This window comes from Melanerpes formicivorus, unplaced genomic scaffold (genome assembly GCF_026170545.1).
Source record: "Melanerpes formicivorus ecotype bairdi unplaced genomic scaffold, bMelFor1.0.p_v2 SCAF_8, whole genome shotgun sequence".
NCBI lineage: Eukaryota > Metazoa > Chordata > Aves > Piciformes > Picidae > Melanerpes > Melanerpes formicivorus.
In genome coordinates, this window is record NW_027142360.1 from 12062242 (window position 1) to 12206420 (window position 144179).

The following is a 144179-nucleotide window of genomic DNA, read 5'->3' on the forward strand; positions in this document are numbered from 1 at the left end:
TCATTCATAGTTGTGTATTAGCTGCTGTAAAGGTACAAGAATACTACTTTTTTTTTTTTTTTTAATCAGCGTTTATATTGTGTGACCTAAAATTAGATCTGAAAAAGGGCTTCTATGGCCAACATTTTTCAATTTTCTCTCATGATATCAGTTAGAATGCGAAAATACTATAACCTCCTTACTAAGGTTGCCTTGCTAACATTCTCATTATGGCCAGCAGGAGCAGGGAAGTCATTTTGCCCCTGTGCTCAGCACTGGTTAGGCCACACCTTGAGTCCTGTGTCCACTTCTGGGTCCCTCAGTTTAGCAAAGATGTTGACTTGCTGGAATGTGTCCAGAGAAGGGCAACAAAGCTGGTGAAGGGTTTGGAGCACAATCCCTATGAGGAGAGGCTGGGGGAGCTGGGGTTGCTTAGCCTGAAGAAGAGGAAGCTCAGCGGAGGCTTTGTTGCTGTCTACAACAACCTGAAGGGTGGTTGTAGCCAGCTGGGGGTTGGTCTCTTCTCCCAGGCAACCACCAACAGAACAAGAGGACACAGTCTCAAGCTGTGCCAGGGGAGGTTTAGGCTGGATGTTAGGAAGAAGTTCTTCACAGAAGGAGTGATTTGCCATTGGTATGGGCTGCCCAGGGAGGTGGTGGAGTCACCATTACTGGAGGTGTTTAAGAAGAGACTGGATGGGGTGCTTGGTGCCATGGTTTAGTTGATTAGGTGGTATTGGATGATAGGTTGGACACAATGATCTTGAAGGTCTTTTCCAACCTGGTTAATTCTATTCTATTCTATTCTAAGTCATCAATACTACTGCTTTATCCAAATTAACTCTCAAACACTTTCAACACAAGTATTCACAACAAACCTTTTATTGTTGCTGCTTTCAGATCAGACAATAGCACATGTACTGACTGCTCACTGGGTCAAAAGTTTGTGAAGCAAGTAGGTTCCTGGGAATTCTTGTAGATGAGTTATATGCATGGGACAGAAATCACTCTTAGTATCACAGAGCCATAGAACATCCCAGGTTGGAAATGATCTCAAAATATTATTTGTTCCAATAGTTTGTGGCAGAAGGAGCCTAGATGAATTTATCTAGTACCATATTGAATTGCATCTTGAATGATGCAATGGGGACTCTGCCACATTCTTGGGAAGGTTTTTCCATTGATCTGCATGTAAAAAAATTCTTTCTCATATAGACATTAAGTCTCTCCTGGTGCAATTCCTACCCCTTGTCTTTTTCATGTGGCTCCACGTGAAGAGAGAAACTCCATCCTCTTTGTAGTGGCCTGTTAAGTGCTGGGATACCCTGAGACTTCTTTCTCCAGGGAGAAAAGACTAAGCTCTTCTAGCCTTTCCTACAAAAACAATTATCATCACCCTCTGAGTGAAGCCTGTGAGACAGTTTGTTATCTGTCTCACAGATCAGCCATCCAGTCCATATCTTGCCAGTTTGTCCAAGAGAAGGCTGTGGGAAACAATATCAAATGCTTTGCTTAAGACCAGGTAGACAACAGCCATTGCTCTCCCCATGTTGACAGAAAATGTTATTTTGTTGTAGGAAGTGATCAGGTTTGTCAGGCATGATTTGTGTTTGGTAAATCTGTGCTGGCTTTTCCCAGTCACCTACTTCATTTGCTTTGTAATAGTTTATAGGAGAATATATTCCATGACTTCCTTGGGGACTGAAGAAAGACTAATAGGTGTGTAGTTTCTGGGGCCTTCTTGTAGATGAGTGTGACATTTGCCTTCTTTCAGTCATCAGGGATATTCCCTGATCTCCATGGCATTTCAAATATTATAGACAGTGGCCCTGCAATAATGTCAGTCACTTCTCTTGATGACTGTATTCTGTCCAGGCCCATGGATTTATGTGGATATAAATAAAAGTATAAGCTCTTCTTTGGTAGAAGAAGTCTTCATAAGAGAATAGTATAACACCCCTCTTTTTCTAGTGGGCCTAATACATAAGACTGACTTATCCTGATATGTTTATATAATATCAAACTTATTTTAAAAAACAGTAAACAAATTAATGTCCTTTAAGGAAAGGGATTATTTATATACCTGCACATGCATGTTAAAACCAATATTAAATCACCCTAAATGCATTTTCAAACATGATTTAGCAATTGAGAATAGCAGAAAAAGCCAGTTGCTCCTGACAAACAAGATTTCTGCATACCTGTTGGGCCTGATTGTACTTGTAGAACACTTGATGAAGGCAGATAATATTAAGAAAGTCTCTGCCACCAACAAATGCATTTTAAATTACACCTTGCTTGTTAGAAAGTAGTTTTCCAACCCTACTCATCTGAAGTAGCTTACTCTTTAAGATTCTTGATTATAAGAGACAATCTGTCTTCAAAGATGTTATTCATTGCATGCATGGGTATCACTGGGGCCTTTACAACTTGCCTGCACATACCTATTCTTCCAAATTATCACACTATCTCTATGTTTCATTTGCAAGTGACTGAAGAAATCACTGTACTCCATACTCAGCATGTCAGTTCTGTTTTTGTTTGAGTGTATGCAGTAGCTCCTGGAATCTCTCTGGCATTCCATGACCATTACATTCTTCTTTACACTTGCAGATACTCACACTTTTGGATTCAGATCTGTTGTTTCCACACAAAAGACTCTATTTTCTAGAATGTGTGTGATGACAAGGTGGAATGAGCTAAAGCAAAGATGCTGTAAATAATTTGTCAGTCTCAGTGAGCCCAAGTTTTTCTGAAGTAGTCAACCAGTTGCAGTCAGCTCAGTATCACACAAGCTCAATGCGCTCCCTCTTGGGCTGCTGCTCCTTATCCCATCCTCATCCTCCACCAATCTGTACGGCTACAATTGTTAGCTACAAAAGAAGGTGCAAGAGCTAACTGAAAGAAAATCCAGACAGACTGAGCCTTTGGTCTGAGAAGGAATATGACTTGTATGTCATCCTCTGGTAGGACAAGCAGGGAATGACAAAAGCAAAGCAAATTAAAGCAGGCCACATTGCTACAGTATCACCAGGATCGAAAAAAAAAAAAAAAGAAGTTACTTGAATCTTTCTGTGCTTTGTTCCCTAAAGTGAGTTGAAGATACTTCTTTACCTCACCAAAGTATCTGCCCCAGAATGGCAGGAAGCTACATGTTTTCTGTTAGATGGAACATTTGACCTTTCTGGGAAAGGAGGCTTAGTTTGAGTTAACTTGGTTTTAAAGCAGAGTTGTCTAGTAGTTTCATAATAGGCACATGTTTTGTTTGGGTTTGTTTTTGTTTTGGGGTTTTTGCTTTGGTTGGGAGGCTGCTGGTGTTTGGTTTTGTTTGTTTGCTTCTTTTTGTTTTGTTTGAAATAGTATGTGGAAAAAAAGATTTGTAGTACACTACAATAAAGTTTCTAACCTCTTAATGACTTTCAGCAGGAGGTATCTTTGAAACATTACTGTCCAAGTCTCAATTAATTCAGAGTACCCGTTAAAAGAACCTAAACGAAGGACAACTCCTCATTTTTCTAATCATGCTCATAAAAACAGAAGGGGAAAGAAAAAAAGGGGGGAAAAAATAGTGGTAGAGTTTATTTGAATATCCTTGCGAAATAACAGGATGATTCAGGGGGGAGAGGACCCAAGGAAGTTCCTAGTCCATTCTCCTACCCGGGCCAGGGTCAGCTCTGAGCTTAGAATCCCTTGCTCTGAGTTTAACACAGCTGGGTCTTTAAACCTCCAAAGGTTACTGCGCTGCCTGCCTGCAGTAACAAAGGTCTGTTCTTAAATGCAGCCCAGTTATCTCATTTCATCTTGTCCTTATCCTTCCATCATGCACACCTATAAAGAGTTTGGCTCCACCTGACTGGCTGGTTCTTGCCGCTGTTAAAGAGCGGCGCAAATTCGCAGGAACCAGCCTCCGTAAACGTCGTCCTCCCAGCGCGGTGGGAAGACCGAGGCTTGGCCGCCCCCAGGCCGCGGAGCCACCCACGGGATCGCGGGCGGGCAGGCGGCGCTGGGCGCAGCCCTCCCAGTGGCGGCGGCGGCGGTGAGGGCGGGCCAGCACCCGGAAGAGAAGCTGCCGCCGCCAGTTTGACTTCCCTAGCTGGCAGGCAGGGACTGAGGCAAAGAAGCAGGCAAGCGGGCGCCATGCTGCAGTTCTTGGTAAGGCTGCGCGGGGCGGCGGCAGCGCCATTTCGCGGCGGGCGGGGCGAGGCGGGCCGGGGTGACGGCGGCGGCGGCGGCAGGGCCTGGGCCTCCTCGGAGAGGAAGGGAAGGTTGTGGTGTGGGGTCACTGTTCGCACCACCCTGCACTTGGGTGGCCCTTCAGGGTGGACGGCCTCCCCCTGCTGCGTCCCCCGGCCAGAGGAGTTGGTGGCGACTTCTCTTTTCAGCCTATGCTTGCCGCTACGCGCCTCGGGTGCTCCTGGCCTGTAGTGTGACTTGCTCCTGTGGCCGTGAGGCCGCTGCAGCGGGGCCACTGCCCCCACTTTCCCAGTTCTGGCAGAGCAGCATCCTTCTGCGTGCGGCTTCGGGCGGTTTCTCTTCTCCGGCTTCTGCAAACTCGCCCTGGCCCTTTGAGTCTGGTTTTCAGTACTTGCCGTGCGCTGCCGGATTTGTCCCGCCTCCCTCGAAACAGTGCCTTAAAAGCAGCTCTGAAAATGAAGTTTGTGTCTTGCTTTTCTGTACAAGTCATGCTCATAGTTTGCCTGGGAGGTTCAGCAGATTTTGCTTGCTCACGGTGATGCTCAAATTTCTTCTACGGTCCTATGCACCTCCCTCCGTTCCCAGAGCGAGGGTTTTCAGTGCTTGCCATTTTATGCACCCTTAAAAAATTATCGCACAAGACGTGGGGTTTTATACAGAGACATTAAGGCAAGATACCATGTTTTATTACTGCCTTTCATTAAATCTTCTTGGGAATAGCAGAATTAAATAGACTGCATGATTTTATACTTCTTTTTCCCCTTAACGCTAATTTCTGCCTTTCTGTATGTTCCCTTAAATTCTTCTGGGTGTCTGAAATTAGATGTGTGGCCACTCTTCTTTAAATGCTTGATTGATGGGTGGGTTGGATTGGTTGATGGGTTGGACACGATGATCTTGAAGGTCTCTTCCAACCTGGTTTGGTTTATTCTAATAAAGATGCTGGCATTTTTACTGCTAGGTATGGAAATAAATTATCAGACCAAAAAGATGCTGATGTCTGTTGTAGCAAAGCATGGAAACAGCCTACTTTTCATTCTGGTGATATGATGGATACTCTAGGGTTTCAGTTGTGTTCATATATACCCCAGTAAGTGATAGTCTTTCAACATTTGTTGGGGAAAAATTGATTTAGCTGGGTAATAGTAATTGCATACTGAGTGTTGATAGAGAGGAAGAAGAGATAGCCTGCAATAAATTGGTAGAGTCTAGTGTGTTTTCATGAAATGGATAAATAAGGTTGATTTCTAATTTCAGCTTTGTAATAACCACTATCAGAGCACCACTCATTTCAGTAGCTGTTCGCAGTCTCTTTTTGCTCTGATAAGAAACACTCAGTATAGGTAAATAAGTTTAGCTACTCTCAAAGTTTCTGTGTTTATCCACTCTACTGCTTGCTGAAATTATATTTTTTTGTTGTTGCTAGATAAAAGCCTCTTGCTAATTATGACTTCCAGATTAGCACCTGAAACATAGGGAAAAAAAAACCAAGATGCACCAATTCTGGGTTTTGTCCTTCTGGGTGTAGATTGGGTGTTTGAGTTTTGCTGCCCCTTGTTAGGGCTGTGTTAGGGAGATAAAGGGATAATCTCACAAGCCTTTTGCTGTCTCGAGTTAAGCTTAAATAAACATTTGTCTAAAACACAGCTTGAAATGCTGGGTAGAATTAGGAAGCCCTTAACTCTCATCAGTCCTGTTGAACTTAGATAGCATGCATATTTTAATTTGCTATGTATTTTGTTTTCTACAGTATTGCAGTCTAAATAGTGGTGTGCTTTTGGGTTTTTTTTTCCCTCTGCTTGAATTGTCAGCTATGAAAGTAAATGTGCTTGGGTGGACTGCTCTTGAATGCCATGCTAGACTTTTCAGTGAAGGAATACACTGGAAGGGAATACAGGTCTCAGTACTATCTACTGAATAAGGTTTATCACACAGCAGAATATGATAGTTGCCCAATCTTTGGAAACATTCTAGGATGAAAGCCTAGAAAACTGATAATAAACAGTTCTGGTTTGTGTTTTCAACTGACTTCTCAGGCACTGCTAAAGATACAAGAAATTCTCTGTTGCTATAATGATCATAGAATCATAGAACGGCTTAGATTGGAAGGGACCCTGGAGATCATCTGCTTCAACCTCCTTGCTATAGACAGTCCAGAAGAACAACTGTGTCCTGGGCTGCATCAAAAGAAGTGTGTCCAGCAGGTCAATGGAGGTTATTTTTTCCTTCTACTCTATTCTCATGAGACCCCACCTGGAGTACTGTGTCCATATCTGGAGTCTCCAGCAGAAGGAGGACATAGACCTGTTTGAGTGGGTCCAGAAGAGGGCCACAAAGGTGATCAGAGAGGTGGAGCACCTCTTCTGTGAGGATGGACTGAGAGAGTTTGGGTTGTTCATCCTGGAGAAGAGAAAGCTCTGGAGACACCTCGTAACTACCTTCCAGTATTTGAAGGGGGCCTACAGGATAGCTGGAGAGGGACTTTGTAAAAAGACATATAGTGAGAGGATGGGGTTAATGGCTTCAGGCTGGGAAAATCTAGATTTAGATTAGACATGCAGAAATTCTTCACCATCAGGGTGTTGAGGCACTGGAATAGGTTGTTCAGAGAAGTTGTGGAGGCTCTGCCCCATTAAGCATTCAAAGCCATGTTGGATATGACCTTGAGCAACCTGGTCTAGTAGGAGGTGTCCCTGCCCATGACAAGGGTGTTTGAACTAGATGATCTTTAAGGTCCCTTCCAACCCAAACCATTCTACAATTCCATTTGAGACAATACTGAAGTAACTTCATAGTTACTCCATTCATTTGGCCAATTTTACTTTTATAGCTAGCTTTTCCCTGGTGGTGCTTATGGAGTCTGAATCACTGAAAAGATGAGCTGTGCTGTGTCCTGCTTTGGGCATGGAAAATATCTGCAGTCTGTGATTGCAAAGTTGTTATTGTGGACAGTGGTTTTATTTTTCTTAAATGAGTCTTATTTTTCCAGCAGTGACCATAACACAACTGACCTCAGCTGTCATATGGAGTTGTCTGCTGACGCTGAGTAAAGCAGGCTATTAGTAGTGTCCCCTTCCAAAATAGTTTCATCTTATGGGATGTATTATTACAAAGTGTAACAATAAAAATAAGATCTAGGATCTTGGGAGCTTGCTGAATGAAAATCTTATCACCTGTCTTTGAAAAGAAGTATTTCGTTCACTCCAGAAGTATTGTTCTTCAGATAGGCAACTGTCTGGGCCAGATCTGTTCTTCTGTTGTGTTCTCACTCTTCTTCCAGGGTGCATTTGCTTAGACACCCTTCAGCAACTACAAATTTGCACAGCTGTCACAGGAAATTATTCCCTACTTCCAACCAGCAATGCTTTCCTGCCTTACAGGAGCCCCTAGCTCAGAGTTAATTTGGCTGATAGCTAATCTCTTGGGGTCAACGGATCTGGAAAGTGCACAGAACACTTTACACAGACAATCACAGTCTGATCCAAATAGTCTTGAAGATGTGTATTGAAGACACAACTGTGTTGTATTTTGGAAATTATGGTATGGTTTTCCTGAAGAGAAAGATGGGTAAAATGACACCTTTCTGTAAGAAAGGTGAGAAGTGGAGACTGAAACTTTAACTGTGATCTGATTTGCAATAGTCCTTTTGTTTTAATCAATATGCTGTTCTTTTCTCCCTTTCTTCCTTTTTAGCTTGGTTTTACTCTTGGCAATGTGGTTGGGATGTATGTGGCTCAGAACTATGATGTGAGTATCTTTGTACTCTTGAGTTGTTTTCCCTCAGAGGTGAATTAGTCTTTATTTTGATGGTTTATTTAATTTAAACAAAATTCAGATCTTTTATTACACATGAACTTGAATGAAAATGGAACCAAGCATCTACCTCGCTGACATCTCTGTGATGGAGCAATGCTTAGAGCCTTAACTGGTGTTGGGTACCCTAGAGCAGAGGTATGGTAAGCAGGCATCTCCATAGAGACAAGAGAAATAGAAAAGGGTTAGCAGCTGCTGATGGATTGTACTGGCAGTAAAATACTGGATTCCTGACTCTGTTATTTAAAAATCTTTCAGAGCATCTGGAATTTGTCTTCTGTATCAATGATGAAAATAGGTTTTGCCATTTTTTTTTCCCAAAATTCAGCACCTGCTCCTACTTCAGTTTATCATCTTGCAGTCTCTTTCCTTCTTTTCTCATAGTGAGAAAAGAAGGAAAACGAACTCTCCTCAGTTATCATGGTAAACAGATTTTTCACTGTAATAGTGAAATATTTGGAGTTAAGTCTTCCTGACAAGCTTTTAATTTCTGTAGTCAGCAGAATCTCTTGTATGAGCAATGCCATGTAGCTGGTTACAGGCTAGAGGAGTTTGTGAAATTTAACATCTTACACAGTTTGTATTAGCCTGCTTGCAGGGGGCAGAGAAATCTATTGAAGCTCAGATTCTTGTTGACATTTGTTTTGCTTTCCTCTTAGTCTTTGGTATTGAAGTTTTCTTGCTTGCAGGATTCTCGCTCTTTGCTCCCTGCTTGTGTGCAATTGCTTGTGATGCTTCCTGTCCAGTCACTTCAGTACTAATAAAAGGCTGGTTTTTCTTTCCAATAATATTTTTACAGTGTAATGAAAAAGTCATAAGGACATATTTGAGCATATCAGCATGTATTGTAAGCATGGTATAGTCCTTTTCTGGCAGCACTAATAAAATGTTGCCACAAGAGGGGGACTTGTGCTTTTGATTTTCAGGGAATGGTTCCCTGGGAATGTAACACTCACTTGCAGGATGAATGTAATAATTTTATTGCTGGTATTGAAGGTCATTTGTTTATGATGACATCTAAGTTAAAATTGTCATAATGAGATCCTAATTCTGCAGCTGGAAGCACGTGTGCTCAGTTATATGGAGAGTTCTACTGACAGCAGTTCTCTCGGCTTAGTTTAAATGTCAGTCATGTTACAGGCTAGTCTCTTAATTTTATTTGCTCAAACAGAGCTTAACTTGGAAAGGGAAAGTAAGATAGACATTTATGATGTTACCTGATATTACCTGAGGTTGTCAGCCTCAAACCATACAATGAGAGAACCACAGTCTGTTTGGGGTAACATCTGCTCTGTGGCCAGGGTTATATATGAAGTAATAGCTCAATTTTTTTCACAACTACCAGTGGGGAACTTTGCTTTACTTTCATTTTAATCAGTTAGCTTGGAAAATCCAATGTTAATTCCCAATTTTAGCTAGTGTTATGAAGTAATCTGTCTTTTGCCCATTAAAGTTGATGGGGTTTTTTCAGTTACTTTATCAAAATGCTCTTATTTGCAAGAGAAAACTGAAGTTTTGAATCTCACAAGCAGTAAATAGAATTCTCATTCAAGTGTGAAACTGCGAAGGATTGGTAATTTGCAGTGCACCAGAATTCCTCATTGGGGAATTTTGGCTCCCACAAGGTAGACTAGAAGTATTTCTTCCTGAGTTACTTGAGAACATATTTGCTGCTCTTGAACATCTCTTTTCATGTTGCTTGTGACCAGTACCATGCAATCTAATTTTCCCTGCAAAAGTAATTATTGAAGTCTGTGCATCAGTGTTTGAATCAGCTTATTCTTGGCAGTTGGTACCCTTTGAATGAAGAAGTGAGGCTGGTGTTATTAAATTTCCTAAAAAGTTCTCTTTTTATTCTTCCTTCTGTTCCCATCATCGCTGTCTGACTTACAGTCTTAACTATCTAAAATATTTCCTGAAGCCTTATGTGAGGTACTTTTGTCTGCTGTTTGCTTGACACTGCAAGATAACCTCTGTGCAAGGTAACAGACCCTGGAAGCAAGAACCTTCTGGAAAACAGTTTAAACTTCAAAGAATGCTGTTGTGTTTCTTGCTGAGGCTTATGTAGCTCTGGATGTTTTCTTAATTTGTGTGGTGTGTTGTTTTTGGTTTTGTCTTTAAAGATTCCTAACATTGCAAAGAAGCTTGAAGATTTTAAGAAGGATGTGGAAGCTAAGAAGAAACCTCCCAGTGACAAGTCCTAAGAGAATGGTGTTACCCAGGTCACCTCTGTGCATGCGTGAAGGATGCAGTTTACTTTTCTGGCAACAAAGGTCAAGCAGAGAGTTGGCATGGGGAGTTCCTCCATTTTTAGTCTCCTAGAACTGGAATGCCCTTCTTTTGAAAGAGCAATCATGAACTTTTCCTGGGACTGATTTTCAGGGGTTTCAGAATTTGGATTTGCAGTTGATATGTGACTGCATAATAAGATCATTTGTAATTTTTGTTATTACTTTTCCTAATATTTTGTACCCCATTTTTACCTGATCCAACTGGAGTCCTGTTTGTCCTGTAACTATGCGTCCCTCTCACCTTGTAATACCTTAGTTCTTAGAACACTGCGAGAGAAATTAAATGCATCAAGAAGTGGCTTTCAGGGTTTCTTGTCATTTGTTGTGAGCAGCTATACTTTACTGTCCTTAAGATACTCATTCAACATGGGAAAGTTAAACTATGAATCTGAAGAGAATGTGAGAGCTCCTGCTTTTTCCATTGTTAAGTGATCACTTCCAACAGTGCAGACTTTGCACAGACATGGCTAATGTCCACTTCAAGATCTGTCACTGTCCTTGGAGCTGTTCAAGAAATGTGTGGACGTGGCACTTCAGGACATGGTTTAATGGCTGTGGTGGTCTTAGGTTGGAGCTTGGACTTGATGATCTTAGAGATCTCTTCCAACTGAAACAATTCTATGATTCAACCTATGTTTCAAATTCATTGTTTCTCCTACTGTTGTTTCTTCTCCCTTTGGCTTGGTTGATGAGGTTGGGGATGCCTCTGGAGTGATGGGAAAATGTAATCCAGGCATATAGTCAGCAGTTGCTTTGTGAATTCGTGCAATTGTTTTAAGTGTGCTTTTTTTTTCCTCTTGGCCTAGGGCACAGTATTTCTCCTTGTGCATGGTCTTCAGCTTTTGCATTCAATTCACTTGACTATCATGTATTTTCTTAGCGTTAGGACCATTTATTTGCTCTCCCCCTTATTGCTTGTCTGATAGGCTCCTCTACTCCCATTGCTGCCATTAAAAGCCTCGGTGTGTTGAGAAAACACACATCATACTGTGGTACTATCTTCTGTTTGCATGGAAAGCAAGGTCTGAATTTGTAAACCATTGTTTTAAACAATTGCTGCTGCAAATTTGGGAGAAAATACTGCAGTAATTTGAATAGATTTGAGTTTTTATCAAGTCAATAATCAAATACTTTTTTTCCTGCAAAATGGAAAAGTCCTATCAGTGAGTTTGAAAACAACTTCCAGGAGGACTTATTCCATCACCTTCCCAAGGACTGAAGTGTGACCGACCACCATGTAGTTCCCCAAATCTTCCACTTCAAAGATGAGTGACATTTGCTTTATTCCAGTCTTCAGAGGCTTCCCTGGGTCACCATAACCATTCAAAGACAATGGAGAGTAGCCTCATGATGACATCAGCCAGCTTCCTTAGCATTTATTTAGATTTGTTTTGCAGTTTTAGTGCTTATAGGGGCGCTCCTTGATGCAAAACTGAGACCCAGAGTGATCCCAGTCCAGTCAGTGTTCTCACCAGTGAGTCACAGCCCTGAAGATCTGCACACAGACAGTAACAGTGGCTGGCAATGTCAGCCCCAAATACAGTAAAGGGGTGAACCAGGCCTAAGGTCCATTCCAAGAAATTTGTTGAGCAAAAGGAGATGGGATGAGACCAGAGAGCCGATTTGAGATGAGGCTACAGCATAGGCTTGGCATCATCTAAGAAACAAGGCCGAATGTGGACAGAAACGTGGAGCTTGAGATGTGTGCTTATGTGGTATTCCTGGGACCTAGGGAAGGAGAAATGGGTGGGAGTTGCAAGTGAGGCTACCCAGGGCTATTAAGGCACACAGTATCCTGGGGCTGACTTTCCTGACTCCATCTGATTCAGCTAAAACACTAGTACCTCCATCTGCCTGCTATAAAAACAGGTGATACTTCAGAGGAATTATTCAAAGACAGGCTAAAGTTTAATGAAGCCAACCCTTGTTTTTTAAGTTATTACATTAGATAGCATCATCTACATCAGAAACTTGTTAGGTAGCATCATCTCTATTGGAAACTTGTTTAATGAAGTCAGGTAAAGATTCCTGGTAATGCAGAGAATCAGTCTTTACAGTGATTTCTGATGAATAAAGTAACATAGTGCTGAGCTGGCAGCACAGGACATTTCTCAGAGTGTTACTGTGGGGAGTTGTGATATCATTCAAAATATTTATTGCCTTTGTTAAGGCAGAATTTTTCCACTGTGGTCCTCCTTTGTGGTTCTCTTTTGTCCTGTGGTGCTGGCAGCTGTGTGCACCAACAGTTGTTACGACTCATCTCTGCATGCTTTCTTGGAGACATTTGTTATACGTGCCAAGCATCCAGAAATGTGCTTTGAAAGGCCCAGACTAACATCAACTCAGATTGCAGGTGGCCCATAGATTACTGGTGAAACTGTAATGTTGCAAAGGAAGAAGCTGGAATTTTCAGAATGGGGATTTCATAAAAGCAGGTTATATCTGTGTTTGCAGAAACATGATTGTCAATTGGTGTTTGTGTGTGAAAGTCAATATTTGTTGTATATAATGCAGAATTCTTCTGAATATTAGGAAGTTATGGTGGATATTGGAGTGCATGCTACGAGTAAAGCTTTTTGTTTGTTTGGGTTTGTGTTGGTTTTGTTTGTTTTCCTCAGAGGTACAAGAAAGAGATACTTAGCTCTATTTGTTGCACTTTTCAGTGGTATATGCTAAGATTTACTTTATGAAGTCCCAGGCCAAGGTTATTTTTCTTGACTTTGAGATAAAGTAGATGTGGAGGATATTTGCTTTTTTACCTAAAACATGCATCAATCACAGCCAAATTTATTTCCTTGACAAATAAACTGAATTTCATAAATTGCCTTTAGAATATATATATATATTACTGCCAAGGTCAACTCTGGCTTCAGTATTTAGTATATGTGGAAAAAATTAAATACCCTATCCCTGTAAATCATCAAATCAAACACTGCTTTTTTGCTGATGCTTAGTGGGACATTGCAATGACAAATGCCAGCAGCTGTGGACATGGAAGCATGCTGAGAGCGCCACGAGGGAGGGCCAGAGCCACTGCACATTTCTCCAAATTTCATAAGACACAAACTGCATCAGAGACTGAAGAAAATGTTACTGAATAAGTATTGCTTAAGATGTGCTGCTAACACAGCACCAAGCAATTTTCATTTGCCTAGCTTTAAGTGTTATTACTGAAGAGTTTTGGTGGCTGCTGTTTGTGAGTAATCCTACATCTCCTAAAACTGATTGGCATGCCAGCTGTTTGTCTCTCTTGCAAATGAGAATCCTGTGTTCATATCCCCTAAGAGAGGTGTGGGATAGCAAGGCCTGATGGGAGCTGAGCTGAGAAATAAGTATGAGGAGGGTGAGAGTGTTTTGTTGCTGAGCAGCTAGGCAATTTGATGATGGGGGATGAAGCGTGAAGTGAAAAGGATTAGAAGATGAGTGCACAGTAAAAGGCACAAAGCGGCTGGAGCTTTGGGAATAAACCAAGCCACAAAGTTTCCTGGCAAGGGGAAACACGTTGCTTGTAACTCTGGGAACTGCTGCTTGTGTTGTAGGGACAGGACCTTTGTTACTGTATGCAGCTTGGTGGGGCACTAGAATCTGTGCAAGGATGGCAGCTGGGGCAGCTCTGCTTTGAGCACTCTGGTGGGCTGTGCCCAGCAGGAGCCACACTCAGGGAGGGGAGCTAGAGTAGTGTAGAGCATCTGGATCCCAGAGAATAGGAGTAGCTTGTATGCTGGGGTGTAGCAGAATAGGAGGATCATACAATCAGTCAGAGTTGGAAGGGACCACAAGGATCATCTAGTTCCAACCCCCCTGCCATGGGCAGGGACGCCCCACACTAGATCAGGCTGGCCAGAGCCTCCTCCAGCCTGGTCTTAAACACTTCCAGGGATGAGGCCTCAACCACCTCCCTGGACAACCCATTCCAGGGCTTCACCACTCTCACGCTGATGAACTTCTTCCTCACGTCCAATCAGACTTGTTCAGCAGAAACTTGAACACAGGAAGTTCCATCTAAACAGGAGGAGGAACTTCTTTATGTTGAGGGTGCTGGAGCACTGGAAAAGGCTGCCCAGAGAAGTGTTAGAATCTCCATCTATGAAGTCATTCAAAGACCACCTGAATTCTGTCCTGTGCAACCTGCTCTAGGTGACCCTGCTCTGGTGGGGGGTGTTGGACTAGATGATCTCCAACCCCTATCATTCTGTGTGATTCTGAGGCAGTAAACAAACACTGCTTCCCTAAGGGCTTGCTAGGTTATGAGATGAAATGTATCCTATTTATATTTGCATAGAGAACCAGAATATGCAGCAGTGAATAATTTATTTTATTGACATTTGATGTTTGCAGATAGACATTCACACTAACATCTAGTGAGCCTAGAGCATAAGTGCAAAGCATAAAAAGTAATTAAAGTATATAGAGAGAGTGTGATTACATGATACCCAACCACCCTACTGTACATCTTAAATATACTATCATTGAAGAAATCATTAAAAACAGGAACATAATACCATAAGAGGCTTACTGAGTATCAGGGAGATCTAGTCATAAAAGTGGGGTATTCACTTTGCAAATACTAAAGAGATTGGCCTTTTGGTCTGGTAGTTGTCTGCTCTATGTCACCATTTCCTCTGTCTGAAGTTCCTGATCTCTGGGCTGCTAGAGAGCAGGTGGGTGTAATATCCAAGTGAATGTGCACAATGAGGAGATACACCAGCACCACTCCACTTCAGCCCTCTCCCTTCTTACTCATGGAGTGGCACTGAGTGCCATCGTGGATGAGATTGTACCTTCTCTGTCATTGGAGTTGTAACTATGTGGCTATCTAAAGAGCAGCCAAAGATAGAGGAGAGCAACCTGTCTGTTGGCCTAGTAAGCTTTTGCTGGTCACAGCTTCTGATGCTGAAACAGCTACCACTGCAGAACAATGGTAAGGAAAGAAGGTATTGAAAAAACTTTCTATGTTTCTGAAGCTCTTCCTTCCAAAGCAGAACCTGGAAGTATTGAAATATTAGATGCTTTGTACCAGGGCTGTGAGGAAAAAAAAAATCCTTCCTAAGTGTTTGGTGTTTTCTGTTATCCCTTTGAAGTGCTGTAGCTGGTGTTTGGTGGCTATATTTCTGTCCAGGCAACATGGGTTAGGTGGAAAAGTGGTTTCTTGCAACACCATGATGAGTCACCTCAAAAGAAGAATAGTTACTTGCTGTTAAAAGAAACAGGCTTATGAAACTCTGGATCTGAGACTAAGATTTATCCTTCATTCTCTATAGAAGTCAATGATACAACTGAATATCCTACTTCTGAGTTCAGCAGTGTGTGTATACTTGTCTTCTGTCACTGGAGTCCTATATCCCCCATTGTACAAGTCCTATATTTCTGTTCTAGGGTGTAAAAAAGCCATGAGCAAAGAATATGGACAATTTATTATTTTCCTTTTCAGTTATGGTATCACAGGGAAAGCAACAATACAGCAAAGCTTATCTCTCCTTTTAACTCACACTGATTTTTCAGAACTGACAAACTTGTGCTCCTTGTAGATTTTCTTCATGGTTTTGCCAAGGATCCTAGTTCTATCTATATACAAATTTTCTCCTTTCTTTCATATGTGAAATATAAGTGTAATACTTTGTCCCAACTTGCTTTGGTCTTGCACTTTTTTTTTTTCTCCTTCTTTTTTTGATGTTTTCATTAGAGATTATGTTTGGCTAGTGATGTTGCTGACTGCTGCCCATTCTGGAAAAGTATTCAGCTGGAAGAGTCTAATTCCCCAGGTGTTGATTGCCACCGTGACAACAGCCAAGCCAATCAGGTTTACACCCAGGCCAGCTTTCACCTACAAAACCAAAATGCATCAGAACACAAATCAATGACAACTTGATCAAAAGCAGTAACCATAGAAAAGTAGCATGCATCTATGCATTTATACTGACACATATATAGTGTGGAAAATTATGTGTATTGATTTCTAGAGCCCCAAAACCCCACGGCATTATGTATCACAGTGTGCATTGTAGGAGTGTTCAGGAGTGATAGTCAAAGGTCAGGCTTATGAAGGTCATTAGAAAACTGTTGAGCTTCTTGCTTGAAGTTCTCAATCAGATAATTAGAATGGGGAGTTGTACCACACATAGCAGGGTGATAACTGCATGAATTCCCATGGAGCTATGTCATAAATCTAATTTCTCATGCTCTCAGTTGTTTGTCTTAACAGATCAAAGCAAAGGATTGTATACTTTTTAATACTTCTTTGGACTATTGCCTTCATAAAAATAAAGATGAGATATATGCCTATCCTGCAGCAGATGTGTGGATGTTTTTAACCTAACAGCTCAGTCACATTACATCAGTGCAGATAAGACTTTAAATTAGCACTAATATAATCATTATTATTATTGGCTGCAGGACGTGGGAACAAGGTATTGAAGTTGCATGAAGCATGGGAGGATGTGCCTGATCTCAAGACTCACCATATCTTTAATCTGGCAGTGCCCATAACTGAAGACAATGGCATTTGGAGGGTTACCCACTGGCAGCATCACCGCAAATGAGATACACATGGTGACAGGAATCAGGGTATATAAAGGATTGATAAGCAGGGTTTCTGACTGGAAAGAGAAAGGAGGATAGGTGTTTCACTTAAACAATAAAAGCCACTGCTCACAATTAGGATGAAAGGAACCTCACCGCTTTATATGAAGATAACATTCTGTGAATCTCACCTCCTTAATTTCTCATCTTAAGTGTGGAAGTGTTTTTTTCTCTGCTTGTTTTGAATAAGAGTAGTGCTATAATGTGGAGCTGGTCATACTCTAGGGGTTTCTTTTGAGAGGAGTGTGGAGGGTAGAGATTGCTGCCACTAGGCAGCCTTTGCTCCTGTGTCCCTCTGTGTTGTGTCTTCCAGATCTTAACACTGACTGCTGCTTCAGTCTTTGTCCAAAAAGTCACAACAGATTGACCTGAAGAACTTTAAGTTGCTGAAGATACTATCATGTAAAGTCCTTCTGAATGGTGGTTAACAAAACTAGTTGGTTGTGATCCAGACTCACATGGCAAGAAGTAATGATGCAGTATTATTTATGATAGTCTAAATAATTGTTCTTTCACTGCAGCCTTAAGTGGTGGTGAAATTTGGCCTTTTTATTTACATTACTATGGCCTAGTTTTATAATCAAAGGGAAAGGTATCACAAGGCTAGCTTTGTTTTGGAAAGGGAAGTGGCTCCAGGTTACTTTTATAGTCAAAAAAGAGAAACTGCCTTAAGATGGCAGACCAGACTACTGAAAGTACAGTGCTGCTCTAAATTTTTCTTTGAGAGAGTCTCTTTCTGCGTGGAACACAGGTAAATTTGAGCTCATAAACCCTGCAGACACAATTGGTTATTTTAGTGTGATTGTGCATTCATATTACTTCAGAGCTGTTTGCATACGGTACTTTGGGAGAATCACATGAAATTGTTGTAGTAGGGAGACATGACCTGCATTGTGCTTCATATCATATAAAAAAAGATAAATAAGATATTTTTTTCCTGCAACTGCTGGTCCATTATAGAATGACAGGCTAAAAATATCACTGTTTTCACTTACCATGCTGCATAAAATAGGCAGAAAAATGGTTATGGTTGCTGGATTACTAACAAACTCTGTTACCAGGGACACCAAAATACAGGCCAGCAGGGTTACAGCCCAGTAGGGAAGACTGCTCAGGGAGAGCATTTGGCGTCCGATCCATGTAGAGAGGCCAGAGGTCTGAGGAAAGGACAGAAGCATAAGAATAACTAAATAGTTTGCATGTTTGTAAAACAGATTCTTCTCTTTGGGGCAGTTGGCATCAGAGAATCCCACCAGAAAATACACAAAGTTTAGGTCAATGCTTTCTGCATTTCATTTTGTTCCATAAACTGCATTTCACTTCTGTGCCTAATACATGCCCCTAGTAACAAAGAGACACATTTGGCAGTTAATAACACTAAGAAGGCACCAAGGCTGATCTCTCCTTCTTCAGCATATAGACTGAGATATTGAACATTGCTGATGAAAGATTGCACAGTCTGGCTAGAATTAGTTTTGAGATTAAAATGCACAGATTTAGTTGTCTACATATAGGAGATTATAGGAGAGCTAGATGTGTATTCATGGAATATGCTGGGTGCAGATGTGGCCTAGAGTATGATTTATCCAGTTAGTGCTAGGAGCTTGACTCAGTTGCCCAGAAAGGAGCCTTCAGTGGCAGCTCAGATGTTGCCCCTCTGGTTAGCTGCTAGTTGAAAAAAGTGTAATGTCTTCCTCAGATCTTGTGTCATGTCTACCAGCCTGGAAGGAATATTTAGAAATGTCAGGCACCTACACAATTGACTTGAGCCCTTAACTATCTTTTTGTTAGCTAGATCGCTATCCACTGAGTGCAGAGTGTATCCACATTAAAAATCCAAACTGGCAAGCATACAAAGGGATAAATGTCCAAGCTTATAATTGTTTTAAGAAGGAGCAATCTAAATCTGTACCTTGCATCCAGCTGCTAAGGCATAACCTCCTCCAACCAACACTACAATCTCCCAGGGCATGGTCTTCTGGAAGTCCTTCCAGGTAATGATGGGTTCCAGCGTGTTAATGTCTGTTGACTTTTGACCATCTCCTACATCAAAAAAGCAATCGTATGGCCAGTGTTACCTCAGCCTTTTGACACAGATCTTCATTTTTTCACACTAGTAGGAATCATGAACTATGCACATGACTTATCTGGAGAACTCTCTGTGAGAGAGGTGAAGAAGTGTGTAGGCTATTTCTCTGGTTAGCTCAGCCTCTGAAAATGCAGCATAAGTACTCCAAATGTCCTGACTTCCCTTTGGTCGCTCTGTTGATGTGAACAGTTACCAACCCCTGTGTTTCATTGTATAGCCCTTTGAGGGACTGTGCATCCTGGCCTGTATCAGGAAAAGTGTGGCCAGCAGGAGCAGCGAGGTCATTCGGCCCCTGTACACTGCACCAGTTAGGCTGCACCTCGAGTACTGTGTCCAGTTCTGAGCCCCTTACTTTAGGTTTAGGAAGGATGTTGACTTGCTGGAGCGTGTCCAGAGAAGGGCAACAAAGTTGGTGAGGGGTTTGGAACACAAGCCCTATGAGGAGAGACTGAGGGAGTTGGGGTTGCTTAGCCTGTAGAAAAGGAGACTCAGGGGTGACCTTATTGCTCTCTACAACTACCTGAAAGGAGGTTGTAGCTAGGTGGGGGTTGGTCTCTTCTCCCAGGCAACCAGCACCAGAGCAAGAGGACACAGTCTCAAGCTGCACCAGAGGAGGTTTAGGCTGGAGGTCAGGAGGAAGTTCTACACAGAGAGAGTGATTGCCCATTGGAATGGGCTGCCCGGGGAGGTGGTGGAGTCACCATCACTGGAGGTGTTCAGGAGGAGACTTGATAGGGTGCTTGGTTGCATGGTTTAGTTGATTAGGTGGTGTTGGATGATAGGTTGGACATGATGATCTTGAAGGTCTCTTCCAACCTGGTCTCTCCTCCTCTCCTCCTCTCCTCCTCTCCTCCTCTCCTCCTCTCCTCCTCTCCTCCTCTCCTCCTCTCCTCCTCTCCTCCTCTCCTCCTCTCCTCCTCTCCTCCTCTCCTCCTCTCCTCCTCTCCTCCTCTCCTCCTCTCCTCCTCTCCTCCTCTCCTCCTTTTTATCTGAGGACATTAATTTTTTTAGATGCATGGGTATTTTCTTGAAGTAGGAATTAGAGAGTGTCTTTTTTCCTAAAAGCTGCATAATATGCATCTAGATATGTTTGTAATCTTTACATAAGACTTTATGCAGGAAAATCTATTTTCATGTGGAACTGCTGAAAGCTTTGCACAGAAAAATGATCAATACCACTGCATGCTACCTAAAGGTGAATGTGAAATAGTGATTGTCAAGAGGACTATGAGGGAAGAATTATGCAAAGTTGGAACTTCATCTGACATTTACTGACCTCTTTTATATTCATTTTGTGACATTAAAAATTATTTCTACTCTATGTCCTGACCAAATTGTTTATTAGAGCTTATCTGTAGCCAGTTTTGAAAACATACACATTCTTGTTTTCTGTATCTCTCCATCTGAACCTTTTCTAATAAACCAGTCCTAAGTTTTGGTAACTATCTTAACACAGAAGAGATGGTGGTCTCAGACACAACTTCTCTTTTTCATCTCCTGGGAAGACAATATGAATTACAGAATCACCAAGGTTGGAAGAGACCTCAAAGATCTATTCTATTCTAATCCTGTCCTGTGCAGTTGTAAGTCATGTGTAGTACAAAGCCTGTCGCAAGAAGAGGTTGTATGTGTGGGAAATGTAAAGGAGGTGTTTGGCAAGAAGATGCATGATAAGGCTTGTGCAAAAGCCATTAAAGGGTCTGGGCCAACTTTGTTTCTGTTATAATTCTTCCGAAATCAAATAAATTGAAGTAGTGACTCTGACCTCCTTTTTCAGGCTTAGAGTACTTTTTCTTTTAGTAGTGGACTGAAAGCACTTATTGCCCTGTTCTGTCTGTCTTTCTGAGCTGAAGTGCAATTTGCAAGTAAACAATTAGCATTCTAATTCTTGTTTGGAAGAAGTAATCATACAGTAGTGACAGGACTAGGGGAAATGGTTTGAGGCTGCACCAGGGGAGGTTCAGTCTGGATGTTAGAAAACACTTCCGTACTGAAAGGGTTGTCAAGTGTTGGAATGGTCTGCCCAGGGCAGTGGTGGAGTCACCGTCCCTGGAGGTTATTTAAGCAGCATGTGGACCTGATGCTTAGGGATATAGTTTAGTGTTGACCCTTCAGGGCTGGGTTGAGGGTTGGACTAGATGATCTTTGAGGTCTCTTCCAACAGGATGTATTCTGTGATTCTGTGATCATCAAGTCCAACCTGTCACCACAGACCTCATTAAAGCAACTAAAAAGGGGGTCTGATGTAGGAAGGGCTGGTATCAGAGAAGAAACCAAAACCTGGCTTTCCACGGTAAAAATGTCTTCTTGGAACATTTTACAAAGAACAGAAAAATATCATTGAAAGCACTGGAAAATGTGCCAGATCTTGCTGCATTCTCCTCACCTTTTTCCCTTTTTCCAAAACATGGCTTTTGTGCTGGAATCAGGAAAAGGAGAAACCCAAGAAACACAGAGACGGTGGCATCAGTTCGGTAGCCTTTCCTAGGGAAGAAACAGTAGGTTATCATAACACTAGGTTATCATAAAAACACACTAACAATTACATGTCCAAACAAAGCACATGGCTCCAGGCAAATTGTTGCAGGTGAAGTCATATTTCTAGTTCTGAAATCTTACTAGCAGCCCTCTAAAAAAATATGCCTGCATATCAAAGATACAAATTGGAGGTTTTCTTCCCCATTTATTAAACTGACTCCTGTAGCCAGATTCAGTCACTGCTCGGTAATTTTTAGCATTCCAGTGAAAACAAAATCCCTTTTGGTTTACAAATCCTTTAACTCAGAGGCACAGGGAAATAGTGTATTTGCAAAAAGCAGGAAAGAGTAAACATGTTCTGGGGAGAAAGCCAAACCCAAGAGAACCTTTAGAAAGGAGCTGTAGATTGATTTTAAATTAAATGTTTAAAAATTATTCTGAAGAAGTATTTTGAGGAGTGCTAAATCTAGTATTAGAAATTATTTTTCTGTCGAAATGAGGATGCAATGGAAACAACAAGAAAATGTAAGTTCACAGTATCACCAAGGTTGGAAGAGACCTCAAAAATCAACCCATCACCACAGACCTCATAACTAGACCATGGCACCAAGTGCCACATCCAATCCCATCTTGAACCCCTCCAGGGATGGTGACCCCACCACCTCCCTGGGCAGCACATTCCAATGGTGAACGACTCTCTCAGTGAAGAACTTTCTCCTCACCTCGAGCCTAAACTTCCCCTGGTGCAGCTTGAGACTGTGTCCTCTTGTTCTGGTGCAGGTTACTTGAGAGAAGAGACCAACCCCTTCCTGGCTACAACCCCCCTTCAGGTAGTTGAAGACAGCCATAAGGTCTCCCCTGAGCCTCCTCCAGGCTAAACAATCCCAGCTCCCTCAGCCTCTCCTCGTAGGGCTTGTGCTCAAGGCCTCTCACCAGCCTCATTGCCCTTCTCTGGTCAAATCACTTATTCTTTTATATGCATTGTCCGTTGTAGTTACTTTTAATGTTTTAATGTTTCAACATTATTTAAAATAAAAGAGAAATTATTTGCTTCTGTGTCATATTTAATTGAAAAGGACATTTTTCTGGCTAAAAAGTGATCTTAAGAAATACGCACTTTTTGCCCCAAATTATTATTTCAAAATAAAATGTTAAAACATTATGAATTTTATTTGCATTGTGGCCCAAGTGACAGCTTCTCTGTGAATGTGGTAAAATGTTTTAACTTCAGAATCAAATCCTCCTATTTTTATTTTTATTTTTTTTCATTTAAGATATGTTTATTTTACTTCTGCTGTTTAATTCACTCTGCTTACTGAGAAAGAATGCAATCAGTCAGTGGGTGAACAGATGCAGTTTAAATGGCAAAATCCCAGTTTTTGAAGAAAGACTTCCATTTTCACCACCTTGATATTATAAAGGCAAAAATTACTGCAGGAAGTCAGTAGAAGCAAGGCCATATTCCTGTGCAGTTGTTGAGGGAATTTCACTTACTTCTCAAAAAAGGATGACCATCCTGGTACAAATCCAGGCTCACGAGTAAACCAAAGCAAGGCCATGAGGATGAAGAAAAATCCAGTCACCATCTCAGGATAGCTAAAAGGAAAAGAAGAAGAAAAAAAATATATTGAAAAGCTAGGAGTTAAACCTAAGGTCTGTCTCAAAAACCCAAGAGCAAGGTCCAGAAGAATAGTAGAAACTGATTCCAGAAAAATGATCTAAACCACAGAAAATGGAGAGATCAGATTAAAGAATTCTGCGTTTGGCTCCCAGCTGAGAACGACCTAAACCTATTTAAAAATAGGCTAAAAATATCCTTCTGCATTTGCAATTTGATCATTCCTGGGCAAGACCTGAAGGAAAATATTTATAAATGCTTGGGTTTTTGTTTGCATGCTTATCTGATTAAATGTGTTTAGAAGGTGGAGTTCATATTGCTGTTCCACCGTAAACACTTTCTATTGCCTTTTTTGAAGTCTAAAAAGCGTAGGAGCAAATGACGATGTCAATTAGCACAGATACTTTAAACACATGGGGAAAAAATATAGGGTGACTTGAGGATACTGAGATGTAATTTAGGATAGCTCTAAACTATGTCTGGTTTCATATTTAGGCATAGTCTAGACAAGTCTAGATTCCAAGTTCATCATACTCAGCAAGTTGATCTGTCAACATTTTAGCTGGACAGCACCTCAATATATTGGGAAGAATGGACTCCATGAGGTATCATCTCTTTGAAAAAAAATGAATCTGGCAAAATAACCTTTTCAGGAGACATTGCTTGCCACTGTAGATAAAGATTGTGGTCAACTGAGAGGGCTGGACATCTCATGACATGGGAAAATGCATCAAGGTTTACCCTGTCTAGATAGGCAAATTCCTGACGAAGGCAAGTGTGTTTTACCTAACAGTTCCCAGTTTCTTATACTCTTCTTGAATTCTTCTCTCTGACATTTCTTCCCGTTTGGTCTTCTTCTTCTTGCTCATGGAACAGGTCTCTTTAAAACTGAGGTAGGTAGCACAGTAAAATTAAACAAGGCATCAAGAGGGGAAAAAAGACATTAAAAAAAGTAATTTAAAAATAATAATGACATAAACTGAAAATTGCCAAGGGCTTTTGTGGGGTGTGACTGGGGCAAGGCCTCGTGGCAATGGGAAAGGAAGTTGCTGTGTGTGGTCTTTGCATGGTCTGGTTTCCAGATTCTTCTGAGAATCCATCACAGACATAGTGGGAAGGTCCCTACGGTGTTCTGACTAATACTAATTGGTATCCCTGAAACCATCCTAAACTGAGGCTTCCTCAGATGGCTGGTGGTGGCCAGATTTTTCTGGTGCCAGAAACCTCCAAAGGGCATGGCTACTTTCTATCATCATGTGGAGAGACTGTGACAGAGGCCAGTTATCAGTAGATTTTTATTTATTTATGTTTTTTAATGGGGCAACTGTATGCTTTTCAGTTGGATGAGGGGTATCCAACACATATGGAGCCCAGACTGACTACTGAGCCCAAGTTTGACCTGAATATTCCAGATTCATTGTAAGTAATAGGGGAAAGTTGTGCTGAGGATCCCACTAGCTTTCACAACCTGTCTGCTTCTGCTAATACTATCCATTGTTAAACAAAGTACAATCAGTGTAGCACCAAATTGTCTCTGCCACAGAGGCCAAGGCAATTACCCTAGTGTTTTGTCCAGCTGAAAAATGCCTGTACTGCTGCCAGAGATATTGAAGCACAGGCACGTTTCCTAACTGAGTGCATTTACACCTGCTATGCATTGGTATGACAATTAGGTGAAGTCATAGAATTATACAATCATAGAACGGTCCGAGTTGGAAGTAACCTCCAAAGGTCATCTAGTCCAACCCCCTCTGCAGTAAGCAGGGACATCCTCAACTAGATCAGGCTCCCCAGAGCCCTGTCAAGCCTCACTTTACATATCAGGCGCCCCAACCACCTTCCTGGGAAACCTGTTCCACTGTTCCGCTATCCTCATGGTAAAGAACTTCTTCCTAACATCCAATCTAAATCTTCTCTTCTCCAGTTTTAAGCCATTGCCCCTTGTCCTGTCACTACAGGCCTTTGTAAGCTGTCTCTCTCCTTCCTTCTTGTCTGCCCCCTTCACTTACTGAAAGACTGCTATTAGGTCTCCCCAGAGCCTCCTCTTTTCCAGTCTGAGCAAGCCCTGCTCCCTCAGTCTGTATTCATAGCACAGGTGCTTCAACCCCCTGATCATTTTTGTGGCCCTTCTCTATACCTGCTCCATCAAGTCCATGTCTTTCCTGTATTGAGGGCTCCAGAGCTGGACACGGCACTCCAAATGAGATCTCACCAGAGCAGAGTGGCAGAATCACCTCTCTGGATCTGCTGGCCACACTTGATGCAGCCCAGGATGTGATTGGCCTTCTGGGCTGCAAGCACACACTGCCTGCTCATGTCCAGCCTCTTGTCCATGAGCACCCCCAAGTCCTTTTCCACAGGGCTGCTCTCACCTCAGTCTGTACTATTGTGAGGAATGTGTCGACCCAGGTGCAGAACCTGCCTGCCTTTGTTGAACCTCATAAGGTTCACCTGGGCCCACCTCTCCAGCTTGTCCAAGTCCCTCTGGGTGACATCCCATCCCTCTGGTGTATTGACAGCACCACCCAGCTTGGTGTCATCTGCCAACTTGCTGATGGTGCACTTGATCCTACTGTCTATGTCATTGATAAAAATATTAAACAGTATAGGTCCCAGTATGGACTCCTGAGGGACACCACTTGTCACTGGTTGCTATCTGGACTTCAAACCATTGAGTACTACCCTCTGGATGTGACCATCCAGCCAATTCCTTATCCTCTGAACAGTCCACCCATCAAATCCATACCTCAGATTACTTTCATACTGTAACAAAGTCTGGACTTTCCTAATGGAAATTAAGATACTTGCAAACTCTTCAACACAGCTGCTGGAAGAGAAGAGTTCTATGGTTTGTAATAGGCAGTTCTACAGTAACAATTTTACCCTTAGCTCTGCTTTGCTGGCAAGGATACTTTGGTGAGTCCATTATCCTCCCCTTTTGACTTAGTCTAGTGCCTTAAAAGCAAGTCTGACACTTTTTCTCCAACTGGACCAAGTAACAACAGATGGATGACACTGGGCTTCTAAGGTAAAAACCATGAACATAATTGGAATTCATCAAACATTTATGCACAGGCATTGGGCAGCTGTTTCAACATATTCTAAGTGTTTCTAGTCTTTGGGTGGTTATGAAGGAAGAAATTGTAGCCAAGCTCCAAACATAGTATGTTCTTTAATGAACTGCAGTAAACAGGAGGCAGAGATTAAGGGGGTTTGGAATCAACCTCTGCTTCTCAAAAAGTCAATAATGTTTCAGTCTGGTATTATTTAGAACAACATTAATCAGCATGAGGTCTTGGATGCAGTGTGGAATTTGAATTATATTTATTTGTTTAAAAAGAGAGTAATTGAGGGTCATGTTGGGGCCTGTTGCTCTCAAGATTAAAAAAAAGGACTTATTTTAGTCTTTTAATTTGGAACTTCAGGGCTCAGGAGACTGACTGAGAGAAGGATATGGAGCTGTTCACCTCTAAATTACCTCTTCAAATCTAGTCAAGGTCATCAGCAAGCAAAAGTCATTATAATTTTATTTATTGTCTTAGGTGAAATAAATTAGTGATGTCAGTTCATCTTATTTTTAAAAGTGAACTAAATCAAATTAAGGCCACTTTAATTCTGAGCAAATGTGTCTGCACCACAATTTAATGCAGGTTAACTAATCCACTCTAAATGCACACATTTAGTCAATTTTCATTAACTTTGTGGAGTGCCTCTGCAAAAGGAATATGTAGTACAAATGAACTAGGAGACTGAGTTCTGTTCTTTTTGGAGGGCTAAGGGACTTACTGGTATCAAAGGCTATTCATCTCTTAGGCAGTGAGTCATTCCAGCTTTAAAGAGAAATATATATGGAATCTATTTACCTTTAACTAGTCATACACTGATTACATTGAGAGAGGGGAAGATCTGAAAAGTAACAGTTATTTTTCTGTTCATCTTTTAAGTTGTACTTTTCCAAAAGAACTTCTAACAAGATTTTTGTTCCACTATGAGATCCTCATGGTCATGAAAGTAAAAAAAAAAACAAACCTAAACCAAACTAAACCCCAACAACAACAACAACAACAACAACAATGAACCAACACTGGTTGACTGCATAGTAAGGACTTTCACCAGAAATACCAAGGCACTTCATACACAAGCAGCAATACTGTACACTGCTGTCTATACAACACAGCTAAGCAATAAGATTTCCTCCAGCAATTGTTCTGGCAAGAAGAAGGAACAAGGAAGGAAGTTTTCGTCATTTGCAACTGGGAACATCTTTATGAGGCATGTTCTAGAGAAGTCATAGACACCTGGCTTTCATAATCCATGCCTCTTGAAAAATCTGCACTCACTTGCAACCCAAGAACAGCCAATGCATCCAGAACCAAGTTAGGACCAACATGATGAGGGAGATGGGGAAACTGAATAGAAACCAAGTTCCGAAATTCACCACTTCAGCGTTTGGATAGTGGCTGTAAAGGAAAAAAAGGATACACAGTAAGTTAGGGCAGTAAAAGGACAGACACCATAGATGCACACACATGTGTCATGGCATGATAGAAAAATTGCATCATTGTGTATTTGCAGCAGCTGCCTGACATGTGCAGAGTGAAAACAATTGCCAAAGAATGTCAGTCATTGACAGCCCCTGACCAAAACAAACCCTGTAGAAATTCAGTCTTTAGAATCAGATGGTCTAGGTTGTCTAGCCAGCTTCAATAACCCTTGGATTATCAGGAGTGGAGTTCTGGCTCTGCCTGTGTTTTTTGTTACTGCTTTTGTTAGTGTTAGATTTGGAATTAAATCACCTAGAGTCTCTTTGTATGTCTTATTGTGGACTGCACAAATAATGACCTCAGTGTGCTCAGATCAGACAAAGTTTCATATGTACATTTGATGGAACTATCGTAACAAGGTCTTTGGATACTGTGTAAAATCCAAATCATTGGGTTCAGGATGGCTTTTGGAATTAGATTTCTTCATTAGCACCATTTCAGAGAGAGAGATGAAGGATACCATTGCAGCAGTGGCAGCTGTAGATTTTCAAAACCAGGTTTAAGGCTGTACACAAATCGGTGCATGAGGAGAAGTACCACCCATCTTCAGCTGTTGATGACTTTGAGAGCCCTGAGCTCTCAAAGGAAAGGACAAAGGAAATACTTAGCTGACCAGAGAGCTGCTTTGCATCTTTTCTCAAGCAAGAGTGTAAGGCCACCTTTTAAAATTTATTTGTTTTTCCATTACATGTTGAGCAGCACAAGCACCACTAGTGATGGTTCATGTCCTAGTTTGAGTTAGTACAGAACTGATTCTGATCAGGGATGTTTCTTTGCAGCTCAGTCTCTTCTAAGTGACTGCACTTTCTGAAGTTAACGGCAGGTGTTCACAGACAATGTGTGCTTATAGCAGTGGTTACACTTGGTGTTTATAGTTAGTCCCAAGGATTGGTTTGCAGAGCAAGGTTGCTGCTAAATTTTGTGCACTGCATTGGAGATGCAGAGTAAAAGGCTTCACTGCAAGGAGAAGTGAACAGTTCAGGTGACCCTAAACTGACCAGTGAATCATTCCATTCCATGTACATCGTATCTTTTATCTGAGGGATCACAAGGGTCAAGTTCTTCTTTGCTTTCTGTTCTTCCACTGGCTGGCATCCAAGGAGGACTCTGTCCATTCTACCATTGATCCTGATCTGCGGGTTCCTGAATCCAGTTCCAGAACCCAGGTCCTGAATTTGGTTCCTGTCTGCTGCTGTCTGGGGATTCTGACACAGCATCAGTGTTGTGTGTGATTATTTACCGTTGGGGGTAGAGTTCCATATTAGTTTAGTGTATGTTTGCAAATATTTCATTTCATTGTTATAATTTTTGTTAAAGTAGTTTTATTCTTTTCTGAACCATAAATCTCTCTCTCTCATTCCCTTTCTTTTCCCCTTTGGAAAAGGAGAGGTCTGTCAGTTGTTTAGAGGCTGCCCCAGCAACCATAAGAACTTGCTTCCCAACAATTCATAGAAGAACTTAAGGCTGGTTTTATGACATTTCTTCTGAGAATGTTTCTCTTTGTCATCTCTGCCATATCTTCTTTGCTTTAGTGTTCACCCTTCCAGAGTGTCTGCTGCCTTCGTGATTATAAGTTTGTAAAAATCAAAAGAAGTTGCTGAAGAAATTTAAATGTTACCACATGCTGACAAATTTTTATTTTACATGAGATTAATGCATGGATGTGTTTTAACTTAAGCTCCCCCTTTCAGCCACTATCTATTAGTAATAGCATTAGAGGAGGAAACAAAATTGTCTTCAGAGAGATGTCTTACAAGCAATCCCTGAGGTAGTGAACAACTTAGAGAGACAGCCGCAGAGACGTGAATGACCCAATCACATCTTTCACACAATCATAATGTCACTTACTTGTTGAAGTGCTCTAAGAATATGAGGCTAGTAGAGGTCCCTATGATGGTTGTCAGTCCTCCAATGGTTGCTGCATAGGAGATACTCAGTGAGAGACATTTACAAACCATGTGGTCATGTCTGGTCTGATACCGGTACTTAGTGCTCAGGTGCAGTTCTGAGGGCTTAGGAGGCAGGACCAGTATCTGAGCCTGTGAGGGGATACATTCACCAATGAAAGCAGGTGATTAGAACAGCAGCCCAGCTAGCTTTAGTGCCATGGTAATACTGGTTCCAGTGAAACAAGGGGGTTGTGTTACAAAAGGCAGTTTTTACTTACAGAGATTAACAGGAATCAGAACTAGAAGTCTATCCAGGGACCTGAAATTGCCTGGTCTGTGGCAGAAATCTAGGACAAACAATAAATGAACCCTAGCTATGGTTTGGGCCAGCTCCAGTTCTGACTAGAATCTCAGTGTGATACCAAAAGCCTTTGTGGTCTGCAGGGGCAAGATGCCAGTTCTGCAGCAGTAGGAATTCATAATCCTTGAGGATTATGAGTAACTACCAGACAAATGCTTGGTGGACTTTTTGCACTTTTACTGGCTCAAGGCCTCTTGAGTGAGACAGAATAGAGTCCTAGAAGTCTTAGAAAGGGCATGAAAAAGATTGGACCAGAAAAAGCTCTAAGAAAAAATTGCTCCAAAATAAGCTTTTTTGCAGTGACAAGAAAGTCTCCATGTTGGTAAATGATGTCCCTTCACTGGAAAACAAGGTAGAGTATTTCAAGGCACTTCACATGCAAACCAAGGCTGTAATTTAGCTTCAGAAAAACAGGCAGCAAGTGGTTCAGACAGACAGATTTGTTAAATTTATTAATTTGACTTTGGGTTTATGTAGTAAAATCAGTCATGATATAAATTCATCATCATCTTGAGGGTACTCTGGATAAAATCCCTGTAGACTAAAAGTGAAGTATGTATATTAGTTGCAAAATAACCACTGCATGTGCATGGGAAATGGTTATAAGAGGGATTTAAGTGTCAGGAAGCAGTGCATTAGCCTTTTTTTTTTTGAGAAATACATTCAGATTCTTTTGAGCTGTGAATGCAGATTTGTATGTTGATTTTATCCTAATATTCCCTGGACATCAATTTATGCCAGTAAGATACTACATAATTGAAATCCAAACAACAATCCCTTCTTGGATCCAGTCAGGAGAAGTAGAAATACTGGAATGGACTTATGTAATGGAGGATTTTGAGGGTAGGTATTTGTCAAGACAGAAAGGAGGTGGATACTAAGACTACCTACCAAACTAGCTGAAGAGTTAAATGGTCTATGCCTGCTGCTAGTTTAGTTTTGAATAGGATTTTGTGTGTCAGGGACTCTTATTTTTGAGTTGGTCTGTTTTAAAGTATGCTTTATTCAGGTAAAGTGGGTAGAAAAGCCAAGTAAGAAGAGAAACATGATCAAATTACTGAATGTAAAGCTAAATGAATTGTACTAGCCATTGTGGGAGGGTCTTCTGACTGTACCTATGCAGGACATGTCTAAAAGAGGGCAAGAATTAGCAAAGGACCAAGCCAGGGCTGCTGTAATATGTTGGAAAACAATTCCATTTCACACAGCTTGCAAGGAACAAATAAGAAACAATGGGGAGCAGGTGATGATCATGCCTGTCTTTTCCCTCACCCATCCCAGGTCTAACATCTCACCTGAGGCAGATGCTGCCCACTGCTCTTAGGATTCATGGTTCCAAGAGGGTTGGCTATCATGTGCACACCATTCATACTCTGTAGGGATGCAAATATCTTTGTATTAGCTTTTCTATTTCTACAGGCACTTAGAGTTTATGATGCTTTGTAAAGGTCATGGGTAGAGGGCTTTTGAAAAAAACACCACCACCACCACCACAACTAAAAATCCCAACACTAACATTTCAGCTGTAAACTTTACACTGTAAAAAAAAAAGGAAAAAATAATTAAAAGCACCAAACCAACCTGATTTTATATTAAAGTGATCTTAAATGTCAGTTTATAAGAAGTTTAGTTCTTCTTCCTCAGTTTTGTAGGAAAATCTAACAAATCTCTTGGTAGAGGCTATGACTTTGTAGTATGTGTATGTTGTTCCAACAACTGAGGTGACCCAGCTGCAGGAACCACCAATACCTGGACAATAAAAGATGGTCTCTGAACTTGCTGGAATCTATATGGAAATTTTGTTAGTTTACTGACTGGATCTCAGGAGCTTCAGCCATAAGTACAACAAATACTACAGATCTAGTATGTCCTGACCTAATTTGTGTAAGCAGGATGATAGGTTAAACACAAAGCAGGAAATTCTTCCAATACATAATCTCTGCCAGCAGCCACTACTTGTTTGAAATAAAGGAAAGAACAGTTTGTTTTAGAGCTGCATGGACTCTGCTCTGATGGTTCCTTCATTAGAAGACAGTGTTGCTGAGAAGATACTACCTATGACAATACCTTGGAGTGCATCAAGGAGCTGAAGTCAGTAGTAGTAGCACTAAAAACAAAGAAAGGAAAATATACTTTTAAAATGCCTGTTCACTCAGCTCCCTCAAAAATGTACACATCATGGGTAGGAGGGGCAACATCTGTGGGAGAACTAGAGCCTGCTGAATGGTGAAGTATTTGTTAGTATCACCCCATAAGAGGTGCCCATCATTAGGAGTCATTAGACCATCAGACAGGAGTCATTCGATCATCACACAGGAGTCATCATTATGTTTCACAGCCCTAACTCTACCTGTGAATGTCCAGCTCCAGGCAAGAAAAAATATGTGTTCTAGGTAGCATATGCTACTTTGTAGGAATGGACTCCATTCACAGTGGAATTATTCACTGGATAATTTTTTGTTCATTGCAAACCTTCCTAATGCTGTTTCTGAGCACCTACCTGTACCACATTAAAGCCTTCACTAAAATCCACCCTGTGTGACATGTGGACCATGCAGACAACCCACTGAACTTTTACTTTGGCATGGAAAACAGATTTAATTCCAGAAGATGTGTATTTTTCTTTTCTCACTAAATTTCAAGCTCTTTTTTCAAGTGATGCTATTTTCATAGTTTCATAGTTTCATAGTTTCATTCAGGGTTGGAAGGGACCACAAGGATCATCTAGTTCCAACCCCCCTGCCATGGGCAGGGACACCCCACACTAGATCAGGCTGGACAGAGCCTCCTCCAGCCTGGGCTTAAACACCCCCAGGGACGGGGCCTCGACCACCTCCCTGGACAACCCATTCCAGGGTTTCACCACTCTCATGGTGAAGAACCTCCTCCTCACATCTAGCCTGAATCTCCCCACCTCCAGGTTCATTCCATTCCCCCTAGTCCTATCACTACCTGAGATCCTGAGAAGTCCTTCCCCAGCCTTCCTGTAGGCCCCTTTCAGATACTGGAAGGCCACAATTAGGTCACCTCAGAGCCTTCTCTTCTCCAGACTGAACAGCCCCAACTCCTTCAGTCTATCCTCATAGGAGAGGTGCTCCAGCCCTCTGAAATTATTTTAATAATAGTTCTTTTATGAAATATCCCACACATACTTTTCATTAGGGATTAAAGGGATTTATGGCACAGTGCCAAGCTGTAAATTTGATCCTGTACAGCACAGAAAATACGACTGATATAGAGATAGCAGAGGGACTCTTGGACAACCTATCAGTCACCAGACTAATGAGAAAACTACTTAGAACTTGCAAGTTAACCTAAAGTAATCAACTGTGCTGTTTGAACAATTATGATTGTTTTAAAGTAAACTTTTTAGAGTGTAAGAAGAAGCTGTTTTGAACACTTGTGAACAACATAGAAGGAGCTCAAGTGCAGAATGTGCAATTTATTCTCACACCTCGTAGAAAGATGCTTCTCATGGTTTAGCCTATAATATAGTTTTAGGACAATAACTTTGTATACTGTCCTATCTATCTTGATCTGCTCTTAAATTTGATAATTTCACAAAGAAATTTATCCATTCCTTGATTTGCCTTTTCCACCTTAGTAGATTTTACTCCAGATAGAAATCTGGAAACTGTTAGTTTTTCAAACTTCTGAAGAGCTTTGCCTATATTTTAGGGGTTTGGGGCAGAGGATTGTCTTTTGTTGGTTCCCCCTTCATTCATCTCCCCACTCTCATCTCTTTCTTGAATGCTCTTGAAAGTTCAGACTTTCCTCAGGATTCCTCTGTAAGTGTCTTCCCTTTGGATATGTCCTGTGGGCACTCTGTACTGTACTTGGATCTTTTCCATCGCTGTTCCTTTTGGGGGAACAGAAATAAAAATCTGTTGACAGTGCTATCTTATACAGCACAAACACAGACTTCTAAAGAAGATCTTTCAAACTGAGAAGCATTTTTCTTCTCTCTAAAATGGCCATAATGTTAAAAAATAAATGAATACCAGTAAGCTTTAGTGAGACCCAGACCACTACACTAATCCCTTTTCTCATATAAGCCTTCCTTGTCAGTCACATTTGAAACATTCACTTGTAAGCTTCTGCATGCCCTTCCTGGCTCTACTCCTGGGTTTATCTCATTGCAACCTGTGTAAGGCTCAAATCTCCAGTCCTGATGTACTGGGTTCATTCTTACTCCTCATTGATGAAGATAAGCTCCAGTGAAGGTTGGCCATGCTTTTCACTGAGACCTGCAACAAAGGAAGAGAAAGCAGCCCATGGGGTAAGGACTGAAATGAGACCTTGGGTCACACCACTGCATATGGAGAAGCTACTGCACAAAATCTTGTCTAAACACTCATGTACTCTGTGACCCTTATGCAACATTTTATGGTGTTGCATTCTTGATCATATCTCCCTGACAATTAAAAGACTCTCATACCTACATATAACAAAGTTAGATGACACCATTTTGAGCCTGGAATCAATGAGCTGAAAGAAAAGAATCATCTTCTTTACTTATGGGAAGGGATGAACAAAATGACCCTTAGAGGTATGTACAATATTTTGTAGGGCAGCTGCTCTGACCTGGGCAGCCTGGAAGGGCAGGGGTAGAATGAGCAAGTGTGGAATTGTCACAGAGCACACTTCAGGGCCTCTTCTACATTCTTTGACTTTCTTCTCAGAGGTTTTCTTCCAATCCTGTAAAATCCTCTGATCTAAGATTTCATGACGCACAAACTTAAGTACATGCTCTAATTCAACAATACTTTCCCAACTTCAACTCTCCCATCACATCTTGAAACTTTCTGTCATTTTGGGAAAGAAATATACAGATACAAACAGAAAAAGCACAGACCAGCATCTTTGCTGTACAAGTCAGGCAGCTCTGGCTCAACAGAGTTTAAATTATGTTTATCAGTGAGTCTGGCCATTGATAAACAAATTGGAAAAGAAAGACCAATATTGACAAATACCTATTGACTCGTTTTCTTCAATGATAGTGCTGGCTGCAGTACTGATGACCTCATGCTCCTCCTCAGCATTCACTAGCTCCTGGAGCACTGCCTCCACAATTGGCATTACCATGGCTGTGGTGGATGTGTTGGAAAGCCACATGGAGAGCACCGTGGTGCAACACATAAAGCAAAGCAGCAACCTGGAGTGTGACACAGGGAAATCTTCTTGAAGCACTTTCAGAAATATCAAAGGCCTCTTTAGCTAATATTTTCATTAGTGAACTGATAACGACATGAGGTCTTTTTCTTTCCTACGGATGGCAAAGGCAGAGTTGTTATGTGCTCTATCCAACTACCCCAGAGTCAAAGGTTCACTCACATGCCTGGCTTTGCTCCAGCCATCATGACCATGCGCAAGGCAATTCTCTTGTGGAGATTCCACTTTTCTACAGATGCTGCCACACAAATCACGCCCATGAGGAGCAAGGTTGTGTTCTTGAAATATTCAGCAGCCACCTGCATTAAGGGGGAAACAACCAGTTAAAAAAGCAGTAGCTACTCTCTGCAGAGAGCATACTGTATGAGAAGAAATATGGTATTGAAGATATCTTTCTCCCTAGAGAAAGAATGACAGCAAACTGGAGAAAATGAAGAATTCATAAGTCAAAATGTTCTCTTTAATCTTGTTCATGCTGTGTTTACAAATAGCAAGGCTCTGTACCCACTTGTTAGTGGATTTCATAGCTTTGAAGATATCAAGAGAAATTTTCCTTCTTTGAGCAGGATGTTCACTGCCTGAAATGAATCACGCTCAGCTAGGCCCAGATTGAAACAGCCACAAACCTCTGCACAGAAGGCAGCTTATTCTAGAGATGTATTTATCTATCTTGTTTGTATTTCTTATGTCTTGTTCACCTGATGTGCAAAATGTGGTATCCCTAGTACCTACAGCTTCAGAAAAAGGTCCTCTGGAAGAAAAGAAAAGGTCCTAAGGAAGAAGTTCTATACAGAGAGAGTGATTGTCCATTGGAATGGAATTCCTGGGGAGGTGGTGTAGTCACCATCATTGGAGGTGTTCAGGAGGAGACTTGATGGGGTTGCTTGGTGCCATGGTTTAGTTGTTTAGAGGGGTTGGATTGGTTGATGAGTTGGATGTGATCATCTTGAAGGTCTCTTCCAACCTGGTTTATTCTATATATTCTATGTACACTCTCTGAATTCAATAAAGAAAAGCTGGCATATAACTGTGATGATCCACAAACCCTCTGCCAGAACTTTTCACTGTGGAAATCCATGTCCATTGTAAAAGGAAAGTAGGACAAAATTTTTAAATAAGAGAACTTTAAATTAAAGAGAATGAGCACAGATTATCAGCTGTCACAGGAAAAAAATCAGAGGGCACACATGGGCCTTCAAAGTAGCATCCTTAAAGGTAGAGCCTGCTAAGTTGTGAAAAGATGTTCTGTGAAGAGACTACAAAAGTAACGCATGAAGCAAACCAAAACATTCATACACACACACACACAGAGAGGCACACATAGACAATCTTTTCTGTGGAAACAAACAAAATGGGAGAAAACAGAAGTTACAGACAGATGTTTGCAATTTATCTATAGTTTTCATTTAGTTCTGATGCAGTCCTTCCCAGGCTGTTACTGGAATGCTTTTCCAAAATGCATCATATCTTTAGTTCAAAACTATTCCTCTAACCAAATTTTGAGGCCCAAATGTAGGTGCCAGCATTTGAAAAACAAAACAAACCAAACAAACAAACTACAACTTAGAATTAGTAAAAGCTGTATTTTTCCCATTGTCCTCAGTTATACTGATGTTCTACAAAAAAGCACAGGAATCACAGTCATGTTATTTTGTGAAGGCTGCAGCAAATTAAGTATTTAATTATATTTATTTAAAAAATCCCCATGGTGACCTAAATAGACTTGGCCACCATAGCTGTGTTTCCAAAACCTTTAAATATTGCTTTTTTGGCTTTCTTCCACTAGTTTCTTTCTCATTAACTTTCTTCATTTTCCTGCCACCTTGTTATAAAAAGATCTTGAGCTGAATGAAAGGAATCCATCTAGCCAAAAAGAATCTGTTGTTTTCCTTTATTCCTTTCACAGTCACATTGGAGAAATAAGTGAATATAAATAGTCTTATTAATATACACATACACGTATACAATGCACAGCAACTTCTGTGTTGCTGTGAGTTATTTGCAGCTTAAACCCAGGAGCCCTGGGTTTCCTTGGCATTAAAGAACAGCAGGCTGGAAATACTGCAGCGTCATCAGAGTTATTTAGTTTAAAATAAAGGATTTTATTTCTGTCTCTAAAGCAAATAAAACATTCTCTGCAATAGTCTCTCTGTCATTTAATTTGATATTGCACTGCCCTTAAATTTTGCTTCTCTAATATGCTCCAGAATTTTGTAATGAAAATGTGTAACTATTTTATTTTTATGTTAGGAAAAAAAAAATGCTGAAAATATTTAACTATGGTGGCATGGAAATGTATCTGATTATATTACACAGTTGTTATACCACTGGGAGGAATAAGACAGGACATAAACTTCTTGTTTCATGCTTGATTCCATCCATTTATGAGTATTCCCAGTGCTATATTGTGTTAGAAACTCCAGAGTTTTATGGTAGCTTTATATACTTCTATGCTCTTGTCTAATTTCCTATTCCTTTTAAATCAAATGTGATGCCCTCTCACTCCTAAAAAGAGAGAGAGAGAGGGGAAAAAAAAACAAAAGCAGGCAAAATGACAAAAGCTGTAGGTACAATAAATTCCTGGCATATCATGAAAAAAACCTATCATTCACAAAAATCTCCAGTAAGGAAATTCAGAACTGATCACAGAGAATTTTTGTGGGGCCATAGTTCTAAGGCCTTTGCCTTAGAACTCATGGCTACAAGGCAGCACTAAATTGCATCTTGGATAAGGACTAGTCATTCACCTGAATAACAAAATTATCTAGTCTTAGGCAGTAAGCAATAGAATGATAGAGTGATTTCAGTTGGAAAAGACCTTCAAGGCCAGCTGTCAGCCTAACGCCACTATGGACATTAAACCATGTCCCAAAGCGCACCTACAGTGCGATCATTCCACCACCTCGCTGGGCAGCCTATTCCGATGCCAATATCCAACACAAACCTCCCCCTGGTGAAACTTAATGTCATTTCCTCTAATTGTATCACTTTATATCAGGGGGAAGAAACCAACACCCACTTCACAAAATCTTTCAGTTGCAGAGAGCTATGAGGTTTCCTTTCAGCCTCCTCTTCTCCAGACTGAAGCAATTCTAGTTCCTCAGCTGCTCCTCATAATTTGTTCTCCAGAGCCTTCACCAGCTTCATTGCCCTTCATTGCAATGGTAATTTGGTTTAGAATATGTAGCCTATTGCCTCATACAGCATCTTTAGTAAATATAATTGGAGGAAACTTTACAGTTCATCACATAGCTGCTGTTTGCATAGTTCAGAAGGAAGGGAAAGGTGAGATCCTTTAATGCACCTGGGTTTGGGAATTGTTGGTAATGCAGTGACTGACAGGATAGACAGTCGTCTTGGCTAATATAGCCTTTTGTATATCTGTCTTCAGTAAAAGAAAGAACTCAACAGCCCAGGTTACACATGACAAGACCTATACTTCTTTCTCCCATACCTCTTAGTCTTTTTACCCTACTAAGGTTAGTTTTAGTCAAATAATTGCCTGAAAGTAAGAATAATAAATGATAAAAAAAAGATATACAGATTTGTCTGACCTCACTGGACTTCATGACTCCAAAAAATGGGTATAGGAAAGCAGGAACTAAGGCTGCTGCACCAAGAGGTACCGCTTCAGAGACCCAGTATACAGCTGTCACAATCAGCACATAGGCACATGAGGCTTCCTGTAGGGAGAAAGCACAGAGGTTATGTGCAACTGCCCAACCACCTGCTGGTAAAAGCCTTCTGAATGCATTCTTGGGACTCATCAGACTGTGGGTGCAGGGACTTAAAAAAAAATCAACAAGGGCTGCATGAGGACCTCCTAAGGTGCAGCTGTTTGGGTGTGAAATTTAAGCTCTCATATGACCAGTTAGAAAAGAAGATGCAAATGAAAGGTTTTGCACATAAAGTAGGGTAAAATACTGAGAGAAATATATTTATCAGCAAAATAATGATTCAAACTGCATTTACAGATTTGTTTGACTTCCATAATCTAAAATTTACCAAGCATTCAACCACGACTCCTCAGACCAGGCCTGTGGAGCTGTTATTTCCACACAACTTTGTTTCCAATATTGGACAAGAACAAGATCTTGTAGTTTTCAGGATCAGAAGATAACATCATTTACCATAGCATGCATAAAGCTACATTGCAGCTCTTTGGGGAAATACTTTGTGCACACTTATGATTTCTGTTAGTGGATTTTATTTGCTTTTGATTCCTGTAGACCCCTGGAAGAAGACCACAGACCTGAAGGACTTAGAGGCAGTGGATTAATGCAGTTAATCAAACCAGTTTGCTGCTGTCCAGGGTTCTAGTAGGGCAAGCCGTGACAACATCATGCTAAGGGTTCATGGAGAGGTAATATATGATGGAGAAAGGTGCTATCTGCTGGGTATTTTTACAGGAAAATGCAATTAATCCAAGGAATTTTTATGGTTGGTTTTTAGCTAGGTAGTCTTTATTTATGGCTTTCAATGGGGTTCTCCTTAGGCTCTGTTATGCTTAGAAACCTATAGAATCATAGAATCAGTCAGATTGGAAGGGGCTACAAGGATCATCTAGTTCCAACGCCACTGCCATGGGTAGGGACAACCCACACTAGATCAGGCTGGCCAGAGCCTTGTCCAGCCTGGTCTTAAACACTTCCAGGGATGAGGCCTCACCCACCTCAACCTATTCCAGGGCTTCACCACTCTCATGGTGAAGAACTTCTTCCTCACATCCAGTCTGAATCCCCCCACCTCCAGCTTCATTCCCTTCCCCCTAGTCGTGTCACTATCTATAGAAAAAAAATGAGGCATATTTATTGTTAATAATTACAGAAATTGCCCTCAGGAAAATATTTTTGCTAGTAGGTCTGCCTTGATTTACACCAGCCATAAATCTATCCATCCATCCAAGATGGTGTCTTGGGGTGTATTAGACAGGGAGTGGTTAGTAGGTCAAGAGAAGTTCTCCTCCCCTTCTATTCTGCCCTAGTGAGGCCACATGTGAAATATTGTGTCCTGGACAGTTCTGGACCCCTCAGATCAAGAAGGGCAAAGAACTGCTTGAAAGAGACACAAAGATAATGAAGGGAGTGGAACATCTGCCTTATGATGAAAGGCTGAGGGAGCTGTGTCTCTTTAGCTTGGAGGAAACTGAGGGGTCACCTTATTCATGTTTATAAATATGTGAAGGGTGAGTGTCAGGATGACAGAGCCAGGCTCTTCTCAGTGATGTCCAAGGATAAGACAAAGGATAATGGAGGTAAACTGGAGCATAGACGGTTCCATATGAACATAAGGAAAAGCCTTTTCACTTTGAGGGTGACAAAACACTGGAATGGGCTGCCCAGAGAGGTTGTGGATTCTCCTTCTCTGGAGACATTCAAAACTAGCTTGGACACATTCCTGTGTGACCTAGTCGAGGTGATCCTGCTGTGGCGTAGGGGTTGGATTCGATGATCTCTGGAGGTCCTTACAACCCCTAACATTCTGTGATTCTGTGTGACTAGAGAAGGTCAACTTAGAATGGATAGGATCAGGGATGGCTTTTCATATTCATGGATTATGAATCATTCATTTTATGAAACAGAATTGCTACACTGTTTGGAACTCCAAAGACTGATGTTGAGCTTGTAACAACTTCAGGTGACCACTCAATAACAAACAAGCAAAAAAACCAACTAATTTTGAGTTAAAATTTGAAATAATTTTAAAAGTGAGATGACAAGCATTAGATACTTAGCAATCCCTACTAGGAACATTGAAGTAGTTCAGATGAGAGTTATGGAGCTGATAGACTGGCTCATAAACATTAGCCAACTTGCTGCTCAGTAACCCTTGACTGCATTAAACTTCACGATTAAGATTCCACAGAGAACAGTGCATAGGGTCATTTTTGTGACCTACTATTCATCACATTATTTTTTAACTGATTAGATTCTACTAGCAAATGACTATGTTTTCATGGGCTCTATGTGACAATGAGAAGTTGTCTGTGGAGAAAAATGCTTTTTAATGAAAAAGAATTGATTTTGATCTTAAAGCAGAGAAGATGTAAGATCCAAGAGCTATGTTTTGACAATGTTCAGAAAATTAATTTCATCCTAACCTGATTCCAAATTAGTTTCTCACTCCAAAAATATACTTCTCTTTAATTTCTTTGAGTACAGACTGTTGTTTTCTGTTGCTCCTCTGTGTGTTGCAATAAAGTAGTCTGGTGGAAATGTAATAGGACAGAGCGAAGTTTCATCTCTAGCAAAACTTAACTGTGATGGGCACTTAGTCTATTTCTTATACACTAGGCTGTAATCAGTTTACAAACAAAAGTGAAATAAAGCACATTTTTTAAATGGTATGAAACTGGGTAGACAGCTAGGAAAGCCAAGTTTTATAATCTCCACTAAAAGCTTAATCAGCTTGTCTGGGAACTGACTTTATTTTCTGTACTTTAAATCTGCTCATTTCCAAGAGAAACCATATTAATCTCTTCTATTTATTTGAACTGAATTTATATACTTAATTAATGTTTCCAAAACTACTAAGTACTGTACTAAAGTAGTGGCTTTTAACTGTTTCATCCTTTTCACTTCTGGTTTTGCCGCTGAAAATGGCTGTTAAGGCCATCTCAGAGCTTGAAGCAGGGAACGGGAAGACATACAATGATTGAAGGGACTAACATCCATCTTCAGTCAACTTCACAGGGGAAAAGAGGAGATGAAAGGAAGTCATGGCTAAAAATAATAAGGGTCATACATAAAGCTTTTCTAAATAAAACACATGAGGATCTTAGAGTGATTTTGAAAAATATACAGAATAAACTGTGTTAGAGATTTGCCAGCTTAAAGATGGATATTGCATAGTTTGCAAGAAGGCACACAGTTAAGCTGTGCAAAGAAGAGGCAGTTTACCTTCTGGACTACTGTACTGCTGTCTTTCAGCTGATAGGATCACACTACAATTTACTCCCTTCAGCTTATGAGAATAGAATAGAATAGAATAGAATAGAATAGAATAGAATAGAATAGAATAGACCAGACCAGACCAGACCAGACCAGACCAGTTTGGAAGAGACCCTCAAGGTCATTGTGATGTCTGCCATCTGTGGCTGTTCAGAACATGTTGTGTTTTAAGGTCCATTCTGATGATTTGTTGTGTCTGTGTCAGTGTCACCTGATGGTGTAGGTCGTGTACAGCAACTCCTGCCGGCTTGTGAGGTGTCAGCCATGTGTCCTCGATTGGGTTCAGTGTGGTCACAGGATCAGTGCTCATAGGAGATCCTGCTCACAAGTGAATAAATTAATGTGTCATGATTTGTGCTATCACTGATAGCTTTATGGAAAAGAAATGGGTAAGCTGAAAAATAAAGAAAAGGAGAGGAGAGGAGACTCGAGGAGAGAAGAGGAGAGGAGACTCGAGGAGAGGAGAGGAGACTCGAGGAGAGGAGACTCGAGGAGAGGAGACTCGAGGAGAGGAGACTCGAGGAGAGGAGAGGAGACTCGAGGAGAGGAGACTCGAGGAGAGGAGAGGAGAGGAGACTCGAGGAGACTCGAGGAGACTCGAGGAGAGGAGAGGAGACTCGAGGAGAGGAGAGGAGAGGAGACTCGAGGAGAGGAGAGGAGACTCGAGGAGAGGAGACTCGAGGAGAGGAGACTCGAGGAGAGGAGAGGAGAGGAGAGGAGAGGAGAGGAGAGGAGAGGAGAGGAGAGGAGAGGAGAGGAGAGGAGAGGAGAGGAGAGGAGAGGAGAGGAGAGGAGAGGAGAGGAGAGGAGAGGAGAGGAGACTCGAGGAGAGGAGACTCGAGGAGAGGAGACTCGAGGAGAGGAGAGGAGAGGAGAGGAGAGGAGAGGAGAGGAGAGGAGAGGAGAGGAGAGGAGAGGAGAGGAGAGGAGACTCAAGGAGAGGAGAGGAGACTCAAGGAGAGGAGAGGAGACTCAAGGAGAGGAGACTCAAGGAGAGGAGAGGAGACTCAAGGAGAGGAGACTCAAGGAGAGGAGACTCAAGGAGAGGAGAGGAGACTCAAGGAGAGGAGACTCAAGGAGAGGAGACTCAAGGAGAGGAGACTCAAGGAGAGGAGAGGAGAGGAGAGGAGAGGAGACTCAAGGAGAGGAGAGGAGACTCAAGGAGAGGAGAGGAGAGGAGAGGAGACTCAAGGAGACTCAAGGAGAGGAGAGGAGAGGAGAGGAGAGGAGAGGAGAGGAGAGGAGAGGAGAGGAGAGGAGAGGAGAGGAGAGGAGAGGAGAGGAGAGGAGAGGAGAGGAGAGGAGAGGAGAGGAGAGGAGAGGAGAGGAGAGGAGAGGAGAGGAGAGGAGAGGAGAGGAGAGGAGAGGAGAGGAGAGGAGAGGAGAGGAGAGGAGAGGAGAGGAGAGGAGAGGAGAGGAGAGGAGAGGAGAGGAGAGGAGAGGAGAGGAGGTCATTCTCGCATGTCACTGTTAACAATGAGAGGAATAAAGAGAGAATGAAAAAGACCCATAGCGTGTAAAGCACACAATGTGTTTTTCTGTATTCGTCATGATGTGAAAGACACTTGAGTGTGTCCCAAGCATACCCTACAAGTCCTAGTTTGGGTATAAACTTTGAAAAGGCAAGAAGAATTCAAGCAAATTTTCTCATGTTTATTTTTTACTCAACCATTTCTTGTCATGAAATAATAGAAAAGAAGCTGTGAACATTATTTCCATAAGCCATATCTACAAACAGTGCTGAATCCTCGTGCTCCCTTTGATCGCTCTTGCCACTACACATGTAATGCTCCTTTGACATTTCCAGGGTTGTGCTGATATCATCAAAGAAGCTGCAAGCTGATTCCCTGCAGAAATGCAAATGTAAACCATCTGGTAATTTTGATCTCTACAGGAAAGGCAGAAAACTAATATAATTGTCTGATAAATGAAAATAAAAGTAAGTCATCAGACAACAAATTTAAGAAGTAATCATAGTTGTATCAAAGTAATTGCTACACTAAACCACTTGAATAGTGTATTGTCAGCTGTGAGTTTATTTGATGTAGATGTACCCTTAATAACATCATAAACATTTTTTCAACTCTGGGTCAGGTTCACAGCTCTGCTTTACCATCTGTGGTGATTCATGTATATAAATGAAAAGGATGTAAAACATTATCTGATGACTTTTCATATCACCTTACAGTAAAGCTGTACCATGAGGTGTGGAGTATAGTGTAGCTTGTACTGTATAATAGCAGTTCTTGCAGCAATGGTATCAGTGAACTTCTGTTTCAACACCTATATGATGCTATTACAATACGCTTGGTTATTAAAGGGTTTCCTTATTGCGTTTTGTGCTTCTGAATCCAGTAGTGAGCAAACATGAGTGGTGAATTTGAGCACAATAAATCTCATGTTCCTTGGGGTTATCAGTCACCATAGAGCATTGTGCAGTTACAGTCCCATATGGGCATGTCAGGGAGTACCTGTTCTTATACTGCCCTTCCAGTAACACTGGGGGAAATGAAACCCTTTTTAAAAACCAAGCCTCTGTGAAATGGTGAGCCTTTCTGTTCTCTGAAAAAGAGAATAATTGTCTGTTACTCGAGAGAGAAGCAAGAGATGGGAAAATACTGCAAGAGGGCAACTGAGAGAGACATTGAAAATACTACGGTTTTGTTCTTGAAAACTGCTGTACAATTTCTAATCCTTTGCATTTCTATTTGATGAAGCAGCAGTATCCATAAATTCTCGGGTACTAGAAAGAAGAAATAACCTTTAGCAGCATAGAGGAAGGAATGGATATTGCTGCACCCTTTGGACAGATTTATGTCTAGAGCTATGGAAGCGTTAGCTGCAGAATTTTCAATATATTGCCAATTTTGATAAGTTGATCATAATCTCTGGAATGCAGCAATATTTTCAGCTGCAGATACATGTTTATAGAGGAGTTAACCACATGGGCAAGGGTACTTCAAAACAGTGGCTTCAAAGCAGTGTCAGGAATTAAGCTGCATTCATTCCCATTCTCTGGTCTGTGTACTAAGCACAGACTGTTCCCTCCTTTGTACTTCAATTGTGTAGGTATCTGAGCCATCACTTAACAGCCACTGCCAGAGCTACAATGTTTAAGTAGAGGCACCTGTATCTGCTTTAGAGTCCGTGTATGGTCCTACATGTAAATTCTAGCTCTCACCTCACTTCAATTGCTAGCCTATAAACCCATATTAAATTGAAAGTCCCTCTATGCATACTCATTACTGAAAACTGAAGCCTCTAGAAGTATTCCTTTTAAAGACTTCTGCTTAAAGAAAATTATATGGACATGTTTGTTCTCTTCCCCTTTACACACACACACTCATTATTGCAGAGAAAGAAAAGATGTAATATTTCTGCTTTAAAGTAATGCTTTACAAACTTTACACTGTTCTTCAGTTCTGCTTGTCACATGGCTCAAGTTAACGCTAGCTGTTACTGTGATGACTTCTCAGTGACCTTCCCAGTACTTCAAATTTGAGTCCTTGATTTTTCTAAAAGCAATATTTATTTAGGTCTTTGTCTTTTCTTTTTGCACAGTGCAGACTTATCCAGCACGACTACCTGCTGCACTCAGAAGTCATGTTAAAAAGAAAATTAAAATGTACTTACGCTGCTGGGGTACAAAAGTGGCAGAGGAAGTAGCAGAAGTGGAATGAGAACAACGAGCAAGAGATTTCTGGATCGGAGAATATCCTTCATCATTGCCATACCCTTTTACTTTCTTGTGGGTTTCTTCTCCAGTTCCTCAGATTTTCCAGCTTCCACTCCACGTTTTCCTTCACCCGGCTTTCCCTGAAAGGTCTCTTACTGCCTCATTTCCTATCCTCACCTAAAATAGTTTTCTTACTTTGTTTACTCTTCAGTCTCTTGTTTTCAAAAGCAACCTTAATGACTTTTTCAATTAAAAAGACATTCAGTCTAAGTAGGGCTCACCAGCACATCCAAATTATTATCACACCGTGACATGCAGAGGTTTGCAGGTTGGAGCATAGTGATCTTTTGCCAATTTTTCTTTTTAATTCATTATCACAGGTGCAGCTGTGTTCCATTCTTATCCCCACGTTCTGGAATGGTTTTTGCCTCCATCATCCAGCGATATAATTCCTGTTTTCATTAACTGAATGAGGGATCTTTCAGGCTACTTCTTTTCCTTCTGTTTGATAATCAGAATGTCTCAAATACAGGCTTCTTTTTTTTTGCAGGAAATTTATTAAAACAAAAAGTCTATAGTTCAGTGGACAGAAATAAACTTGTAGGCATTCTTTCTTTAAAGAAAAGAAAAGTGAATAAAATTAAACTGCCTGCAACTCCTTCAAGATTTTGAATCTTTGCTATAGTTTCAGCTTCTACTTTGTGTCTACCTTTACCCTACTTTTGCCCTGAGCTTGGAATTCACAGGGCAGCAATTCCAGCACAGATTATACTTGGTCTCAAGACAAAAACTTGTTAAAAAGCTTCACATAACTCTAATTCACCAATGAGGACTGTGGAAGGTAGTGTTTGCTCCTCCCATTATCCAAAACCCAGTGAGAACTTTTGAAAATCAACAGCTTCCTATCTCTGACTTTCACACAAATGTACAAAAAGACCTTTTGTAAATTTCTGAACAGTTTGTTATTGTTTCAAGGTCCAAGTGCTGCTGATAAAGAAATAATCATTGTTTTCTGGACAGTATCGTTTGTCTTTCCTGTTTCTTCTATCCTGATCCCTGAATGCCACTTATTCATAAAGCATAGGCTCCATGTGCCCTCAGTAACTGCAGGGTTCAGACTCAAACTGAGAAATTTTCAGATCCTTACTCCAGTCTTCTACTGGAGAAAAATGTTTCTCCACCTCTGCTGTTAATGCTGCTTTCTGTTGGGCAGAAAATATTGGAGATTTAGGACTGAATGGTTTCATGCACAGACATTCGTGTGCCCTGTGCCTCACAGAAAGCCATACAACCTGGGATATCTCATGCTCCCAAACATTGTTTGCCTATCATCTCCCCACAGTTTGGTATTCAGACAGACACTGAGCTCCCCGTACCTAACTGTGATGCCTCTGTGACATGAGTCCTAGATAACTGGCAGGGGTTTGATCACAGAATCATACAGAATCACCGAATCACCAAGGTTGGAAGAGACCTCGAAGATCATCAAGTCCAACCTGTCACCACAGACCTCATGACTAAACCATGGCACCAAGGGCCATGTCCAATCCCCTCTTGAGCCCCTCCAGGGATGGTGACTCCACCACCTCCCTGGGCAGTCCATTCCAATGGCAAATCACTCTTTCTATGAAGAACTTCTTCCTAACATCCAGCCTAAACCTCCCCTGGTGCAGCTTGATACTGTGTCCTCTTGTTTTGTCACAGGTTGCCTGGGAGAAGGGGCCAACCCCTACCTGGCTACAACCACCCTTCAGGTAGTTGTAGACAGCAATAAGGTCTCCCCTGAGCCTCCTCTTCTCCAGGCTAAACAATCCCAGCTCCTTCAGCCTCTCCTCATAGGGCTTGTGCTCAAGGCCTCTCCCCAGCCTCCTTGCCCTTCTCTGGACATGTGCAAGTGTCTCAATGTCCTGAAACAATTAATTGTATCTACCACTGTGTAAAGTTTCCATGCTTCACACTTTCATCAAGCAAGAGTATCTTGAGGCTCTTCAGGCAAATCTAGCAATTAGTTCTGAAAGCAAAAATACAGCTAATATGAAGATCTTGGGCTGGCCAGTACAGCCAGGGCATTTATAGCTGTATGGTCCTTTCTTTCAGAGAAATTAAAAAAAGAAAGTAAAAAATAAGAAAAATTAAGAAATGCTTAATTTTATATGAAAAAAAAAAAATCTATGCTTTATTTCAAAGTTTGGTTTTTTTTTTTTTTTTTTTTTTTTAATGATCTATAAGCTTAAATGGTGGATAAAAGATGCCATGTAGAGGCAATGGCTCTTTACCCTGTGAGAGAGGGGCTGTCTATAAACGTGAAAATCCAAAGTGATGAGATGCAAACTGAGCTATGGAGCAAGCAACCCGCACCCACATCTTAAGCAACAATGAGGGAGGGAAGTTGTCCTAAGGCAAAAGAGCTGGCCTGAGGCACAATGTGCCTTCCTGCTTGAATCCTGGAGAGAGGTGGCACCCTCGTTCCTTTTCCTGCCTCTCAGAGCGAAGGGATGGCTGTTCCATCTTCTGCCCCATACTCTTGCTCCCCTGAAGAATTTGATAGTCTGAGATAACACTCAGTTTGGGAAAGATGTTGAGTTGCTGGAAGGTGTCCAGAGAAGGGCAACAAAGCTGGGGAGGGGTTTGGAGCACAAGCCCTATGAGGAGAGGCTGAGGGAGCTGGGGTTGCTTAGCCTGGAGAAGAGGAGGCTCAGAGGAGACCTTATTGCTGTCTACAGCTACCTGAAGGGAGGTTGTAGCCAGCTGGGGGTTGGTCTCTTCTCCCAGGCAACCAGCCCCAGAACAAGAGGACAGAGTCTCAAGCTGTGCCAGGGGAGGTTTAGGCTGGATGTTAGGAAGAAGTTCTTCATAGAAAGAGTGATTGGCCATTGGAATGGACTGCCCAGGGAGGTGGTGGAGTCACCATCACTGAAGGTGTTTAGGAAGAGACTGGATGGGGTGCTTGGTGCCATGGTTTAGTTGATTAGATGGTGTTGGGTGATGTGTTGGACTTGATGATCTTGAAGGTATTTTCCAACCTGGTTATTCTATTCTATTCTATTCTATTCTATTCTATTCTATTCTATTCTATTCTATTCTATTCTATTCTATTCTATTCTATTCTATTCTATTCTATTCTATTCTATTCTATCCTATCCTATCCTATCCTATCCTATCCTATCCTATCCTATCCTATCCTATCCTATTATTTAAGCTGCAAGCTGCTAAACAGTCAATCTGCTGTTGAAATCAAAACACTGCAAACCCAATTAGCTTTATGTAGAATATTTTTATTATTGCATTAATAGTCTCTGTTAAATTAACCTGGGCAGTCCAAAGGAGGGAAACAAACTCAGAAAAACTTTATTTTCTGTTCTATTCTAGTTACCAGTTTGTAAAGTACAGTAAGGTATGTATGCCATAGGAAATTATTGGATTTTCAATATTATCTGTAATTCTTTTCCATTGAGTACTTTCTGAACTCTGACTGCTGGACAGTCCCACTGTGGGGTGAGGAAAGTGACTGGGAGGTATTTGTCTGGATAGTAACTGTTAGCAATTAATACTTGCCATGGTGGCTTCTCCTGGAACCTTTGCAGACTGGGACTCTGTAAGGGATTTATGAATTACCCTGGTTCCAGGCTTTTTCCAGAAAGGGGTACTTCAAGAACCCAAGCACCAGAGCTAAAAAGGCAAGAATGCACTCTGTGGTGTTTTTCCCTTCAAGTGTTTCTAAAGTGTGATGTAAGAAGAAAACACAAACAGAATATCACTGTTAATGCTCAAGACTTAAAAGGCATGTGGACTGCAGCACAAGGCTGCTTTGTGGATGCTGAGCTGTGTGTGCAATCAAGGGAGATGGAGGTACTTGTGGATCTCAGCTTTGTGGTTGGGATTTTCAGTTTCTTTTGCCATATGCCAGACAGACTTTGAAGGTGGCCAACAACAATCTTCAGGTATAAAAGTGCACCTGCACATATGTACAGAAACTGCTGGGAGAAACAGCCCTGAGTCTCTCTTTTATAAGCTCTTTGCCCTGCTGCTTATGCCATTGCCGGCATGCCCATTAGGCTGCTATGACTTCACATCCCCATGGGTGATTGCCTGCTCTTACTGCTTATACTATTTGCTGCTTGCTGCACTGAGGTAATGCTGGATGGACTTTTTCGAGCTCCAGTCCTTGTAGTATCCCTGTTAAGGGACACAGAAGAGCTCATTCCTTTTACTCAACTGATGCAAACACAGTTAAACAGGATTCAGAACTAGGGCTAGAATTCTCAGTTCTCTTTTATAGCCACAGGGATCTGTGATTTGAACCTGTCTCCTTAAGTTATCACACAAACACAGAGACTGAGATTGCTGGTATGTAATAAGGATTAAATAAATGTTCAGCTGTTTCCCTGTGCTCTAGAAGTAGAAGAACCTCTAATAACAACAGAGAAACAAAATTTGTGTGACTTGTTCACAAAAACTATGGGATTTGTTTTAGAAAAGTTTGGATTTTTTTATTGCTAGTCATCTGTCTAGAAAGATATATCTCCTTTTTCTTTCCATTTTCTCTCCATGACTGTTTGCAGTTTGTAATAATTGGCTGTGCTATTTCTACAAACAAATTTTCCCATACAACAAATACTGATTTTCTGCTGCTCCCAAATTAATAATTTCCACCCTTGTATTGGTGAAGGGCCTTTTCTGCTAAGTGGTTTTGTGACTGAACAATTTACTCAGAACTTGTGTGCATACCCATGTGTGAACATACTTATACACACTCACATACATAGCCATACACATGTGAATTTATGATCTGCCATCAGCTGGGGAAATTTAGCCACACTGCTAAATTCAGCACCAGGTATGTTTTTATGCACCTTCCTCCCTTGCCTCAGGGGGATTCTGAATCAGGGGTTTAGATGGTCTGTGTCCAAGTGATAGACCCAGGAAAAATGTATCCTCATTCAATTAAACAGGGCCTTTGTCTTGCCTTTGATTTTTCTGGGGATAAATCCATGTTCCCTTCAAAAAACAAGGAGTAGAAGGAGCAAAGTCATGTGAAAATAATGAAAGAGTCATTGCAGACTGTTTGGGAGGGCAGGTCTAGGAAGCAGGGAGTATGTTCACAGGCATTGTTTGCTGATAGTGTCCACAATACCCTTTGTCTCCTGCAAATGTTATTGCAATGAAAAACTGGCTCAGCAAAATGAAATGAATCAGACAGTGCTTATTTGTAAGAATACTTTGAATTAATAATATGTGGCATAATTTTTGAAGGCTGACAGTTATGAGACTTTTTCCTTTGAATGTCTTTATAATATTCTTTTACAGAGCAGAGAAATTATGAGCTTCTTTCTCCATCTACGAGAGCAGCATTCTCCAGCACATGTGAGCATAAGCATAGTACACTTATGCATTGCTTATGGGAAACACATGGGACGAAACAGGGGCATGTCTGTCTGGGGCGTACACCAGCCTCCCTTCTTTGCATGTTAGAGAATGTGCCTCTAAGGCAGCACAAAAATTGTATTCCAAGGTCTGAAGATTAACATTTTCCTCCATTTAACATGGAGCTATAAAGTGAATTCCACAAGAGGGAGCTAGAAAACAAATAATCTTTCATGAAGCAGGTTATTAAACTTTACAGAAAAGAAGTGTTGGACTGCTATGTGTCCCATATCAATCAGAAGAGCTGGCTGACTTGCCATTGCATCATCTTCCACTATGATGGCTCTTTGTTGTATGGGAACATCAAGTCGTGCTTCAGGGCTTTGTAAAGATTAACAAAGGATTCAGCCCAAATGTCTTTCTGATGGCCCTGGGACTGAGCAGCCCTGTAGGCAGTGTAGACCATAGTCAGTACTGTCCTTTCAAAATCTTCTTTCTTGAGGACCCTTGGATATGAAGACAGCCTACTGCTCAGTCTGCGGATCTCTGTGATGCTCTTGGGGATAATGTCATTGCAGATGGTGTCAAACTCAGCAGCCTTCCGCAGTGAAGCGAGCTCTTCATCTTTGATGGAGATCCTCTGACCTTTGTCAATGTCAAGCTCAGCTAATAGAAACTGGTACAAAATCAGAACACACAGAGATATTTATCTTCTCCAAGAGACTCTAGGCAGAGCAAATGTGAATTAGAACATGCCCTTAGGTCCTTACATTTGATCAAATGGAGACATAATTCTCATTGCACTGGCTCGAAATGGGGCAAACCAGAAAGTGTCTGTATGAATGTTGTACTCTTGTGTTACCTATCTGAGAACATTAGAGACAGGCTATGGGGCAAGGAGAGAGGAAAAGGAAAAAGTAGGTAGTCTATTGTGCAAAATAGGCATGGGGATTAGAGAGGTGAAGACAGCAGCATAGCTGGGAAAGGCCATTTACACTCCCATGGATAGCAGTGGTAGCCTAGCTCAGCAATGGCTTCCAGCCCATTTCTCCCATTTGGACATCCAGTCCCAGTTTCTTAAGATGTGGTATAGCTAGATTTAACCCATGTGCCTACTACAGGTGGGTGACTTTCCCTTTGAAAACTGTGTGACACTGTTCCAAGTTGTAGGCAGCTGTAGTCTCCTCTGCTGTGAAAGAGGGGACCTGAATCATCTTGAAGTGAATCAGTCATGCCCTCAGGGTTACTTTGCAATAACTGATAGTCATGGCTTTAATGATTTGAACAAATAATTTGAGGCTGAAACTCAGACTGAAGACATAAATGCATTCTATTTTTAATGTGTAACTATTCTGGAAGAAAGTTGCTTTCAGTAAAAAGCCCTTTGCTCTGGTTTTCACTTTGCTTGTCAGTGAGCTAGAACCCACAGGTGAGTTACTTCAGGCAACTTCTGCCTGCTTAAGTGCTGAGAGGGTCAAGTTTGTCATACATATGTCTGTTCCCCCCCCCCTTGTGGTGAGCTATTACATAGCCAGCAGTGAGTTTGCCACTTGCACAAGTAAGTGTCATGAAGACAGATAATGGTTAGCCCAATACAGATATTAACCCCTGTCTTGGTTAGCCGTTAAGGTATCATCTTCTCCCATATACAGAACCTCATAAAGCAGGATCACATCTTCCAGCGAGTTTTGTAGCACTGGGTTAAAGAAGGCAGCTGAGGACCTCTTCAATCGCTGAGCAGCTGGGAAAAGCATGGCTGGAAAAAAATAATGAGAAAAGAGAAGTTCCACAAGGTAGCAAACACTGAAAAGAGGGAACACCTTTTAATAGCAAATTCAACCAAAGAACTGTCTGTGGCAAAGACTTAACCATACAGTATGGCTTCTCACTGTATATAAACACGAACTGTTTTGACTGTATTATAGTAGGTTAGCTATTTGCCCTGTATCTGCAGAGTGGCTAACACAGAGTGGTTTATTTTCTAAGCCTGGGACTCTGAGTTGCAGCCATGGGACCCGACGGGTTACACCCACGGGTACTGAGAGAACTGGCAGATGAGGTTGCTAAACCCCTCTCTATTATATTTCAAAAGTCCTGGCAGTCTGGTGAAGTCCCCACAGACTGGAAAAGGGGAAACATTGCCCCCATCTTCAAAAAGGGCAAGAAGGAGGAACCAGGGAACTACAGGCCAGTCAGACTCACCTCTGTGCCTCGAAAGATCATGGAACAGATCCTCCTGGAGTCACTACTCGCTCAAAAGAATAGTGAAGAGGTGATTGGGAACAGTCAGCATGGCTTTGCCAAGGGCAAATCCTGCCTGACCAACCTGGTGGCCTTCTATGAGCAGGTGACAAAATTAATAGACGAGGGGCGAGCAACTGATGTCGTTTACCTGGACCTGAGCAAAGCCTTCGACACTGTCCCACACCACATCCTGGTCTCCAAACTGGTGACACATGGGTTTGATTGGTGGACCACTAGATGGATAAGGAACTGGCTTGATGGCCGCACCCAAAGAGTGGCTGTCAATGGCTCCATGTCCCAGTGGAGGCCAGTGACAAGTGGAGTCCCTCAGGGATCAGTCCTGGGACCTGTCTTATTCAACATCTTTGTGGGGGACATGGACAGTGGCATTGAGTGCACCCTCAGCAAGTTTGCTGATGACACCAAGCTGTGTGGTGCAGCAGACACGCTGGAGGGAAGGGAGGCCATCCAGAGGGACCTTGACAGGCTGGAGAGGTGGGCACAGGCCAACCTCATGAAGTTCAATAAGAGCAAGTGCAGGGTCCTGCATCTGGGTCGAGGCAATCCCAGGCACAAATACAGGCTGGGCAGTGACTGGCTGGAGGATAGCCCTGAGGAGAGAGACTTGGGGGTGCTGGTGGACAAAAAGCTCAACATGAGCTCTCAGTGTGCACTTGCAGCCCGCAAAGCCAATCAGATCCTGGGCTGCATCAGGAGAAGTGTGGCCAGCAGGTCGAGGGAGGTGATCCTCCCCCTCTACTCAGCCCTGGTGAGACCCCACCTGGAGTACTGTGTCCAGTTCTGGAGCCGCTATTACAAGAGGGATGTGGAGGTGCTGGAACGTGTCCAGAGAAGGGCCACGAGGATGATCAGAGGGCTGGAGCACCTCTCCTATGAGGACAGACTGAAGGAGTTGGGGCTGTTCAGTCTGCAGAAGAGAAGGCTCCGAGGTGACCTCATTGTGGCCTTCCAGTATCTGAAGGGGGCCTACAGGAAGGCTGGGGAAGGACTTCTCAGGATATCAGGTAGTGATAGGACTAGGGGGAATGGAATGAAGCTGGAGGTGGGGAGATTCAGGCTGGATGTGAGGAGGAGGTTCTTCACCATGAGAGTGGTGAAACCCTGGAATGGGTTGTCCAGGGAGGTGGTCGAGGCCCCGTCCCTGGGGGTGTTTAAGAGCAGGCTGGATGAGGCTCTGTCCAGCCTGATCTAGTGTGGGGTGTCCCTGCCCATGGCAGGGGGGTTGGAACTAGATGATCCTTGTGGTCCCTTCCAACCCTGAATGAAACTATGAAACTATGAAACTATGAAACTGCAACATCAACATTTCCTGAAATACATGTTCTACTCCTGGCTCTGCAAACAAAAATCAAAACTGACCCCCTCAACAAAGCCTGCTTTCTTCAGGTCATTATCCTAGTCATACTTCCAAGAACCTACCTTTCTCCTGCCTTCAGCTGTTTAAAAGTTGATCTCTCCTCACCTGATGGAGACATCTCCTCCAGAAAGCAGATCACCTCATCTGTCCCTAGCATGTAAGTCTGGAAGGAGTGACTTGCCCTCTGGAGATAACCTCTATGTATTCATCAAGCTTGTTACAAGATTAGACAAGACACCTCCATTCAGTGATGATGTATTATGACTTTGATACTTTACAGTGCTATAGCTAGAAAAAAAAAACCCAGCCTGCTGTGATCAGATATTTATCCACCACTGGGAAGTGGAACACAGATATTATCTCAGAGAAATGAGACAGGAAGCAAATGTATAATCCTTGAACTCAGCATTACAGTGAGGTAGATAATTTGTGGAATCAATGACATACCGTTCAGAGTATAGAAAACATCTGCTGCTACTTTGCAGACCACCAAAATGCCTTGAGTTGCCAGCTACCTTACTAACTAGGAAGCTAGGTACTATTAAAAGGTGCAGCTTCCTTTCAGAACAGAAGGGGGAAACTCTGTTTTGTCTAATATTATGTGAATATTATTTAGATGTTGGTGTTTAGGTAACCAGAGTTTAGATTTGTTGGGCTTGTGTGAGTATTGCTGCATTTCCTCATAAACTTTACTTCTCAACTTTGACATTAACCAATAGATGAATGTAAGCACAAGTTAAAAAAGGAAAAACAAACCAAATCATCTTTTGAAAGACATTATGATTCCCTTCCAAAATTTAGAGTCCTACAGTTATGAGTAACCTTTACTAGAACGTGCAGGTTACTTCGAATTTCCAAAAAGTTTAATCCCATCCACTCTCTAATAGATTTTTTTTTCCCCTTAGATATTTTTACTAGATCAGTTTTTTCTAGGTTTGACAAAATTCTTGGATTTTGAGTGCTGCCTGTTGAAAACCTGAGCATCATTTAAAGCTCTCTCTGCTGAGCATGCAAAACAAGCTGGAACAACTGTAATTATTAATCTCCAAATACATGGTTCCTCAGACAGCTTGTCTCTTTGATTACCCAAGCAGATCACAAATATGCAGTGCCTTCTGGACTCTGTAGCCTAAATACTTTCCTATTTCCTGGGCTGTTGCCAACTGTTGACTTTATTAAAGTTTGACCTGTTAATAATATTTAAGTTCTAGTAATGCAAGGAGAAAGAAGCCAGACCCTCAGAGATTGTGTTAATTAGGACCTTTACTATCTATCATAAGGAAAATTAATTGGGATAATGCTGGATATGAAGTAATTCATGCTTGACCCAGCAATTAGTGCTTGAAATTTCAGATACTTCACATGCACCTAATTTTTTGGCCTTGAATTGCCTAGGGAATACAGTACAGGTAAACTACTTTGCTGAATTGCAATAAACTTACTGCACCTAGATACTACAAATTGTAAATGCATCCTGCAGGGGTCTCAAGCTGTGCCAGGGGAGGTTTAGGCTCCAGGTGAGGAGAAATTTCTTCACAGAGTTGTTAGCCATTGGAATGTGCTGCCTAGGGAGGTGGTGGAGTCACCATCCCTGGAGGTGCTCAAGAGGGGATTGGATGTGGCACTTGGTGCCATGGTTTAGTAGTCATGAAGTCTTGGGTGACAGATTGGACTTGATGATCTTTGAGGTCTTTTCCAACCTTATTGATTCTATGGTTGTATTTCAGGCATTTTGATAAGCATCTGAAGAGTTAAGTGCTTCTATTGGATCCATGTAGATTTAGATTGAAACTTGTTTCACTAACTGAATGGTATTTGCAGGGTTTGTGATACTAAAAGCCTGAAGGAATGATTGCACCAAGTGAAAGATTAAAGATGCTCAAAGAACTCAGTCTCTGCAGGACCCTTTTCCCAGCATGATACCACATCTTGTCTGGCCCAGCCATGGAGTTAGTGAATTTGGGAAAGGTCACAAACTGCCTGTAGGTTCATGCTCTGTGAGAGTGTTTGGCTGACTGCTGACAGCTGTGTTTATAACCATTTTCTTCTGAGGCTCCACCACTGATATTCATCCATTTTGCTCAGAGCTTTGCTGAGACACATTGCAGCTATCCCATCTTTTGCTCTTAGCAATTTGAGAAAGCAATTGAGTGCATGTGAAGTATTTGAAACTTCAAGAACTAATTGCTGAGTAATTAAAACTTTTATTACTGGGCAATTAAAACTCTAATTGCTAAGCAGCTGGCAAAAATCCAGTCCATAATGATGATGATTCATTTTTATCACTTTTAGATGCCCTTTCAGTGGAAACAGCTTCAAAAGTACAGAGTAGCTCTACATATGCAGATGGTTTACAACCCAAAACACTTCCTGATCCATGGAAAAGGTGTTGGTGGCATTTTGCTTCAGTGCTGTCATGCTTAGTGTCATCACACTAATGACTTGTATCTTTTGGGCCAAGTGCAGTTTCCCACCATGGAGCTGAGCAAGAAGTCATCAGATTCAGCCCATCACCACTCACCAAGAAAAGAATGAGTGAAGGACTCAAAGAAAAGTGAATACCATGTAGTACTGACCCTCTTGCTGGATCGCAGGTAACACCTCAGAAACAAGCTGAGTTTTCCTACCCAGCTGTTCCCAGGATAACATGGATGAAGTTAGGAGATTCAAAAGGACAAGGGCCTGAACTGCTATATTGTGCAAAAAGGCCTTTGTAGGCACATCAGAAACATGCTGTCCTCTATAGAGACTAGGCTGGCACTGATTCTCTGGTCTCATTATCCTGGTCCCAAAAGGTATCAAACTTTGTTACGCTTTTTAGAGAGTCTACTGAGAAATTCCTTCAGAGCTCATTTATATTTGTTACGGTGATCTGATTTTCCTCATTCACATTTTATTTCAGTCCTTCTCTTTCTCTATCTTCCTGCACACCGTCACTCCCTCTACAGTCTTTTCAGTGAATTCGAGTTCCTCTGAAATTGTGTAAGCAAATGCTTTCTGATTTTCATTGCACTGACTCATGCATGTAAGTTAAGCATAAAAGCTGAGACACAGAAAGATTTGCAGAAAGATTATGCATTTAGTGACTGCAAATTCCACTTGAAACTTTTCTGCTGATTTGATGTCTTCCTGCATTTACTTCTCTCCCTGACAAGATTTAGCTGGGCAATATCAAAGAACAGCAGAGAAGTACTACTGTGACTTGCCATCTCTTTACTATTTTCTGCCCTAAAGGAATTTGGTGTAAAGCTATCAAGCAATTGTTTCACAGGAAGATGCAAAGCAATGTGTGACATTTTATGTTGATGTTGCAGCTGATTAATTTCAATGGCTGTGGCTATGAATGTCTGAGGAGCAGAATTCTCTAATCAATATTGACAGAGAAAGCCCAACCCAGTGATTTCTGAAGTCAGTGGAGAAACTCCTATTGATTTATTGGTTTTACTTCTCTCACAAATGCATCAAGACATCTCCAATGTATGTCCTAAGGGCTGAACAGTTATGTAACAAAAAAGTTAAGATCAACAGAGATGAGGTAGGAAATATAAGGTTTTGATTATCCTTACAGGAAAAAAAATAATCTGTTATTTATCTGTGTACTACCAGGCTCATCCTCTTCAGAATTCCTTCTTCAGAGAGTCTTAAGAGTGCTGCCTGATTATTTTAAAGATCCTTTCATCTTTCTTAAGTACTTTGTCATAATTTTTTGGACCTCATTAGCCATACATTCACTGGTGAGGGTGTAGAAGTTTTGCTTTCCAGTTCACATTTCTACATTTTTCATTGACCATGCACTGAAGAGAAAAGGACATGAGTGTCAAAGTCTGCATGCCCTTGATAAAGGTTTTTTGTTTCATGTTCCTCTTTGATCACCCTCTTCATGAAGCTTTGCAATCAGTCCAGAAGTATATATTTTACACATGTAAGAATTTTGTTTCTGTCAGATGACTTTTTTGTGGGTCCCTATGTTGAGTTTCTCCACTGATGGAGTAACAATTTGCTATCCCAAATTTACTGCTTCAGGCTAACTGTGAAATACTTGTCTTTATCATGATGCAGTCAAAGTCACTAAATATTTTGCTGCCCTGAGCTGCTACCTGTTTTGTGCTGAAGCAGATCTTGGTGCCAGAAGCATTTCCTCCTCCAGAATGAAGAGGTGTTGATCTATAAGAGGTGCATGGTGGGCAGTGAAAGCAGTATCATCAATCACAAAATGTGCCGTGCTAATAAGTGATGAACAGAAATCCCATCTTTCTTTACTTCTTCTCCTGCACTTGTCTCATCTTCAGAATAATGTGTGTTTACCATCTACAAGATATTTTATACTGCCCTGGGACTGCAATCACTGGCAAGGCAGAACCTGAGTTCTGGTTGACTGTGTCCTGGAATGGAACATGTTCTGGATTAGCTCCTTTATTCTTTCTGACTTTTTGCTTTACTGTACCAAAACTGCTATATTAGAACTGATTGAACACTTTGCCCTGGCACAGGAGAAATGGAAAGAGTGGAAAGCAAGGGGAAGAATAAGAGAAATAAAATAAGGACAATACACACACACCCCAGAAGGACAAGGGAAATACACTGCAGTGCTATAGACTACCTTCTGAAACTTGTATCTGGAACTGCAGTTACTCACAGAAGTAGCTCCCATGTCAACAGTGCAGTGCATTCCAAATTTAATACATTTAAATCTCCCATTATTGGAGATTAAATCCCAACTCCCCTTTGAACAAAATAGCAGTGAGATGGAGAAGACATTTTAATGACACACCAACATGAACTAGCAGATCTTTGAAAGCAACTACAGGACAGTTTGCCTCATTTTATTTTCAGCTCTATATCCTTGCTTGCTTAGATAGTGAGACTAAAGTTAATAGTTACAATAATCTCTCTTTGTTCCTGCTTGTTGCTGGCTAAAAGTAAGAATAGACATTTTTTTCTTCTTCTTTAGACATAAATAGTAAAGAAGTCCATCTTGAAAGTCTAATTGTCTTCAATAAGTATGTGGACAGTAAATACCTCTGCAAAACCTGGAAGCAGACCTTATTGCTGTCTACAACTACCTGAAGGGAGGTTGTAGCCAGGTTGGGGCTGGTCTCTTCTCCCAGGCAACCAGCACCAGAACAAGAGGACACAGTCTCAAGCTGCACCAGGGGAGGTTTAGGCTGGATGTCAGGAAGAAATTCTTCACAGAAAGAGTGATTGGCCATTGGAATGGGCTGCCCAGGGAGCTGGTGGAGTCACCATCACTGAAGGTGTTTAGGAAGAGACTGGATGGGGTGCTCAGTGCCATGCTTTAGTTGATTAGATAGTGTTGGATGATAGTTTGGACTCAATCTCAAAGATCTCTTCCAACCTGGTTAATTCTATTCTATTCTATTCTATTCTATTCTATTCTATTCTATTCTATTCTATTCTATTCTATTCTATTCTATTCTATCCTATCCTATCCTATCCTATCCTATCCTATCCTATCCTATTCTATTCTACTGTTTTTAGAGGGAAAAAAAATCATTCAAAAACACTTAGAATAACAAATTGTATTCAGTCCTTTGCTTTGCCACCTGAGTACCCTTTCCAATGTTACTTTTTACTTATTTATCTTCTTTTTTAATAAACACAGATATTCTCACAACGTGTCTTAAAACATACCCCACTCCAACCTACACTTCTGTGCTTCACAAATGTCTTGAGATGCATTAAGATTAGGACGCAATAGAGTTTATATAGAAACCCACAGTGGTAATAGCCTTTCTAGCTACTTGGCATGAGTAATGGAATGTAAAAGTGTATTAGGAAGACCAAACCCCCCTTAAGTTTACAGAAACAGATATTTCCAGGGAAGGAAATGGTGCATCTGAGCCTGCATCTGTGAGAAGTGGAGGATATTTTCTCTTTCATGATTGAAATAAAATGATGTGGAAGATATGAGTAACGGCAGCCAACTAAAATGATCCGAGAATTTATTTCCTCAGACGGAATTTCCATCGTGCAGTGTTTTCACCTTTTCCCATCCAGAGCAGTGTATGCTGTTATTTATTCTTCCTTTGGTTATAAGGAGGGGGAGGGGTCCCCCTCCTGAAATTGTTTATGCTCACCAAAAAAGATGCAGTCAGCTAAAAGTGTCCATTAATGTGCTGGAGTAAAGTTGCTGCAGAAATTGTGGAGAGAAAAAAATGCACAAAGGGAAATGGAAGGAAAGAAGTGGTGAAATATATTGCTATCCTTCACTTTCCTGCCATATTAACAAGAACTGGGGATAGGCTATGGTGAACACTATATGAGTGAAGGGCAGCAATAAAGGAAAGAAACATGAATCCTCTTCCATAGGTCTAACACAGAGGCAACAAGCAATTTTGGTAACAGAATATTTCAAGCAGAGATGGGAAATGAACCAGTGCTTTTTACTCCTGGCTTCATTGCAGGATCACCTCTCCTTCCCTATCTCTGCTGCTCACAGCAACCCTTATGGGGAGGAAGACAATAAGCAACCTTAATTGAACATTTCTGAAAATGTTTCTTAAAAATGAACAAATGATGGGATATAATAATGACCTAATCTGTTTCTCCCAGGAAGGTACAGAGAAGGAAGGAAGGAAGAAATACCAGCCAGGTGTTGATGTTTTGCTGCTGAGCTGTAATGAAGGATCCTAGGAGCACACTGAAGTGGATAATTCCCCTGTTGAACAATGGAGGAAGAGTAATGGAAATCAAAGCTCTGCTTTGCAGGTAGAGACAGAGGTGCAGCAGCTCTAGGAGCTCTATGCATCATGTAATTTTTTTTTTCTCTGAAAAACGAAGAAAAGGAAAGCTCTAAAAGGAAAGATCTTTACAACCAAATCACTCTCTCCAGTTCTCTGCTCTTTTTATATTAGCATCACAGAGGCTAAAGGGGTAGGCTGGAGCCCTCTACTACCTCCCATAGAGTCATAGAATCAACCAGGTTGGAAAAGACCTCAGAGATCATCAAGTCCAACCTATTACTGAATACCTAACACCTCATGACAGCTAAACCGTGGCTTCAAGTGACACATCCAATCTTTTTGTGAACACCTCCAGGGACAGTGACTCTACCAGCTCCCTGGGCAGCACATTCCAATGGTCAATTACTAAGTGCCTTGTCCAGATCTTCCCCTACTCAAATTTGGATCTACTGCCCTTGTACTAGGACCAGAGAATCGCTCATGGTAGACCAGGGCAGCTCTCCTTCTGGAAGAACTCTCTCTTCACTTTACTGTTCTTTGTAGCTCATGCACTTGTACCTGTAGAGCAAGGGGTTTCCATCTCATATTCATATTGCCTCTATACTCACACAGGAGAGACCACATGGTTCATTGTGGCATGGACTGCTCCTGTTATAGCTGTAGGACAGTTCAACTCTGCCAGCTAAACCCATTGGCTCCTCCTCAGCCCAGCAGTGTCCTGGCTTCACACAGCCTGCTCTCAGAAGCAAGCCCCCTCCCCCACACAGATAGGTGTGAAAACCACCCCCAAAAAGGCCCTCTGGGCTGAGATAAAGAGTTTGCTGAGATGGTAATGCTATACAATTATCTTAGCAGAAGGTGTGTGGGTTTCTTTTGTTTATTGAACTTAATACCGGCCTATCAAAATCATGTTTGGGTTTGTCAATAAATTATTTAATATCCAAGAGTAGTGGGACATCCTGAAAGTAGCCATATTAAGCATCTAGCAATCACTAGAAGTCAATAATTCCTATTTGAATATTATTTTAGTATCCATTCTTTCTCAACAACAATAGCTTCACAGTCTGCCCCTTTTCTATCCCTTTTTCCCCTGAAACCCCAGAGCACCTGGGCTCTGTTGGAGTCTCCTCCCACCCCAGGTGTGGCCACTTGGCCCTCCCCACCCACTCCCCTTTTTAATCCCCGCCAGGAAAGGCAGGAGCCCCAAGCTGAGCCCATCTGGGCTGGAGGATCCTCCTCTCATCTCTGGTGAGTGCCCATGGTGCACACTGGGTGATGGTGGTGGTGACAACAAAGGCCGGGGGGCCTGGTGGCCCCCCGGTTAGGTAGGGCAATGATTGATGACTACTCCAATATCATCCATGTTTGTTGGCTGGGCCTCTTTACTGGGGCTGAGCTCCACTGTGTGGTATCTTGGCTGGTTGAGGGTCTTGCCTCTGGCTCTGGGATGGGTGCAAAAATGGTGGTGGTGGAGCAGGAGCTGTTTAGGTGGGGTGGAGGACAGTGTTAGAGGGATTAGGAGCTGCCTTAGGAAGATGAAGGGTGGTGTGCGGGGAGGCAGGGGTGTTAAGCAAGATGACCTTTAGAGGCTTTTTCCAGCTCTGGAGGTTCTATGATTCTGTGACTCTATGATCTAGTACCAACCGCCTTGCTACATTCAGGGACTCTTTCCACTAGACCAAGTCAGCATCTTTAAGGGCATATTTATTTATTTTTTTTTTTTTCTCTATACAAAGAAATCAAAACACAATCATAGAATCAACCAGACTGGGAAAGACCTCAGAGATCATCAAGTCCAACTGAATACCTAACACCTTATGACTAACTAAACCATGTTTAGTGCCATGTCCAATCCTTTTTTGAACACCTCCAGGGATGGTGACTCCACCACCTCCCTAGGCAGCCCAAATATCTATTTGCACAGAGCTGAAACACTGAACACAGAAGAAAGGAATCCAGTAGCTGAAAATGTTCTTTTTACATTTTGTAGTACTTTCTTTTTCAGTCAGGCTTCCTTGGTTTCCTGCAAGGCTAAAGTGATTGAGTGGCTAGCATTATGCTGAGGCTGACCTAATCACAGCTGCAGCTGCAAGAAGCAGTCCAGTGTGCCTTCCCCCCACATCAGACTCTCCCTCCTTCCATTTGTGCTAACAGTGCTTTTTGTGGCCACACAGTGAGCCGAGTCAGGGATATGTCTGGTCATGAATGAAGGGAAAAAGCAAACAAAAGAAAGAGCAATAGATCTTAACTGTCTCACTCTGTATTGCAGCTGGTACACCAGAATCACTCCTATGTGTGAGGAACTCTCAGTACAAGTGTAGTCCAACTGCTTTTATGTCATTTGTTCTCATATGACTTAAGGATGGACATCAGCCCTGCTTAGGAAGAAGAGAAGTCCTTCCTCATGCCTACAAGCACTTGATCTAACAGCAGAGCTAATTAGGTCCTTTCTGTGGATGCTATCCTCAATTGGTGTAGTCCTTGATCCTGCTCAAGGTGAGAATCAGACCACCAGCTGCTAAAAACTTCTTCCCCTGCTTTTTTTTTTGAGGGTAAGCTCAACTGACACAAAGGTTATTTAAAATTTATTCCAGGACTTGATGATGAGAAAGGAATCAAAGGACTAGCAGGGTGTAGTATGAATTTAATTTCATTATCACAAATGGCAACTCAGATTCTTCAGTCTAAGTATGAACTATTGTCCTTGAGTAGTCCCATAAAATGTCAGTTCAGAGAGTGGGAACAGTATCATGTGTTTTATCCAAACAGATTAGGGGCTGTCTTGGAAATTGCCTCACCTTTTTATCTGGGAGAACGGAAATGTCCTATTCCAAGAGACTCAGCAGATTCCCATTTCGCTGTCTGCCTTTTCATGAAGTGTGTTTTATTGAAACATAATGTATTGGATGGGTTAAAAGGGACACTGCATGAAATTCTGTGCAGGTGATCACATACAAAAAATTACATAGGCATTCTGACTCTAAACTCTATTACCATGTGATCTGCAGATTGAGAGAAATAAGGAATGTTTCTTATTTCCCAACTGAGTTGTCCTGTGATGAATTATCCCTATGGGAGCTGTACCACTGAGCTCATGGAGCTGCTAGCTGAGGTGAAGAAAAACAGAAGTAGTGATGGAGACATGGGAATTATTCACTAAAGCCACCTGTGGACAGCTTCAACTAGCAAGTAAATTCAAGTGTTTGGTGGTGAATCTAGGAACTATTATAGAACTGACAACAAACTATCATTTTATTCTTTTATTGACTGCTCACCTACATGTGTAACAAGAAGCCATTCTTCAAACTCTCTGAGTATTAATATCACACCTCCAAACTGAGGAGGATTAAATGCTATATAGACCAATTATTCTCCCTCAGATTAAAAAGAACCAGTATTGTCTTCATCATTCCTTCAACACTCCATCTGAGTTGAAATAAATTATTAGGAGGAGAATACATAAATCCCAGTTTACTGCTTTTTATGTTCTGGAGTTTCATTTGTTTTTCAAAAACTGAGAAACTCCAGCTGCCTTTCCAGCTGTTCATTGAGCTCCAAATGTCAATACACCTGCAGCTGGCTTTCTTAATTACATGAATATGTGCTGGATGGAGAAACTGTGTAAATCAGCCTTGTCTAATGCAAAAAGCAAGGAGATACTGGATGCTGTCTGTGAGATGAGCTATTTTTTGATTCAATGCCCTTTCAAAACATTGTATGATTTCTAGCAGTGATGATTAAGACAAGAAACCTGAGAAAGTAACTCACAGCTGAAGATGGATTCATGTATATTTCTTGACTGGACTAGCACAACTGTTTTACTGTCTAAGCAGAACGTGAAGAATGAAAAGTTGTGCTGTATCCCCCAGGTAAGAGGCAGGGGAACCACATGTCTCTTCTGGATCAGTGAGTGGGGGTCACCATGAGAAGGCATCTATTCTGTTCACAGCTGCATGAATGCCTGGGCTCCATTATATTAATTTCTGCATTTGCATGAAAATATTAAACCCCCATAAAATGAAAATATCACAGTATCACTAAGGTTGGAAGAGACCTCAAAGATGGAGTCCAATATAATGATCCACAAAATAGAGTGGGTGGATTTCAATGTTTGCAGTGGAGAGGCAAGACAATCACAGAATTATGGAGGCTGGAGACCTCTGAGATCAGCTCTAGCCTATGACCCAACACCATGATGTCAGCTAAACCATGCCAGCAAGTGCCACATCTAATCTTTTCCTAAAGACCTCCAGTGATGGAGACTCCACCACCTCCCTGGGCAGACAATCTGTGTGATATTGCTGGAAACATAGCAAAGAAATTTGAAGGATGAATTCAAAATGGATTATTTTTATAGCTGCCTTCCCCATTCCACAATCATACGCATGGGATTTCCATTTTACAAGCTGTTCCTTGTCATTTCATGCTCTGAAATCTAACTGTTCCTAGATCATTCAGATCTACTGAAATAAAGCAGAGAATGATGTACAACTAGATTCATCATTACATACTGAAAGCCTTGGCAGGTTCTTGAGCAGTGCAAGTTGCAAGGTAGCTGAACACTGTGAATGAGGTCCTCAGGTGACCTGAGCTGGCATCACCAGGCTCGTGATACTGCTCTGTGGGCAGCCAGGTCACAGAAAGCTCTGTGTTTTCAAAGTTGCCTATAAGTGAGAGGTCATTATTGTCTGAGACACTGAAGCCCACTAATGCAATAAACTAATTATTTGTAGGGGTAAACTGATATTCAGCATGGCCACAAAATAAGACAGGGACTGCTTGTCCCCCTGTTTATACTTCAGGCTCAGCAGTGTTCATATACAGAGATCTCAGAGAAGATAGTTTGCTTCTTTAACAGTTTGTGTCTTGTCTGGCACCATGAATTCAGCCAGGAGCAAAAAACTCCTGGGGGACACCACTGACAGGCCTGAAAAGTCAGCTGGACATGATATGCACTTTGATAATGTAAACAGAAAGGAGAGAGGGGTATGAAGTGTTTCAGACATGAAGCATTGGTTATATTTACCTCACTGACAAATCTGTGCAAGTAGAAACTGAGGTCTTTACCTTGATGGTGATATTTTGTTTCAGAGTCCCTGTATGTTTGTGTAGGGGAGATATGTGCACATGTTCAACTTTGGACTTCACACCACTGGACCATAATGGATGTTAACAGTATGCATGAGAGATTAAGGCTGGCACAATTGGGTGCATGCTGGATTGATGGTCTGTAGCACATGCAGTTAGTCATTCAATGTTTGAAGGCCATCCAGAGATTTCCAGCAAGTGTCCAACAGCCTGCTTGCTAAATAAAATTTCTGGCTAGAAAAGGAGTGCCTTTCCAGGGAAATACAATTTCTCATGGTCTCCCTAACACTTAGCTATTTGTCAGGCAGATTCTCTAAAGACAAACTTCTTCAGTAGCTGGAGCCCACAGCATTACCTTGATGTGAACAGGAAAAATACAGCACCATGACAAGACAAGCCCCTAGCTGTGTGATTTCCAGCTTGTATCTGTCCCATTTTTTGTAGTCCCACTCCTAAACATCTCAATTTCCCCCTCAGATCTGTGCATTCCTGGAGGATTCCCTCCATCCACAGCATGCAACATTTCCTGGATCTCAGGCAGAAGGCTGCTGTGTTTCTGCTGTGCAGCAGGGCTGACTTTAGACAGATGAGGCTCAGTGAGAGACAGCAACCTGGTATAGGAAAGAGGGAAGGTTACATAACACACCTAAAAAACCTGGGCTGGAATGCAGGTTTTTGCTGTTATTGATGGCTGATAATGGAACCTGGCATCTGTAGTTCATCAAACCTGGAATCCTCTGAGCTGAACTCAGATGCTATGCTGCCCATTTGTTTCACTCTGGCTTCTCCCAGCCATCTTGTGTGGCTGGGCCATGTCACCATCCTCCTTTTGCTGAAGAGCCAGATACAGCCATCGCACACTGTCCTTTGCTACTTGAGTCTCTCCGGGCCTTATTGTATCTGATTTATGTTGGTTGTATCTGATTCCAGTTCTGGGACACCCTAGTGTGGAAAAGTCTTTGGGTACTTCTTTATCCTTCTATTTTTGTGAGGACCCAGCTGAGCTTTTAATTTGCTTACATCAAGGTAAGTCAGGCCCTTTGAGCTCTGTTTATTTAAAAGGCTTTGTGGTAGAAAGCAACAAAAGCAACAGTCTATATGTTTTCATCATTAGACTGATTACTATCCAAAACCTTCTGCCAAACTGGCACAGCAATCCAGAAAACCAGAAGTGGCTGCAACTATGACAAATGGATGTTTTCACTTAACACAATCTGTACTATATTGGGATGTCTACAAGTAGTGTTTAACTGGAAATGGAGTTCATTCAGTGTCAATGAATGTATGAATAATGGCAGTAAACAAAACCAAGGCATGTCTGAAGTGCCTTTTATTTTAGGAGGGGGTTCAAGACACAAACAGTTCCCTCAGACATGAAATCTGTGTTTAATATGTAAATTCAATAAGCAGATACTTTGTGTTTCTTTGGATCTAGGCATGGATAGTAGGATGAAGTGCACCCTCAGTGGGTTTGCTGATGACACCAAGCTGTGTGGTGGGGTCAACATGCAGAAGGGAAGAGATGTCATCCAGAGGGACCTTGATAGACATGAGAAGTGAGTCAACACCAACTTCATGAGGTTCAATAAGGCCAAGTGCAGAGTCCTGTAGCTGTGTCTGGGCAATCCCAAGCACAATGACAGGTTGGGAGGAGAATGGATAGAGAGCAGTCCTGAGCAGCATGACTTGGGAGTGCTGGTTGATGAGAAACTCAGCATGAGCCAGCAATGTGCACTGACAGCCAGAGAGCCAACTCCATTAAAAGAAGCATGGCCAGCAGGTTGAGGGAGCTGACCCCTGTCCTTGGCAGGGAGGGATTGAAACTAGATGATCTTTAAGATCCCTTCCAAATTAAACCATTTTATGATTCTATGTGAAACAACAATGTAATATCATGGCTGTGAACATTATGAAAACCAGGGAGGAAACTGGGGGCTGCAGAAGAACTTGATCCATTCTTCCAGGGACTGGCAGGAGTAAACAGGGACTTGTGCATCTGCGGCAGTGCTACTGTAACTGGTGTTAATGGGAAAGCATGACTGGTATTAATGAGAAATGGTGTAATCCCCATAGCCCTATAAAGGAGCAAGTTTCTTGCTCTTCCATGGAATAAAATAGGCTGTTTGCTGGGCAGTGGAAAGAGTCTTTTTTCATACCCACATAGTTTAGAAAAGAAAGGGGAGGGGGCAACCACAAGCCAAGCCATTGAGATGGGTAGCGACCTCAATCTATTGCTGGTTCAGTAGGGGCAACTGAGTTTTGTGCTGTAATTGGTGGTGAATTGTCCAGCCTATCTCAATATCCTTCTGTGTCGAGACACTGGTGGGGACCAGAAGCAAACATGAGTCCTGCTTAAGTGAGAAAATGGCTCCAAAGATATGCAGCTGTCCCATGAGTCTGGGAAGCAGACAGATAAGATGAAGACCAGCTGTGACAGATGGACATCTTCTGAAAGATGAGTTCAAATGGGGATGCATGCCATGCTGTCAAGGGGGTGAATGGTACCCTGATCTTACCCATCCACATTTATCACATTTTCTCTCTCTCCACACTTTTCCTTCCTTTTCATCTTTTCCTGTCATTCATACTACTTCCTTTTATTGGGCATTTACCTCCTTTTTTTATCTGTTCTTTCTCAGCATCTCTGCCTATTGCCTTTGCATCTCATGTTTCCCTCTCTGTGACTTAAATAAGCCCTTCCAGACTGGAAAGTCTGTTGTCTTTCCAAGACAGAGAATAAATCAGAAGCATTGGTTCCGTTAGAGGTATGCTACCACCTGCCAAATAGATGGAGATGATGAAATCCTGATGTTTTGGCTCACAGCATATATCCACATCTAGTCTAGTGCCAAAGCCTAACCAAGGTATTCTACTCTCCAAGTGCCATCCAACAGGGTGGAGTGCCATACATTTATCACAGAAAGCCTTGTGCATTTGGGTCTTCAAAATGAGACTGCAGTGCAGCAGTATCCTTCCACTACCCTGTTTTGTCTCTTATTTTTCCCTTTCTCAGCAACCTTTTTTCAGCTACTCACTTGGCTTCTCCTGAGTAGAGAGACACTCAATGAGTTTGGAGCCTGGCTCCTGGCTGGTGACCTGTTTCCCTGTGGCTGGGGAGGAATTTCTAGAGGACAAGTGATATGCTTGCCGATCCTAGGGAAACCAGGCAGCTGCCAAGCCTAACCAGAAAACTGGGCCAGAAATGGCCCCACATATGCTTTCACCAGGGGAAAGGAATGTTTGTGGGAACTGGGAATAGTGGATCCTGTTTAACTCCATTTTTCTCTCCTACTTGCATTCTTCTTAATCTCAAGCTCAGCACTGAGTTCGCCCTGCCACAAACACTATGACAGCAAGACAAGAGGACTGCTGCAGCCTGCAGAAACTCAGAGAGGATTAAAAGAGTTGGCTAAGAGTTGTTTCTGAGTGGGCAAGGGAGCTTCGTGGCTTGCGGTGCAATTAGGTATCTTAATGTCTCTCTATTTCCAGGCATGTGGATAAATGGGAAAGCTGCAATAGCGGTAGCCAAATATACAGGACATCAGCGTAATGAGAGAGACAGGGACAGCAGAGGCACATGGGATCCCTTTCTCTGCTTTCTTTCCTTCCAGTGGGAGAGAAAATTCTATAGAAGGCTCTATAGATCACTTCAGGGTTTTTTGCCTATGTGTTTCCTTAAAGGTGTTTGCTGCTCATCCTTAGGTTACCTTTTTCTTTTCCCGCCCATGACCTTTGATACATTTCCTTAACTGTTTCCCACCATCAGCTATCCATGACCTACATGAGCTTCACCCATGCCAGTGCCATTTTGCTGAAAAACACTTTGAAGAACAAATAACACATTTGGGCTGGGAAGATTTTTAACAGTCAGGGTTACTACAGGAAACCAAATTTGAGCTCATGACAGAGATTGTGGCCTCACTCCTGAGAGTGACAAAACTGTTGTTGACTTTGTTGGTGTGGTTTTGCACATTTCAGTACTTTTAAAGCAAGAAGTAGACAGGTTTGCCCACTCCAAACCAAGACACTAACACAGGTCCTTGCTGCAGCTGTGTCTGTGTACCCAGCCAGTTTATTGGGATCTTGGATGAACTCAGCTCCCTTCAGCAGAGCCATTGAGGTGCACAGAGAGAGCCCTGTTTCAAAGTGGGTGCAAGCTGTGCACACAGACAACCACCAGTACTCATCTGCAACAGCCTAAGCTGGCCCTATGGGTCCTGCCCTGCCTTGAACTCAAGCACAGGCACTGCATGCAAAGTTAATTGTTCCTCCATGCAGTGGAGTAATTTACATTTTGCCTGTCACTGTTTGAATAATCTGAGCCTCTGCAGCCTGATGATGTTCATTAAGACCTGCTGACTTTCCTTTTAATGACATTGTACTATTCAGTGTTTCTGACAGGATTTCTTTCTGCCTGAAAAGTCATTATGTTCTTCCTGAATCAGGCATGATCTACCCCAAGAAAACAAGAAAATCATTTTATGCTTCAGAAACAGAATAAATAAAATATCACCACTGTTAACAACATACAGGACTGGTTGCATACAGTCATCCTGATGAGATCTGGGGAAGTGATTTAATTATCTCACTCACCACAGTGAAAAGGAATGCTAATGTTTCCTCTCTTTAATTACACAGAAAGTTCGTTGGAGAAGGAAAGGGATTTTTTTTTTTTTACTCTGTTTATTTGCATAATGTGAGGTACCAGTGGGGTCTCTGGGCCCAGCAGCCAAGTATAAGGTATTCAGGAGGGGACTCAGAGAGTACTCTACAGTCATTGCACGTGGACATGAGCTATTTCACTGGTAATAGAGTTGCTTTGCCTATGGAAGAGAACATTAGCTGAACAGCATGCATTAGGAGCTGGGAGGTGGCTGTTAAAGGCCAGACAAAGGGAGCTATGAAAAGGTAAAGAGTGGTTTGAATGACAGGATGTGCTTCTGAGACGGACATTGGTTGGGATATGAGGGCCTTTGAGGAAAATCTGGGACTGCAGCAGGTAGATGAGACACCACATCATCCAGGATTCCTAAAAAACCCAAAGCAACCCAAGTGGCAGCTATTGTCTTACTGATTTGCCAATCCTCAGAACTGGGGTGGAAGTAGGATCACTGAGAAGATTCTATTGGCGCCACTTTCCGCTCATAGGTCTCACTTAGTCTAGCACATAGCAAAGGGAAAACAGATTTACATCATGTGTCTTCCTCTTGCTGCTTACCTACATTTCCTCAAAATTGTTTAGCTGCTTTCTCTTCTTAGCTTTTGATTCTGTCAACCACTTTATGACTCTACGAGCTGTAAGCTTTAGCCATTTTTGATGCTTCCTGTGGAGAAAAGAGCCTCAGAAGCACTTAGATTCTTCCTCACTGACAGCCAAACTGCTTTCATAGAGTACAATATCCATCTGTGATCTAAACTAAAATGTAAAAGATTCTATAATCTGTACTCCCTCTGATCTCAATGTGGTTTAGTGCCCTAGAAGAGATGATCAAGAGAAACTTTGATATTTTTAAGCTTTGCTTTCATGCCTCTCAGTTTCAGGTATCCACTGTGAATTCTGATTCATGGATCATCTTCCATGCAGGTTAAATTAATTAAGTCTGCCCCTAAGGGGGCAAATGGGAAATCAGGGCATGCTGGAAAGGATTCTGATTACAGTTGCAGCCCTACCCCATTGGATATTCATCCTGCACAGGCTAAATCCATTCAGAGACTTTTATATTGTAGCTAGCTTTTACAACACCAAGAAGCTTTCCCAGGTACTAGTAACTAATCTCTTTTCAACCCTTTCTTCAGTGCTCTCCCTGCAATAGCTCTTTGTGTAATAGTTTCAGACTGCCTCTGCAGCTGATGCCTTAAAAGACCTGCCACAAAGAATGGGAGGGCCCTGTCTGTACCACACAGCAAAGCACAGGGAAGAGATGTCAGAGCCAGAAGCAATATGACTCTCTCAGTATGGCACTGGGTCCAACTAGGTGATACCTGTTGAAAGGCAGAACTTATTTCCTTGGGCTCATGCCATGCACATGGCTATGACCTTGAAGAGACACCAACTAGAGCCCTTGCACTATCTTTTGATGCACAAGACTGGCATCTTGCCTTGGTGCTGTGTCTGATCTCTGTTCTGTACACCACTGTGTCATACTGATATGTTATATTTTCAAGCAGGTGTGGAAAACTACTTTTGTCTTTATTGTCTTCTAAATTGTTAAAGGGCATAAAATATGCTTCGAATGCCCCCTTCCTACTCCTTACAGTGTAGAACAGTTTGTTTCTTAAGCATCTGGTTTTAGGTCTAGAACATACATTTATACAAATCTCCTACACAGCTCCTTGCCAAGGTATTAAGGAAGTAAATGCATAGATTATATATAAATTGTCTTGTTCAGGTCACCCATCTGCAAAGCTAATTCATCTGAATTTCAATCTCATACTTCCCCTCAGGCAGTGCCTCCCTCTCTTTACATGTACAGTTATGATACTTGGTGCAGTAATAACTTACATCAGGAAAATACCCCCCAGGCCAGAAGACTCCAGCCTATAATCCTGCATTCCCAGGAACTGGTACAGGTTTATGAAACAGATGCAGGACAGGTGGGACAAACCTCTGCAGCAGAACAATCAAGCCTTTTGCAGCATGAGTGAGGGCACCAGAATGGGTCCACTAAGCAAGAAATTTTGGGCAGTTGAGGCAGTTTTCCAAATGATCACATGGCAGCCAGAGAAATGGGAAATATTGCATTTTCTCTATAAGAGGAAACATTCTTTACACAGCCAGGCTTAGACAGAGCTGGCTCTGTTTCATAATGTTTCATAACTTTCATTGTTTTATATCCACTACATATTTTAGGAATTGGGTAACAATGGCTTTATGGAAATTAAAGGAAATTAAATTGAAGCTGCATTTTCAGGAGTTCTTGTAGATGGTCCAGCTGGTGTAATTTCTTTTTACCCTTGCACCAGGCCTTTGGAAACCTTGTTGTGTCCTAAATAAGCTAAGGCTTTAACCTAATATTAAGGTCCACTGAGTTTGCATGTGTGTATGTGTTCAGTATTCAGTATTCCTAAGGTTGGAAGGGACCTCAAAGATCATCAAGTCCAACCTGTCACCCCAGACCTCATGACTAGAGTAGGGAGGACACTACTGCCCACTGCAGGCTTTGAACTCACAACCTTCCCATTAAGGGTCTGATGCACTACCAACTGAACCACTTGAAGGACCATTGAAGGACCATTGTTTGACCATTTGTGTTGTAATTGGATGCTATATTCAGGACATGCTGTTTTCACTCATACTGTCCAAGCTGAAAATGTCAAACAAGTGTTACTGTCAGTGGTAGAATCCCAAAAGTTGCTTGAGAAGGGATTGCCTGGTTACAAGGATGCAACGTGAGTTGAGAGGAAGAGAGGTAAATAAGGTCAAAAGGTGTGGGGACAGTCACTCATCCTTTGCCCACATGGCAAGCCCACCAGCAACCAGGTATGTAGCAGATATGAATATAGAATATGCTACACAGTTCTTCCTTAGAAAAAGACTGGTGGGCTTTCTAGCAACAGCCAGTCTCTTCTCTTCTACACATTCCTCCCTTTCCTGGCACTGGAAAGCTGCCAGCCTACTCTAGTTAACCCCACAACCAGCAACAACCTGCAAAAGTTGCTTATGTAGCAGCTGCTCCATCAAACTCATAAACTCAGTTGCCACAACACCAGAGAAATTACTAGAAGTTTGCACTCTTGTGGGGAAATCAAGGCGCATGGGCCTTATGTTCTTCCAAGTAACACCTTCTGCAGAAAACCTCTAAGAAGAACAAACTGTTTCTCTGGTGTTACGGAACAGTTATTTGAGTTTCACTGAGCACTGGAGACTGGGTACAAAATAATGCATCTGCACCAGAGCAATCTGGATGTAACTGCAATACTGTTTTTGAGGTCTGGAAGTTACAGCACAGCCATTCCCCAAAGGCATGGCTAATAGAGCAAACATACCCTTTCCTCACTGATGAGAGAAGAGAGTTCTGCCATCTTATTTTATGTCTTTCAACCTTTCCTTTCCAGCCTCTACTGAGGGGTGTACTTACCATTTCAGCTCCTTCCCTACTGTCCAAGAAACCACAACCACAAGAAATTATAGTGCATCTTCAGTCCCTGGGCAACCACACAACAATCTACTGTTTGTGTGCCATTTATTTGAATTGGGAAGTCCTTACAGCAAATAAACTATAGCCAGCTGAGATGAAACATACTAATAAGGATTGCCTTGGGGTTTCTCCTCAGGGCACAGACAAGTCTTATAACACAGATCTGAAGCTAACTTCTGCTTTCCACTGTCTTGCTACTCATCAGAGGACTTTGATGAAAGCAACCAGGGTGGCAAGCAGCGACACTCTCCAGTTACCACATCTGCATGGGGTTTTGGGGGCATTTGGTGTTTTCTCTGTGTGTGTTTGCTTGCTTTTGGTTTTGATTTTATTTTGTTGCTGTTTTCTTTATGGTCAAATAACAAGATTTATTCCTTGGTTTATCCAGCAGAAATATCTGGAATTCATATTTGAGACCTTCAGAAATGAGCATGACTTCACCTCTCCCATCAAATAAGAAACATCACTTAGCAGAGACTTAATACTACCTTTCCCCCCCTAAACAGATGCTTCACAAAATCTGAGAGAATATTACCATACAGCTAAGTCTGCAAGAGGTTCACAGAGACCTGACATGATGGCAAGCAAATTATTTTCTCACTACTCAGGATCTTTCTTTATTATTCTGGACACTTCCACCCTAGGGACCAAGATTTTGCCTGTGACTTCTGGACAAATGCCCACAGCTGGATCTAGACAGGTTGAGGACTGTGAGAGATTTTTAAGGCAAATTAAAAGGTGCTCAGTTTTCCTGTCAGAAATGCCATTTTTCTTTTTAAAGTATTATTTCCCCTCTTCCCCCTCCCCCATTAAAGGATGCTTGTAAAAGCAAAAGAAAAGGGAGGTGTCAGTCTGGAGTTCCCACTCCCTAGTCAGCACAAGTATGTTCATATTTCCACATGTCTGTTTTTTTCTCTTGAGCCAAAGCTTAAAATACTTGGTTACAAGAGCCTGGCATCCAAGGCTGCCCCAGTGTTCCCTAATGAAAAAATGGTAAAACCTAAACCTGGTTTTATCCAACATTGACTGCTCATTTCTCTTGCAGACGACTCCTGGTAATTAAAGCAGGGCCCTTTGGCCTACTGTTTTGTAAACAATCTGGACTACTATTCAACATGCAGATGATATGCAGATCTGTCTTTCATTTCCAGCGGACCAGATGCTGATCTGCTATTGTTTTTCTATTGCAAAACTCAACTCAGGAGTTGGATAATACTTAAATGACAGAGTTTTAACGCAGAGAAGAGTCAGTTGTTATTTCTAGAGGGAGGGTAGAAGAGAGTGTGCAGAAGGGTGTGTCATGCCTAGGTACTTAAATTTTCTCTTAGGTTTCTAAGCAATTCAAAAATTAAGAGAGTGCTTTGGCCCTCTAGATAGTGCAGATTGTGATGGGATTGGTTGGGCTAACAAATAGATAGTTTAAGGAGGTCGTCTGAAATAGCTGTTGTTGAAGGTCTTATGCCTCTAAAACATTTGGAGCTGAATAGTCTCAGCATCCATGAGCAAGAAATCTGGTTTCCTCCTCAGCGGTTGTCTGTATGCAATAATTGTGAGAACTGAACTCCTTATCACAAGAGGGAATGAGTCTTATCTTCCCTCTGAAAACAAGCTCTAGAGACCAGATTGAAAGCAATCTGCTTTCCAAAAAGGCACAAAAGAGTTATAATGTTTTCCTTGAAATATCCAAAGTTATTAAAATTGGACTTCAATAGTTGCATGGATTCCTTTAGAGGTCTTGTCTAGTTAAAATAAACATGTTAGCAAAAGTGAAGAATGCCCTTAAATTGCATAGTGATTATTCCATGTTGATGAACCTCTTTCTTTTTGCTATTTCTCTGTTTCATACTCAAGTTGACCTCATTCCTTCAAAAGGCAGAGTTGGTTTTTGTCATATATACAGATTTAGTTCTGATTTCCTCACCTTTTTATGTGTCATCCCTGGAAAGACAAGCTCTTATCTAGAGAATTAAGTGACTTTAAGATGACCGTAGGTGCCATGAACTCTAATTCACAATAAAAGCAGATCTAGGTATAATGACTCATCCTGTATCATCCAAGAGGCTGATGGAAAAGCTGGGGAAAGAACCTGCCATCCTGAATCCTAGGTCAGTGTCCTGTCAGTGAGTCCCCACTATCTGTATGGAACAACTTAGCATTCATACAACCTTATCAGAATCGCATAGCTCTGTTGCTTTGTTCAGCCTCCCCTAAAATGTCAAACCCGAACCCAAACAGCAGACTAGAAAGGAACTGGCTCTAATGAAAAAGACACAGGTGATTGAGGTGGGGAGGGAGCATCAGAAAGTTTGATGTTTTTAACAGGCTCTGGTTCCTTTAAATATTTGTGAATTTCAATATCAGAACCAAAGAAATCTTTTGGGAGGTGTTTCCTTTTTCCACTTTCAGCAGCTACCAAACCCATGCCAAGTACTGGAGGAGAGGATAAAACAAAAAGGGGAAAAGACCTCACATCAGTAACTTTTAAGCAAGCACATCCTATGCAATTCATCAGTTCTCAATGATTTCATATGTTACTCTCACACACTTCAATTAAGTGTCACAACTATGTACTGTCATATTGGCAGAAGCCTGGTAACACCATAGGCGTTATCAAGCTTATTACTAGCACATGTTGTGTGTGCTAGTCTGACAGAGTAAGGTCACAGGCATTCCTAGGCACCTTGCACAATCCAAGCAGTCATGTTGGCTGCTAGCAGGTATCTGCCTGGTGGAGCAGAAGGTTATGCCACCTGTGACTGCAAAGGATCTTGCATTAAGATTTCATGATTTACAGTTTTGCTAATGCAGGAGAAAAGGAGAAGACAAAACAAAAAGGTGGAAAAAAAAGAGAAAAGAAGGTAGTTCTGTTTCTTGGGATATTTATTTTTATATATATATATCTCAAATTTATTTTGTGGAATATATATAATTCTACTTTTATGCACTTATGTATGTATAATTTTCTACTAGTCTCTATAATTATTCAGCTGACTTCTTAGTTAATGGAGAAAAAGAATTCCAGAGTTAGGTGGGACAAATTTTATACATATATGTATAATGGAACAGGATTTCAGGCCAAATATACTCAAATATACATACTCAAAAGTTTTCTTTTAAATAGCTTTTCATGTTTTAATCTTACCTCTGCTCCATCTGTGGGTCGCAGTGGCATAAGTACTGTAATAGAACATCAGCAGCAGCAAAATCTTCCAAAGCATCCTTCTCTTTAAAATATGTCTATCTGTATATTAGCTTTTCAATTTCCTATCTCTTTTCTTTTCAGGAATAAATGAATGGCTCTTCCTCTCCCCCTCCCCCTTTGAAAGGAGAACCTGTCTGTTCTTCTGAATACAGCTGAAGTCAGTGTGCAGCTCCTCTCCCAAACCAAGTCTCCTCGGGATCAGGAAACTTACTTTCACAGACAGACTTTGTTTTTATCCACATCTGGAATGACTCATGGTGCATGTGAGTTTGCTGGCAGCTGTGTGAATAAATATCGTTACATTTTTGTAGCTGAGTTTCATTTGTAAAATGGGCCAGTTGGAATTTATTTTTGTCCAATAAGGACACACAAGTAACTTCATTAAAAGGCACTACTGAATCCTAACTGTGTAGCTACTCCTCTGTAAATCAGTGGGCTTTATGCTAACCCCTGTATAAGGTAAAAGCTCCTCTGGAATGATGTACAGATGCCCTTGGACATTTAAGTCAGGGAGTGGGGCATGTGCTCTGTAAGAAAGTTTTGCTACTGTGATTCATGCAATCACTCCTTTATTAAGAGCATATAATACTGCACTTCAGTTCTGCATGACAAGTCCTGGACTTTTTTCTCTGCTTGGCTGCCCAAAGAGCAGGAAGGTCCAAATCCTTAACTATCTATCTTCAGCAATGCTATGGGAGACACCGAGCCATTCCGAGAACAGTCAGCACTAGCTAGGCTGGATGTAGAGAGGTGATGATGCTGAACAAAAAGACTACTGATAGACATTTTCTTGCTGTCACTGGCTCCAGGAAAGACAACACTAGAAGCATTTGTTGCAGAGTGACCCAGAATAGAAGAAGCTGTAGGTATGTACTGTCCTCAGTATAGCTTTGATGGCAGCAGCAGAACAGGACTGGGGACCACTAGAATCATAGAATCGTTTCAGTTGGAAAAGACCTCTAAGATCATTGAATCCAACCAGCAACCTGACAGAACCATGGCCATTAAACCATGTCCCAAAGTCTACATGGTTTTTGAACACCTCCAGGGATGGTGACTCCACCAACATCTCTAGGCAGCTTGTTCCAATGCCTGACCACTCTTTCAATAAAGAAATTTTTCCTAATATTCAACCTAAACCTCCCCTAGTGTAACTTTAGGCCATTTCTTCTTTATCCTGGGTTAACACAGCCCACTCTCACAAGCCCCTACACATGGGAGTAAAAAGTAACACAAAACCACCTCTGGGTTGAGATGAGGAATATAATGAGATAATACAATGTACAATTACCTTAGTCTATTTGCAGAAAAGCACTGAAAACAGCAATGAAATGGTTCCCTATACCAAAGCCAGCCCAGAGGAAAAGACCAACACCCAAAACCTGGAAACCAGAAACAGCATCTGGAACAGGAAGCCTCTCATGTTAAAAGCTTCAGGTCCCATGATACTTTGCTTCAGCCAGGATGTTCATCCTGCAGCCGTCATGATTAGTGTGATATTGAATATCATCAGCAGATACAACTCAATGACACTCTTGTTCTATTACTTGCTGCTAGGGAGTGAAGACTAGCACCTACCTTACTATGACCTCTTTTCAGATAGTTGTAGACAGCAATAAGATCTCACCTCAACTTCTGCAGACTAAACAATCCCAGCTCCCTTAATTGCTCCTCATAAGACTTATTCTCCATACCCTTTACCAGCTTCATTGCTCTTCTCTGGACATTCTCTAGCAACTCAATGTCTCTCCAGTAGTGAGTGGCCCAAAACTGAACACAGTATTCAAGGTGTAGCCTCAGCAGTGTTGCATACAGGAACATGATCACTTCCCTACTCCTGCTGGCTACATTATTCCTGATACAGGCCAGTTGGTCCTGTTGGTCTTGGCCATCTGGGAACATTGCTGGTTTATGTTCAGCCTGCAGTCAATGAGCACACCCAGGTCCTTTTCTGAGGGACAGTTTTCCAGCCAGTTTCCCCCAAGTCTGTAGCACTATGGGAATATAACACTGGAATCAGCATTTTCTGTGTTGGAACAGACTGACAAAAAATAGGAGTACTTAGGAAAATCAAGGGATGGGGGGTACTCTGATGCCTAGAAGTGGTGAGTCTAATTCTTTTATTGTTGAGTGTAAGCCAGTATCAAATTCACAGGCATCCATGCATGTACTCTGTTGCAAAACTGGCACATAAGAAAGGAGGCTTCACCTCAGAAGATATAAATAGAAGAATTAAGGGAAAGGACCATGAACTGGAATGACAAAGGACACTGTGGCTCAGAATTAATGAGCACTGGCAGGAAGGCATGGAGAAAACCTGTTCAGCTTCATGCCAACATCTGTCCTTAACCTCACTTCCCCCATTCTTCTCTGTTCCAGCTTCAAGTAACACCAACTGTGAAGGAAAGAGGAGGGTCAAATAAGGTTGTCTTGCTTAAGGCAACTCCACTTCTTTTCCTACATGTACAGATTTTCCTATGCTCAGACTGCCTCAGGTTACTCCCACATGAACAGCACATGAATGTAAGACAGTGTTTTGCATGCCAAGAATGTGACAAAAGGTATAATTCAAGCAAAGGGTGGCTAACTAGCTCTCTCACTATTTACTCTTCCTGTTACCATAGCATATTAGGGATGAGTCTGAATACACGGTTAACACTATGAGTGGAGTCACTCATGGGTCTTGCCTGGAAATTATAGAACTAGAGTAAACTAGTGTTACACACCCTAGAGAGAGGGAGAGAGAAGGAGATGCCGCAAAAGGTTGACTATTCATACCTATCTCAGGCAAGTTATTTAGGACAGAATGAGTTCTCCTCATTGTGAAAGTGGTGGATCCAGTCATTAGCATGGCCAGTTTTGAGATGATGTGCATCATGAAGGTGCAACTTACATCTGCTGAGGAAAAAACATTGAGATATAATTCCTAGTGGAAAGACTTCAACCAGTAGGGAGGGCTAGAGGAAGTACAGTTTCATTTAGTAAGTTATCTTAGTGAAAGCCCTCTAGCAAGTGAACAAAGTAGGTACAGATGGCTTCATTAACTGAACTGCATCAGTCTATCTGCCCTGCCATGACTGTCTTAATGTCAGCAGTCTGTGAACACAATGTTTCAAAGACAGGCAAACAAGGGAGAAGCTGCACTTAGGATTCACATTGCAGGTTTAAGAAATGAAAGAAAATTACAAGAAAATTTAAAATCTGGTGGGGTAGGTAGCAAAGGAACTTGTTTTCAGTAGTGGAGGTTCTTCTGAGGTTCTCCATTTCATTATTTACATTAAAGAAATGGGAACTGATAAGAGAGGGTTAAGAAGGCCAGACAGGTTCTATTTCCCTCTAAACCGGTGTCAAAAGTATTTTACACAAAGATCCCTGAATGATAGACCTACCTCCTGCATGCAAGCAACAGGACATTTTCCCTGCTTGTTCGTTGTCACTGGTTTACATATCCAACCTAGGAAAGCAGAGCAGAATGTGCTTCACTAATGTTGCCCTCCATCTCCAGCCTCTGGAGCAAGCACATTAGGTACAACAGAGGAGCAGCAGCTAGAGACAGAAGAGATAAGACTGGTGTATAGGTCAAAGGGATATGAGGGCATGAAATGATTCCTGATTTTTTCTATTTCAGATCCTGAAGAGGTTGCTCTGAAGCTATAGTGTATGTTATTTTTTAAAGTTATTATTTATTTCTCCTTAATCTATGTCTGGCTACAGAGCCCTATCCAGCATCTTTTTCCTTACCCGAGCTTAAATACCACCATTCCCTGCCTGTGGTTCCCACTGGGCAGTATCCAGACATTCCAGCTTTGACTGCTTCTCTCTGTGTACCACAACAGTGGTGCAAATTCAAAGTTGCAACCATGAATGATGTACTCACATCTGTTTTCTTACAGGAAATACAGTTGTAAATATAACAGTTCTATGTAAAATAAAGCATACTTTCCCTGTAGCATCTTCTCAAGAAGTGTAAATGCCCCTTTTCCCCCTTATAACTGGGGATCTTCTCTCCCATATTTATGTACATACACAGACACTCATAGCCTCCCTATTAAAACACCCCCCAGATGAAGCTAGGTAGTAAATCTTTTAAGCATGCTCAGGGCATTTCTTCTATCCAGCTTCAATTCATCTCATGACTATATTTTATTAGATAGTTGATCAGTTTCAGCTCAAGGCAATTTTTGCCTGTAATGGGGGTTTGAATCACTGCAAGTATAATGAGTACTGAGGCAGGGTAGAAATGCTTACTACTTTTAAATGTTAAACCTCAGAGATAGTTTTGGAAGTACTAAGCAGAGGAGCTTTATGGTGAAGAACTCATTGTGACAATGTGTCCAGTAGAAGGTACCATGCTACCTAAACCAAGAAAGTGAGAGCTGGTCTGGTCTGCCAGCTGGTCAATTTTCAGGTCTTAAAATAGTGTAGTGCTAGACACTGCCACAGTTATGCTATGGTAAATATGTTTTACCAGTTCTCATATAGGCATTAGAGCTGCATGTCCTCCAGTACTCCATGTACTGGTGAGACTTTTCAGGCACAGGAAAGGTGTGACTGACTGCTGTCAGGCTGTCTGGGGGAATAAAATGGACATTTATACAAATCTCAGCCATATGACTAGGAACCAAGGGAGCAGTTTTTCCATTCTGATGCTGTCAGAGTGTGTGTACACCCTGCTACTCCCACACAGACTTTCAAAGGATCCCGGAAATAGGGCAGGGAAGTTGCCAGCTGTCTTTTTTTTTGCAGCCCATGACAGCTTAATCAGGCTGGGAGTGTAGAAAACCTATATTTCCCAGGGAATGCTCCAAAGTGACCAGTATTTCAGGTGAGATGCCTCTGTTCTCTTCAGTAGTTCTTTGTATGAAATAAATTATGATCTAAGAGAGAATAGAAAGGGAAACATGGCAATGGCTGATCCTAGATCAGTAGTCTGTGAGTCTTCCAAGAGAAAAATAATCTCTTTTTACTGGGGACTATCAGCCTATGATGTCAACTCAGATTTTTCTTTGATGAGTTTCTCCAAACTTAAGGCAGGTTTCCAGCCTGACTGTAAGAGTCCCTTGCAAATCTTCTGTCAGAGTGATTTATTACTATTTTTGGCTCTGGCTCAATTTGAAAATACAATGTATATGAGGATGAAGTTCCTCTGAACCAGAAATTCTGTTCTGCAAGCAAATATCTGCCATACTCCATAGGCTGTATAGCATCCACTGCTAGGATGTGAACACAATGGAACAATACAGATGCATGACACAGACACTGGTCTCCCCATCACAGAGATAGATGCATGGAGACATACACACAAAGTAGTTACTCATTAAAAGTATCAAAAGTAGAGATAGGGCTAGAAGCCAAGGGCTTTTACCCAAAATATAAGGCCCCTATCCAGCAGTGCAACTGCTCATACAGCATCAGTGCCATCAACCGAAAAGAGAAGGTAGTTTCCACAAGAGGTCAAAAAGTACCCTCATGACTAGGAGCACAGAGAAAAGAACAAGCAGCTGGCTGTACACAGGCTCCTGGGCTACTGGCATTTGGACCTCATTATCCATTGTTGGCCCCTCAGCTGAGGCTGCAGCTTCCTGCAGCAAACAATTTGAATGGCAGAATTTCACTGAGACTCAAAGCATCAGCAGCCAGGATGAACTTTGCACAGTTATACAGTGCAATGGTAAGTTGAAGTGGGTATGAAGAATCTTTTCGTTATTCTTCTGTATCAAAGCATCCATTCTACCTTGGTCTAGCTGCATGTGCTCACATTCACAAGAGCACTTGGAGGGTGAGCTAATACTTGACAGATCTACACTTAAGTAATCAAAATTTAAATTCTGCCCATGCAGCTTTGCAGTTATCTCAGTTCCTTGTGTGCCTAAGATTCCTCTGTGAGGCTCCTGAAATGCTTGTATCTCTGTCTCTACCTTGAAAACACTGAGATGCTCCCATCCTAATTTATATTTCAAACAAAATATTGAGGATTGCCTTAATATTTACAAAAATACATGGCAGAAAATGTTCCTCCTCAAGTTCCATATTACACATTTCATTTCTTTTCTCCACATAACCAGGAAGCAGATGGAGCACATATTTTCTTTTGTGACTTGATGGTTTGAAAAGTTGCCTGTTTTATAAGGTGTCCTGGCTCAGTACCTTCCTCTGCCTAAGAAGATATGAATACATACCACCAGACATGACACTAAGACCTGAGTTACAGAATCTTCTTGGATGGTGCTCTTCAGCTCTGTGGCTGAATCTGTTACTGTCTATGGGATGCAGCTAAATATTTGTTGTGGCAGAGAGAAGGAATGCAAGGATGGCTCTTTTGTCATGGTCACAGACCTCACATATGAGATGCAGATGATCTTACTACCTAACTGTCTTTTTTATTTGGAAGCAGGATACATTCCATTGATATTTTATTATTAAACCAGGCTCATATAAAAAGTTCAAGTTGCCTCAGGAAGGAGAGATATTTGAATCCAGATTCTTGGATCCTAGATGAGTACCCTAACTAATTAGCTAAGAAGAGATCCTGCTTCTGTTTTAGATATGTTTAGTCAGGAGAGGATTCATGTTTACAACAAAAATCTGAGAAGAAACAAATAACTCTCACTAGGTTTAAGCTCCAAAGAGGCACAAAATTTAATATGCTCCTTTCTCCTTGGTATTTCCTCTGGACTAGCTTAGATAGTCTCTGTGTTTCAGCCTGGATTATGTGAATCAGTCTCAGACATTAGGCTTTTTCCCCAGGCAACTGTAGAGATAGCCTGGATACCAAAACTGAGGCTGTGAATACAGTTCAGAGCGAAGCTAAGCATGCTCACAGTAAAGCCCAGCAATACAGAGCCAGGCTCTCTCCTACAAGTAACATTGCTTTGGTCAAACATGTGTTGCACTACATAAAAATTAAGGATGCTACCTTTTTTTCTTTTTCCTTAATATTTTCAAGGAAATATCAAGGGGGGAGGAGGATGGGGTCGATTGTTCAGTTCCTTAAGCATCAGTCAGGGTGGTGCTACTCACACCAAGCCACAGAGGAAGGAGCATGGAAAAACAGTAGTCAGTAGAATTGAGCATGGGAAGACACTGATGGGAGTCTGACTTTTTTCACTTTAGAAAATAAAGCCTTAGTTTTCTTTGTGGCTGCTAGGGTAATTGCTGAGGTAAACCATTGGAGCTACACCTACCTTAAAGAATGTGTGCTGATATATACAGGCTTAGAAGCATGTAGTCCTTGTTGGGTAATGCAGCACACCCCTTCTGGAAAATTTCAGTTTTCAAAGATTTCATCAGTTCTGCTCTTTTTAAAAACCTATTGGCCACAAGTGTAAGCTCTAGTGGAATGAAGCCAATACAAACACCAAGGCCATGACTTGCAGTTAAGCAACAGAGAATGCTGTTAGCAGTGCTACTGTAGGATAAGGTCTGAAATGAATCAGGCAAGAATTTTCTGTGACAAATCACTGCTAATATCATAAAGGAGGGTCAGCTATACAAAGAATTTCCTGCCTTTCAGACTAGAAAGTCAACGATGACAGCAGTGAATATTCAGAAGGGGAGTTTTATGATTAAATCCTTGTAACAGCAGGAAAAAAAATCTCTGCAGTAAATATAGCCATGAAGTGTTAAATCCAAAACAAGACCAAAACAGAGCTTGACAGTATAAATGCAGGAATAACTGATGCCATCTCTGGAGCAGAGAGCAACACTAAACTCTAATCATAAGCTTATTACCACAAGTCATTACCAAGAACAGCCAGATCAGAGCTTTCTAGAGATTTTATGCTTTAGTTTACAGTATAACCCTAGGTTCATCAGTTTTTTGAAATCATGGAAGGAAACTGTCCTGCAAAGTGAGGTCTGAACTTTAAGACATCTGAGTGTGTAGACTGGACATTCCCTTCTGCAAAATGGGCATTCCCCACCCTATCAAGCTTTTTTTATGCTGGAAAATAACAAAGTAGTTGCCTTTCTGCTGCAAAATAAGACCATGCTAGTTTCTACTTGCCTAAATAAGAGCCTTAAACCAGTCTTTGGGTAAGGAGAATGCAAAAAGTCAAAGCATCTTCCAAAAAAATGGGATGCCTGATGAGCGCCTGACACCTCAGATGTACCGAGAGCGCACAGACCTTCACAGGTGCAAGAGTTACTTTTGCATGCTACCAGTATTCTTGGCTGTTAGACCTCCAGAGACACAATCATTTTCTGAAGCAGCAATGTTTTCAAATAAGAGAACACCTCTGTAGCAAAGGTCTTCAAAAGAAATTCACGGACTCATCCATTTATTTCTCTTGTGTGATGCAGACTTCATGCAAAAGGCAAACTTCGAGTAAACCTTTTTTAGATTCCTATGTGTGGAAAAGGGAAGACAATGCTGCCCTTGTTCCTCATCCTTTGATCTCTTCAGACTGTAAAGTCTTTTGGCCAGAGACTCTTTGTGTCATAACACACACGAACCTTCACCTCTGCCAAGGCCCTGGGGTACTTCACATGCCTAATCAGCCCCCTATACTGTGCCTCTGATTATAGTAAGCCACAATGACTATTCACTGTTTTATTCAAACAAGTTATGTATTGATTCATTCACAAATGACATGAGCAACAGATACATTTAGCACAATGATTTTTTTAGCAACCTTGGGGGGGGTGAAAAAATCAAGACACCTGTTTAAGTAGTGGAAGGGAGTGAGGAAAACCAAGAGCAATAGTAGATACTAGCTCCTCACTTCTTTAGGCCTTTTCTTGGCTTCTTTTTGTGAAGCAGCATCTTGATCGTAATGATAAGAGGTGAGACACATGGTTTTACTGAAGCTGCAGAACATAACACACAGGTTGGAAAGGAAAAGAAGGTCAGAAGCAATTAAATCTAGCAGCACTGACTACAGCAGCAATCAGTACCCTGAACACATGAAGTGTTAGATGATTTTGCAAGACACACTTTTCTCATTTGTGAATCAGGATTTTTCTTGATAAAGAATTGTAAAATGAATAGCATTTTAAAGTCCTAGACTGTATCTTCAGCTCATTGATTTAACAATCTGTGCCTATAGCTAAAATCTATCCAGGATGGCAGATTCATTCGAGGATAAAGGAACAAAGGTGAGTGCAAACCATGGATAATGACTTGGATTCACAAGCTGCTTAAAACCACTGCAGCTTTCAAGAGACTTTCTTCCCATCTGTGATTCCTCTCTCTCTGCTAATACTTACAGCATGTTTTCTCACTTTGTGTGTATAAGCATGGTGGGGCAGAGGCAGACAGGGATCTACAGCTACAGGCTGGGGTCAGAGTGGCTGGAGAGCGGGCAGGCAGAAAGGGACCTGAGGGTACTGGTTGATAGTAGGCTGAATATGAGGCAGCAGTGTGCCCAGGTGGCCAAGAAAGCTAATGGCATCCTGGCCACCATCAGGAACAGTGTGGCCAGCAGGAGCAGGGAGGTCATTCTACCCCTGTACTCAGCACTGGTTAGGCCACACCTTGAGTACTGTGTCCAGTTCTGGGCCCCTCAGTTTAGGAAAGATGTTGAGTTGCTGGAATGTATCCAGAGAAGGGCAACAAAGTTGGTGAGGGGCTTGGAACACAGCCCTATGAGGAGAGGCTGAGGGAGCTGGGGTTGCTTAGCCTGGAGAAGAGGAGGCTCAGGGGAGACCTTATTGCTCTCTACAACTACTTGAAGGGAGGCTGTAGCCAGGTGGGGGTTGGTCTCTTCTCCCAGGCAACCATCAACAGAACAAGAGGACATAGGCTCAAGCTGTGCCAGGGGAGGTTTAGGCTGAATGTTAGGAAGAAATTCTTCACAGAAAGAGTTGTTGGAATGGGCTGCCCAGGGAGGTAGTGCAGTCACCATCACTGGAAGTGTTTAAGAAGAGACTGGATGAGGCACTTAGTGCCATGGTTTAGTTGATTAGATGGTGTTGTGTGATAGGTTGGACTCAATGATCTCAAAGGTCTTTTCCAACCTGGTTAATTCTGTATTCTGTGTTCAGAAGCCTGCTGGGCTTTATGAGCTGCCTGTTGCTGGGGTGTGTCCTCATCCTCAGCAAGCTGTGGCTGCTCAGGGCCACATTGCTTGACAATTTCAAATGCTAGAGTGTGGTGATGAAACTCGCCCAAGGGCCTTTATAAAACTGTTTTCAGTAGTGTCAATTTCCTACAAAACAAAAGAAAACCAAACAAACAGATTGTGTGAGTGAACAATAGACACAGAACAAGAGTTCCTTCTCCTCCAGAGGAAAAAAAAATGGATGAATACAGTAGGCTATTCCCTTGCTGGAAAGGTCCACAAGCACCCCAGTTAATGTATATTCCAGCTAATGAGAATTGTAATCATTGGCAGCAGGCCCACATTTAACTCAGTACCAGCCCTAGCACAAGGGAAGCATTCAGAAGCAGCTCACATCCAAAGGCAGGCAAAATGAGCTGCCAATTGTGTCAGACATGCTGCCTCGGGGGAAACTCTAGCTTGTGGTGCTGCCTCCTGCTCCTTTTTTTCTGATGCGTTCCAGAACAGCCTGCCTCTCCCGTGCCTGGCACCCACAAACCACCAAAATTACTAGTGTAGTGCTCTCATTATCTGTCAAGACTTCTTGATTGTGTGTGGCACTGTGCACAGGTGACAACACAACCAAATTATCTTTCTCATTGCTGAGAAGGGTACGGACTGGTTTCCTCTCTGCAGTGCTCTTACTTTCTGCCTTCTTTACCTTGGCACGAAAGCTTACAAGCATACGTAATGGAAAAACCAGCAAATTCTCACCAACTTGTGTTCCTTGAAAAACTATACATATAAGTGCATATGCATGTGTGTGTCTATGATTATGGAGAGAGTGAGAGTGGACTGCTTAGAGCATTCCCACCAGTGAGAGGGAGAGATGTCTTTTATAGCTGTATAGCAAGGTAGTCTTGCACTGCGGTGATCTTACCTCTGTTTGCACTTGTCATTTTTCAGAAGCTGTTCTAACTGTTCCTTGCACCCTGGGCTGTGCTATCAAGCACCAAGAGACCAAAAGAACAGTCTGATTAGCTCAACTTACACCAAGTCTCTAACAATGGGCCACTCCGAGAGAGACCTAGCTAGTACCTGTACACTGAACAATTCCCTGTTGCTAGGTTTCTTTAGTCCAGTGCAGCTGAACCATTGCTGCTGTTCCCAACTGTTTCTGTTGTACATAACATTAACAACTATAATGGAGGCCAGGCTGACCTAATTTCTTGTACATCACCAGTGGCTAAAATGCTAGAAGTGTTTACAAATAATGATGGCTGTACTGAAGAGGAGAGGAAGAAAGTACTGACTCTTTTTTCTAAGGAGTAAAATCAATGAGTATCAGGCAATCTAAAGGTGGTAGAGAGCAGTATGATATGTTTCTTTGGAAAATATCAGTGAAATGAAACTGAAATTTTCTGAGGAAAGGGAAGGTCTGTATGCCAATTCTGGAAAGAAACTTTTCCTTCCTTTTGGAAGGAAATAAACTGCAGAGGGTACTGCTCGTCAAGCTTGAGAGAGTACCCAGTCCCTAGTGGATGAATGAAATCTTACAGTGCATTGTTGCAAGCTGTAGAAAACTTGGATTCAAGTAAGTCCCACATCTGAGACAGGAATCTTATCTGTGTATTGTCTATGTGAGGGGAGAGTTCTTCAGGATCCTCTTTTGTAAGCACTTTATTTCCTTCAAGTAAATCAATATTAACTGAGGCAGGGATCCCAGCTTGGCTCCTCCACATCCCATGAGCATGTTATAACTGCAGTTAACACCTTCCTCACTCTTCTTAATGGATGTTTACTTATACAAAGCAAAAGCACTTCAGCAAAAGAAGAGGAGTGAATATCAACTTATCTCTGAATGGTGCTGGATTTGTCGTAACATAGACAGAACATTTTTTACAATGGAAAAAATTTTGCAGAGCAGGAAAACTGGTTTCCACTCAGCATTAATTGTGCCCCTGTAACAGGATATACAATACCAGAACTAGACTTAATAAACCTCATTTAGTGAGGTTTGGGTACTGAAATCCAAACCAAGAATGGCTTGGATTTAGTACTTCTTTTAGTTAAGCTTACAAAACTCAAAAGGATTATGCAAACAGAAGAAGAAATGTTTCCATTTGGCTTCTCTTGGAGCCAAATCATTATGTTAGGTTCCATAGAAAGTGTTTTTATCTACAGATACAGGTTTTATGAATATCCTCTTTGGAGAAGCATGGAAATGCCTAATGCAAAACAAGATGCTTATCTGTCTGTCTCTCTGTCATACATCTGTGTTCAGACAGCTGTGTGATGTTTCAGATATTAGGTTTCATCAGGCAGAATTTATGTCTCTAACAATGTGGATCTGCCTGGAAGAGCTCAGCATCAAGACAGTGCATTGCTATTGTTATTCAGAGTGCAGGGAAGAAAACTACATCTGGCATACAGGCTACAGAATCTAGGTGCCATGAGAGAAAGCTATCATGGGAGTTCGGCAATACCACATCAGACCCATGCTGGGTCCCCACTTGTAGCAACTCACAGTAGGACATCTATGTAACACCACTGGTGTGATGAGATTAACTGATGCAGCAGAGTCTGGAAAGCTCTTATAGTGCTCTCATGCAGTAATAGGTGATCAGGAGAGCATTCAGAGGTATAGCAGGAGAAAAATGAATAACCCCTCAGGAGCAGTGCTGTGAGACAAAGAGTAAGAGAGAAAAGAGCACAGGAGAAGAAATGTGAAAGAGGTAACATCTTAACAAATACATGTGCAGTTGTAGTATGGAAGCAAAAGTTTCAGTCCAACTGCAGAGCATGAGATGAGAAAAGAAACAAACAAACACAAACCAACCCCAAACAAAACCAAAACAAACGAAACCCCAACAACACAACTAATACAGAAAATCTAAGCACAAAGGTCTGAAGATTCAATGACAGCATGACTCAGGAGCTTTACAGCCTCAAGATATTGGACATTCCCAGCATGATGTTTCCACTAATTATTACAGGGACTGATTTACAGAGGAGCTTATTGGGCTGTGGATGTTTCTGTCTCTCCTAGACACTCAGGGAAGCCTGTTCTCCTTGTTGGGGGATGAGAACAGTTTCCTCTGCTCTGGCCAATATCCTCATTCACTGCTGAAGCCTCCAGTCAAATCTGGGCCTGTAACTGGTCTCCCTTCCTGGTCATTTTGCTGGAAATGATGGTACAGGTGGAAACTGCTTGAACTCACAGGCCTGGAAGTGGTTGTCCTTCAGGACAGGTGTTATGCCTTGTGCAAGCCAAGGGGTGGATGGATAGGGAAAGCAGAAGCTGCAAATTTTATCTGAAAACAGCTTGGCACAGCCACAATGATAACAATGGCACTGTGCAGTATGTGCTAGCAGGTTATTTAGGGGCATACAACACTTGAAAAAAGAGTAGGAAAAAATGTCCATGCACAGTCAGTCCTCTTGAGACAATCTCTATGCTCCAGTGACAGACTGAGATGCTACTGAATGTGGAGTCTATATAGGTATGAAAGCAATTATGTAACTTGTATAACTTCTTGACCATAAAACTGAACCAACAAATAGATAAATGGAAGGTTCCATAATTACATACATTCCCCTTCTGTAATTCTCTCTGTCTCCTCACATAATGCTGGCCATTGCAAGCTTAACTGAGGGAAAAGCTAAAAGAACATCAAACCCTGTACCTTTCAGAACTGGATCTAATGGCTATGCCACATTTTAGTCAAAATAGGAAAATAAGGGAAGGAGCCAGATTATGCTGAAGCAGATGCTGGTAAATATCAAAGTGAGATTAAATGTTAATGGTAGATGAAAGAAAAAAATTAAAAAAGGCATTTAACATAATCCTTTTGGAAATGATGATAATATAAAGATGGTTGATCCCTTCTCCCTCTCTCTCCCTTTCAGCCACTATCTTCCTTTTTCAGTTTTTATTTTGACAGTAATCCTAATGGAAAACATCAACAGCTGAGCTAAGTTTCTGAAACATTGGATAAAAATGGAAAAAGATGAAGGCAGCTTTGCAGTTTTTGCAGGTTACTGCCTCTGTGACAATAACCTCTTTTATTTCCCCCACCCCCTCCCTCTGAGGATCTGCATGTCCTGCTGTCTTCAGTTAGAAAGCAGAGAGAACCATAGCAGATTAATGGGTTCAAGCAAGTATCTCAGGGAGATAATAGCTCTGTTGTTCTAATTTTCTCCTAATAAGCTTGGCTTGGTCGTAAAACATCTTCTCAGGCAAGGGGCCTGTACATATCTCAGTTCACTTTTAACCACAGATGAATATTTGCAGAACTGGTAGGTCTTTATGGATAGCTGAATGGAGAGGAACTTTGTGGTAGGGCACTCGGATGGTGAAGTAGAGACTGCTTCCCCCAGTGTGGTGACATGCTAGCAGCCACAAAGTGGGAAGGATTTACATTCACTCTAGCAGCTAAGGTTGCGCTTCCTGCTGTTCTTAATTTTTTTCTATCCCCTTGCTCCATAGATTTCTCCTATAGTGATCCAGAATTTTGTTTCCTCCCGGTTTCAGCTCCTGGGGTAAGAGGAATGGCAGGAGCAGAGGAGAGCTGAGAATCAAGCACGGTATGCCAAGTTTGTGGCTTTGAACACTTTACCTGTGGTAGTTTCATTTGCCTCCCTCTTTGTCCTAATGGTCTCATTAGTTTACTTCTAATTATAATATCCACAAGTGCCTACTCTCTGTGGTTCCCTGTGGCTTGCTAAACAGTCTGCAGAGGCATTACTGAATTCCAGGAGAGGCAGAGAAGATGTACGTGCCAATGCCTTTCCAGTGCTGCCTCACTGTCCTGTGGAGACACACATCACCACAAAGGAAATGGCTGACCCCATTGGCAGAAAAAGGTAACCAATGTGTCCAAAACCCCACCCAGGGCTATTGAGGTAATTAAGAAGACGCCCAATGGGCTCTTTGTCAGATTCATAATGAGCACATACTTTTAAAATTAGTTGTGACAGGGAAAGGAAAAATGTGATTTATTTAGCTTGTAGCCTGAATCTTCTCTCCACAGTCAAAGTAGGCTCCTATATGGAACAGCCTCTGACCTGGATTAGTGGATTTCTGTGCCTGGAGGCCACACGTTAGGATCTGCCTGGGCTTGGGCTGGCATCCCCACTTTTTGCTCTGAGGGGACAGGCCAAGTTAGATGAGAAGGACCTCTGCAACCCCTCAAGCCTTTTCCCAAAAGTTCACATTCTACTCCAATTCCCACAAAGGCCAGACTACTCTTCAAACAGCTGGAAAAGCACTGTAGACCACCCCTCTGTAAGAGATATGGAGTTAAGACCACGGGTGATGATGAACGATGCTGACACGTGTAGTAGGCTTACACAGAATTGCACACCCAGGAGTCAAACCATGGCCCATTTCAGCTGATGCAGCTGGGGTATACAAGCCAACTGGGGTATACATGTACTGGGATACATGTGCCAAATAGATGTTACCACCAAAAAAATTTCAACCTTTCTGAAAATGAGGAAAATCACTGCTTGACTGGAACTTACATAGCCCTATGGGCATTAATTTGAAAGGAAAGGGTAAAGAGAACACCACAATGCTAAGCATAGTCATATGAACAGAGGGGCACAGGTGAGATACCTTTCACACCAGCAGAGTGAAAGAATAAACTCAATACCACAGAAACTGTACTTGGTGCTTTTCTCCCTTCCACATGCACTGTTAATTTGTAATGCCTTATGTTTAATCTCATCAGTTGATTAACTGCTCTTGTAACTGGGCAGCATACACACAAAAAGCCTGCATTTTCCTTTTGTTCATTGCATTGCAATTGCTAACACCACTTAAGCAAAGAGATAATTTACCATGCATTTCTGGTCATTTCTGTGGTAATGTACTTTGTGCTTTCATAGAATCATAGAATTGTTAGGGTTGGGAGGGACCTCAAGGATCATCTAGTTCCAAACCCCCTGCCATGGACAGGGATCATTCAAACTACATCAGGTTTCTCAGAGCCCCATCCTGCCTGGCCTTAAAAACCTTCGGGGATGGGGCTTCCACCACCTCCCTGGGCAACCTGTTCCAGTGTCTCACCACCCTCATGGTGAAGAACTTCTTCCTAACATCCAATCCAAATCTACCCATTTCTATTTTCTTTCCATTCCCCCTAGTCCTATCATTACCTGACACCCTAAAAAGTCCCTCAATAGCTTTCTTGTAGGCCCCCTTCAGAGCCTGGAAAGCTGCAGTTAGACCTTCTCAGAGCCTTTTCTTCTCCAGACTGAACAGCTCCAGCTCCCTCATCGAGCCTCATATTACACTTTCCATTTGTTAGTTCATTCTTCCTGGTGAGTACTGGCATTTTGATGCTGTTCTTAGTAAAGAAAAGAGCACTTACAGACCAAGGAATGGGTTAAGAGAAATTTTAACATAGGGTCTTGTTATGTTCTTTGATCTCTCAGCAAGGGGGCTTGTGTCAGGATCCAGAGGCACACTGGCCCCTGCATGGAACAGCATGACTGGCCAGTATCCTAAAGGAAAATATTGGTTTGGATCAAATGACACCTCTCAAACCACATATGACCTCACTTCTCTTCCAAGGTGCTTTTTGTTTTTCCCTTTTACAACATCTACAACAGCATGTTTAATGCTCCCCCTAATGCTCTCCTGAGAATTCAGCTTCTCTCAAGGTGAAAATAAAGCAAAACTAATTCACACCACTTCTGTAGTCCTCAAGGCAGTATAAAAAAAGCCTGAAGTACCAGCTTTCAACACAGATGGGAAATCTTCAATGTAGATGATGTGAAAGAAAGACATGAAACAGAAAACACTGAATTATTTGTTGGCCTGCATTGGCAGAATAGTATCCAGCAAGTAGATGGAAGTGGTAATTTCTTTCTCAGTACCTGTGGGGACACATCTAATCTGTGCCCAATTTCAGGGCATGTAAATACAGAAGAAAGCAGCAAACTGAAGAGTATCCAGAGGAAATTCAAAGGGCCCAAGGACAGGAGATGAGGAAAGGCTGAGGGAACTGGGCTTATTTAGCTTGCAGAAAAGGAACCTAAACGATGATCTACAGAAACTGAAATGAGTGTTCCCCCAAAGCAGCCATGAACATGAATTACATCAAGGGATATTCAGTCCTGGAAGAGGTACCCAGAAAAGCTGGGGAATCTCCACCTGTGGTGATATTTAAGAATAAGCTAGACAAGGCTTTGGAGTTAACTTTGAAGGTATCCTTATTTTTGTCAAGAGATTGGACTAGATGATCTCTCCAGGTCTCTTAGATTTTTTTTCAATGCTTCTACAACTTAATATTTTAGGTGAAGGGTGAGAACAGACCAAACTTAGAATGTCAGGTTACACACCCATTTTTCTGACTTTGATATGGTTGGTAAACATTTAGATTGCACATACTTTTGTATTATAGGGGAATCACATGGACACAAAGAAGAACAAATTATTGCATCTCCTAGATAAATATTTCCTGTATGTGGAATGTCCCTTTTATCAATATACAACCTGAAGAGTTAATAATTCATATTATATGCCTGAGAAGAATCCTTTTGAAACATGGGACATGTGGCTTCTGAAACATGGGCTGATAGCAAGCAGTACGTTTGTCTGAGTCTCGTTGTTTTTTTGCCCTGGTGGGAGGCAAGGGAGGATCTGCCTTCCAACTCACCACAGTTATGATAAAGCATGAAGAGTGCTCTTAAGGGGTGTATCAGGTGCCACAGAATTGGACAGAAATCTGGGATGTGGTAGCCATTTTCATGTGAGGCCATTTTTTCCCTGTAGTCTTTCTGTGTTCTGAGATTATTTTTGTGGCCTGCCACATGGCTGTCATGTTGATAGCTTAATGTTGCTTTTACAGTGATGTAAAAGAAGCATCATAAATATGGAAACAAAGGGAATGTTTCCATCACTGCCACAGTTCATAGCCTGGAATTAAAGTGATTTATTTCTTTTTAAATCAGAGGGCTTGCTTACTTGTTTTCATTTGAATATTGAATCGCAGCAGGATTAAGTGTTTCTTGCATCACAGCCCTGAATATAAGTTCTGTAGTATGAATAGCTTTGTCAGTTCAATAGCTCACTCAAGGCAGAAATGGTGGTGGGGGAAGGATCAATTCCTACCACTTCTGCTTCCAAATACATGGCCTTGCTTCTTTTCTTATTGCCGCTTCTGGCATCTGCTGGACCCTTTCCTAAGCCAGATGAGATCTTTGGTCCTCTATGCCACCAGGTGGCATCCCCTGATGTGGCATGGGGTTGGGAGTATGCAGCTGAGATGGGATTGCACCTTAGGAGGCAGGGGAAGTGAAAGGAGAGCTTCCTATTTCAGTGGTAAGAAGTCATTCAATCAGTTTAAACCTTGAGTGTAACTTTATCTTCATATCCACTCTTATTTTATCCACCTGGAGTACTGTGTCTAGTTCTGGAACCCCTATTACAAGAAAGATATGGACATGATGGAACTTGTCCAGAGAAGGGCCACGATGATGATAAAAATGTTGGAGCACCTCTCCTATGAAGACAGACTGAGACATATGCAGTTGTTCAGAGAAGGCTGAGAGGAGACTTTATTGTGGCCTTCCAATATCTGAAGGGGGCCTACAAGAAAGCTGGTGAGGGACTTTTTAGGGTGGTAGGACTGGAGGGAATGGATGCAAGCTAGAGGAGAGGAGATTTAGATTAGACATTAGGAAGTTCCTCCCCATGAGGGTGCTGAGACATTAGAACAGGTTGCCCAGGGAGGTGGTGGAAGCCCCATCCATGGAGGTTTTTAAGGCCAGGCTGGATGTGGCTCTGGGCAACCTGATCTAGTCCCTGCCCATGACAGGGGGGTTGGAACTAGATGATCCTTGAGGTCCTTTCCAACCCTAACAATTCTGTGATTTTAGCCTGTAAGCCATTTGGTGAAGAAAGTCTAATTGCTTTTTTGGTAAGTGATTCAAGTCCCTAGACAATGCTGTTTCAAAGAAGCACTTTAGTGGGAAATGTTGATAACAAAAACTCAATAACAAATTTAGAACAAAACACAGATACAGTATGGCAAATAATCTGAAAATGTCATTCCTGTGACACAGAAGCCACTATCTGTCTTTCACTAACATAATGCCTTCTCTGTGTCTCCCTCTTTTCTGTTAGTTTATAGAAACCAGCTACCCAGCCACAAGCCTGCTGTTTTAGAATAGAATAGAATAAACCAGGTTGGAAGAGACCTTTGAGATCATTGTGTCCAACCCATCATCCAACACTACCTAATCAACTAAACCATGGCACCAAGTGTCCTATCAAGTCTCTTCCTAAACACCTCCAATGATGGTGACTACCTCCCTGGGCAGCCCATTCCAATGGGCAATCACTCTCTCTGTGTAGAACTTCTTCCTAACATTCAGCCTGGACCTCCCCTGGCACAGCTTGAGACTGTGTCCTCTTGTTCTGGTGCTGGTTGCCTCGGAGAAGAGACTAGCCCCAACCTGTCTACAACCTCTCTTCAGGTAGTTGTAGAGAGCAATAAGGTCTCCACTGAGCCTCCTCTTCTCCACGCTAAGCAACACCAGCTCCCTCAGCCTCTCCTCATAGGGCTTGTGTTCCAAACCCCTCCCCAACTTTATTGCCCTTCTCTGGACACACTCCAGGAAGTCAACATCCTTCCTAAACTGAGGGGTCCAGAACTGGACACAGTTTTCATACTTGATGTGGCAGAATGAGAAATCTGTTTTGATTCACTGGCTAGTTGTGTAAAATACTACCCTTCTTTTCCCTCTTTTAAGATTCATTTGCCTTCCAGGTCTGTTTCTGCTCCCAGAAGGTACATCTCACGGGCATGGTTTACTGATAATTTTAAAAAGCCTTTTGTTAAGTCAAAATATAACAGGGAAAAACATGTATGAAGACCATAAATAAAAGATTTATTGTTCCTTATACATAGAATCATAGAATGATTTGGGCTAGAAGGGATCTTAAATATCATTTAGTTCCACCTCCACTGCCAAAGGCATGGACCCCTGCTAGATCAGCTTGCTCAAAGCTCCATCCAACACAGCCTTCACTGGAACAGACTGCCCAGAGAGGCTGAGTCATCTCCTTCTCTAGAAACTTTCATGACCTGTCTGAATGTCTTCCTGTGTGACCTGCCCTAGGTGATCCTGCTTTGTCAGGGGGCTTGGACTTGAAGATCTCCAGAGGTCCCTTCCAACCCCTACCATTCTCTGATTTATAAAAGCAAATATGTGTACTTTTACCATGGTAGATGTGGAATCACTATGGAGTAACTCAAGTGTGACAATTTTTAATACTGTGCATCAGCTTTGGTTGATAAAGTTATAAAAGACCGAAGGCCTTCAGTGTGAATACGCTGTTCTGCCTTAATAGAGGATGAAAAAGGCATAGACTGGAAAAATGTGATGCTGTGGAAAAGTTCTCTCTCAGCAACTTGACAGAAGGTATGTGTGTGGATAATTGCAGGATGACAGCCTATTTTCAGGTATCGAAGCACTGTGAGAATTTGCTCTGCCATTACTGAAATCAGTCAGCAAAAAGGCCATGGGGATGGAGAGTTTTGTTGAGGAAGTGGGGAGGGCACAGGATATGCAATGATCTGTTGTGAACCAGAGGTAGCCTGAACGAGCAGAAGTCTCCAAAAAGCAGGAAATTGCAAGTCCTTGGTCATCAGCTAAGCATATAAACTGAGTAGTTTTAAGGGATTACTTCAGAACATTTTGGTGTGGGGAAGCCATTTGCCTGCTGAAAGTCTCTCTGTGCTGTTGGAGGGAAGAGAAATGGATTGCTCAGCCCATGCTGGACCTGCTGAGATAACTGCAGCTGCAAGTACAAGGACTGCAATGCACAGACTTGATAGAGAGCAAGAGAAAATTGTGGTGCCTCCTGCCTCCCCTCCACACGTAGTCAAAGTGAGATAATGGCTAGGAAGGGTGAGCTGGAAAGGCAAGTTAGCCAGTCCAAGGTCCGTGTTGCACTGTGCTAATCTCTTTAAATCCTGAAACAATGTGCTTGTATTTCAACTGCAAGCTCCTTAAGAGAGGATTATGCTCTGTCACATTTTCCCTTCCTACTGCTTGTTTTTTCACGTGATTACAAAAGCATCTGTCCCACCCAAAGCATGCAATGACTGGTTTAAACTGCAGCAGGACAGGAAAGCTTAGCTTGCTCTGCTCCTCAAGAAGCAGCCTTAACAAGATTCAATGTGCTGCCCCCAAGGATCCCATCCCGTGAAATTCCCATTCCAAAGCTGCAATTCTTGGTGCTAATTATTGTGCTGTCATCCATGCAGGACAGCAGCTCCACCCTGCCAGGGCAGCACATAGGGTGGCTCCCCCTGCTTCTCTTGGGAACAGGAGTAGCCCCGAGGTTTCATCTAGCCAGGCAATCAGCCAGGCCAGGAGCCTGAAACCTCTCTGTCAGACATGGATTAGGCTGGAAATTTATATTTGGACTTACATCTGCTTCCTTTTAAAAACAAACCAACCCAACCCACACACATTTCTCAGCAGCTTGCCTTGTGAACACTCAGTGATAATCAACACCTGCTCCTTTCTTTACAGCACCTCACCAACAATTACCCAAAATATCCCCAGCTTTCCCTCAATGTTACAGCTGCTCATTACTGAATCTGTGTAGGTCTGTAAATAGTGTGAAAGACATGGGTTCTCCAAGACAGGTGTTTCTCACTCTCTGCATACTGAGATCAGGACAATGGAGAATGGATACATTGCAGAATCACAGAACATTACAAGTTTGGAAGGGTCTTTGAAAGATCATCCACTCCAACCCCCCTGCCAGAGCAGGATCACCCAGAGTAGGTGACACAGGAATGCTCACCCAGCCGAAAGCAGAGGGGTGAGCATCATTATTTTAACCTGTTAAAAGTGGCAGAATAAAAGGAACCAGAGCCTCACCTCTTCTAGCTGTGTGCTTATACCTTCATACTGATCCTTAGGAAAATTTGATGAAGTCATTATTCCTCTATAAAGTAACCAAAAGGGTTCAGCACCCACTCTTTTAGGAAGGAAATTAATTTTTTTTCTTGGTGAATTCACTTTTCCTCCTTTAACTCAGTGGGGAAATAATGTCTTCTGTCTTTCTGTAGTCCTGGGCAAGTTCAGTTATTGCTAGCAAATAGCAATAGTTCTTCCTCAAAAGGAAGAGCTGACTAAATCTACTGTGCACTGCGCAAATCAACATCTACTTCTCAGGAAACTCTGTTGGAGCTTCTTCAAACAAGTAGCAGATGATCAGGCCATAAGATTTGGACTTAGGCACACATATTTCCTTTAACATGCTAGCATCCTTTTGCAAATTTGGGCCTTTAAAAAAATGGATTCTTGTTCCAAACCAATAGAATGTTCTCCTCTACATGTTTATATATCCAAATAACTTGGAAAGTTCAGCCTGAAGTCATGTAAACAGTTTTGACACTTTTGCATTTGTCACAGAACTCGTGACCGTTTCAAGACTTTGATCCTGCAGACTGAACATACAGCACACTGGCCTTGCAACTGAAATCGGGGAACTATGCATGTGAAAATATGAAGGAACATTTATAAGGTCAGGACACGTGCTCAGGGATGTCTTAGGGTAAGAAGTAAGAAGACACAACATCATCTCTGTGTGAACAAAATATTTTTTAAGCACTGCTTGCCTCATTTTTGGTGAAAGGAACAGCAAGTTAAGTTGATATATATAAGGGAAATAATAATAATAATAATAATAATAATAGTAATAATAATAATAGTAATAATAATAATAATAGCAGTTATTAATATGGTTGTTGTTATCATTATTATCTGTTTCTTAAATCTAAAAGAGTACACCTAAGAGCTGAAGCCAAGCAAGCCTCAGAAAAGCCTTTAAATATGACCATATTCTTTAAACTTTACAACTACCTGAAGGGGGGTTGTAAACAGGCAGAGGTTGGTCTCTTCTCCCAGGCAGCCAGCACTAGAACAAGAGGACACAGTCTCAGGCTGCGCCAGGGGAAGTTCAGGCTGGAGGTCAGTAGGAAGTTTTACACGGAGAGAGTGATTGCCCATTGGAATGGACTGCCCGGGGAGGTGGTGGAGTCGCCGTCACTGGAGGTGTTCAGGAGGAGACTTGACAGGGTGCTTAGTTACATGGGTTAGTTGATTAGGTGGTGTTGGATGATAGGTTGGACACAATGATCTTGAAGGTCTCTTCCAACCTGGTTTATTCTATTCTATTCTATTCTATTCTATTCTATTCTATTCTATTCTATTCTATTCTATTCTATTCTATTCTATTCTATTCTATTCTATTCTATTCTATTCTATTCTATTCTAAACAACATGCTTTATGTATGGCCACATTAGTTAAAGAAAAAAAAAAGGTTAAACTGGTATTCAGTATCTTATACACTTGGCCTATTCCTTCATCTCAGGGAGGTTTGAGCAGATACATCATGTAGGCATCATTTTACTCCTTGATTCTTCAGAAATTGCTGAAGTCACACGAGGACTGAAACGTAGAACAGCCTCTGAGATGGTGTAATCATCACTGTTTAAAATTCAGTAAGAACTTTTAAGTAGTGTGCTAGAGCCTTCTTGTAACAGTAGATTCATAGAATTGCAGCAAAATTAAGACTACAGATGCTTGGATATCACGTAGTTGAACATCCTCAAAACACTGCCAGCTACAAGAGAAGATGGCTCAGGGTCTTGCAACAAGGCTGGTGAGAGGCCTCGAGCACAAGCCCTATGAGGAGAGGCTGAGGGATCTGGGATTGTTTAGCCTGGAGAAGAGGAGGCTCAGGGGAAACCTTATTGCTGTCTATAAGTACCTGAAGGGTGGTTGTAGCCAGGAGGGTGTTGGTCTCTTCTCCCAGGCAACCAGCACCAGAACTAGAGGGCACAGTCTCAAACTGCACCAGGGGAAGTTTAGGTTGGAGGTGAGGCAAAAGTTCTTCACTGAGAGAGTTGCTAGCCATTGGAATGTGCTGCCTAGGGAGGTGGTCGAGTCACCATCCCTGGAGGTGTTCAAGAGGAGATTGGACGTGGCACTTGGTGCCATGGTCTAGTAGTCATGAGGTCTTGGGTGACAGGTTGGACTTTGATGATCTTTGAGGTCTCTTCCAACCTTGGTGATTTTGTGAATATTGCTTCTATTATGCATTAGAGATTTGCTAACCAGAATCCTGATAGTTTTGATGAGAGGACACACCCAAAGTGCCTTTTTTGCCCTGCCATTTCCCAGTAACAGGCCTTTCAGTAGGCTTTTCAATGAAATTGGGTTAAATCCAAAGAGATGGTCTAGCTAAAAGTTGAGAAATTGACCAAGCTGTCTTGCGTTATTAAAATTGCTTTGGCCAAATCCATAGCTCTTACTTGGGCTACAATCCCCCTGAAGTCAGTTACAGTTTAAATATGCAGATTATTTGTAGCTTTCTGTCAGATTCATCCCTCACCCCAGCTTCTGATCCAGACTGGCTATTGGGGTTCAGGCATTCTGATTCTTGTCATCAACAAGAAGGCTTTTATGACACTTCTCTCCTTCCAGAGTATGTAGTATCAAAGGCACAGCAGAATCCATTTATTTTTAAGTTAAGCTTATCTGAGCATTCAGGAAGCATGGAAAAGGAATGAATGAGGAACTATAATGGGATTGACCTGGTTTTAAAGGATGGTTGGCGTCACTGACCTTCCTAAGGGTCTGGTCACAGAGTTTCCCTGTTGAAGTCTTTATTTCTTAGAGTTTTACAGCATGTGTTTCAGAGCAACACCTCTTGTAGCTTATTGTCAGTTTCTCCACCAACTTCTTTCTTCAATGGCTCCCTCAAAAGTGTTCGGATCTCAGTCATGTGTGAGATGCCAGCTCCTGGTTAAACCTCAGCCTCTAACAAAAGCTATGGAAATGGGAAGGGAAACCTCAGAGCACTCACTTTCACCAGTGTGGTAAGACAAAGAGGGAGCACACTTTCATCACCTTAGGGCTGCATAGGAGAACAGTTGTAACATTGATTTACAGCCTTTTTCTATAGCTAGACATGGCTCAAAGAAGCAACATGTGGAAGAAACACAGATCCAGAGGAAAAAGGTCTAATGAGGAGGCAAGAAATTTGGCAGGGAGTGCTTGTCTTGATAAGAGAACATAAAGAAAATATTATCATCTATGATGTCTGAGAAGGTCTGGTGAATGGCACAGAACAGCACTAAACAGCACAAAGCTTTAAATGTGGATATGTGGCATTATAAAATTGTCCATGTAGCACACAAATCCAGCATAGATTTTTTTCAGCACAAATCCTATGTAACATTCAGTCTTTAGAAATGCATGAACTCTGAGCTTGCTTTCTTTACTCGAGGAAGTCAGTGAAAAGTTTCACTGATCATGATGACAATATCTGGCAAGACTGAAATCTCAAGACAGTCTGGCAAACTCCAGCCAAAAAAAATACTGTGGGCTACTTCTTAAAACGATGTGGTTTAAAGGACAGAGACAAAAAAGCCCTGCCTGTGCAATTCATCCACAACACAGCCTAGTACCAACTAGATCCAGGTGCAGAAAACAGATGACGCCACCAGTGTGGAACAGGGTAAAACTTACACAATCTGGTGTGGCTTGTGAAAACTTTCAGGAGCTGAAATAAGGTCACCTACTTTTTTCTTTCCAGAAAATAATAAAAACCATAAAAACTTGTCAGTCAGGGTTTTGGACTTGTGATCTAAAAGCTCCATGGACTAGCTTTAAATCACATCGTAACTTCTTCCCTTCATCTGCTGGTGCTTGCTCTAGGCATACCTGCCCAAGGTGATCAGTAACACACCTTTATCCACTCTCTGGGAACCTTAGTTGGCTCCCTTGCACTGTGAGCATGGGCCTCATATTGTCCCTCCTCCACATCACTGTGTAAGTGCAAGGAGGAAAATACAGCTGCAGCTGGTTTCTGTGTGGTTTGGATTTTTAAAGTAACCTGGTATCCAGGCAGAACTTGCCATTAGAAAGAGTAGAGGGGAGATTTCCTAGAGAGATGGGACAGGAAGGAGAGAAGATCTGTCTTAGAAACAATCCTGTTAAAAATCATATGGCTGGGAGTTTCCAAGGCTCCATTGGAAAGGAAGCCATAAATGCAGCTGAAAGTCAGAGGAGGCAAGAGTGCAGTTACGTATCAGCTCTTCTTAGGAGTCTGGGCTAGACTTAAAAACAAAACAAAACCAACAAATACAAGAAAGAAAAGTCATTGAAATAATGTCGTATGGGGATTTGCCAGCAACATTTTGTATATTCTAGATATCTGAAATAAATTATTTTTTATGAGAAGCAACATTCTAACAAGACATGAGACTAAAACCCTATCCCAGTCTTTAGGAAATTTGAATTGGATCCAATTTTGTGGTTTGGAACTGTCTCAAGCTGAACAGCTTGGACTGGGAAAGGAGCCAGGAGAATGTCTATTGCCAGGAGAAACAAAAAAGGAGAGGTGCACAGTGTAGTCAGTGCACATCACCTACTAACTCATGACATTTTATGCTAATGGAAGGAAGGATGAATTCCGATCTCTTTTCCGCCAAAGAGCTTTCTGTCCGCTCCCCAGCACTACTAGAACTTGTCATGGGCTCCCTAAGTTCAGCGAATGATCACAATGTCCTGTTATAGTCAAGAGCTACTAGAATTAAAAATCTAAGCTCACACATAAGTCATATTTTTAGAAAGGTCAAAATCAGCTGGGAGTAATTCAGAGTAAATATGCAAGAATGTTACTGCAATTATTTAACGACAGCGGTTAAGCTGTGCCTAAAAAATAAACCCCCCAAAACTAGGATGCAGTCAAACACCTGTGCTGAATTGACAAAGAAGCCATTCATGAATGGGTATAAGGACTTGCTACTGGCCTGATCATGCCTTTATTCAAATATAGTCCTATTTCCTTCACTGGAGTTGCTTCTGTCATCAATGGAAGCTCCAAATAACAAAACTAGAAGCCGAAGCCTTCCCCAGGGAAGTTCATCAATGGTGTGATGTGATCAGCATAGGTTTGCATACTCAATTTTTTATGCAAAAAAAGTGTACTGAACATGGTGCTGACTCTTTGATACTTTTTTCTCAATATCAGATCCAGATGGCAAATCTGTGCTTCTTTTCCCTTCTGTCTGTTTTGCCAAAGCCCTGCTGCACTCTGCTGCGAAGAACCTGTTGCTGCTTGAGTTTGTCTTTCTCCTACACAAGCAAAAGCAACAGCCGTCACGGCTGTCCTGAGTATGAAGGCTGCAGCTGTGTGTAGCCTTGTTGCCAACGCTGGCCCTGCTTTTCCTGCATGTCAGCCAGTGAATGTCAGCTGAGTTTTGGACAACTACTCTGGCTAAGCTGAAGAGACAGTGTGATTGATGCTTGGCATTCCCTGCTCTTCCTAGCGAACTTGGGCAAAGGAGGTAGTCTGCAAAAAAAATGTCTTCTGAACTATTTCTGCATGAGTCAGCCTGGGGACAGTATAATTGCCTACTCAGCACTCTGTCCAGGCTGACTCTCTGGAGTGCTGCATCAGCAAACACATGCTAATGTTTCCACAAGCAACAGTGTGGCACTAGCAGGGAAGATCAGTAAATTGAAGAACATGTTGCTGGAGGCACTCTATACTATACTACATGCAGTTTAACTTTGGACTAGGTATAGTCTAATGTCCTGAACTAAACAACCTTAATGTAAATATGGCCAGAGCAAGTCAACCTGCAAAACTTCTGACACTGAACAGAACTCCTCAACTTCTTTTTCTGGAGCCCCTCTTTCCTCATTGACTTTTAGGGAACAGAATGTAACCAAGCTCTGTTATTTGACATCTGAGCTTAAGGTACAGTAGTATGAATCTTGCCATGCTCCATGGATCTACTCTTACCCAAACCAGGTTAACACTCTGCACGTATTGCATGAACTTGCTGTTTGTTTTGACGCTTCTCCTTGTTTTGTAACTAACATTCTTAATGTAAAAATAACAAGCCAGACTAAAAACTATCTCCCCATTACATTGGACACTGTTGTATCTGAAGGGACTATCAGTAACAAAGGAAGCAGCAAGAAAGTAAGTCTTCCCTTTTTGCTGCTTCTTAAGACTTCCAACAGTTCCCACCACCACCACCACCTTCCCCAATATCCTTTTCCTTCCACTGTCTATCATCTCTCAATAACTTTTAAATTTTCAAGCATGTGCCCCCCAAATATTATTTTATGACAACACATCTTGCCTTAAACTGTGTTTTTGGTTGGTTGGTTGTGGTTTTATTTGGTTTGGTTTTTTGTTTGTTTTAATTTGTGTGTGTGTGTGCATGTGTGTTAAAGTCATTGGAATTTTCTTCTATGTTTTGTACTGTTTGACTATAGAAAGGCAAAGCAGCTAATGAGACACGTCTTCCTGTGAAAGGGTAAGCCCAGCTGTGGAGACTGAGCAGCTTGGGATGCACAGAACACTTTATAACATACTTCAGAAGCTGTGTGCCACAATTATTGAACCAGCTGTGAACAGAGGAGCTAAGAGATGTCTTTTAGCAACCTCCACAACAGCAGGGTCATGGGCAGGCTCCGAGAGAGGAGAAATCATTCACTCTAGCCACTGAGAAGACTAATAATACTGCACATCCCTTTTCTCTCATAGATTTCTTCTACCTAGCCTTTTCTTTGGTAGAAGACAAATTCCCTCACCCTTCATTCTTGTTCTGTGCTCTGACCCTACAGATGAATACTGTTCTCTCATCTCTGCCTCATGATGCCTCTTGCAGCAGGAGTTCTGAGCAACACCAGCCCTGTAATGCTCATGTCCAAATGTCTGTTTGAAAAGCATCAACTCTTCCAACCTATGTAAAAATCCAAGTCTTAATTGTAAAGTGTTTGATCTCTGACCAAGACACTTCTTGTTATTGCCTAGTTTTCATTTTGTACTGTTAGTGTAACTGGATTCTCTTGGATATGCTATCTTGCTATTTCACTCTTTGCCAAGAATCACAGAAACTGGGGCCCTGGTGATGTAAGTTGTGTCCTCCAAGTTCTAATTTGTCTCCTTTCCCCTTCATTTTTGTTTCCATCTCATCTGATCAATCTGCATATTCTTTCCTTAAAAAGCTCACAGATTAGAATGGGATCAGTTAGCAGAGCTGTGCTGATTAATTTTGGGTAGGAGTGAGCCTCTGTGAAAGTTCACAGGTGTCTGGGAGAATTCTTCCAGTCTGACATTTTTCAGTTATAAAAGCTCCTGGCTGAATTTATCTTTCCAATCTTAGAACCATAAAGCCTATAGAGGTCTTCAGATCAGAAAGCTGTACTTGTTGAGGTGAGGAGAAAGTTCTTTACAGAAAGAGTTATTGGCCATTGGAATGTGCTGCCCCGGGAGGTGGTGGAGTCACCATCCCTGGAGGTGTTCAACAAAGGATTGAACGTGGCACTTGTAGCCATTGTTTTGTTAGCATGGGTTGTTAGGTAATAGGTTGGACTTGATGATCTCTGAGGTCTTTTCCAACCTGGTTGATTCTGTGCTTCTGTGATTCTATTGAAGGTTTTGGCCCTTCAGTGTTCAGGCTGGGAACTTCCCTTTGAATAGTGGAATCCTGAATATTCCCCCAGATACCTGTTCGTGAAGGTACTTGCCCTTCGTTTTTGTACGGGGTATACAAAAGACACCTGGCGTGGATTGGTATTTCCACCTTTGCCCACAAGATGGCACACTTCTCATAGGAGAAGCACACAGTGCACGCAGCTCAAGGATTGCTTTCTGCGTATGACAGTAGTACAGCGAATTAACTTATTCTGTAGAAAGACATTATTTTGCTCATGATTGGTTGACTTACCCTGGCTAATTGTTTTAGAGAATCTTGTATTCTCTCGTTTCCTGTCTTCCTGTCTCTTCCTCTCCTATCCCTCAAAGGACCTGCGTCCTTGCCACCTCAAGATAGACTTCCCACAGACTTGAACTTCACCCTGTGATGCTTGAAGAACATATTTGGGGAACTCTGCCATTTAGCTTGATGACCTCTTCATTTTAGGTAAATAATAAAGTATTTCTAGTGTTCAGTGGAGAGAATACTTTGAACTCTATGCTGAGCATATGGAGAAGAGCAGAGGCAAGGCTGTTTCTTTCTCTAAACATGTTTAGAAAAATCAGAGTTAGTTTCTGGAGGGTCAAGGGGTTGGTTTTAGGTGGTTTGGGTTGTTTTTTGTAACACCAAATGTGCCATTAACTATCCCTTATTTCCCATCTGTGGAATTTACTTAACATTCTCCAGGCTTGCAGACAAACTAGTTACAACCTACACAGGAAGATGCTGGTAACCAGTATTTTTACCTTTCTCCTACATCTATGCCCCCTTTGGTTGACAGAGTTGAAAATTTTTTGATGTATGATCTCATTTCAACAAAAGCAGATTTGAAATTACTTTTATTTTCTGTTTCTAAGCATGAATCAGACTTCTTTCTTTCTGCCTTAACACCCTGAACTGTTCCATGAAAATGCCTACAGGAACTTTCGGAATCTGTTTTTCCTCTTGGAATGGGAGAAAAATAGTCTGAATGTTTTTGATGGTGTTCGACACTGTGTTGAACAAGTTAGTAAGCAGACATGCACACTGAGTAGCCTGTTACAGCAAAAGCAGAACACTGCAATAGTGTTAGAATTCAAGAGGAAGCTGTTACATCCCCCAACCCCTCTACTTCTATAAACGGTTTGTTCTGTTTTCCTACCTCTTTTAGAGCCAAGAAAGAGTTCATTTTCTCCAGCAAAAAGAGTCAATTACATTGAGTGAGAAAGAACTGTCTTAGGTCTTAAAGTCTATCTTAAGTCTTAAGATCTTTAGCTTGTAAAGTTGTTTTGGTCACTTCAGTTTGGTTTTTTTTCACATCATGGAAGTGGCCAACCAGCACTGTAGTTATGTTATGCAATTAAGTCAATGCAAGGTATGCTTCTGCTGCACACTTCTCATATGCTGGGTATGTATCTCTGGTTTTAATATGTGGCAAAAGCCACCACACTTTCATTTTGTTGTACAGAGAAAATGAATATGGAGCTAACTGATATAAATTGGACAGAAATAATCATAAACCAAGCTGCTAGCCTGCCTTATTAACTTAGCTGAAATATTTTCTATCATATGCTTGTGGTACCATAAACATAGTAATACATCTGTGCAGCTGCTGTGTAGGATTACAGGAACCAAATCAGATGGAAGGAGAGAGAGAAAGAGGGAGTTAATGTTTCAGCACCCTTCCTTGTGCGTAAGTACGGTGAATCAATGTGTTCAGCAGATGGAAGAGAAGGACCTGACCAGAGCAGTTAGGAAATCAGCTACTCTCCTACTCTCTGCAACATTTTTTTTGTTCGGAACTGATAACTGGTATCTGCAGGCTCACCATCAGTGCTGTTTGCAACACTGTGTTTCTTGGGTTTTTTGTTTTGGTTTGGGTTTGGGTTTTTTTTTGGTTTTCAATGAACTTCTCTTCCTTACAGTGTGCTGTGGATGCCTTTTGTAACAACACACTGGCTGATCTGCTGCAACACATTTCAGTATTGGAGACTCAGCTTTGCTTCTCTCCAGGTGGGAATGTCCCACTTCTTTGCCTCTGTCAAGCTGTTGCATCCTGTCTCCCAGACAGAATGACTGTAGGGCATAATCATCTATTGAGAAGTGCATTCTACTTGAACAATCGCCTTCCAGTATCTGAAGGGGGCCTACAGGAAGGCAGGGGAAGGACTTCTCAGGATATCAGGTAGTGATAGGACTAGGGGGAATGGAATGAAGCTGGAGGTGGGGAGATTCAGGCTGGATGTGAGGAGGAGGTTCTTCACCATGAGAGTGGTGAAACCCTGGAATGGGTTGTCCAGGGAGGTGGTCGAGGCCCCGTCCCTGGGGGTGTTTAAGAGCAGGCTGGATGAGGCTCTGTCCAGCCTGATCTAGTGTGGGGTGTCCCTGCCCATGGCAGGGGGGTTGGAACTAGATGATCCTTGTGGTCCCTTCCAACCCTGAATGAAACTATGAAACTATGAAACTATGAATTCAAAACCTAGTATGTCAGAATTCATATAACTTATTTCTCATGGCCAAGATCCTTTATCCCACCCTGTATTTCCCCTAGGTCACTGCAGCTTCATTTCAAAGCAAGTGGCAAGCCAGGGACCTGCAGTACTATTGGCAGAGGTATGCTCATTTTGAATCGACTTCAAATAAAATTTCAGCTGAGTTCAGCAAAGCAAACATTCTAATTTGGGAACATCAACACTAATCATTTCAGTCAAAAATGTTAAAACAAAATATGTCAACTTTCAATAATATTATTTGAAAAAATGATTAAATATAAGCAGTTCCTCTGGAATGGAAATTGTGATTCACAGTCTATTCTGTCTACAGAGAAATGGAATCAGTGCTTGAATGAGATAGAAAAATACCTTTGGAGCAAAATCAAGGGAAGGCATATTAAAGAGCTTTTCTGTTCAAGCCCTCTGCCACTGAGGATCAAATATGGAAAACAACATCAAAGGCACCAGCTGATTGTGCATAATGTCACATGAGAAGCAGTTATAGTTTTATTAATCTCTGGCCCTCATATAGTCACTGGCCACCACCATCTGATCCCCTGAATATTTTTTTTTCAGGTGAATAATAATTGTTGAGCATCTTAACAGAGATGTAACCCTCACCCTTTCAAGTCTGCCAGTCAGGCAGAAGTCAATGAACAGGAAAGTGTTGGTTATTGATTGATCCATAGAACAGTCTAACCCTTGGTCTTGCCAAATTGTCACCTTCTGACTCCTTGCTTGTATTTTCTTGGTGGTGAAGACCGTGGCAAGGTAGGCTGTAGCAGATGTAGGTTAGCATTGGAGCAAATATCCACCTGCAGCCCATGAAGGAATCCATGCCTGAACAGGTGGATGCCCAAAGGAGGCTATGACCCTGGTGGAAGTCCATGCTGGAGCAGGCTGCTGGCCAAATCTGTGGACCCATGAAGAGATGAGTTCATCCTGGAGTAGGTTTGCTGTCAGGACTTGGGCCAACCACGATGGAGCAGTTTGTACCTTAATGACTATCCCCCACAGAGAGGAGCCACACTGGAGCAGTTCATGAAGGACTGTGTCCTATGGCAAGGGCTAACATTGAAGAAGTCCATGGGGTCTGTCTCCCATGGGAGGGACCCCATTCTGGAGCAGGGGAAGAGTGTGAGGAGTCCTCCCCCTGAGGAAGAAGGAGCAGCAGAAACAATGCATGATGAACTGACCACAAGCTCCATTTCATGTCCCTCCTGTACCATTTGGGCAGTGGAGGAGGAGAGTGAAGTTAAGTGCAGGCAGAAGGGAGGGGTAGGGGAAAAGGTGTTTTAAAATTTGGTTTGATTTCTCATTATCCTACTCTGATTTGTTTGGCAATAAATTAATCTAATTCCCCACAAGTTGAGCCTGTCTTGCCCATTACAGTAATTGGTGAAGAATCTCTCCTTGCCTTTATCTCAACCCAAGAGCCTTTCATTGTAATTTCTCTCTCTTGTCCAGCAGAGGAACAAAGTGGTAAAGCTTTGATGGTCACTTGGCATCCATCACAAGAAGTTACTTTCCTTTTACTACATGATTTTTCCCAGAGAGCTCTGTTGAAGAACAGTGGTTGTGGAGAGGATAAGATGCTGTTTTAAACTTTCCTTCAAAGTATCTGAATTTATCAGAGATTTCTTAGTTTTTTTTAAGTCACCTTAAACAGTCTTTCCTTCCTGTTCTTCATTCTGATCACTTGGGACTTAAATGTATTCAAGTCATGGAGAGATAAAAGAATGAATGTGATTGTAATATCATGTCTCCTGTCTCTCAAGCACAAGCAGCAAGCTTCCTTCTGAGCAAGGTTATTATTTGCAGGGTGGGGAAAGATAGGGACAGATACAATTTTCTTGCACAGAGGACTTGTCAGGTGCACTGAAAGCCTCTGTGTTCCTGTAATCCCTGGGCTCCAGCTCTGCACACACTGCTTGTCTTTGTCATCTCCCCATGCTGCTGCAATGCAGTCTCCTTCCTGATTTCCTTCTATATCTACCCAAGTCCAAGGAAAGTAAGACTGGGTAAGATACATTGACACTACAGAAGGTCCAGCAGCAGGACTAGTCATTGCAGTAGGCAGCACTCACTGCCGTGAAGAAACACACCTTTTCCCTGGTTATCAGCCTGACTTTCCAGTGGACCCTTGGCCATTCGAGGTAACTGTGAGAAGCAGCCCCTCAACTCCGCTTGAGAGGCTGCATCAGCTCACAGGGATGGTTGCCACCTGGGTCAGGGAAGAGAAGCTGAGTTAAGGGCTCCCTTGCTGAAACACTGATGCCAGTTTGAGTGGGAGGAGGAAATAATGGGCTAAATGAACCAGTGAATTAAAGAAGAGAAGAAGGGCTAAAGGAGGAACTGTTAACTTCTGCTCAAAGAAATGCCAGAATTGTAGGGCTTCATCCAACACAGTAGGTAGCAGGGGCATCAGTTCTTGCAGCCTTCATCTGTACCTATGATATTCGACCTGGTAATTTCCCTGCAGCTTGAGGAAGCCAACTGCCAGATCACCTTACTGCTTTTGATAATATAAGAGGAAACGTGTATGTAATAGGATTTTAGAGAGAAAATTCTTAAACACAAAGAAGAGTGATATCAGGCCAGTTTGAAGTGTAGGTGTTCATTCAGGTCCGTGCTGAGATCTAGTTTTGACCACTGAAAGGCACTTACTGAAGCAGCTAAACTCTGCCAACTGAGGAAATAAGGTAGTCTCAATGATGCATTGATATCACCAGCTTTGTAAAGCATACAGAGTAGTAAATTAAATACTAACATTTGAGGCAGAAAGGAATATGAAAGCTGATTTCAGAGAGTGATCTGATGTGGTGACTAAATTAATGATTTCATTTTACAACTTGGGAAGGCCTCACTTCATTTTATCTGAGCTTCCAGCTGCAGGCACCATTCACTCAGACTTACTATTTGTAGGCACTTTGGGGTACGGCTGTAGCAAAAGAAAGTAATCTTTTGTAGTGGATGGGTGGCCACTTGGCAGCACAGAATATCCTGTCCTAAAGGAAGAGTTCCACATTTGAAATGGCAGTACCTCAGAGGTAATGTCAATGGAGTGCTGAAATGTTGACCCACATTTAGAATACTATGTTACATCACTGATGGTTGGTAATGGCTATTAATGCCATGTTTATCTGGAAGGAAGATCTATTGATATTTACCTTCAAGTAATTTTGGCAAAAGTTGGTTGAGTTATGTAAAGTTGACATTGCATGAAGTTCAGTATTTGGCATTTGGATGCTGATTGAGGCATAGCACCTCAAGTGCCAACCCAGTTTTTCCAGCATGACTCCAGTTGTGAGAGAAAGAAGACTAAGAATGTGTCAAAGAATAACCACATCATTACTTTCTGGCATAGTTGTGAACATTAATTGGTAAACTACGTTGGACTGGGAACACAAACCACCACTTTGAGACTTGCAGAGAGAACAGATTGCCTCAAGTTGTAAATTTAGGAGGATAATTTGGATCTCATCTAAAGGGCACTGAAATAATGTGAATGCTAACACTTGTCTCTGTAGATTTTACCTTTAAAGAGTACATCTTCCAAATTTCTCTTTATAGGCTGAGGAATATGCATTGCCATGCAGCTTCAGCTTGTTCTCATTGGGTGCTCAGTCTGAGAGCTGTACTAACAAGGATTATAGTGGAGTTAAATTAAGTTTTACATTCAAGGATATTTTCCATCCATTTTTATCTTCTTTTTCTTTTTTTTTTTCTTTCCAATTTATCTTTCTAGGATGAAGCCAACCAAAGAATAAAGAATCATAGAATCAGTCAGGGTTGGAAGGGACCACAAGGATCATCTAGTTCCAACCCCCCTGCCAGTCATTTTCTGTTCCAAAGGGGAAAATAGAGCAACACTACAGAAACTGTGGTGAGAATCTTATGAAAGAGAGAGTATCTCATGTGCTGAAGAAAGTTCCCCTGGGCTTTGAAAATGTTGCTTTCTATGCTTTTTTGTATTGTAAATATCCAGGCTAAGGCAGTAATTTACCAATCTGCTGCTGTAAGGTGTGACATCAAAATGAATGAATGTCCTGCTGCAAATTTCTCCTTCCTGAAGCTCAGGTCAGTTCTGTGTTTGCCAATGAACATTCTCTTTATGTTTCAGGACCGCTGATAATAAAAATCTCCATGGTAATTTTGAAATGTTGAGCATGCAAAGTTACATCTCAGAATGGAAACCATTTTGGTATTTCCTACAGAAAGGAAATATCTTTCAAATTCCAGAGAATTTCTATTTGAAGTGGAATTGAAGACAAGTAACAAAGTTTCCATAGCAAAGAGATTAGCTACTGCAGTTTGCCTTTGACATCCTTCTTGAAAAGTCAAGGTTTGACCTTCAGGACTGTATTTTTCCTGTTCTGTTTCCTTGATGAGCCTTTGCACCACTTGCTTTCCTCTGCCAGTACGATCAAAGGTGAATAATGGTGCTGTTAGCAAGAAAGAATTAGCTGTGTTTGGGTATAGGTTACTTTGGTTTGGTCTTGGTGAGGGTTTTTGTTTCCCATAATTGTTTTAATTTTGACAATTTTGCACTTTCTCTTTTGCTAGAAAACAAAAAAGAGAAGAGCCTGAAGCATTTTTTTATTCCATGTGAATATGTAGCCCTAGATATTGTCAGTTAAATTCAGTATGTTGGAAGAAAGAGATAGAAGGTAGAGAAGTAAATAATCAAATGATCCAGAAAGAGCGGTCCATGGCATGGCATAGTGAAGACCTCATGTTATAAAGACACAATTATTTTAGGCAGTTATGACTAGCCCTTGCCTGAGTGATAGGATAGGAAGGAAAATAGATTTCTTCTGGTTCTGCTGTGTTGGTAGGTAGCAGTTACACTAATTTGAGACATATAATCTGGAGCTGAAATCCAGAATTTTCAAGAATGTACTTAAAACCGAACACTAAGTCCCAAGGCAAATTCTGACTCTGTGTTATTTAGTATACTTCTACAAAATCAGAGATTTGATTCTTTATTATAATTGCAGTAGACCCTTGATTTAACCAATAACCACATGGATTACACAACAGCAACAACAATCTCAAACGTGTTGAGTGTTTTGGCCTCAAACTGGCAAAATCACATGGAGTCATTACTGCCAGAATGTTTATTTCCCTGAAATAAGCATGCTGCTGCTTCACATAAGGTGTTTGTTTGTTTGGAGTCAGCAGCCTTCAGGAAAAAATGTCAGGAAGAGAGTGGGAAGCAAGCATAGTGACTGAAAGCACTGCATAATACAGCAGTCACTGTGATTTCAGGACTCAGGGAGGTCATCTACCACCAACAAACAGCTTGATCAATCTATAGCATATACTACTTGATGTATGAGATGGAAAGCATAGACATATTTTTTGCAGTTTCTGATTTGCTACCCAGAAAGCTTAATGCAAGAGTGCTGTGACATGATTACTCAAAGCCTTTCAGCCTGAGCTGACTGTAAAACACAGCTCTGCAGTGCTGGAGACAAACTACTGAACAATCCATGAAGTAGAAGAGGCAGATGCTTGCCTAAGGGTCTGCAGCAACCTGACATTGAGAAGGCATTATTCACAAAGATAAAGATTCCTAATAGTCTGAGAGTGATATCTCCTTACAAAAACATGAGTAGGAAAGAATAGCTTCAGTGAGGACTCAGCCAGTGTAGAAGAGGTTTCCATGTCACAGGGCTGAACCATTGTGGGTATCTACTTAGGCTGTGAATCTCCTGGAAAGTGAGAAGAAATCACACAGTTAGGGCTACAAAGGCAAAGGAAGATGTTTTTTCATAGAGTTTCTAGAGGGTTTCATCCTATAAACTTTATGCTTCCACTTCCAAAAAGAGATAGGCTTCAATCTGCCTCTGTGAACATTAAAAATCATTTGATTCTAACCCCTGATGCAGTCTTTGCTGAAGAATGAGTGACAAGTTGACTTACAGAAGAAGAAATGACAAAGGACTTGGAATTGTGGCAATTACCAATATTAACTAACTAGCAGCACTGAGAAGCATAGGAAAAATTGAGACTAGGCTGATGTAGGCATGAGTTGTCTCCCAGATGTAGTCAGCCTCCTAATAAAGGTACACACAGTGAAGCCACAGACAAATCCACACTTGCTTGAGGGCAGTAGAGTTGAGAACAGTTAGCAGACACAGCTCAGCATACCCAAGTCATTATGGTAATGTCACAAAATGAGCTAAAAGTAGAAGGGAAGAGCATACAACCACAACTCCTTTAGTTGTTTTGTTGTGGGTTTTGTTTGTTTGCTTTTTCCTTTTTGCCTTATTGCATTTAGAATCTCTGAGCGTGGTTAAGGAAACTCTTCTACAAAGGGTGAAGACCATGAGAGTGTTTTCAAACCACAGCGATATCTCAATGTGAGGTTTAATGCCTGCAGGATATGCTACATAAGCTAATTCATACCTCAGTCACACATTTCAGTCCAGCAGTCTGCCCAGTCATCCAGCTATGAGATAAACAAAATCAGAGTTTGCTAGTGTGAGCAACTGCAGAGAAATGTGTGTAGCAACACTCACAGCTATAGCCTGTGCTGCTCTGCTTTGGGTTGTTCTGCTGGAATGCAACTTGAGTGGCTTTCTGCAGAATTCATCTTTAGAGTTTGTTATATAATGTGAGGCCTTTGCATATCATGCTGTTTTAAGAAGGAGTTTTAAACCCTATTATTGTAATGCTGCAGCAGGGCCCAGAGTCCAACAAGATGCATGTCAGGGAAATGAGACACAGGAAAAGCAGGGAAAACCTATCTTACAGACACTAGAAGAGGGAAATCTGGAGGGAGATACAGACTCCTAATAGTGTTTGCCTTTAAAGAGATTGGAAGCGTTTGAGTGGCCCTACTTTTCAGGGGAGCTAGACTCAATGATCTCTCAACATCCCTTCCAACCCCTAGCATTCTATGATTAAAGGCCTGGCTCACTGGATTAATATGCAAGTCAGCAAGCATATACGTAAGGTAAAAGCTCAGAATGCATTCTGGGCACTGGAGAGCAGAAAGATGAGAAGGTCCAGGAGGCCTCCAACTTGCCTTTGCCTTTACTCACTCACCTCTACCATGAAAGTTCCAAATTTCCCAGAAGCAGAATGTTTATGTGAGGTCAATGAGAAGTGGAAATGTGGGGAGAGCTAGATTCAGTGTCACTGGACTTTCAGTGGGAGGAATCTAGGGACAGAAAGCAGAATGAAAGAATGCTTGTACCCATGGAGGTGCAGGTTCATGGGGCTGGGAACACAGGGATTGAAAGCTGTTGAAAAAGATGGGATAGGGTGACTCAGATTATTACAAACAAGAAACAGAAGAGAGACCAAGAGACTTTGAGAACCATAGCTATCTTCATTAAGATAATACTTTGACTCACTGTCCTGTGCCCACACCATGTGATCCATGACTGCTGGTCAGTCACCAACAGTCACAGCAGCAGCAGTTGACTTCAAAGCCATGTATGGGAACCAACATCTGTTTCATAAGAAGACCTTCAATGTAGCTGGGAGGTTTTATGGTCAATCCCTGTTGCTTTTGCCCATTTAAGAGCCAGAGAGAGAAGGAAGACACATTTCTTAACTATTTTCTACTGCCAGTAACTGAGTACATAAAAGCTTTGCTTTGTAGTACTGTTACATCAACACTTGAGGATGCCAAGTCTAAGTAATCTGACCTTCTAAGGGAAGCAATATTTTTTATTGTGGTTACTGGTGTCTCTCAGCCTCCATTACAGAGCACAGCAGTGGTTTTGACTAAAGGTAAGTACTGTTGCTGGGTACTGAGAAAATATTAGATCTTGAGGAAAGCTTAAAAGCTTTTACTCAGAGTCCATAGAATCAAACAGAAAGATTTCCAGGTAATAGGCACACCGATGTCTTATCATTTTCAGATGTGCCCTCTCCTCGGCTTCTGAAGAGGCTGAAGGCAAGACTATGGTGGAGTATTCAGTAGTGAATCAGTTGATGATATGTGGATAATTAAGATTTTTCTGTAATAAAACTTCATTGTCCCTCTACAGGGTATTAACCTGTTATATAGTGACATTTGAGACCATGTGAGTACACTTGTACTCATGTTTCCCTTCTGTCTTCTAGAAGGAAAAGAACCAGGGAGGCTATAAGAGAAAAGTGGGAGAGGGCAATTGACTTCTTTGATATATGTCTGGTAGGCCAGGATAGAGAGAGTTCAGTTAAAAACATCCACATCTCATTCACTGTGTTTTAAACATACCAGCCAGATGTGTCCATTGAGGAGACCTGGTGGGTCATAAACAATGTAGTTATGTCTGCTCCTCCTCCTTTTGCATTTATCATATGGAACTGCCAAGTAGTAGCATATAGGAAAGGTATGGAGATATTCAAAGTGAGGCTTGACAGGACTCTGGGAAGCCTGATCTAGTTGAGGATGCCCTTGCTTACTGAAGAGGAGGTTGGACTAGATGACCTTTGGAGGTCTCTTCCAACCCAGAACACCCTATGGTTCTATGATCAAGCAGGTCTAACAGTGGTTTGCAATTATAAAGCACCTTTAACTGACACAGTGGAGTCTTGTTCTTTCCAAAGTTGCCCATGCTGAGTTGTTCTTTTTTTCCCTAACAGAAACAGTGTTGTTCATTGTCAGTGTTGTTCATTGTCAATGTTGTTCATTGTCAATGTTGTTCATTGTTACTGGTACAAAAGCTCATCTCAGAGCTGTGACAGCTTTTGCAGCGTTAGCACAGGTTTTTCACATAACTGGTATTTGGTTGCATAAGGCAGAAGTCAGAGCTACAGTAGGAACAGTGAAGTTTGTAAAACACAAGCGTTCTCTGGCATATGAGCCCTTCTGACCTCCTTTATATAGAGTAGCCTCACCTAATGGAGTTTTTCTGAATATAAATACAATGGTCAAAGACATTGCCAAGGTAGAGATTATGAGATGCTGTGAAGGATTGCACAAGGACTCTTATTCCATTTCAGAGTAATAGCAAATAGATTACTGGCAAAGGCAAATCATAACCCCGGTATGAATTGGATTGGAGGAATTTGCAGACCATCTTTTTGAAGGACGAGGAAACTTCATGATGAGAGGCTAAGGAGCACAGATGGGGTCAGTTCTTACACCTCTGCAGCTACTCCTGAGCTGACTGTTATCAAAACCATCACATGTCTCCCTCAGACAATAAAACAACTACAGCTTACACAGCAGTTCCACCGCCGGCAGCCTTGCATTCCTCACATGATGGGACACTGCTGGGAACTCACCTTCACCGGCTGTGGTGCACCTCTGACTTTATGCAACCCCGGAGCTTTTGCTCTTAGAAGGGAATTCAAAGGAAGATTTAGAAATTAACATATCAGAAGATCCTTAGAAATACTGACAGGTGTCTGTCACATTTCACATGTAAAATGCATCCTACCAGGCTTTTTAAAGTGCACAAATATGAAGAATTTATAGCTAAAAAAGTAAAGGAAGAACATTTCATTTAGAATAGCGTGTGTGGGCTGCTACTCAAAAGCTGAGAAATAGCTCATTGTACTATTGTAGTTCTCAGACCCAGGAAATTCAGAGTGTGAGCTGCATTTTAAAAGTCACCAATTTTTCACATAGAAATGTAAGGTATGGCATTTAAACAACTTTATCAACTGTTTAGAAGATGTATTCAAAGTATTGTTCAGGGAAAATGTATCATTGCCCCAGAAATAGCTCCTTGGAAAATATTTTTACTCTGGAAGCACAAATATTGAACCTCTTCTATCATAATCAGCAGTATTTATCATCAATATGATGATGAACAATTACTTTAAATTCTGAATGATCTAGTCCTTGTTTCTATGTCTTATATCAGCCTGACATAATTACACCTGCAGGCTGATGGAAATGTGGCTTTGTGCAGTTATTGTCTCTGAAATAAACCCTATTTATCCTGAGATGTAAAATTTAAATCACGTTCTCTCTGACGTACACAACATCAGCCATAATAAGAGGCTCTGCAATCACAGAAGAATAAACAAATCTGGTCATGATGGTTAAGCAGAGAAATCAAACTTCCAGCATCATCTTTGTGACTCATCTTCGCTTCATAAAACCATTCTAAATTCAACAAAAAGGTGTTGAGGTACCAACTAATTCAGCCAGCCTTGTGACTGCTCTTGCAGCCTAGCCCAACGCATTTTAGGAGCTGGGTTTCATAATGCTGCAGGTAGAATAGCATAAGAAAGAAGTTATAAAAACAAAGCAGTGCCCAGCAGCGGGAGACAACTTAATTCTTCTAACAATGTACTCAATAGGGTCAGTTGAGTGATGGAATTACTGTGGGCACAAACAGTTTCTTGAAAGTATTTACTTTTGACAAGCCAAGTGTTTTCATGAAGACAAATTGTGTCAAGCAGTATGTTCAGCCCACATACTTTTCTGTTCCCTGAGGATATGAGGACTGGCCTTGATATCCAAATGAGGTCAAGGGAAAATTTCCATCTTGCACTATCTTGGTGCTTTTAAAAATACAGAAGAGAAAAAGAGGCAGATGGAATGTGAGACACAGCAGAGAGTTCCCAACAACTGAGGCCTGTGTGGCTTTGAATTGAGCCAGTGAATGTTTTCTGGTTAGTGCTCCTGGAGCTAATTTGCCAGCTAGCTAGCAACCACCCTGTAAGCTCAGGAACTCACAGAGAGAAATCAAAGATTGCCAGAACAGACTCAGAGCTTTCAGCAGTAACATGAGATTGCCAAGAACATAGCTCTGGATGACATATGTAGGGTTATTTTAGCAAATGAGTGTTTATGGTGCAATGTAGATGCACACACAAAGACACAGCAGACTTCAAGGAAAATAGCTTGTCTTAAGGTACTGTTGCCTTTGTGCTCTGTATAGCTGCATGAGATGCAATGCAAACTATCATATAATGCTTGTATTGTAAAATAGCTTAAACTTCCTATTCTCATTTTAACATCATTTGCATCATAATAGAGCAGCAAGGCCTCAATCAGGAAAGTGACCCTGCTGTCCCAAGCACTGAGTAATCCAGGGATAATAGCCCTTCCCTGAATTCAATTTTATGTGCAGTGAAATGTTATAATTAGGACATAGAACCCATCAAATAAACCTGTATTTGAGAAAACAGTCTAAATATATTTTCATCAAATGCACAGGAAATAATTCACTGCTCTTAAAATGTGCCTTATGAAAGGTAGGCATGAGCTAAATGAATCTATTGTCTGTGTAATGAAGCTGTCCAACGCATTCTTTGGGATAATAAACTAGCACTTCCCTGTGCAAATCATAACACATTCCTCTGTGCAATAATACAGAGACAGCTGAATTAAGAAATGGCTCAGGCACTAAAATATTTGCCCTTCCCAGCCTCTTCCTTTGTTCTGGAAATCAGATTAGAGACTATTTGCTTTTCCTGGGCTCCATCCAGGCAGGTTACAGCAGAGAGCTTTCCCACTGTTGTTTATTTGTTTGTTTTTTTTTTTTAAATTACCTCTTTTTGCTTTTCCCTCCTCTTTCTTCAGCACCTCCAGGGCTGCTTGGGCAGAGGGAGGGAAGCAGCAATCTGAGGCTTTTCTTAGCAAGGAGGGGTGACACGACGGAATTTGGGTTGGATAGGTACATGCAGAAGTTGCTCCTCTGTGTGGGTGTTGTTTTTTTCCTCTTTATTTCTGATAGCCAGACTATTTTAATCTTTTCAGTGGTAATGATGTGTGCAAGGAATGATTTTGTTGTTTATTGAAGTAGTTAAACCATAATTTCAAGGAGACGGTAGGGAAATGGCTTTCTCATATACTTCATGGTATTATTTCTATGCTAATAATACTCAGATTGTCATGTTTGAGAAAGGACATATATCTATTTGTATGGGGGGGAAAACACATCAGCAGGGCAGGAAAGGTGGCTAATGAGAGTGATGAAGGCAAAATGCCTTAGTCTGAGGGTGTGGGAATTGGTAAGACAAAACAAGCCACATGCTTGACTGGTTTCTCCCCTGGATACCTGACACATGAATAAGAGTTGGCTACAGCCCAGTTTATAGGACCATGTCACCATGTCATAATTTAACTGCAAGCCAATAAAAAAAGCCCATTGGGTTTCTGTGCTCCACTTGGTTTGCTGCCAAAAAAAAAAAAAGAAAAGAAAAGAAAAAGAAAAAGACTACAGCAGCCAGTAAACATCCAGCAACTGATGACCTCCTCTTCAGTAGCAGCAGTAAGCTATTCCATGGCTGCATCAGTACATGGGGGCTTTTTGACATAAACATGGAGATACCAGAACTGTGGGATAATTAAAAAACCCCAAACACATAAACAAGAGTGGGAAAGCTTTCTGCTGTATCCTGCTTTCTTCTATAATCCGTGGTTCCTGGCTACAGATTGGTAGGGCCACATACTACTAATAAGAGACATGTTAATGTACACTCATCTAGAATCATGACATCACACATGATCAGGACAAATTCTACATTAATTAGTTTGTAAAAATGCACACATTCCCTTTAGGCTTTAATAATTACCCATAAAATAAAATCCCATCACGTTCAGAATTTAATTTCATTCTAACCTGGTCTGGTCTGGTCTGGTCTATTCTATTCTATTCTATTCTATTCTATTCTATTCTATTCTATTCTATTCTATTCTATTCTATTCTATTCTATTCTATTCTAATTTTCATCTGCAAAGATTTTTCCTCTCTTTGCCTGAGGTGCAGGGAAGGATCTGTGCATGATCTCTTAGTATGTACTTCAGCATTTGAATAGCTGGGTTTTTTCCACCTCACAAGTGGTGTCAGTGAGGTCACCTATGTTGGATCTTTAGAGGGATGCATGTCCTTGTCTGCATCCTATGCTTTACTGGAGGTGTATGTCTCTGCATCAGGCTGGAAAGGATGAATTCAATAGGACCAACATTTTCCAGATCTGAAGGAAAAAAAAAATTAGAAATTGCTGATTAAGTTTAGTAAAGTGAGAAAAGGAAATTATGAAGATTGAGCTTTGCCATCTCTTCCTTTTGGTTGAAGTCCTCAGTGAATGAATAATCATCTGTGCCCAGTTAGAATTCATGTCTCTCAGAAGGTATTTCAAAGAGACAGTAACCTCTGCCTGGTTCAGACTGAGGTAAGTATTGACAACCTACTTCTCCCTACAGCCATTTCAAATGAGCATTGATGAGATTGGAAGCTTATTGGTCCAGATAAGCTTCTCCCTGAAATAGAACAGTGAAGGATTCTTAAGGATGCTGTGCTTAACTACAGTTTTCTACTACCTTCCATCAATAGCAAATGAAAGTGGTACAGATCAAGCTTTCCCTGATGATAGTTAGATGTCTGGGCTTTGCTTTATTTCCTTTTATTTTTGTTAAGAGGAATGTGAGTCCTGGTAATTTCATCTGGGAGACTGCCAGATATTTTTTTGAATAGGGTGAAAAATCAAGTAGATCCCTTAACAAGGTAGGGTTTGTAAAGAGAGGGATAATATATCAGCAATATTAAATCTGTAAAAGGCAAGCTTATTTCTCATCATCAGTGGTAAAATAGTAAATCTCAGAACAACATTATTAGGGTGCATATCATATACAGGAAGAGTATACATCATCATACATATACAGGGAATGGAAGCCAGCCTGAGATATTCTGTATGGCACTCAAGGGATTACATAGTAAATTGCACAGCACAAGAGACTGTTTCTATTATGTCACTGTCTTGACCTAACAAAAGTTAGGTACTGACTGATTGCAGAGTCAATTCATTGCCTCAGAACAGAGGAACTGGCGGGGGAAGCAGCATTCTGCCTTTCTTGAAGGCAACCTCATTTTCTGTCTGTAGGTTCTAGAATTGTGAGCAACCAAATAAAAAGAGAAACTGGAAAAGAGCAAGACAACCTCTTAGTTCAAGCTACTGTTGTTACCTGTTACTTAGTTGTACATTTTTACTTACAGCAATTGCAAAGGAGACAGAACAAACCTCAGTAAATAAACTGAAGTATTTCTCATGGACCTTTTAACCTGTCTTCATGCTGTAATACCTCACAAGCCATTGGATAATGCGTGCATGTGAATGTTATGTAGGAAAGATAAGAAACAAGTATTTTCATGACATGAGCTAAACTCTTCCAAACAAGCCTAAAGCTCTGCTGACATCACTGTGGGTGTCAACACATCCACCATAATTCTCATCTCAGAAGAGCTCTTGATGTGATTCCCTCTCATTAGGAGAGAAAAGAAAATGTTTTCTCTAGGGCAAAAGAGGCAATGATGAAGGAGGGAAAGATATTGAGTACTGTTTACAGTCATGGACCACTGGTGCCCCTAAATACCTCCTGGAAAGTACGTGCTGGGACTAGCATTGTTGTCCTATTTATGATTTTAGCCTGGAGCATTTCCTTGTGCTCCTTGTAACCTGCAAACAGAGCAGAAGCAGGAGCATCTGGCTGCTTCCACTGACAGTCAAAGCCTGTTTGACCAGCTCAGGGACAAGTGACGTGACCCAAACAGGAATCACAGAACAACCTCCAAGAATGCTGGAAACCAGATTCTGACAAAAGATTCTGGGAACTGAAACTCTGGAGAAAAAATTCCTTTTGTTTTACCAAGTTCTTTCTTCTGTTTCCCTGCCTGTGACTGCACTGTTGTCCTTTGTATCAGTTTCTTTTCTGTATGCATTATTTTTCAAACATTCACAGATACATAGCACAGGTAAATTCAAAGAAAATCACTTCCATCAGTCTTTTCCTGTTCCTCCTGTTCTCAACCCTGTCAGGAACATTAGGCTTCATTCTGAGGAGTCAAAAGTCTTTTGTCAGAGAACAAGAGAAAAAGAGCAAGCAATGCTAACCCAGAATGGATCTCTATGCTTAGCTGTTTGTGAAAGGATGTACAACTCTTTGCTAGGTTGCAATTAGAGTACCTTAGAATTTCTACTTTGAATTAGACATGGTAAGCTTAAATCTAAGCCCAAACCTTTGAACATATCTTTGAAAATAATGATAAAAATTAGTAGTGAAATAGTGCACACCCTTTACTGTAGTTTCACAATTCTTTGGAATCCACTGCTCAAAAAATTATCTTTTTATCTGCTTTAAGCTAAGTATGTGTACAAGATGTTGCAGGTTGGTGCCCTGGGGGGGAATGCTGATCTTCAAAAATGGAATGATTTTGTTTTTCCTTCAACCACATCCCTGGGCAGCCAGTATCCACTCTTGTTGTAAAAACTTCCTACTTATGTCCAGCCTAAATCTACCCTGTTCCAGTTTCAAACCATTGCCCCACATCTTATTACTACAAGCCCCTATAAACAGTTCTTTCCCAGCCTTCCTGTAGGGCCCCTTCAGATACTGAAATATAGCTATACAGTCTCCTCAGAGCCTCCTCTTCTCAAGGATGAAGGTGCTCTATAGTTCAGCACTAAAAAAGAGTTCTAGAGGAATGAAAGATGGCAGCATGGCACCAGTCTTTAACAAGGGCTCCCTGCCTGTGATGAAGATCACAGAAGAAATTTCCAACCAAAGAATAAATATGATATATATATCCACAGAACTTTAGTTCAGGGAAGTCATTCATCATATGGACATAGTCGATGCTCAAGTAGTCAGTTTGTAACCTTGCAAAAAAAGCTGGCAATAGTACTCCTTATTAAAAGCCCTGCAGCCTTTTCAGTTTGGAAAGAAAGATTCCCCTAAGGACAGATAACTGATTAAAAAGCAGGAAAGAGAGCACTGAACTATATACAGTGAGTTTTCACAGTGAGAAGGCAGTTCTCATAATCTTCCTAGATTCAATGCTGGGATCTGTATTCTTCAACATATAAATCAATAACATGTATCTCCTGGCTACAATGAGCTGTCACGGAAGAACTCTGTGATGTTGAGTGACCAAGCTACAAAACAGCCAATGAAACTCAGAGACAATGACTGTAAAGTAGTACACACATGTAAAAAAACCCAAACCAACAAACAAACAAACCCAAAAAATCAAACCCCAACAAAAAACCCAAACAAGACAACAACCAAACAAATCTCAAAACCCAACAACCCTGTAGAGACTTGTTGATAAATTGTCAATTACTTCTTTCCATTCAGGAGAGAGCTCTTCCACCCACTGTAAATGCTTCCTGAGGAGATCAGATGGTTTTTCCAGCAGGTGTCAAACAGGTGAAAATAGATGGTTTAGCCGAATAAACGCCTCAGGTATGCAAGCCCTCCATCTGGCTGTGTGACCTGACTGATCATAAGGCAATCCAGCTCAGAGACAAATAATAAAAAGAAGTGCTTTTGAAGTTACTTTTCTGCCTTTTCAGGGAATTGGCCTAACACATGTTTGGATGAACACCAGAAATGCACAGCAGCTGGGGTTTATGAATCCAGGAGCTAGACAGGCAGAAGCTGGAAGAAAGAGCAGGACATTTCCCTCTTGGCAGTAGCAAGCTGTTATCTTGGCTCAAGCTGTATTATGAAATCATAAACTGGTGCTCATTTCTGAGCATCTGCTACTAGCCCTGGACAGTAAATTGCCTAAATTAATCTTTATTCTGATATTGCACTAATGATATTCTTACATTCAGTGAATCAGACTTTGAAAGCAGTGTGAGTAGTTACCTTCAAGCAGTGTAGATAATTCTGTGAACACTGTCCCAGAACTTCTGTAGTCTTCTCCATTAAGTAATCATTAAGGTCATCAATCTTCAAGCTCTTTTCCCTGAAGTCTGTAATAATCTTTATATATGCACACATATATTTTTGGATCTCACAGTTCTTCCCGTGCTTTAAAGTGGAATTCATCCATCTCTACTGTTGTTTTGGTTTTTGGTGTTTGGCTTTTTTTCCTGAACACAGAAACAAACATGTTGCTATTGCCCCAGTAGAAACGTTACAGCTGAACTCATTCTGCTATTTTGGAAATACATTTTTTCACCACTGTCATGCAGTCCCATTTGTTCCAAAACTTTTCAAAGAATTAAATGCTTTAGGGGTTAATTACATGTTTTGAGTCTATGTAGCTTTTATGAAGCTATGACAAAATGGCATCCGTTTTAACATTTGTAATCTTATAGCCTGGAAACATGACTTTACCTGAGGCTGGCCATGATGTGGGCTACATCTCTGCTCTAACTTAATGTGTCAAATTCAAAAATGAAAATATGGTGGCCAATCAGCCAAAAAGCTCCTCAGCTTGACAGGAAGACAAAGTCAGCAAAAGAACATGTCATTCACAGATGTTATCTTAATTTTCTTCAGGACGTACAAAGGCAGCAAAAACCTGCACAAAGTTGAGTGTTTAAGCTGAAAAAGCCCAATAAATAAAGTCTTTGCTCATACAAACTCCAATTTCTGTGAATAACCCATCCTGTTGTGCAGTTATTTGCAGGGTTCACGCACAGACCAGTTACCGAAGTACAAGAAATATGAACATACACAACACGGAGAGTTTTGATTGCTGACTCTCTAAAGAAAAATGAGTCACTTCACAGATGTCCTAGTTTGTCTGTTGTTAATTAGCACATTTAAAGTAAATTGAATTTGAACCCCATTGCCAATATTGTGCTTGTGTGTCATTTTTGTACCATTTCTTTGTTCTCGTGTTCCCCAGGGATCAGTGCTGGGCCTTGTCCTGTTCAATATCTTTATTGATGATCTGGATGAGATAATTGAATTCATCGTCAGTAAATTTGCAGATGACACCAAGTAGGGGGCTGCTGTTGATCTGTTAGAACGTAGGAGAGGTCTGCAGAGGGACCTTGTTAGGCTGGAGAGATGAGCAGAGTCCAATGGCATGAGATTGAACACATATAAGTGCAGGGTTCTACGCATTGGCCACAACAACCTCATGCAGTGTTACAGTCTGGGGTCAGAGTGGTTGGAGAGTGTCCAGGCAGAAAGGGACCTGGGGATACTGGTTGATAGTAGGTGGAACATGAGCCAGCAGTGTGCCCAGGTGGCCAAGAAGGCCAATGGCATCCTGGCCTGTATCAGGAATGGTGTGGCCAGCAGGAGCAGGGAAGTCATTGTGCCCCTGTACTCAGTACTGGTTAGGCCACACCTTGGGTCCTGTGTCCAGTTCTGGGCCCCTCAGTTTAGGAAAGATGTTGAGATGCTGGAATGTGTCCAGAGAAGGGCAACAAAGCTGGGGAGGGGTTTGGAGCACAAGCCCTGTGAAGAGAGGCCAAGGGAGCTGGGGTTGCTTAGCCTGGAGAAGAGGAGGCTCAGGGGAGACCTTATTGCCCTCTCTACAACTACCTGAAGGGAGGATGTAGCCAGGTGGGAGTTGGTCTCTTCTCCCAGGCAACCAGCACCAGAATAAGAGGACACAGTCTCAAGCTGCACCAGGGGAAGTTTAGGCTGGATGTTAGGAAGAAGTTCTTCACAGAGAGAGTTGTTAGCCATTGGAATGCGCTGCCCAGGGAGGTGGTGGAGTCACCATCACTGGAAGTGTTTAGGAAGAGACTGGATGGGGCACTTGTTGCCATGGTTTAGTTGATTAGATGGTGTTGGATGATAGGTTGGACTTGATGATTTCAAAGGTCTTTTCCAACCTGGTTAATTCTATTCTGAAAGTATACTGATCAAGAAGCTGTGTGTATACAGCTTGTCATGGCACTAACCATAGGCGTTTTAAGTTTTGTCACACTTTTCCGCCATCACAGATGTATCTAGGTTAAGTGCAAATATAGCAAGGCCTACATACACCAATCAATTCTTGTGTAAACAAGAGGTCAACAAAATCAGGATGCCAGCTTGTCTCAGATGAGAAGATGCTGGTATTTAAATGAGTGTTACTCTGTGGCAATCCTTAAAGAAAAGCAACAGCCATAGCCAGCTAACAGGTTTGTTAAGCTTTCTTCAATGTCTTCGTCTAAATCAAGCTATGAAAGTATAAACATTTACAATGAATATGCTGCATCATCCTGGAAAAACTGTCAGGAATAAATATAAATCCAAGTACAAACTCTATTCTTCTAGTTTATAGTGAGAAAAAAAAATCCATGTATTTTTAAATATCCACACCCCACAGAAGCACAGGCAGCTGGCTTGTGAAGCCATGGTAAATCTCTACTAGAAAATATGAGGGAGAGAAGTGGCTTACAACCAGCACCTGGTGTACATGGGTGGAACTGAGACTCCCACCTTCTGCTTGACCTTGGGCAAACTGCTGCCTTCCTCTTCTGTCTTCTGTTTCTTCTCAATATGTAAAGTACATGATCAAAGGTGCAGGAATTAAGCACAAAGATTACTCAGAAAGACCACTTGAGCATCTAGCTCCATGGTAACTGAAAAGTGGAGTTTAAGTCAAGGATGCACAGATTCACAACCTAGGGTAAAGTCAGCCTCAAAGTGACTTGTCAAAGCCCTAGAAAACAGTTTGAGTAACAGCTTGGAGTTGCTTAAGACAGATAAGTGATTTAATGCTCCATTTAGTAAGACTTTGCAAATTAGAACACTAAAAAAAACCAAAAGGGCATGTGTGTAATCTGGGAGTTCAGCACATAGATGCCAGGGGAAGGACAAATATTATGTCTATGAAAGCAGATACCAGAAGCTGGTGGTCACAAAATGTGTCTAAATTATTGGTCTACACAGAGTAGAAGCTGTTGGTCTGATGGTGGTCTGTATGGGGACCATATTCAGAAGCAAGTGCCCAGGTTCTGCACTGAAATATCACAACTGATGTGAAGGAGGGATTGAAAGACAACGTCAATCAATGGCTGGAGGGAAAGTGTTGACCAGTATATATAAAATACTGCTTCTTCCCTCCCAGCATCTCAAGGGGCATACAATAAGAATTTTTCTGGCCTATGAAAGCTGGGAGGGCTAAACTATAGCAGTTGCTCTATCACTTGATGACTGCTCCCCAGCAGAGAAGAGGAATCGTTATAATGAGACTCACAGATTGAATGAGAACAGATTTAACAAACTAACCAAACTGCTATCAATAAGAATACAAAGTATATAAAGTCGTACTCTGCCCAGCAAAAGGACCACAGTCACTATCTAGGAAGACAGTTCTCAAGAGCAGGAAAGAGGTGAGGAGAAGTTAAAACAAGAAGCCCAAGTAGGAGACTCTCTTTGGCAAACTTCCTCTTTGTACTGGTGTGGCGTTCATGGTGTAGGATATACGTGTGATCCACCTCAAGTCAGCTGTCCTGGCTGACTCAGCTCTGCTAATAACATGCAGCCTGTAGCTGGCCTGTGATTCTGTTCCAGTAAAACCAGGACATTAGGAAATTCTGTTCTGTAGTTATTTACCAGAAGGAGTTACAACATAATTAAACTGGTGTCACTAGTGAATAGCACAAGAGAAAGAGAATAACTTCTGGGCACGCTAACTCTTCCCCTCTTAACAGTGTTTAAAGAACACATCTTTTGTAGATTCACTCCCTCATTTACCACTGGATTCAATGGATGTGACCCAAGTTTGACAGAAAGCATAATTTTACTTGGTGTACAGCAGATATGAATGTCAGAAGGAAATGTATTCTTAAATGAAATATGAAAACTCACTCAGTGCTAAGCTAAGCAGTCCTGTCTTTGGGTGTCAGTAGAGTTATGGCAGTTTGTTGCATGAATATGATTCTTCTCCTTTTTCCAGACATTGCCTTAGAAAACTAATTCAAGAACACAGGGATTAATACTAACAGCAGTCATTATAATTCTTCTATAAAAGTAGCCACACAGCATTCAGCACACTGGCTGAATAAAGTGACTTCCCACTGGGGCAGAGAGACTAATGACCGAGGTAAACCAGGGACACTAGCAAGAAAACAACAGGAACAAAGACTCAGAAGGAAAAAACAGTTGAAAAGTGAATAATTAGTATCAGCACAATTAAAGACAATTTGCCTGTCTTATTGCCTGCTGATGCAATTTCTTTACAATCAATGCAAAAGGCCACATGCTACACCGGTGCGGGTGTATCACACTTGGGAGCATGTTTATTCCTTTGATCACTGCACTTTGTTGCTGAAATGCATGCTATGAAGTTTGCTCTGACAAACCTCTGAAAAAGCCCTCCTTAAACAAGAGCACAATGTGATAAGAAATTAAATTAATTTCTTCTTCATTACTGATTTTTTTCTTCAACCTCTGTCATCCTTGAAGGAGATATTGGAGTTGCTTAAGTTATCTGCTAATCTCATGCCCCTTCTGAAAAGTAGACTGTAGAATAGAATAGAATAGAATAGAATAGAATAGAATAGAATAGACCAGACCAGACCAGGTTGGAAGAGACCTTCAAGATCATTGTGTCCAACCTATCATCCAACACCACCTAATCAACTAAACCATGCACCCAAGCACCCTATCAAGTCTCCTCCTGAACACCTCCAGTGATGGTGACTCCACCACCTCCTCGGGCAGCCCATTCCAATGGGCAATCACTCTCTCTGTGTAAAACTTCCTCCTAACCTCCAGCCTATGCTTCCCCTGCTGCAGCTTGAGACTGTGTCCTCTTGTTCTGGTACTGGTTGCCTGGGAAAAGAGACCAACCTCTGCCTGTCTACAACCCCCCGTTAAGGTAGTTGTAGAGAGCAATTTTCAAAACTAGTTCTAATCTCTGAAAGTTATAAAAACTCTGCAGTGGAACAGTCATCTATCCATTCTCAGCTTGTCACAGTAACTTATAAAGATATACATCCCTGCTGAAATGTGTTGAAAGGAAGCCGGATTTCAAAGGCGGCCATCTGCATGCCACACTTGCCTTGTTTTCATTGTATGAAATCATGCCTGCTTCTATTTTTCTTTTTAGTTGTTTTGTGTGTGCTATGTGTGTCTTGTAATAGCATTTTCCTAAAATGAGTGAAGAAAAAAACCAACCAAGAAACAAAAAAACAAGCCTAAGCCTGGAATAATGTCACTGAGTAAATCACAGTATCACAGAATCACCAAGGTTGGAAGAGACCTCAAAGATCATCCACCCCTTCTCTCCCAAAAGGCAAACTTCTTAACAAAGTGGTCATTGTCAAGAAAGTATAATAGGACACTTAGGACTTGTCATTTTTTGTACATTAAAATGCAGATATTTATAAGCTTTTATATCCTGATTTACAGAGTTACAGAATGAACCACGTTGGAAAAGACCTTTGAGATCATCAAATCCAACATATCACCCAACACCATCTAATCAACTAAACCATGGTACTAAGTGCCTCATCCAGTCTCTTTTAAAACACTTCCAGTGATGGTGACTCCACCACCTCCCTGGGCAGCCCATTCCAATGGCAATAGAATAGAATAAACCAGGTTGGAAGAGACCTTCAAGATCATCACATCCAACCCATCAACCAATCCAACCCGCCTAAACAACTAAACCATGGCACCAAGCACCCCATCAAGTCTCCTCCTGAACACCTCCAATGATGGTGAATGATCATTGGCCAATCAATCTAACTGTGAAGAATTTCTTCATCCATTTCTGTTCCCTTTTTCCTGATTCTATCTTGTCTGCTGTTCTTATGCCTTCTTTCTCCTCCTTTTTTTTCCATACAAGACTAGCTTTTCCTGACTATTTTTTATGTGTTTCTTGAGCTGAATTTGTTTTTAAAGGATTCTAAAAATAATTTATTTAAAATTTTGAATTCTACCCTTGAATCTAGTTCCTGAAGATCTGATTTGTTAAAGAAATAGGGATAGGTGGAAGAGTTATCAAAAATAAGAGCAAAACAATGCCACTGTTCTCTCGTCCTGGCTATCAGAAAGGAGGCTGCTGCAGAGAAGCAGTAGTTGCCATTTTAAGGGACAAATTGCTTTGTATTTTTGGTAAGAAAAGAAACCACAACAGTCATAGTGTGACTGCACTAACTTCAAAGCAAGCCAAAAGCTGAATTATTATCATTTAGTCAAACAAACAAAAAAAATCATATGAGAATTGCCCTCACTTTGCACAACCCAGATGTCCCTTCCCTGAAAATACACAAGTGCTCTATTATAAGTAAAGGGCAGAAGCAGCAGCTTCTAAGAGACCTGGGGGAGAAGTGCTGGCAGGGCTAGAGAGGTTGTGACTTGCACAGCTTTTGGCACTAGCAGCCTGAAGAGACAAGCTCTACAAAACTGCAACAACAAAGCAGTTCTGTGCTTATTTAAGCAAAATTATTCCTCTAAGGCAGAGTCTGAGAGCTCCCCATGGGAAACTTAGTTACATATTTGAGTGATACATCACTCACTTATGTGAACACTTCTCAGGACTGTAAATCTGGTAGGGAGTTTATATGTGTGAACTCACTGTGAGTTTGAGCTTCTACCCTTATACAGGAAGAGAAAAAAAACAAACATATAACTATTAAAAGTGGCTATTTCTCTTACTGCTGAAGAAGCAAAAGTGGCAAGATGAACTGGAATTTTTCATCCAGATGGTGATGTTATCACTGGTTTTAGCTCTTGGGCCACAAACTGTGGGACTACTTGTAGTCCCACACATCACTTGCCCTGAAAAAATAAAAACCCAGATTGTTCTGGCTTCTAGTCAATATGGCAGGTTGTATTCATGAAAGCAGTGTAACTCTACAGGCAGCTCAAGTCTAGTCAGTCCACCAGAGATCTGGGGAGTCAGTTGAAAGCCATTCAATATCAAGTGGTATGGAATGGAAAGCCAATGTACCTGTTAAAGCATAGGACACAGATTTTCCAGGAAAGGCCTCTGGATCTGCACTATACATACCTTATGCTGCATTGGAGTGGAGGTCTGATGCATATGTATGAAGTTTATGAGAGAGGAATTGCATGGGTTAAGAGAACAGTTTTGACAGTCTGTTAGCAGCAGTATTCTGCAGAAATGCACTTCTGGCAAAAGGATAGCAGCAGGCTCTTTGTCCTACCCCTTTTCCAGGAACAAAGTTTTAACAAAATCCTCTTTTACTGTAGTGGCAAAACGGAAGCCTGGACAGCTTGCAATTCAAATGCAGGGTCAGAGATGTGGTTCACAGATATTAGTGCTGTGGTCCTCAGTGCTGCAATAGCAAAGAGCATCCAGCCACAGCAAGAGCAAGCACTAATACTGTGCAACATAACAAAACTGCACCAGCTGCCTTGTGCATGAAGACATTTATAGACTGGTGTCCTTTTGGTTGAAAGTCTTCATCAAACAGAAGAAAAGACTCTGAGAAGACCTTATTGTGGCCTTTCAGTTCTTAAAAGGGGGCCTATAAGAAAGATAATCTATTTAGCAGGGCTTGTTATGATAGGAGAAAGGGTAGTGTTTTTTAACTAAGAGAGGGGAGATTTGGTTAGCTATAATGAAGAAGTTCATTTACAGTGAGGGTGGTGAATCACTGGCACAGGCTGCCCAGAGAGGTAGTAGAAGCTTTTTCCCTGGAAAAATGAAGGTCAGGTTGGACAGGGCCTCCAGCAACTTCATCTAGTTAAACATATCTCCTCACTGCAGGAGGGTTGGACAAGAGATAAATGAACTTTCGTCTTTACAAGTTCTTTGCAGAGGTGGATGGAAGCATCAAGTGGCAGGTCGACAGCAACTGAACTATACTCAGTAATGGCAAGGCCACACCTTGAATACTGCATTCAATTTTAGGACCATCACTACAAGAAAGACAGTGAGGTCCTGGAGCAGGTCCAGTGAAAGACAATGAAGTTGGTGAAGGGTCTGGAGAACAGGTCTTACGAAGCATCTGGAGAAGAGGAGGCTAAGAGGAGACCTAATTGTTCTCTACAACTACCTGAAAGAAGATTGTTGTGAGATGGGTGTTGGTCTCTTCTCCCTAGTAAAAAATGGAAAAGAGGAAATGGCCTCAAGTTGCACCAAAGGAGATTTAGATTGGATATTATAAGAAACTTATTCACTGACAGGGTTATCAAGCACTGCAATAGACTCCCCAAGGAGGTGGTTGAATCCCCATTCCTGGAGGTGTCTAAGCATAAAAATGTAGTGATAAGGGACATGGCTTAGCTCCAGACTTGACAGTGTTAGATAATGGTTTCATGCAAAGGAGAGAACCAGGGTTCAGGGTTAGGCAGGCACAACCCAAACTTCCTCTAGTTTAGCATAAACATATTTCTGACTTCTAGTGCAAGTCAGCTGATTCAGAACCACAGTCCAACTTTAATGATAACATTTAACCTTCAAACCCATCATTCTATCAAAGTCATATCATTGCCTTAGCCTATTTTCCAGAATTACATGCAGTTTTGAAGTTACATGTATATATGCACACATACACACACACTTTTTTTCTTAGATGGGGTTTATTATCAGCAAACTGCATATATGCCAGGAAAAGAATCCCTTAGTGAAGAGGCAAACGTTGAAAAATCAGTGGAAAATGAGGATGTCGTTGCTCAGGCTCCGCTGTTTGAAGCGAAGATGGAAAAGGCTTCCACTACAGAAGATGGTGTCTTATGTGCAAGGACTCTGAGGAGCAGTAGCAGGCAATGTTGAAGGCAATGAGGCTGCCTCTTGTAAAACCTCTCAAAACTGCAATTGTTTTCATGCCAGTAACAGATTCTGTAGTAGGGACAGGAATGAAAAACCTTACTCACTGTTTACAGTTCCTGAAGATAATTAGTGCAAACAACTGATTTTAATGTGGTTTTGCCTGCAAAGTATAACCTTGAACCAGGATGTTACATACACCTTACTCCCACAGACAGACATTGTGATATTGACATGCTAATTCTGGTGTCCTGCTAGGGTGGAGCTGAAACCATATTTTAGGAAAACAAAGGGAGAGGTAATTGCACACTTTGCAAAGGCTTTTATAATTTCCTTTACAGGCTGAAGAATCCCCAGGGTTTTATTTAAGCAGAGAGACAATGGGCAAAGCCATTGAAATGCACAGAGGTATGGAGTGCAGAATGGGAAACAGACTAACACTAGCTATAGGTCAGTGAAGGTTGCAACAGAAAAAAAAAAAGAGAAACCCCAGATAATTATTCTTTCTTTCCTAATTAACCCTTGATTTCAGCTTCTGCCCAGCTTTTCAGCCCTGAGGGAAAATGTGCTTGCAAGAGATGCCATGTGATCCAGCTCAAGGTGTTCTATCACTTCTGAAGCACAAGCAAATCGCCTGAACTTGAGAGTAAGTTGGCAGCTACAACAAAACCTGCTGTCGGTTGTTATTTTTAGATCAAGCGAAAGAGATATGTGACCACAAAGGAAACCCCACCTGCATGCTTCACTTCTATGCCTGAGGACACTTTTTTTTCTTAAAAGGCACCACTCCCCTGTGTAAGATAATGTTGACAGTCGTTCAGAAAGTCAAGCTGCCCTCTGAAAGCCTCTGCAAACTCTGAGCAATACTGAAACTTAAGTTCAGAAACTAGCTCTCGCTGGCCTTCATAAAAGACAACCTCCAGAACTGTGTTTTTCTGTGCTTTTTAACTGATGCCCACTTTTCTCTTTCCTTTAAATGGTCCTATCTATCCAAATCACTGAATTCTTAACATGAAAGAAAAAATATTGTCTGGCAACCTCTAAAAATATCAAAGCTTTCTCTAGAAAAAATAACAGGCAAATGCAACTCATAACTTACCAAATCCATATTAGGAGGAATCAGCTATCTTGCAGGATATCTAAATCAAACTAACTCCATATACTGCATAAAATCTTACAGCACTACCAGAGGCAGATTCTGAATCAGGAGGAGTTTTTGTGTTGTACTCAGCACCTGACATCATAACATAGAAATCATTCTTACATGTCACAGAACATCAGAAAGAACAGCTTGAACAGGACGTGAAGCAATAAGAACTCCAAGCTCCAGGCTGTGTACTTCTCAATCATTCTTCTCAGCCAAAACCCCGTGTAAAAAATTACATTTCCTTGCCACAGCCCAGACATGTATTCTCCAGAGCAGAAGGAATGATGGGAAAATTAAATCCACACATCAGATGGGTTACATAGACAGCAGAAGAACAAGCAAATTGATCATTGCTCATCACAGGACAGGAATTAGTTTTAGCTGGAGTGGTCCTTCTGCAAATAGAGTAGAATAGAGTAGAATTAATCAGGTTGGAAAAGACATTTGAGACTGTCAGGTCCAACCTATCACCGTACATTGTCTTATCAACTAAACCATGGCACCAAGCGCCCCATCCAGTCTCTTCCTAAACACCTCCAGGGACAGCAACTCCACAGCCTGGGCAGCCCATTCTAATGGCCAATCACTCTTTCTATGAAGAACTTCTTCCTAACATGCAGCCTAAACCTCCCCTGGTGCAGCTTGAGACTATGTCCTCTTGTTCTGTCACAGGTTGCCTGGGAGAAGAGACCAACTCCCACCTGACTACAACCTCCCTTCAAGTAGTTGTAGACAGCAATAAGGGTCTGAGCCTCCGCAAAACAGCATTTCACTGATGTTTTTTATAATGACACACATGACTGGTATTCATCTGCAGGTCAGGTCTTTAATGAGATTCACTTTCTGGCCTGTAAGTCACAATGAAATGACTAGAACTCTCCAGTAGCCAGTATATTACCTCCTCGGTCATGGACTTTCCAAACGTTAAATGCAATGTGCACAGCAAAGCACCTTCTTGCTTTCTTTTATCACCACTGACAAGACATACTGTCATCCACAGAGCCATTGAAGTGTGGAACTGGTGTGTGTGACCAAAAAAAACGGCTGCTGCAGAAGCTGGGATACCACCAGAGGGTCTCTGTATCTTTGAAGATAAAAACACTCCACTTGCCTGAAATCCTCACTAGAGAAGTAAATGATGTTATTCAAAATCTTGAGACCAGAACCTTCTTTGCAAATGTGAGTTTGTTGCAAAATAAAATGAGATAAAGACCGTAAGTATTTTGCCACAAGCAAAACCCCCAAGTTCGAAGCAGATCATGTGCCTGTGGTCCTATGTCCCAAGTCCAGGACTTTGCATCAGAGGGCTGTTAGTTCTCCTACTGCTTCAGACTGATTAGTTCAGGCAAAAATACAAAATAATGCAATAGGAACCTGAATTCAAGCTCATCTTAATCCTTATCTTCCCCAATTTTTTTTGAGTGATTTAATAATCTTCTCTAATGCTGTGTTAAAGGGCTCTGAATGCCATGCCTCTTTACTGAACCCAAGTATTGTCTCTAATTCATACTTAGCCTGCAACCACTTTGATAATAGCACTTAAATAACCCATCATGCATCAGCACAAAGTCCTCACACCATCCACTTTGGAGGTGCTACCCAGAGTCACAGAGTACAGCCTGCTGCTTTGCAACGGGCCTGGTGCCTGGGCCATCAGGACCCAACTGCACTGCCTGTCATGAATTTTTAAAGGCTCAGATACTCAGTGGCTTTAGTCTTCCCCTCAATCTGCCACACAAGCATCAAAGACTGAACAGGGAAGGGAGCAAGATTAGACATCTCTGAGCAGGGAAAGGAGCAGTATTATTGGAACCCTAAACAAGACTATTTTAAGGTTTTACCTTAGAAAGCTCTGCCTCTTCCCATTTCAGTATACCATAATGTATCCTAAAGCTCCTAGGTATGACTGACTCACAGAAAGGAACAGACAGGCTACCTAATATGTTTTGAAACGGGAATGTAAGTAATTCCCAAACATTTAATATTGTAACTGTCAACAATGTCTGCTTTAACCACTATTCCATTAAGCCAAGTGAGGAGAAAGGAAAAAGAAGCTGTTTATCTTTTAAATAGTGTTTTTTGGTTGGGTTGGGCTTTTCTTTTTTTTTTTTCCATAGCTGTGTGCTCCTGTTGCTGCATATTTCTAGTGTTAGCTGAAATAAGAAATGCTGAAATACATACAAAATAAGCTACACTATTTCCAGGCAAGCTAAAAATACCTGGAAAGAAAAACCTACCAAGCAACACTGTTCTCAGTAAATTCAGATGAAGATTAAAATCAGATTCAGCTTTTGGGAGCCTTACTCAAATGAAATCTCCAAAGCTAACAAAGTTTACTCATTGCCATAACATTCTAGTCAAAACCATGGAGATGGTGAAACTTAATGAAAAAGACAATTCAAGATCCAACTTACAAAAAACCCCCCACAAAACAAACACCAAAAAACCCCAAAACCCCCAAACCAACCTGGTACTGCAAATACAGAGATTCCTCTCCAAATCAAAACATGAGTTGCTTTAACACAGTTTTTCACACACACACAGCTAACAAAGTTGCAGAAATAAAGTAAAATGTTAAAGTCAGCTCTTCCCTAATTTTAGTAACTATGGGTATAAGATCTCTCAGACACTTGGGAAGTAATCCAGTCTTCTTTCACCTACAGGAATAAAAATAACTAGAAGAATACTTAGGGAAATTAATAATAATGATTTTTTTTCCAATATTGCATATTTAGAAACCGTGAGATCCTAAAGCTCTGAGGTATTCTAAAGTTTTCTCTTGCCTCCCTCTCCATTTGTTTCTTTAAACCATAGTTACACAGAAAAAATGTCTATTTCAGGAGGTAGGGTGGTTTACCTTGCTCTAAAACCTGTTAACTGAGTGAGCTTTCTGACCTTGATATACAGGACACGCATTCTTCGGTTTCAGTCTTGTTTGATGTCTTTTAGTGCCTCCACAGAGGCCTCCAAGATAACAGGAGGGGAAGAAAAATGTGCTTGGGATAAACAAGGTACCCATGGTATCGTCAAGGTTTTCTCTGTGTGTTTTTAATAGGGCTTTCTAAAAGTGAAGAGGCCATAGCCCATGATAACTGAAACAGAGAACTTTCACTTCAGAGCCATCAGAAATTTAATATCACAGCATTAACTATTCATTATGAGGATATATGGAACAGTTCAATAAATGATGAAACAACTTCTCAGGATACCAAACTCAGAATACTGGAAAAAAACATTCCCTTATACAGATCAGCCACTGACTTACAAGTCTGTTGCTGAAGAACAAAATGATCTCAGCTCACTGAACACTATATGTCTAAGGTCTCACAACCATTTTTCCCAGATTATGAGAAACAGGCTTCTAATTTTTCTCTTTTCCCCTCCTGTATTCCTCTGTCTCTTCATTGATTCTCATCTCAGATGTTAGCCTCAGAATAAAAAAAGTCTGTAATAAAAATGACACTGAGAGCTAGATGATTCAGATCGTATCATATGTATCATGGAATATGTGCACTAAAAAGCTGCATTTTATCACATCAAGAGATTATGGCTGTCACAGGCAAGTACAGCACAGAAGATCATCATTCCAGGAAGCAATATGTTATAGTAATAATGCTGTTATAGGTGTTGAAACAAGTTTTTATGTGTTACCAGTCGACAAGCAAGGTGAGAAGATGCTTAAAATTAAGTGCAGTTAGAAGTCTTGCAGAGTCAATGCTTTTATCGTGTTTTGGGGCATTCTTAGAGCTGTAATTATTTGTATTTCTCTTTTGTAATCTAATAGAAACCTAGTAAAAGAATAGAATAAAAGATATAGGTTCACTTGTAACACAATAAAGTAAAGAATTAATTGATGTTTTGTTTCAAGTACAGGAGAAATGACCTTTCTGATTACTCACAGCTTGGTTTTTTTCTGCCTAATGTAGAAATAGCTCAATGAAGCTACATTTATGCTTGATGTGTCTATTCATATAAGAGTCCCTTGAGGATATTTATTCATAGACAGGGTTGCTCTTCAGAATACTGTCATATTATTAAAAGATAAAATATCCAGAGACCTCCTGTATTGCCTACATTGCAGTCTTGTATTTACAGCAGATACTGGGGTGGTTGAAGCCTCCCACGAGGACTAGGGTATAAATCATGCAGTTTCTTTAGTCCTTACCCATCAGCCTTGACTGGCTCACAGATCCTATGATAGTGCTCCATGCATTCCTACTGTCTTGTTGCATAATAGGCAACTTCTTGTCTCATCATTTTGGTGCGAGCGTTTTAAAAAGCCACTACCAGCCACTGCAACACATCCTTATGATCTCAGTGAAATTAGAGCTCTGTAACTGCTTGCAGGCATCTAGTTCCTTTTACTTGGTCTGGAGTAACTGGGCTCATTCTCAGCTGCAATACCACTCCAAAAAAAATGCTAGTCCCAGTCTCTGAAACTTACATAGTGTATGTTTGTTATTCTTCTGGGTATACCTAGGTAACTAACACTGAAAGAGAGTGGCCACATGAGCCTTCCTATGTACCAGTGCAATGGTGTTGCACTTACAAAAATGTATCTGTTGCACATTAATGCATGCATGTTCCATTTGAACTGTGTTTTCCCAAAGGGGTTCAAACAGATGAATGTGCAAGCCTCCTCTGCCTCTCCCTTTTCACCACCTTTTGCATTTTTGTGTGCATCTTGGAACATAATATTTGAAAAGCAATTTTATAATCCCTTAGACAAATCTCTGGTTGCTCCACAGAATTAGACGAATGGCTACAGCCAGTCAAGCTGCTGTGGTTTGCCAAAGCCCTGTTTAATGGCTGAGCTATAAAAGTGGACTTACAGGTGGAGTCCTAGCCCCTAGCAGTTGTAAAGTACTATTTAATGTCATTGTTGCCATTGGAAAAATGAACAATTTGGTTTAAAACTAGAAGCACGTCTGACTCACTGAGCAAAATTTGCACTGTTGTAGCCCATTTTCAAAGGACTTTCTCAGCTGTAACACCGAGATTGTTCTCAAAGCATCTGATTAGAGCCTGCTATACTTGACCTGAAAAGGGAAGTACACCGTGCTACAACACATGAAGAAAAAAATAGTATAATCAGGAAGAATTTTACAAATTGTTTATTTTCTGTGTGTATGAATTAAAACTACAAATGGATGAAATGTTAGCACTCCCTCAAAATGATTTATTTTGCCCACCATAGTCATGGAGAAAGAAGGTTTGTCTTCATCTTTTCAAGAGTGTCTTACATATTGGGCAGTCTGTTATTGAATCTGTTTTCTGGACCTTTGATCATTCTTGCAGCTCTCCTCTATGCAAAGAATGTTCAGAGTTTATCTTACTCTCTCAGAGGTATTTGAAGTAGATGTAAAACTTTAGCTTGCTATGGCCTTTTCACCCATTTCCATTGTATCACAGAAGAGAATCCAGGGCTTTTGGACACCATGATTCATTAAATAGATTTGCTAGAGCTTCAGAATGAGAATTTTGAGATGTGATACTTCTATTTCTGATCTTGATCATGATGCTTTTTTATCTCAAACTGTCTGCTTTCTCTGTCAAATCTCCACCTGCAAAACAGTACATAAGCACCAAGCAGTACAAAGAATATTTTCTAGCTGTTTGTCCAACCAATCACTGTAGTCAAGAACTCTAGATAAAGATTACGCATTAAAGTCATTGTTCAAATTCTAAAGGACTGTCTAATATAGTCACAGGATCACAGCAAATAACTGAAATACAGCATTCTGTTGGCTTGTCACAGGCCGTTGGAACTGTCAGGCTGCTGGCAACACTTGCATTTTCAGTTGCAAAGGATTTCTGAAGAATATTGCAGAGATGCAAGTGCAGCCCGCTCCTGGGCCTGCACTATTAATGATCTATCCAAACTTGGTTGAGATGGAGATGAAGATGTGTATTGAACTTGCCTTAACAGCAGCTGGTAATTTTTTGTTTGTTACAAGAGGCAAGGGCAGGGAATCGATTAGTTCATTCAGAAAAGGAATCGATTACTCCCCTAAGCATTTGTTTACCCTTGTAAAGAGCATTCTATAGAGTTGGATGCTTCACAAGGACTTTGGGGGGGGGGGGGGGGGGGGGGGGGGGAAATAGAGCTTCTGGTTGGGTTTTAATTGCTTGCCTGCTTATATATTTGGGATGTTTGCATCCTCTGTTTTCTTTTAAGTGTCCAAAGTCCTGAAGGACATTAGAGTTAAAAGATAGTTACTGATTATTAAGGGACTACAGTGTCTAAGGAAATTGCCTGTACTTTTTCCTCTCTATTGCCCTCTCCATCCTTAATATCCAATTCATTTTAAATAGAGAAAGTTCTACACAGACAATGTTTAAACTTTCCAAAGGCTTTTTACAACCTCCTTCACAAGATGATATGGAAGAAACCTGGTAACCAGCACAGGGGAAAGTCATGGGACAGTTTAAAACTTAATCAAGTAAGAATTACACATAAATAGACATTTCTCAGTGTTGACAGAGGTTAATACTAGAGCAGCCTAGGGACCAGCCTGAGGACTGGACTAAGAACATGCTGCTTCCCCCTAAGGACAGCTAAAATATTATCTCAGGTTTAACATATTTTTGTTATTACTGTTAGGCTGTGTTTTCTGCTGTTTCAGCTCTCTTCAGGACCAAGTGAGCATTAGTGCTAATACAGAAAAAGAGACTGGGGCTTATCTCAAGGCAGGGAGGGAAGGAAAAAAAAAAAACCAACAAAAGATATTTGCTACTTCATCTGTTCCATTAAACTGCAGCATAAATGATTTGTCCAAAGATCAGACAAAATGTGTCACACGGGGAAATCAGCTCTCCTGAATCTGGAGACATCCACTTAATCATTTGGAACATCCTTCTTCTCAGCAGGAGAAAGCAATGAACAGCAATAATCTACTGGCTGCCCACTGTATCTTTCTGTGCTCTGGATATTTGTAATTCTCCCATTCCTGCTGCAATGACATCTCATGCCACTCTATCTCATGCCAGTTCTGTAAGGATCCTTTACACCAGACCGCAAGACGTTACCCTTTGAATAGAGATTTTCTTCCTCCTCCGCTGCAGTTCACAGAAGCTCATCAACCAAGGTCTGCAAGATTATACACTAAAAAAATATTTAGCAGTGCTTAGAGCAAACCTAGAGGTGACAGCTATGAAAAATGAAGTCATTTGCAGCCAACCTACACAGGCACTCCTGTCACTGCTAGCTAGAAAACAGGGAGCTCCCCCAAGGACAGGACTCTAGCAAGAGAGCCTAAAGCTTTGTCATGCTGGATTAGCTAACATTCAGCTAAATAGATTTGTACTTCCCAACCTCTATTGGGATTGCTTATTACAAAATGGAAAGAGTTTAGTGCTTATTTTGTTGAAATATACATTTATCTTTCTTATTTCTGTCTTAAGGGTGACTCCAACTTTCCTGTTTAAGGAGTTTACATCCAAACAGAAGAAAGTTCACAACTTCAACCAGTTAGAAGTAGAACTTGGCCATTCCCAATGAGAAGAGACTGAGTCAGAATGTGTTACAAGTCCATGGAAAGCAGTGCTTGGTAATTGTTCACATATACACATCCAATCTTCAACAAAATTTAGCATTTTAGGAAGGCTGCTGTGTTTATCTAATTCAGGAATAAACATTACAGCTGCTTTCCGGTGCTTCTTGCAACACTGTATTTCATAATGCTGTTTCAACCCTGCAGAACATAGTGGGTTTTTCATTAAATAGCACCATGCACAAACCAAATAAGCCACAAAACATCAAAGCTGAAACATTCAATTATTCAGCTCTCACATATTTATAACAACTAAAATAAAAAGAAAAAGCATAAAAAGGCATACTTTATTAATTTAAAATAGGTTATAATTAATATAATAAAGTTTAGACTTAGATGTTGAGTTGCTGGAATATGCCCAGAGAAGAGCAACAGTGCTGGTGAAGGGTTTGGAGCACAAG

General features: G+C 41.5%; 3 protein-coding genes across 3 annotated transcripts; 1 reads left to right on the forward strand and 2 right to left on the reverse strand.

Moving 5' to 3' along the window:
- The first annotated feature begins 3890 nt into the window (after positions 1-3890).
- STMP1 (short transmembrane mitochondrial protein 1) lies at positions 3891-10752 on the forward strand. Its single transcript, XM_068142161.1, has 3 exons — positions 3891-4131; positions 7867-7920; positions 10110-10752. Exons 1-3 carry the CDS (start codon positions 4117-4119, stop codon positions 10188-10190), a joined length of 150 nt encoding a protein of 49 aa, XP_067998262.1. The 5' UTR covers positions 3891-4116; the 3' UTR covers positions 10191-10752.
- Positions 10753-15501: 4749 nt separating this feature from the next.
- Positions 15502-46467, reverse strand: SLC13A4 (solute carrier family 13 member 4). The gene is made up of 16 exons (XM_068142160.1): positions 45591-46467; positions 38562-38690; positions 35170-35306; positions 34809-34990; positions 34028-34082; positions 31903-31942; positions 31131-31208; positions 29434-29624; positions 27382-27501; positions 23828-23929; positions 22918-23019; positions 21332-21429; positions 18769-18899; positions 17852-18013; positions 16736-16873; positions 15502-16101 (listed from the first exon to the last, which is right to left on the reverse strand). The coding sequence occupies exons 1-16, from the start codon at positions 45687-45689 to the stop codon at positions 15964-15966; spliced, it is 1902 nt and encodes a 633-aa protein (XP_067998261.1). The 5' UTR covers positions 45690-46467; the 3' UTR covers positions 15502-15963.
- Positions 46468-48896: 2429 nt separating this feature from the next.
- Positions 48897-77938, reverse strand: FAM180A (family with sequence similarity 180 member A). The gene is made up of 3 exons (XM_068141685.1): positions 77692-77938; positions 52653-52753; positions 48897-51673 (listed from the first exon to the last, which is right to left on the reverse strand). The coding sequence occupies exons 1-3, from the start codon at positions 77765-77767 to the stop codon at positions 51332-51334; spliced, it is 519 nt and encodes a 172-aa protein (XP_067997786.1). The 5' UTR covers positions 77768-77938; the 3' UTR covers positions 48897-51331.
- Positions 77939-144179: the final 66241 nt, after the last annotated feature.

Bases quoted from the DNA above. Each gene is read 5' to 3' on its own strand.
- STMP1 (XM_068142161.1), top strand. The intron at 7,921-10,109 runs GTGAGTATCTTT...TTGTCTTTAAAG, and splicing joins ATGTGGCTCAGAACTATGAT to ATTCCTAACATTGCAAAGAA.
- SLC13A4 (XM_068142160.1), bottom strand. From the start codon at position 45,689: ATGGCAATGATGAAGGATATTCTCCGATCCAGAAATCTCTTGCTCGTT. The intron at 35,307-38,561 runs GTCAGACAAATC...CCCTTAATGCAG, and splicing joins GAGTCATGAAGTCCAGTGAG to GTGGCTGCTGAATATTTCAA. The intron at 31,209-31,902 runs GTATTGTCATAG...GCATCCCTACAG, and splicing joins GCTCCTTGATGCACTCCAAG to AGTATGAATGGTGTGCACAT.
- FAM180A (XM_068141685.1), bottom strand. From the start codon at position 77,767: ATGCTTTGGAAGATTTTGCTGCTGCTGATGTTCTATTACAGTACTTAT. The intron at 52,754-77,691 runs GTAAGATTAAAA...ATTTTTTTCCAG, and splicing joins GACCCACAGATGGAGCAGAG to CCATGCTTTTCCCAGCTGCT. The intron at 51,674-52,652 runs GTTCTGTATATG...ATTTTGTACCAG, and splicing joins ATGTGATCCTGCTTTATGAG to TTTCTATTAGCTGAGCTTGA.